The 144179-nt window shown below is 39.4% G+C and overlaps 4 protein-coding genes and 1 long non-coding RNA gene across 7 annotated transcripts; 2 read left to right on the top strand and 3 right to left on the bottom strand.

The window, feature by feature from the left end:
• Positions 1-35229: 35229 nt before the first annotated feature.
• Positions 35230-38024, bottom strand: LOC129727666 (beta-1,4-galactosyltransferase 2). Its single transcript, XM_055685707.1, has 2 exons — positions 37705-38024; positions 35230-37653 (listed from the first exon to the last, which is right to left on the bottom strand). Exon 2 carries the CDS (start codon positions 37587-37589, stop codon positions 36633-36635), a length of 957 nt encoding a protein of 318 aa, XP_055541682.1. The 5' UTR covers positions 37590-37653; positions 37705-38024; the 3' UTR covers positions 35230-36632.
• Positions 38025-51554: 13530 nt separating this feature from the next.
• LOC129727813 (WD repeat-containing protein 55 homolog) lies at positions 51555-53531 on the bottom strand. The gene is made up of 4 exons (XM_055686017.1): positions 53359-53531; positions 52352-53239; positions 52136-52287; positions 51555-52073 (listed from the first exon to the last, which is right to left on the bottom strand). Coding segments are annotated over exons 1-4 (1404 nt in total). The 5' UTR covers positions 53361-53531; the 3' UTR covers positions 51555-51711.
• A 4706-nt stretch (positions 53532-58237) lies between these two features.
• LOC129727736 (programmed cell death protein 10) lies at positions 58238-60072 on the top strand. Its single transcript, XM_055685847.1, has 5 exons — positions 58238-58741; positions 59045-59222; positions 59291-59423; positions 59484-59648; positions 59710-60072. Exons 1-5 carry the CDS (start codon positions 58667-58669, stop codon positions 59792-59794), a joined length of 636 nt encoding a protein of 211 aa, XP_055541822.1. The 5' UTR covers positions 58238-58666; the 3' UTR covers positions 59795-60072.
• A 3124-nt stretch (positions 60073-63196) lies between these two features.
• LOC129727748 (uncharacterized) lies at positions 63197-66993 on the bottom strand. The gene is made up of 3 exons (XR_008728587.1): positions 64664-66993; positions 64071-64182; positions 63197-64011 (listed from the first exon to the last, which is right to left on the bottom strand). It is a non-coding gene; the product is annotated as an uncharacterized LOC129727748 (long non-coding RNA).
• Positions 66994-68090: 1097 nt separating this feature from the next.
• LOC129727747 (protein timeless) lies at positions 68091-127635 on the top strand. Of its 3 annotated transcripts, none has more exons than XM_055685878.1 (15): positions 68091-68880; positions 91280-92624; positions 92691-93106; positions 93175-93316; positions 93380-93598; positions 93773-93841; positions 94038-94252; positions 94317-94515; positions 94579-94998; positions 95052-95217; positions 95278-95478; positions 95545-95656; positions 96076-96138; positions 125836-126042; positions 126498-127635. In XM_055685878.1, the coding sequence occupies exons 2-15, from the start codon at positions 91488-91490 to the stop codon at positions 126592-126594; spliced, it is 3663 nt and encodes a 1220-aa protein (XP_055541853.1). In that variant the 5' UTR covers positions 68091-68880; positions 91280-91487; the 3' UTR covers positions 126595-127635. The 3 variants fall into 3 exon arrangements, with proteins under 3 accessions (XP_055541853.1, XP_055541851.1, XP_055541852.1); XM_055685877.1 differs by having other exon boundaries at positions 68094-68880; positions 91280-92346; positions 92407-93106; XM_055685876.1 differs by having other exon boundaries at positions 68093-68880; positions 91280-93106.
• The last annotated feature ends 16544 nt before the right edge of the window (positions 127636-144179 follow it).

Genomic DNA, 144179 nt, shown 5'->3' with positions numbered 1-144179 from the left:
TAAAAATAGAGAATTTGTGAGTGCACAAGAAGCCAACTTTCTCAACTAAGTTAAATGTATGACAACATTAATAACCCCAACATTCTGATGATTTTACACTAGCCTAAACTCTGAAGAAATGATTCCCGAATAGGGCTTGCTCGATGCATTAAGTTAAAAAATTGACTTTTTTCCGACTTTATGCAGTTCCAGACTACTGTGCGTCGGTACACTGGCAGTGTTGGCAGAAAAAATGATATGCAACATAAATTTCGATATAGAGGAAAGTAGGTAAAGACGGACACTGCGGGTGAGATGGACACTTTCAATATTTCACAAACTAGAATGTATTATGATATTTGAGTGATGCGAATACCTTCTTTATAGTGTGTTAATGCTTTTGAGCTGCATTATCGGTTTTCAGCAAGCAAACTGTCAAATTTGTAAGTAAAACAAAGAATATTTTCGTGAACGCGCAATTTGATGTAATTTTTATTCCACGGAAATTAGTGAAAAACTCGTGAAACTTACGTGTTTTCATTTGTTCACAATAGTAAAGTGATTAATGAGTCTTTCCTCGGTTTTCTAGTGAAAATCCAGCAGATTTTCGATGTTCCGATGAAGAGCTACGATCGTTTCAAAAATTTACAACCAGGTCGGGCAAGACGGACACACTAGAGTAGGGAAAGATGGACACACGGATTTTCCAAGAATTTTCACATGTAGCATCTGTTGTGTACTACAGATATTCACAAAGTACACCCGCGAGAGAAACCAGCAGATATTAATCATTTAGCAGTTAGAACAGGCCATATAGGCGGAGAATTTTCGCCTTCATCGAAACCCATCCTCTTATACTGTTCACGTGATGTATAGATGGACTCTAATAACGTAGAGTAATGTATGGCCATCACTTAAGACATAAATCAAAAGAATACTTAACGTACTACATCTTTTTTGTGAGTGTCCACCTTTACCTTCGTAGTGTCCATCTTACCCACCCCAAGTGTCCGTCTTTCCCAACCTCGTCAAAAAACAACAATTTGTAGTCTTATTTTTGAAGACCCAAAACACATAAAACTTGGAGAAAGTTCACTAATACCAAAAATGATTATGAAAACAAATGACCTTAAGTTTCAATTTGTATGACTACTGCGATCTAAATAGCAATACCTAAGTAATTATTTAGAATAACCCTTAGGGTGTCCGTCTTTACCTACTTTCCCCTAATCAACTTTGAACAGCTCTAGTATTTTTTTGGGACACCCCAGCTCTTTAGTGTCTTTGGCTAAGTTGTTAAGCATCAAAAAACCTACCATCTGAAGTCATGAAACCTATGGTTTGGGCCATTTTGAGCTCTTTAGAATGGAAAATGCAAAAAAGTTTGTTTTTCCATACAAATCTCCATATAAATTTGAAATGCAATGCGCCAAGCGAAGATAAAACCAATCGACTTCCGATAGATTTAGGATTGTTTGGGGCCCCAAATATAACCAAAAAAACTTGGTTCTGGCTTTCTGCTATCAAGTTTCGTTTTTTCCATATAACGATTCCCCACCCTAATAGATATTTTTATTAATCACTCATTCAGGTGTGCAAGCGTCGTTTGACACGATTCGTTAGTGTGCGTTGCAGCTAGCCCAAGAATATAAACGACTGGTCGACTCTTGCACAAACGAACGGTACAATAATTTTCGAGCATATCAATAAGATGTTAAATGTCATTCGGGTGGTGATGTTAGGATTTGTTTTTTTAAAGTATTCTTCGATACTCTGCTGCGTAATTCTACACTGAATTAATCACAGAGATGTCCTAACGCTCTTCAATTTTCTGCCATTTCCAGCTCATTTAAATAAAATTAAATTGGTTATAAACGCAAGCTGGAATGAATAAAACATAACCGAGATCGTTACCTATTCTCGAATTAAACTATTCAGGTGATTACACGTCTTTATTAATCGCGTTTGCTGGAAATTTGATCCATTAGGTGGCAAATCGTTAATCACAGCGAATCTCGAAAACATCAGACTCCCACATCCACTCGTCACGCTATGCTAATATGTATATTTAAATAACCAAGAAGGTAACGTTGCTGACGGACGGGATTGAGTTATACGCGATCCCAAAGATATCACGTTACATAAGAGCTATTGCTTTGTTATTGCCTCGATAGCTATCAAATCTATGATGGTCAAACGACTAATTTGGTCATAATGAAGCATCGATAGGTCAAACGGTGTGAAAATGGTACCGTCGTAGAACCTAATTTGCTCACTAACTGCAGTGGTTTTTCACTACCGAGTTTCGCTACAACATCGCAAGTGCCGCCAAACCAGGATTTTATTTCGCAACTCAATAAAAAGACTGCTCTCTACTCCGAATCGAATCTTCAGTATTCACCATCAGGTATGGTTGCGACTAATTTATTCCCAAAGTTCGCTCGTAAATTTGTTTATAGTATCAATTAATGGGAAATAAAATATTATTTAATTTCAAATTTACACTCATTACTTATTCGGAGCCGATAAATTAATGATTTTTATGTGTTCGTTTGATTGGTTCTTCTGCATCGGTTCACGCCTTCTGCTGGAATCGTTGATCCGGTGCATGCATGACTTTCGGGACAGTCGATAGGGGGTTTCTCGGTTCCAATTTTTTATCGTCCAAAAAGAAAGGACGGTTAGGCACCTGCGAAAAAGGTTCGCGCCACCCCAAAACACCGTTCGCATAACACTATCCGGTCACGGAATGTCTGCTGAGTTATTGGCATTTGACCGCGGATCCATGTCCGTATGCGGGCGCAAGATATGTGGTGACAGGTTCCGAACCGACTCAGGCCGTTGTGATCGACGACTCGGCACATAGTTATGCAAATGAGGAAATTTCTTAAAATGGCAAAGGACGGTTCGGCTGCGCTCCGTTGGCCACCGGCCGTCCACCGGGGTTCTGCTGGCGGAAATAATTTATGTCCCGGCCACTCGACCCCACTGATTGAGTCACTTGTCAAACGAAGCGATAAATTTGTTCGAACACGTGTAGTTCGGCGCATCTTCGCAGGAGTTGCTGCCGAACAACGGCGATGAAGCGTTCGGAGGCTTTTGTGTTCATTTAAATGGTTATCACCATCTTGGGACACATTCGCAAACGTTAGCAGGTTGTACTGGAATTTAGTTTGCTGGAAATACGATTGATGTCACATTTCGTACCCGCCAGGAGCGGCAGGGACACCGGTTTGGGCACCTGCTCTGGCATAAGTCTTTACAAGCCCACAAGTTAATAGTTAATATTCCGAAGTTTGATGTCTTACTTTACAACCCACATTAATTGAACGTATTTTACCCTTCCCGTTGCATACCCAAACGAAGTGCAGAGAATGCGCGGCACGAGTTCTTGTTCTCTCGATCGGTTAGTACGTATAAATAACCCATTAAGTCCGCCTTACTCCTGCGAATCCAATCCAGACGGCACGATGCAGACGGGACGGGACGAGACGAGTTTAGATCGCGATTTGGACCTTGACACTTAGCATTGGCCACTAAACGGTCAGTCTCTAGGCGCTAACTGAACACTGTTCAATCTAACACTTTACACTCTGCGTCGTCGGATCGAGACTTTCGAAGGTGGGTGCGGTTCGACTCAATTAAATTCCTAGACACCCATGATATTGATCGTACAGCGGTTCATAACTTGTTTAAAAATTTCTTGTATAGGCTATAAGGTAGTTGTGATATACTTTAGGTTTAATGTTGAACCACTCTAGGATATAAATGATCAGTGCATTGCGGCGGTGCATCGGGACTATTGCTGAAAAGCGTTAAAAATATTTATTGCCGCACTACCAAACGGCATCCACCGCTGGTGGCTTGAAGTAAATTAATACATGTGCTCGTTTCGCTTTGCAAGAGCTGGAGTTGGAGAATATACCAAAGTATGTATAAATAAACCATAAAATTCAGTTTTCAATTAAACGAAACGATCATGGGCCGGCGGCTGCATGACGGTAGATTCTATCTCTGGTATGGGTGAGGATGCCCCCTGGTGTACAGCAGATAGCCTCTATTGCACCGGGGAAAATTAATACTCAAAACGGGATTCCTCTCGGCCGACAGCTTTTCCTGGATCAATTCGCACTATGCTTTACCATCACTGTCTCCCCGTTTCTTGTGACTATTTGTCATATGAGATAATATTTTTTTGTCTAGATAGAGTCCAACATCTCGAACTAGAAAACATAATTCTTCAACTCAATTTCAAATTCTTTCTTTCTGATGTGGGGCATTTGGTCGGAATCATAATACGGAAATCGCTGCACCCAAAAGTTCGAATGAATGGAAACTAATGTTTTGTGCCAAATTTGGTTCCATTTAGTTGGTTATTTCTCGAGATGTGCAGAAATTTGTGTTTCATTTGTATGGAACCCCTCCTTTCCAGAAAAGGGAGGGGCGTTCAACTACTATGGACATATTTGTAACCTCTTAAAACATCCACATGCCAAATTCGGTTTAATTTGCTTGGTTTGTTTTTGAGTTGTGCAGAAATTTATTTTCCATTTGTATGGGACCCCTCCCTTCCAGAAGAGGGAGGGGTCTCAAACTATCATAGGAACCTTTATCGGCACCAAAAACCCCTACATACAAATTTTGACGTGGATCTATTCGGTAGTTTTCGAGCCTATATGGATCAGACAGACAGACAGACCGAACTGCATTTTAATATGTATAGATTGCAACATCAATATTTTAGAACCTAAAGAGTGAATATACATTTATTGGATTGAAGCGTTCATGTTAATCTATATTTACAAATAAAAGTTTTAATGAGAAAGGCTGGGTCTGACCGCTAGGTGGATTAATTTAGGTTTTTCGTATGGACCCCACTACGATTGGTAGTTTTGTTCTTTTGTGGCATTGTCCGGACGTTTCTTGCTGTTCGCACTTTTTTGGGTCTTTCCTTCTCGCAGTGTCATTTATTAAGAATTTACATGCTACATATTATAGTGCTTGTATTCTCACCAAAATTCACTATTCTCCTATCTTCTTTATCGACCTTATCATCGCCCCAAGTTCGTTACTAAAGGGTATGAAATTATTATTATTGTTATTATTTATTTAGATAAGAGTTTCTCAGTCTGAAGAGACATTTTTGGGTGAAGGAGTCTGAGAATAAATCCATACTTAAGTCCTTTGATATCGAATGGGCCGTATCTACGAAGATTCGAAGCGAATTCTGTAACTTTGCGGCTACGAAGCTTCCAAATAATATATTTTTGAAATTTTCTCCACGTGTAACATTGAAAAGGATTTAGATATTGACGATCTCAGCATCGCAAAATTTTTGTTCCTAAGGGCTCAACCGAACAGCCTTTGCATTAAAAAAGTGATAAGAAAAAAACTAGCACAGATAATTAAGTTCGATAAATTTCCCATGGACGATAATTATATTAGCTTACTTGCCAGATTTCCCCTTGCGAGCGAACTGGAACATTCTCCATGGCGGACGAAAACCTGCGTGTAGGCTTGTTTTTGAGTTCTCTCTTCGTTTCATTTATCAATTCCTCCTCAATTTTTGCGACAAAATAATTGCAGTAGATCATGCGCTTCATGAACGACGCAACCTCTGGGAGGCACTTCGTACTATAGATTTACCCGCTCACGGCCAGTCCGGAGCTAAGGAAGAGCGGCTTTAAAAACCCCTTCTCACTGTTTGCCAGCCACAGCAGCACCTTCTCGGGGAACTTGGTGTTTGAAATGAATTTTACCTCGGAGCTCACTTCCTTCGTGGGAGAAGTAAAATACGAAGTGCCCTGCCAGTCGTTGCCATCCAGAGTGAGACAGGTCTCATCGTTTCACCACCGACACGTCGTGATTCGCCGGTAAAAACGAGTTGACTATCTAACTCAGCCGCTATCGAAGCGTCATTGCCCGCAGCTCCGAGACCAGTATGGCCATGTTCGCAAGGAACTTTTGCAGTTTCTACCTAATGCACCGAGCCTATTCTTCGGGAATCATTACTGCAAGGTTTGAACTATGTGAAAATGCGTCAGAATGTTCGGATTATTGATGTTGGTTGTCATACAATCGGGTCCTAAAGTTTTAAACGGTTTTCTGATTTTTATATATCAGCTGAAAGAGTGCAATTTTCTGTAAAAAACTGCTCGAAGTGCCTTAAATGACAGTTCTCACACATACCGTACATGGGCGAAACCTCATCTAAGACCTTTCGAGCAGTTTTTTTATTCTTCATTTGAAAATCGAAGGAAAACGATAAACATTTTTTGAAAATCACGTTTTGCTCATAAAAATCGGATTTTTCAAATGATATATAAAAACTAATATAGCTTTAGGACCCAATTAACTGAGTTGAAAATATAGGCTTCTTGTGTACCACAACCTCTCTTCCAGGTGATTCATTACAGAATGCAGAAAGAGTATTGAATTTTACAATGGTTTCGAATCGATTATATGGCCTTACTCTAGCATTCTAACAACTTCAGGTATTCTTTTTAAAGTTTTTTTTTATAGAAACAAGCACTCCACGAAATGAGTATGATAAAATACATGGCACTCAAATTTTATGTAGAATTTTAAATGGTATCCCCGCCGTTACTCACGCTCATTCAAAGACTAGAACGTTCCCTCGTGTTTATAGAGACAGGACCATAAAAGTTTTCTGGACAATTTTCGCCTGAGCGTTCACAGTTTCAAAAACAACAGCGAGCGTGCTATGCACAGGTGGCCACTTTTTAGCAAGCAATGTTAGCTTAGAGCACCACTCATGTAATTAAAATTTGATCTACCCAAATCTTAATAGCCGTTACGCATACATAAACTTTGTTTGACATATCTAGTAGAGATGGTCGGGTATGGGAAATTTGTTACCTATACCCGACTCGTACCCGACTCATCGAAAATTTTCAAACCTGTACCCGACCCGAACCCGAAGTCTGGTTTGTTTAAAATACCTGTACCCGACCCGAACCCGAAAATAGTTGGCCAGTACCCGACCCGTCCTGGATTTTGTTTTTTTTTTAAATTCAATTAAAATAAATTAAATTCCATTTTATTTTATTTTATTTTTTTTTTTTTTTCAATATATCCGAGTACTTCGCACATTTTATGCTCTGATTGTCATAGGTGGTTTCTCGAGATGATGGCCGGAGTTAGGTTAGAACCGAGTGTTCATGTGAACGAATATTATTGAGCCCAGAGTTCCAGGCGATATGTTGGTTCTCCTAGAATCCAGTGTAGCACCTGTCCGCTCATCTGATCTGCTGATGAAAAATTTAACCATTTTTATTGCTCTGCAAAATATCCATAACTGTGTACGGAGCATTTGAGTTCCATTTTTTGTGTGTGTTACTTCATATTAAAGTTGATCAGGGATTTCAATTCTTTATTTTGAATGCATACGTATGTTTCATATAAATTGCTGAAAATTTTTATTTTGTTTTCGAGAGAATAATAAAAACTCAATAGATTTTTTTTTGAAAGATTTATATAATAGCTTCATAATGAACCAGATCAAAACAACAAGAAGAATAGGGAAGAATGGACAAGATGTTTTCTGATGGAAGTTTTTTGAAAATCACTCGAGTTTTCACATCAAATGAATTAATCTGGCGGGTGGGCCACTATAGAGAGGGGGTTCACTATATGTTAATTTACCCTACTAGAGCAACACCGAAAATGGTGAAAAGTGCATGTCTGATAGAGTTTAAAATAAACGACAAGTTTTATGTGAACATCGCAGCGACCTGAAATCTAAATATTATAATAAGGTCAAAGTTAATATTGTTTATAACTTGAGAAAAATTTGATAATTCACTGCATCCGCAAAAACCTGTAATTTTGGAGTGCAAACCAAGACTATGCTATCGCTGTTAAATCTCATTTATTTGCTCCGTACCAAACATCTCAATTGATTGCGGTTTCCCTGGCAGATATGAAAAAAAACCGGCAAAAATGTCACTTAACTCAAAACGGTTGCAGGAAAAATTATTCACTTTTACATTAGAGAGAGATAGCATGATTACATTCTTTTGGTGCAAACACTGCCGGCATCTGTCAGAGTAGGTATTGGGCGATCTCTCATTGAGTGAGAATGGGCGAATTCTTCTCCCATCTTTCCGATTATAGACATTGAGGAAACACCTAGGCTTGTAATGTTAAAAATTAAATTCTCATAATGCACGAAATTCGAATTACCCGTACCCGACCCGTACCCGACCAATTGAGAATTTTTTAAACCCGTACCCGACACGAGCCCGAAGCCTTGTATTTTAAATTACCCGTACCCCGGTTTCGGGTAAAAATACCCGTACCCGACCATCTCTAATATCTAGCTCATGAAATTCGAGATTTTTGGGTTTTTTTTCTTTGACATGCTCTAGGTAACTTAGGATTAATCGCTGAGTTTCTTAAAAAATGCATCGTGTACTTACTTCATATCCAAGGAAGAGTTTCCAAGAATACTATTCTCTGCGAACTACCTTTAGACATTATCCTTCTATTTTGCTTTCTTGAGAAATTAACGACAGCGCTTGCCTAGCGGTGAAGTTTTAAACTACATAGCCATTATCAAAAGATGGCTAATAATACCAGGATCAACATTCGAGAAGACATCGTTCATCTAGGAGGCAACCCTTAGGAGTCATTACTTTCGCCCTGATTCAAAGATAACTAGAACAAGATACCTAACTTCCATATTTTTCATACATTCTGAACACGACCGATTTCCGACGGTTAGTGCCGCCATCTGATGACTTAAATTCTCATTAAACTGTCACTATGAGCGAAACCGATTTATCGTGCATAGTCCGCCATCGATCGTTGAGCTGATCAAGATTGTATATGAAAAAGCTGCAGCAGTTTGGTCAGCTCGACGCTTGAGATAACATGCAGATTAATGATATTGTCACTTTTTGCACTTAATGTTATTGCCATATTTTTTGCACTTCAAAGTACGAGAGAAAAGTGTGAAATTGACTGCAGAGTGGGGGTTTGTATTGAGGGGTAATATTTATTTTCAGGTCCCATTCTACCAAAACTTAAAGTTTGATATGTCGCAAGCCAGGTTTCAGAACCATTGTGCATATGGTCAGATTCACCGGGGCACCCGATTTTTGCTTCATTAACCTCGGCAAGAGTGGAAAACCTGGCTGTAGAGCGTGCTCATAGCGGTTATCAGGAAGTTCTGATGGTACGCTTTATTTCAAATGATGCACCGATAATACTTGATTCTTCCGGAAAGTTTCATGTTTGAGAACTAAACATTACTATCATTTTTCCGATGGCAGCACCGTACAGTCGTCCACATGGATACTGAAAAAATTGTTTCACCTTTCAGCAGTCATGTCTTGGCGTTGTCGTCAGTTGATTTTGACGTTAAGTATACATCATATCAACAAAGTATAAATTAGTTCGACTTTTGCTCACGCGCAGCGAAAATCATGTCCGACGGATTCTGCAAGAGTCAGGTATCTTGTTCTACTCATCTTTAGCTGATTCCAGTCCTTTTCGACCACTGTGCGCATGCAGCGATGTAGCCACTTTTCCCTAGGTCTTCCTCTTCAGCATCCTTTGAAGCTTCTAGTCTCTCTTGATACTCTGATTGTTTTCCAATAGTACCAAGATGTTGTAGACGCCAGAACGGGCGTCCCGATAGCCGAACGATGCCCGTTTACGATGCGCCGTAGTACCATTCTTCGAAAGCGCACACTGCTGTACGGAGTAACTTCACTGTTATCGTCACCACGGTGAGAGTTCGACTGGTAGAGCTGTCAAACTTTTACTGCCGACTTATGGGTTACTATGATTGGGTAGCTTCATCAGTGTGAGTGAAAATAAACCCATGAAAAATCGGCAATTTTCATCCATTTGTTATCCTAGCGTTACAGTTCTGATGTGAAAATTTAAATAAAAAAGTTAGAGCATAAAAAGTGTCTTTTCAATATAAATAACTTATTTTACAAAGTTAGGACAACTTTTTTCTCTATCCAGAAAAAATAAAATGTTAGACTTTTAATTTCATAGAAAATATCCAACTCTAAATCCACATTTTCCCCTGCATTTGGTTCTAGACCCATTGTGCATTCTGGACATTTTTGATATTTAAGACATTTTTGCACTGTTGACATTTTTAACATTTTTGACGTTTCAGGTATTTTCGATATTTTTAACATTTTTATCATTTGACTTTTTTGTGATTTATTATGACATTTTTGACCTGTTGCACTGTGACATTTGACATTTGAAGCATATCGACATTTTAGTTAGTAGCAACGTTGCCAGGTCATTCGTTTCTCTGCTATCGACGAGAACAGAAGCATCTGAAGATAGCTCGTGATTATTTTGCTCGATCGAAAAAACAATACCGCTTTGTGTGTACGGTACGCGTATCGCTTGTGTTTTTCGATACCGGTCTGACTAGACAATAGCTGTCTAGCAGCCGGAGCAAATACCCGCGTCGCCGGGCGCTGGTTATCCAGTAGCTGGAAGTAAATTGTGCATTGTGTGCAGATAGAACGAGTGCTGCTTGTGGTTTTGATTCCGGTGCTGTGACAACAGAAGGCATCTAGCAGTCGGAGAAATTCCCCCGCCGCCGGCCGCCGGCTACCCCACTAGCGGCGTGGATGATCTCTTCAGCCTGCCGCCGGTGTATTGTTCATCCTGCTAGGAGCTTTAGAAGGATTAATCCAACTAACAGCCACGAGGTCGTGTCTTATACGATAACAACACGGAAGATCGGTGAAGTATTCACGTTATTATTATACAAACATATATACATATATATATATATATATATATATATATATATATATATATATATATATATATATATATATATATATATATATATATATATATATATATATATATATATATATATATATATATATTTATATATTTCTTATATATTCTTTTCTTCTACATATATATATATATATATATATATATATATATATATATATATATATATATATATATATATATATATATATATATACATATATATATATATATATATATATATATATATATATATATATATATATATATATATATATATATATATATATATATATATATATATATATATATATATTTCTTTTCTTCTACAATATTTATTCTTTTTTTCTATTTGATCCAACTTATTGAAAAATTGTTTTTAAAATTAATACCAATTACTTGCCCCCCTCCCCCCCCCCTTTCATTGAAATATTTTTCGTGTACGTGCGGTAGAGCAAAACGCTCCCGCAAAAAATGGCGAACACGCAGATGGAACTTTTCTTGGATATAGAAACAAATGGGGAAGAAATTGAAATTTCCCCCAGCAGTTCTCCCTTACCTTCCCCTGTTCCATCCCCGCTACCTAGCCCTGTACCAAGGGTACCGGAAATACGGGTAAAAGCTTACCCAGATGCCGCTAGCGGTCCCTACGTTGTTTAATTCCGGCCCATAAAGAAACCTTTAAATATCATCCAAATTGGCAAGGACCTGGCAAAACAGTTTTCGGCCGTAACCGAGATTACGAAGGTGAGGCCGAACAAACTGCGAGTTGTCGTGAGTAGCTTGAAGCAAGCAAATGAAATCGCTAGCTACGAGCTCTTTACAAGAGAGTACCGCGTGTACATCCCCCCAAGCAGCTCTTGCAACATGTTTTCAAATGAGACTACTCAATATTTGTTGTTTTAAAACCTTTTCAACGGTGCAAGAAACTTTTCCGGTTACTTTGAAGAAATTTGAAAGAATTGAGCAACATTTTGTTATTTACGTGTATCATTCTCGTAACTGAACACTAGAAATTGCTCAATAGTTTTCTGCAATCTATTCCCAACTGCATATTTCATGATGCTTTTAAATAACGATAATGTCACATGATGTTGCATATTGTTGTTTCACAAATGTTTTCTTCTAAGGAAAGCAAACTAATGATGAAAATGTATAGCAACATCTTGATAAACCATATATTTGCTAAAATTACCACACAGTTAACAGCCATCTTCAATATAAATGAATGATAAGTGATTATTGTTCAAATATGGTTTTGCTATTCCTTATTTCGCATGATTAACGCTGCATATCCACTGAGCAAGGTTTTCTGAACTATCTTTTCCCAAAACATTGTTTATAATTTGGCGAGTTTGAATAATAAAATTTCTTTTACAACACTTTATAAAATGCGCGTTAGAAATTACGAAGTAAAAACATTTTTTGCAGTGTAAATTTTGAATCGCAGGTAGAATTACATACCTATCAGAAGCGTAAGTAGAGAAAAAATTCGATATATTTGAGGTTTTTTATAATGTATGTAGTTATATGAATCTTCGCGACACCATCACCGAAAAGTAATTAGAGTAAAGGTAAACAAACTAAATTTCATTTCTCCTCTCTTTTCTTCCTATACTGCAGCGGCTATCGATGCAGATGATGATTTCACATAGCACTGTTAGTTGCATATAGGCTCCACCTCTTGCGCTTTTTCGGTTATTTACAAGTTGAATAAAAGTAACGGATGCGAATTATTACAATCTTTGAATGCTGCATTGAGAGTTGCATTTGCTTCATTGTAACAATGTGTGCTGCTTGGGCCTGCCAAGGACGTGGAGATCGACGGTGTGGTTACCGAAGGAAGCCTCACGGTCGATGACATTTTGAGTCACGAGGTTGGCTGCTTCAAGAACCCCCTGATTCAAAATGTAAAGATACTGGATGTCAAGCAATTGCATTCAGTATCCATCGAAGAAGGGAAGAAGAAATTCCTCCCTTCGGATTCCTTCCGGGTGACATTCGCCGGATCCGCACTGCCGAGCTACATAGCTTTGGACAGGGTTCGTCTGCCTGTACGCCTGTTTGTACCGCGGGTCATGCATTGCCAAAATTGCAAGCAGCTAGGCCATACAGCCATCTACTGCTGCAACAAGGCACGCTGCAGCAAGTGCGGAGGCAATCATGCTGAGACCTTGCAGTGAAGATACTGAAGATACTGAAGATACTTGGCACTTGCAGTGAAGATACTGAAAAGTGTCTTTACTGCGAGGGAACTCGGCATGACCTCTCGGCGTGTCCCGCGTACAAACAGCTCGAGGAAAAAATTAAGCGTTCCCTTAAGGAACGATTAAAGCGCTCTTTTGCAGAAATGCTTAAGAGGGCTGAGCCACCCTCGGCAGGAAACATCTTTTCCTTTTTGCCAACCGATGAGGGTAAATCTGACGATCCCATCGAAGGGTGTTCTTATGCCTTGCCAGAAGGATCTTGGAAGAGGAGAATTATCCACTCTCCTAATCTTTCTCGCAAATGTCGTAAGATAACCCCTAGCGGAATGACCAATAAGCCAACACAAAAAGGAAGCGGTGAAGAAAAACCGAAGCAAGTACCCCCCGGGTTTAATTTTAATTCAAACCAGGAGTACCCACCGCTTCCTGGGGCACCAATAACCTCTCGTGCACCCATTTCTCGATCAGAAAATAGAAAAGAAACTGGGTTCATAAAAATCTCTGATATTGTGGATTGGATATTCAAACGTTCAACATACCAGATCCCCTTCAAAATATTCTTCTTGCCCTTCTCCCTACAGTGAAAACCTTTTTGAAGCAACTCGCAACAAGTTGGCCCCTCATTTCAGCTATCATATCTATCGATGACTAATACGGCGGAAGAGGTTAGGAATTTTATCACTGTATTACAGTGGAATTGCAGAAGTATCATCCCCAAATTCGATCTATTTTCTCATTTAATAAACACATACAATTGTGATGCGTTTGCGCTCTGTGAAACTTTTCTCAATTCAAATGACCAACTTAATTTCCACGATTTTAACATCATTCGTCGAGATCGAGACTCACACGGTGGAGGGGTGCTACTCTTTTTACAGGATCGACCTCCCCTCGATCTCGAATATTGAAGTCATTGCCATTTAAACGAATATGAATGGAAAAGACCTTTGCCTTGTTTCATTATATATTCCCCCATCCGTGCGGATTGAACAGAAGCAACTCCTTGATATAGCAGAATTGCTTCCCGCACCTTTTTTGATATTGGGAGATTTTAATTCTCACTGTTCGCTATGGGGGTCGCTGTACGACGACAACGGTTCTTCTTTAATCTGTAACTTGATCGACGACTTCAATATGAAAGTTTTGAATACTGGGGAAGCGACACGTGTACCTAATCCTCCAGCACGTAAAAGCGTGCTTGACCTATCCCTCTGCTCGACATCACTAGCGTTAGATTGCCAGTGGAAAGTAATCAACGATCCCCACGGTAGTGATCATCTTCCAATCGTTATATCAATTGCTAATGGTTCAACTCCCCCGAACCCAATCAATATTTTCTACGACCTTACACGTAATATTGATTGGAAGTGTTATGAGTCTATTATAGCGCAATCTAACGAGACTCACGAGGAATTTCCTCCGGAGGAAGAAAACGCGTTCTTAGCTGGCTTGATAATCGACGCCGCGACTCAAGCTCAGACGGAACCGATACCCGGGGTAACGATTAGACAGCGCCCTCCCAACAAATGGTGGGACAAAGAGTGCTCTGAGCTGTACGCGCGAAGGTCCGTGGCGTATAAGGACTACCGGGAGTACGGCACTGTCAACCTGCTTCGAAAGTACGAGGCACTGGGCAGGCAGATGAAGAGCTTAGTAAAGGCGAAAAAACGCGGGTACTGGCGGCGGTTCGTAAACGCGTTGTCGAGGAAACAGCCATGAGCTTGCTTGAGAATTTGTTGTCAGAAAAGCATATGTATTTCTCACATGGCGATTCGACAACTTCCCGAATTAGTTACATGGGCCTCCCCCAGGGCTCATGTTTAAGTCCTCTCTTATATAATTTTTACGTCAATGACATCGATGAATGTCTTGCAAATTCATGCACGCTAAGGCAACTTGCAGACGATAGCGTTGTATCCATTACTGGTAGCGAGGCTAGCGATCTGCAAGGACCATTGCAAGATACCTTAGACAATTTGTCTGAATGGGCTCTTAGGCTGGGTATCGAATTCTCTCCGGAGAAAACTGAGCTGGTCGTTTTTTCTAGGAAGCATAACCCAGCTCAGCTGCAGCTTCTACTAATGGGTAAAACGATCTCTCAGGTTTTAGTCGCTAAATATCTCGGGGTCTGGTTCGACTCTAAATGCACCTGGGCTTGTCATATTAGGTATCTGACACAAAAATGCCAACAGAGGATTAATTTTCTTCGTACGATTACCGGAACTTGGTGGGGTGCTCACCTAGGAGACCTTCTAAGGTTATACCAAACAACGATATTGTCAATTCCTGAGTACGGCTGTTTCTGCTTTCGCTCCGCCGCGAACACGCACATTATAAAATTAGAGAGAATACAATATCGTTGTTTGCGTATTGCCTTGGGTTGCATGCAGTCGACCCATACGGCGATTCTTGAAGTGCTAGCGGGTATTCTTCCGTTGAAACATCGTTTTTGGAATCTCTCTTACCGGTTACTAATTCGATGCACAGTTATGAACCCATTAGTAATTGAAAATTTCGAGAGGTTGGTCGACCTTCAATCTCAATCCAGATTTATGACTTTATATTTTGACTATATGGCTCAAGATATTAATCCTTCTTCATACGATTCCTCCAATGTCGCACTTTTAGATACTTCTAATAATGCTAAATTCTTCGACACCACCATGAAACAAGACATTTCTGGTATCCCGGATCAATTGCGACCCCAAGAGGTACCTAAGATTTTTTCCAATAAGTTTGAACACGTTAGTTGTGATAAAATGTGTTTCACTGACGGATCTAATCTAGATGAGTCCACTGGCTTCGGTGTTTTCCACGAAAATTTTACCGCCTCCTACAAACTCGATGCTCCTGCTTCCGTGTACGTCGCAGAACTTGCTGCTATTCAGTACTCTCTTGGGATCATCGAAACCCTGCCCATAGACCACTACTTCATCTTCACAGACAGTCTCAGTGCCATTGAGGCTCTGCGATCGATGAAGACTGTGAAGCACATCCCGTATTTCCTGGGGAAAATACGGCAGTTTTCAAGTGCTTTAACAGATAAAAATTACCGGGTTACCTTAGCGTGGGTCCCTTCTCATTGTTCCATTCCGGGCAATGAAAAGGCTGACGCTTTAGCTAAGGTGGGTGCTATTGATGGCGATATTTATATAAGACCAATTGCTTATGATGAATTTTATAGCATTTTGCGTCAGAGAACACTCAACAGTTGGCAATCATCTTGGAACTCAGATGAACTGGGACGGTGGCTACATTCCATTTTTCCTAAGGTATCGACGAAAGCATGGTTCAAGGGGTTGGATGTAGGTCGGGACTTCATTCGCGTGATGTCCAGACTTGTAGGGGTAAGCGGGGTAAGACCGCCCCCTTAAGCAATTCTGTTTATAGAAAAAAAAGTTGCGGCTGCAATTTCATTTTTTCTTCGCTAAGAGGTTCTTCTATTCAATACCCGCATTTAAAAAATAAGAACTGAAATATTTTTGTTTATTTTCCAGCTTTTTTTTAATTTTCAAAAATTCATTGAAAATGTGCAGATCTTTTTCATGCGGGGTAAGCCCGCCCACCAGCGTGGTAAGATCGCCCACCATTTTTTGAGGATAAACAATATTTTTAGGGCCGAAACGGTTGATTTTATCGGTATAGTGTCTCTGACAAAGTTGTAGATGGTATTTTTTTTCTTTTTAAATAAAATATACACTGTGAAAAATCAGAAAAAAAATTTTTTTTTCTAAGTTTCAACTTATTTTGTTTTCTGATTATTCAAGTTCAGATCCATGTTTAGGTAACTTTTTTGGTTTTCAAAATAAATAGATTTTTCAGAATTGGGGGTTTTCAAGATATTGAATTCATAATATACCTATCTTTAAGCTAAAAATCAAAACTCATTAAACCTGTCTGTATGATTCTTTTGAAGACTTGTTATGTATAGAAAAATACTAATAATTATTATTTCTTTTATTTATATTTTCAATTTTCTATGTTTTTTTTTTTTTTTTTGAAGAACAAAATTATCAACGACTCTATACACCAAACAAACCGTCCAAACAAAAAATTCTTCACAAAAATTGAGCTACTAATATTTCTATTACTCCATGATCCAACAACCATAAAATTTTAGCTTACCTTTTGCAGATTTTACAGGTAAAAACATGTTTTTTCAAATTAACTTGAAAAAAAAAATATATTTTTAATTCTATTTTTATATCTTTTCTTTAAATTTTTTTAGAGTGTGTACTTTTTCGAAAATAAAAAACTACTATTTTCAATTCTGACGGAGACGTCATAACAATCAAACAAACCGTCCTGGCTCTAAAATTATTTTGGTTCATTAACACCATTTTCACACAGGTTTACTTTTTTCAAAAATAAGTCTTGCTAAAATATATTAATAGAAAAGCTTCAACCAAATCGAAAATGGTCGATTAACATCGATGTCTTATGTGGCTTGAAGTTGCTTTCTTGATCCTGAAAATATTCCCTTTGTAGTGTCGAGGCATTTGGGTCTTGAAGTAAAACAACAAACAGTTGGATACGTGGCGGTTTTACCCCTTGTATAGTGGGCGACTTTACCCCCAGTGAAACATTTTCATATTTGACCGAAAAAGTAGTCAAAATTACAAGATTACTCACGGCCTTCGATATTTCCGAAAGAAGATAGATTCAGGCAAGCGATTAAACGTATATTCACGAACAAAACAATAGATTTTTAGACTGAAAAACCTTAAGTCCCGTTGACGCAAAACAATAGCGCATTGACTGGTTGCCAGCTGAAAGGTTGTTTTTGATTATTTCTGCGACCGTTCGCGCACTATCAAAACAGAAAAACGTGCAAAATGTTATGTAGTTATACTGTAATAGACACGTTAAAGAAATTTTTCAATTATTTTATAACTTGGTAGTAAAACTACAGTGGGCGGTCTTACCCTGTTTACCCCTACGTTAAACACGCATCTCTTTCGTATAGGGCTTGTAGACAGTAATCACTGCATTTGTGGCGATGGCTACCATGATATCGAGCATGTTGTTTGGTCGTGTGCCGAATTCTGTGGTGTTAGGTCCGAGCTTATAGATTCCCTCCGGGCCCGAGGAAAACAACCGAACGTACCCGTTAGAGACATTCTGGGAAGCGGTGATCTCCAGTACATGACACAGCTGTACTGTTTTTTGAAGAATGCTGACATTAAAATTTAAAATTCTTTTGTCTATTTGTCAGAATACCCGTATACGACGCTGGAGACACGAACACGAAGAGCCTACATATATGATTGAAAAACAAAAAGAACTCCAGTCGAAACACAAATAGTTTATATACCTCAATTAGTTTTAAGCAAGAATTGTATCTCCCCTCCTCTCACCTTTAATCCCCACTAGCTCGTAGTCGGCCGCGAGAAATAAAAAAAGTGCCTCCCTCCTTTTCCTGCTAATCTAGAATTAATAAAAAGTGTACTTGGCTCAGTTAAACATAAAATTGTATCGTGCCGTGTCAAATAAACCATATTAAACCAAACGTTGCCAGGTCATTTTTTTAAAAAACTGGAAAAAGCAAAAATTAAATCTGGAAAAAATCTAGCAGTCATTTTATGGGGCAAAATGTAATTTTTGCGGATGGAATTTTTGGGGTACCCAACATTTGTAGTGACAAAATTACAAAATTTTGCTCCAAATTTGAAGTGAAGACCTTTTTGCGAAACAGAGAAAATAAAATCTGGATTATTCATGAAAAATCTGGATAATTGGACATCAAATCTGGATACATGTTCCAAAATCTGGATAAGCCAGAAAAATCTGGATACCAGGTAACGCTGGTCAGGAGTGCAACTAAGTTCTTATTTTTTTGTAAATAGATGGCGCCAGCAGTGTGTGCGTTCGATTTTGATATCTAAAACTGGATTAATCAAGCTCTGAAACACCAAAGCGCTTCGACACGTTAATGATTTTATTGTGGCATCGTATGCTTTTAGTTGTGAGAAAATTTTGGGCAAAATAATCGTCGGTTGTGGGACGTGGCGGCTGAGGCGCATCAAGACTTTAAAAAGTTTACGTAAATGCTGCTCTAATTAAAGCAACGTTCCGTAATTGATTCCTTTGTTTTAAAGACGGTAATTTCGATGCATGCGACTGTCGATCGAAAGCCGAAAACCTTCGAAGACGCTTAAGTAAAAGATCTACTCAATGAGGATTTATGCCAAACAGCTTATTTCGGTATGAGAAGTTACCCACTAAGTCATTTCCTAGTGATTGCATGCTTTGGGAATGATTGAATAACAAGGAACTTGGAATCCTTATGATTTAAAGCCAAAGGACGTGGAGCGTCGTTCTTTCGCCTGTGAACAATTGCTCCAGTGACAAAACAAGGAAAAGTTTCCTTCATTGTTGCAGGTGATGGAAAACGCATTCATTACAACAACCCAAAGGAAAGAAAATTATGGGGACTGCCGGTCATAATTCTACGCCATCGGCTCGGCCTGTGGAGTTTATACTGATCATTAATGGATTCCATATGATGCGATTAAGTTGGTATTCGCACGAAAAATGGTCACAATACGAGAAAAGGCACGAAAAACTAATTCTACTACATGACAACACTCGTTCCCATGTTGCTAAGATTGCTAAAACTTGCATAGATGCGCTCAAATGAGAACCCCCTCTGCCAGATTTCTTAGATATTGCGCTGTCCAATTATAACCTTTTTTTAAATGGTAAGTAGGGTAAGGAACGGCTTAAGCAGTAGCGCCTATTTTAATCAGTCGCAGAAAACAGGCCTCAAACTCCTGCTTTTTGATCAATATCGAAATTTCAATGTTGGAAACGAAAACTAGCTGTCTTACGAATATAAGAAATACCGTTAATCACAAAGAAATCTGAGAACAAACATCATTTGAAACAATTCGACCTATATTGCAGCCATTCAGGAGCCACTTCGACTGCTTAAAAAACGCCTGCAAAACAGAAGGAAACTGCTTAAAATAGGTTCGGGGTGATTGGAATAGTGTCCCTCGATTGGTAACTTTAATTGATTATTGTTAAAGTTTGGTAACCTACTTTTACAATCTGAAAACAAGTTCTGACAGATAAAACGATAAAGAACAGATTCATATACTACTGTTCGAACTTCACCCAACACATTTCGAGTATTTCGTCTGAATACACAGGCGGTTCCTAAAGCTGCTTAGAATATGTTCCCTACCCTACATGGTCTGGCTGATCAGTCAGTAGTAGTATATGAAGACATTGAAAAATGGTTTGATTTGTGGACAGTCTCGAAAGACAAGCCATTCTATCGTTATACCTGCCAGAGAGATGGGACAAAGTTGTAGCTAGCGATGGGCAATATTCTGAAAGATTTATAAATATTTTTTTTTAATAAAGTTGCATTTTTAATAATAAAAATACAGCAAGAACTTAGTTGTGCGACTAATAACATTTTGTGATATTTTTGATTACATTTTTGACATCAAAATTCATCTTTTACTTTTAGGTAATTAACCAATTTTGCTGAGTAGTGTTGGAAAAGTTTTGTCATCATTACATTTAAAATTTCGTGAATTTTTATTATTCATCATTTGAAAATAAATTATTCCTCTCATTAACATTTCATTTGTCAGGTAATTTAGATATCCACAACCATGTATATGATTATATTTCAAATTGACACTCTGAAGTGAAACGCAATTCTGTTCCCTCAAGATCGAACCAAATATTTCTCACCCTCCAATCCACTAAAGTCAAGCTTCCAACTTGTTACAAAACAAACAGATTCTATTGCGTGATTCACTGTCAAATAGGCATGAATAAAATATAAGGGGGCACAACATTGTTCGCCATTAATATGCATTTATAGTATGGTAAAACATAATGAAATCACCGTAGAAAAAGCTCTCCCGCAAGTATCTATCTATACAAAACTGATTGAACTTGACTGTAATTCAAACTGCTCCATTGTGTAAGTCAACAACTTTTCGGGGCACGCCTTCGCCGATTGCACCACAAAAGCACACGACTTTGCAAAGCAACCGAGAAGGGAGGCCAACAACATTGAAGCAAGTGAATAATTGACGAAAGTCGGTGGACCACCAACTAAGATCCACTTGGGCGTAAATTGCGCGTACGAAAACCGAAGTTCCTTGTGTATGAATCTAAAATATGCGCATATTAGACACGGCTACTCCAAAATCGGTGAATGAATTTTTGGAAGCAGAAATATAGCCGCGAATGAATGAATATGTCGGTACTTCAACTGAAGATCGGCAGGACAAAACTATCCGGTTTCTATTGATTCCCGCACGTAAGCCTTTTTGAACGAACATGGTTAAACACGATCTTGGCAACATTGTAGTTGAAGAGCTCTGTCAACTCAACCTGAGAACTAATTAATTATATTTCCACCCTAGTGAGCCTGCAGCCTTGATTATTCGGTTCATTTCACTTGCCATTTTTGCCCCCAAGTGTGTTCGGTGACACGACAATTACTTTTCAATTATTAAGCAAATTGGAACTCCCGGCAAGCCCGTTTGTGGTTGGCCGGTCTTATAACACGCGGCTGCGTCAAACTTCCTATTTGTAGTGCAGCGAATGAATGCTCACCCCGGTACCGATCGATGTTTGCACATTGGCACATCTACTGGCAGTCGATCATTGCTAGCGCCACATCAACCCACATGCCCCCGGCTGGTAAGCAGCCGAGCGGCTCCATACCAAGCGAATGACTCATTAACCCTTTCCGAATTGTATAGGCCGCAAAAACACTTGCTGGAGAATCGATCAAAAAATTCGAGAGTGCAAAAACATTCCAACAGTCGCGTATGGGTTAACCATTACGATTATTTATTTTGTCGCAATGTTCTGCAAAGTTTGCGCACCGAGACATTGTTCGCGATTTCGTCTCAGCAGGTCCGACTGTCAATGGTTTGTTTTTATGCAGCTCTGATCCGTCCCACCGGGGAAATCTCCCGCTGAGCGGAACCGCTGCTTCGCCATAATGTCAATAGCCAGTTTCACACCCTCTCTCCCAGCTCTTACCACCTCCTACCGCGTCAACACCCCGAAGGAAAAAGAGCACAAAATGTTCTCGATCGCGAATCAGCTCGTAATGGCTGCAACAATGCAATGGCAGAGATAAACCGACAGGTGAGCACGGAAACTGATTTACCGTTCGCATCAAGCTTGGTGTTTGCGGCACATGCGCGAACTAGCCGATTGAATCAAGATTTGACGACGATATCGATCAAGCACGGCGTCGAAGTTATAGAACAGGAAAAAATATGAAAATTATGCAAAATGTCTAACACCTACGCTTGACCGTGCAGAGTTTGAAGCGGTAAAATAATCGTATTCTGCTCACAATAATAACTGGCTGCCGATGACGGCCAAGTTCTTTATTGTAAGTGTTTATAAGGCCAAGCCTTAAATCGGGGATCGTCGATCACCAGGATGGCAGTGCTAGATCTTTTGGAAAAAACCGGTCCCATAAAAACAAAGCCGGAAAGCGAATCAGAGTGTAACTCTGACATTTTATGATTTTACAGAACTCACTGTCCCATTCCAGTCCGAACTGTAACTTTCCGAATCTCCTGCCCGCCGCAGATACACCGGGACATCGTAAATTCTGCTTTCACGGTAAATAACGCAAACTACTATCTAAATTAATACACGCGACATCGCAACTAACCCGCCCTTGGACACAACAAGGGTCCCAGAGCGATGATTGTTTTTAAAGCGTGCCACGTGCGCCCACATCAGTCTGGCAGCGAACCTCTTGGTCGCAGTGGACAGTGCTAGCGCCACTTTCCGGAGTGCAATTGTTGGCTCAAAGTTTGCCATAAATATGAACAACATCGCGACAGCAAGTCGCGCCGCGTCAGGTCCTGGTCAAGGTATGCACATGCCCGAACAGGATGTCTACGATCCCTGAAGAAATGTTGTTTCGTTTTACTACTTGCACCCATGGAGAGCCGGAGAGAAGCGGTAAAAAGCCTAACGCAGACAACAATAGGCCACAAGCTGAGATCACCGTCGTTCGACGCAGGTTTTTCTGGCTTAACTCTGAACTGGATCGCCACAATGTAAGCTGCCAGTAAACGCTCGAAGTTAGACAGTGCGACTGCACTGCTAAAGATGTTGATTTTAATGGTAATGTTATTAGCCGTGTTATTGTTGGGAACATATTTTTATCGTAACGGTTATTGTCATAATTATTTGCCATTCTAGCTGTGCGCTTTGCTTGTTGAGCAACGGTGGTTTCGAGATCCGAGTGAACTTTCGCTAACCCGGTAGTCGATAGGACATTAGGGCTCTCAATTGAATTGTCAACAGAAGACGTCTATAGTTTCCGAATGGAAATGATCAAATCCATGTTCTTTTATACCTATTATAATGAATAATGACTAGAATTTTCATTAAAATCTAACATACAGTGACGGAAAAATCAATGGAACCGCGGCCCATCAAAATCTTCGATTTGAATAATCCTAATTATGTGCTTCTCGTCACGATTTGGAGCCTTTTGAACCTTTAACGTAGCTAATCCAACTTAAAATTTGGCACCCTGCACGAAAGTCTTGCTCAGATACAGTTTTTTTCTAACAGCTCGAGAGGAAGCGTTCGGTTTCCGATTAAAAACCCCAACTACGCGCTTAATACTAAACGGACGACTTTATTCCGTATCATGGCTTCCGATCGGCAATCAGATGATCATCAAACCGTTTTATAATACCAGAAACCTTGGAAACAATTGGGTTGTTTAGCTATATCAGTTTTTAATATCATCTGAAAGAGCGGCATTTTCTTAGTAAAACGTGATTTAGAAAAAATTTCTACCGTTGTCCTTCGCTTTTTAAATCACGATTTAAAACTGCTTGAAATCTGCTCGAAATCGCTACAATGACAGTTTACCCATATACCAACTGTCATTGTAGCGATTTAGAGCGAATTTTTATTCTTAATTTAAAAGCCAGTTCGCGAAGACCGCAACTAGGTCTTGTTTCGAGGTTCTACGATTGGACTTAAAATTTCAGGGTTTGTTGATCTATATAATAGAGCAATGTTTTGCATATTATCAGATTTTTTGAAAAGAGGTAAGTGGGGTAAAAAAAACCGCCAAAAAATAATATCAAAAAACTGCTAAAAACGTAAAATTGCTATAACTTTGTGTAAACTGAACCGATTTTCATGAAAATTGGCATGTTTGTTTTACTCTATGAAAGGAACAAAAAGAGGGCTATTGGAAGTTGCTGTCGAGAATACATGCTGAGAAATTCGCAATTTTCTAAAAATAAATGGTGATTTTCACAGCTGTTTTTCTCTCACCAACAGATCTTGGATTAAAATCCAAACAATACATTTTGTAGTGCAACTCAAAAGCTTTCATTTGATATATAAAGAAAATGCGCCGTTATAAAGATGCGTGAGAAAATCCAACTTTTCAATAACATGTTTTTGACCATTATTTTGTACGCATTGTACGTGAAGCGTTACTCTGCTATAATTTTGAGTTTTGTTGAAATTTGGCATGCTATGTTGAGTCCGACCCTGGACCAATATCAATAGTTACTAAAGCAACGTTTTCTTAGAAACCTAATATAATATTTAATCAGAATTAAGAGAAAATTTACTCATTCGTTATCAGTTGCTTGAAGAGCTAACACTCGTTAGTTTCTTGTTCTCCGAAAGTCATGATTCGAGATCAAATACATAGAACATGCTAATTATACCATATAAAATCTAAGGGAAGACAAACTAGGTACAACTGAATTCGCAGTGGATCATCACTCATCAGACTATTTCTTAATAAGTGAAACTGCAAACGTGAAAAAAATGCAAAATACAGCAAAGTGTCAAGCTAAAAAGAGAATATCATGTCTGATTGAGTAAGTGAAAGTTTTGAGAATTTCTTAGTGGAATTTTAAAGAAAACAACAACTGCCGCATCTACAACGGCTGAAACTGAACTGTATTGATTGTTTGCGTAGTTTTCAATCAGGTGAGTGAATTTTCAAATAATTAATTACCTATTTGAATCTTTTGAAGTAGAATACTTCTCTCAGGAAGTTCGGCTACATAGGGATGTGAAATGAAAATCTAAAACCGAAAAAAGTGAAAAATATGTCCAATTTCAAATGCTAATAAATCGGTTAGTATTCGATGAATTTCCTTCGTTCTTGCAGCAATAGATTGGAAAATCTTCTAAGATTCTTCCCAAAATAAGATAACTGTAATTTTATTATTCACAATATTGTACTATTGAAAATAGTCAAGCCTTGTCAAAACGAAAAATTCGACCTCAGATTGGTCGTTATATGCTTGCTTCCCAAGCACGGTCGACAGAATCATATACCTTGCAATTGAAAACATGCTATTTGGCCTATATAAGAGCCTGTTTCAGCCGGAGCCGCTCATAATAGTTCTAGACAGCGACAACAGCAGTCGTCCTTCCTTAGCAGCAGCACTAGTCCTGTGGTTGGTCACCACGTCTCAGGAGCAAGCAAGTATTTTGTGTTGCATCCTAGCAATTTAAATTTGCCGCACCCGTCTAATTTACTGAATGTGAAATAGCTTCCACAGTGCATGTTGTCCGTGTATCTTAATTCCCCCAATGTTAGGGCAGCTCAAAGGTTGTAATTAGCAACCGATTTTGAACAGCAAAATGCTTTTTTGAAGGAAAATAAAAAAAAATAATTGAAGGTTATTAATTTTCTGGCATCAACACAAGCAGACATTCTGTGCGGGATGCAATAAAATTCTGTTGTAGTTGTCCAATTTTTACTTTATTTAGTAATCCCCCCACTGTAGGGGCAGCGCAAAGGCTGCGATCAGCATGACCAACTTTGAATAACAAACGGTTAACGTTTATTCACTAAAAATTCATCCAATTCAAAACAGGTTTTTGTCTGAGTACAATAATTTGCACAAAAAGACCCAGTCATGCCTCGTGAACGTGAAGGTTCTCTATCACAGACATAGATTTCGTGCTCCAGCACGTTACAACACGTGGGAATTGTTTTTTTACTAGTGCAACATTTCTTGGAAGTGTTTTATTATTCTCGGGTAAGATACTACGAGTGCATTTATTGCATTTATTGAGAAATCCATCGGAAGTGTATTCAGTGCTATGTCTAAATATATGAACGCCAAATACAAGCGTGATGCTCGGAAACGCGCGAAGGACCAGCATGGGGGAAGTGCATCGAAGAAACCAAGTACCAGTACGGAGGTCAATGTAAAAGCAGCCAGAGGTAACACGTGTCCAACCTCTGGTTGGGACGCTGGAGAAGGGCCTTCTACTAGAGGTAGGAGAAATCGAACCATTTATTTATTCCGTATGCTCTCATGTCTAATTTACCTTGGATATAATACTGCGAAAATGATGAAATTTATATATTGTCGTGCATGTAATATAAGCATAACTTTTGAACTCTCCTAAGGGATGTAATAAAAGGCAAAATAATTCTAACTTTTAATTCTCATCATTTTCGTTGCATAAACAAAGATTTATGAAAGGTACAACAGTTTACTGAAACAAAAGGTCTGAACTGTGCCTAAAAGGTTCCGCACATGATATACCATAAGTCCTCATCTAAATGTCATATCTGCATAAAAGAGCACGAAAAGTTCTGATTGCATTTTTTCTTAATTGATGCTCTTCTTAGTCGATGTGTTGAATTTAAGTCTGTTATATTGTATCAAATATATTATCGTTTCGTGGCACAACTAGAAACGCATAGTTTCGAGAAAAATGCGTTTGAAAAATAGCGTCGAGAATTTAATTTTCAAGAAAACTAAACTAAGATTTCCCAATCATCATTTAACATGTTTGGGTCTATTATGCGAATATTATGAGCACGGTATACAAGTTAAAACGTAATTTTCATTATCTACTAACTGTTTGAGAAATTTCGATTTGTGTTGTAGCACTATTACTTATAACTCTGGATCGTTTGAAACTCCTAAAAAACGGGGTGTCGTGGGAGGAAAATTTACAATATTCGGCATCGTTTGCCTTCCAAAATGCAAAATTTCGAGTTGTCCATGGTGTATGTGTGCATGACGTGTGTGTGTGCAAGGCGTATATGTGCATGATGTATGTATGTATGATGCATGCGTGTAAGCCCTATGTACGCATGGTGTGCGTGTGCATGGTGTACGTGTGCGTGATTATGATGATCATGATGAAAACACTTCATGATGATGAGAATATTCCATGATGATGAGAACTTTCAAAATATATATGTTGAAAGTGGTTAGCCACAACGAATTAATTGGTTTAAAAGTATTTTTCTGAGTGATTTACCAAATAAAGACGTCATTTTGAGCTCATATTCATAGTAAACACCAAATGAACATACTGTAATCGGTTAATTTGCTTTAATATCGTTAACTTCATTACAGTACAACCACAATTGATATTATCTCTATTATAGGAGTGTTTACCCTACTAAGGTCGATGACATAGCAAGGGAGAAGCGTTGCGTTTTCATATATTTTCCCATTTGTGACATTATACCTCACATTAGAAAAACCGCGTTCCGCACCATAACGCTCTTACTATGGCGATAGGATAAAACAATAAAATTGTTTGATTTGTAATGACTGTTACACAAGAACGCTACAAGTTTTCCTATTCATAGGCTTTTTAATCTCTTGGGGCACAATGCCCCAGATGCAGTATAATACCGACCGTTAGCGACATTACGAAATAATATATATGATGACAGAGATATTGTTGATTGGGTTTGTTGTATTTTCCCAGGAAAGGGGGAAGGGCGTTAGTCTTTTTGTTTTTGTTTGTAGTATAATATTTTGAAGTAGAATACTTCTCTCAGGAAGTTCGGCTACATAGGGATGTGAAATGAAAATCTAAAACCGAAAAAAGTGAAAAATATGTCCAATTTCAAATGCTAATAAATCGGTTAGTATTCGATGGATTTCCTTCGTTCTTGCAGCAATAGATTGTGTCTTCTAAGATTCTTCCCAAATGAAGATAATTGTAATTTTATTATTCTAACTATTGTACTATTGAAAATAGTCAAGCCTTGTCAAAACGAAAAATTCGACCTCTGGTCGTTATACGAATGCTTCCCAAGCACGGTCGACAGAATCATATACCTTGCTATTAAGAATATGCTATTTGGCCTATATAAGAGCCTGTTTCAACCGAAGCCACTCATAATAGTTCTACACAGCGACAACAGCAGTCATCCCTTAGCAGCAGCAGTAGCAGTGCAGTGGATACCAGCGATAGCGGATAGCACACTAGTTGCAGCGGATCTCAGCATCGGAAGCAGCTGGGCCAGCTGATGCAGGGGCAGCGTTACCACAACTATGACATGGCTACGGACGTAGCAGTTGCAGCGGGTATATCTGACCATGAGGCATTTATGCAATAATTGAATGAAAATTGTAATTGCAGCAATTGGCCTTTTTCAAGGCTACTAAATGTTTTTGGAAGAGCATAATGGATGGTTTTTAATAAACTGCAAATGAGGTTTGATGCTGCTGCAAATGCACAGCAGTGTGATGTTTATTACGATTTGTTGATACTGTGCTTAACAAGTGGTATATACGAAACAAATCCGATTTCAAAATGACTGACACGCAAGCAGCCGGGTTATCTTTCTTGTAAAAGTATTCTACTTCAACCTTGCGGTCGTGGCTTTGCACACAACCCTCCTGTGATTTTTTCCCACCAAGTTACAGTAAAAATGGCTACAAAATGCGCACTGGAATCGATTTCTGCTTGTGGTAAGCATCAGGGCCGGCGTAACACTATTTTCCCGAGTGGGTAGTAATGAATAGGGATGGTTCCTGGGTGACAAAGGCATAGCCAGAAAGGTTGGGGGAACGGGGGGGGGGGGTGAAAATAGTTGGGATTGATAAATTTCCCATGGAAGGTAATTACACAAACAACCAGACTCGATGACGATTTCATCGACCAGAAAAATAACGATTATTTTGAAATTTTGCTTAGAGAGCAGCAATGCCGCTTGTGTTGCTATAAGCAAGCGTGCACATTCTTTTAAAAAGCAGAGCAAAGCCCTGGTGCTACATTCCGTATCGGAACTCGACCTTCTGTTTTATTATACACAGACCTCGCAGTCAACTGTTAAGTATACAGGACAATTGCGGGGCTAGCGCTATGATTCTACTGACACTAACAGTCTCTCCCGAGCCGGGACTCGAACATACGACGACTGGCTTGTTAGGCCATTTTTTTTCATTTTATGGTGTTACTTCGAGAGTAAGCCGAAAGTAATCACATATGTAACGATGTGAGCAGTTTTTGAACACAAGATTTTTGAGAGCCTGTTTACCCCACTTACCCCTTTTTCCAAAAACCTCAGATTTCGATATAACATTGCATAAACAAAGGTAACCTGAAAATTATAGCCCAATTGAAGAACATTGACACAAAACGGAGTAACGCTTCTCGCACAATGGGTACAAAATAATGGTCAAAAACATGTTATTGAAAAATTTAATTTTCTCACGCATCTTTATAACGGCGCATTTTCTTTATATATCAAATGAAAGCTCTTGAGTTGCACTACAAAACTTATTATTTGGATTTTAATCCTAGAACTGTTGGTGAGAGAAAAACAGCTGTGAAAATCACCATTTATTTTTAGAAAAATGCGAATTTCTCAGCATGTATTCTTGACAGCAACTTCCAATAGCCCTATTTTTGTTCCTTTTATAGAGTAAAACAAACATGCCAATTTTCAAGAAAATCGGTTCAGTTTACTCAAAGTTATAGCAATTTTACGTTTTTAGCAGTTTTTTGACATTAATTTTTGGCGGGCTTTTTTACCCTACTTACCCCTTTTCAAAAAATCTGAGAATATGCAAAACATTGCTCTATTATATAGATAAACAAACCCTGAAAGTTTCAGCCAAATCGGAGAACCTCGATACAACCTCCCTTGTAAAGGTGGTTGCGGTTCTCGCGAACTGGCCCTTAAAAATCGAAGGCTAATGATACAAAGTTTTAAAAAATCACGCTTCGCTCAAAAAATTACACTCTTTCAGATGATATATAAAAATCGGAATTCCGTGAATAGCTAAACAACCTAATGGGGTCCTAAAGTTTTGAACGGTTTTCTGATTTTTATATATCAGCTGGAAGAGTGCAATTTTCTGAGCAAAACGTGATTTTTAAAAAATGTTTATTATTTTCCTTTGATTTTTAAATGAAGGATAAAAATCTGCTCGGAATGCCCTAAATGACAGTTCTCTCATATACCGTACATGAGCGAAACGTCATCTAAGACCTTTCGAGCAGTTTTTTTATTCTTCATTAAAAAATCGTAGGAAAACGATAAACGTTTTTTAAAAATCACGTTTTGCTCAGAAAACGCGGTTTTTCAAAATGATATATAAAATAATATAATAAAATTCTCCGATATCACGATGCGATAGATCCTTAATCTCGAAGTACACGTGCAAAACTTTCTCAGGAACGCGCTGTTTTTCGACGGCATTTTGTTGACTTTTGCGCACCTGATGACACCAACTAACGAGTGTCGAAAATTCACGCTAAACTGTCTGCACTCAAATTTTCAATTAATTTTATCCATGGGATCAAAAATTAGACGAATTTGAGTGTGTGTGGATTTTAGTAACTATCGGGGCATAACCCTCCTCAATACCGTATACGAAATTCTCTCCCGCATCTTGTTCCATCCACTGAGGTTGTTGCAGGAAACCTTTGTTGGCGAATATCAATGTGGTTTAGGAGGGGGAGGCTGCATCATGAGCCAAATGTTTACCTCGCGACAAATCCGGGAGTTTCGAGATTTCAACCTGCAGACTCATCATCTGTTCATAGACTTCAGAGAAGCGTACGACTTAGTTAAGAGGAATGAGTTGTAGCAGATACTAAACCACCCTTGATGGTTCCACGTCAAGCGTCTGGGTAGCCGGTGAGATATCGAACGCTTTCATGACGTTAAATGATTTAACGGGCTGTCGGGCTGACTTATTACTCAACATCGCATTGAAAGGAGCTATACGGAGGGCTTGCGTGCAGAGAAGCGAAGTCTCAAATACTCCCAGATTTTGCGGACGATATCGACATCATTGTTATTAACCGTAGAGCGGTGGAAGAAGCCTTTGGACCTCTCAAAAGGGAAGCTGTGTCGAGTGGATAAAACACGTCAGGCTAAAGTGAGTTGGGCATGTAACTAGAATGCCGGAGGAACGATCAGCACAACCTACATTTAGCAGTAATCCAAATAGAGGCCGCCAACTTTAGATTAGACCCTGCACTCGTTGGATGTAAGCTGTCGACGAGGATGCCCGCGTAATACGTGTTAGAGGTGACTAGAGGATTGCAGCCCGAAACCCCCAAAGTAATATGGCGACGTATTCTGGATTTGGCACTGAAAAAAAGTAAGTAGCGTTATTCTTCAAGAAAGTCTCATTTCAAACATTTAATGATGATGATAAAAGAGTTTTTGAATTAAAATTTTAGATAAACTTGGTAATCAGATCGGCCGGAACTACCACAGCACGGAAACACAGCAGCAAATGGCCAATTAGGGTAAATGCCAATGGGAAATCCCGCACAGAAGCATCTCCAATCGCGACTTAAATTAACCTAAAGCATTTAGATTGGAATCCACATTCATTATTCTGCTATCGTGTCGAACAGACGCTTTTAGTTCTAACATGTTTCAACTCACATGGACGAAGAGACCGATTTATGTGATTCTGGAGATGAGATCTCTATTATTGGGGATGGGGGATCGATGGGCCCGTGGATTGTATTTTTCCGGCCCAAATTATTAAATACGAGGTGTTTCATCATGTCTAAGCACTATTTTGACTTGCCCGTGCTCAGTCCGTATGGTTGAAGATTGCAGCTTTTTGAACAATCCAAAATCTGGACGTGCTTACAGCAGTAGGAAAAGTGCCTTAGTTCGCAATAATAGACGATGAGACCTATGTCACGGTTTGGGATGGCCAGACAGTTATTTTTATTTATTTATTGTTTGAAGTGGAATCACTTTTGAAAGTATTATAATTAAATTTATATGTTACTCTAACAATAAGTAGTTACACACCATTTTGTAGAAAAACGTTGTGAAAAGTTTCTTTGCTGCACTGTTCAAAAATATTAATAAAGTGCTTGAACTCGTGCGACATAAATTAGGCAACTGCAAATTTGGCAAACAAAGCGGTCGAATAGGTTATTACGTGGACAATTACTACTGTTATAAAGTTCCTAACTTTCAATTTGATCAAATATTGTTGGATTTAGGAGTTTTTATTATTTGCTGAAGTATTGAGTAAAGTGATCTATAGAAATGTCACGTAAAGTGTACAGTAACGACTTGAAACCAAATATAGTTGAATTCATTCAGCAAGGACGTACCCACAAAGAAGTGAGTGAACTATTTGGTATTCACAAGTCAGTGGTATCCCGCATGATGAAGCGATATAAAGAAAACGGAACGGTTGAAACGGCTGCCCGTTCCGGTTGTCAGAGGAAAACTACTCCACGAATAGTCCGCGTAGTCAAACGTTGCTCTGGAAACGACTGTTTCACATCAGGATCCGAAGTAAGGAACAATTGAGGCCTGACTCACGGCGAAGCGCAACAATAGCATAAAGGATATGCAACAAAATATTATATTATAATATTATTTTAAAATAAATGCAAGCTCTCTGAAATGATGTAAATGAAAAAAAAAACATTATCGGAACCCAAAAGCAATAAGCGTCGCTTAAATCTATATTTTTTGAGTCTGGTTTGCATACCTCAAACTAGTTGCCTAACTTATGTCCGACACTGTATAATAAAGCACCTTTTTTCTACAAAGTTGTTACATATAATAAAGCGCCTATTGAAAAATTATCAAAAATGAGGGTGACCTAAATTACTTTTTTAACTTTGCAGATAAAAGAAGAAATTGTTCTGCAATGTTATAGCTCCATTAATTTTGAGCAAATTTGTACCAAAAAAAATTCTCTCTATCTATGAAAATATTCGATTTAAATTTATATTTTTTTCTAAATTCCGAAATAGGATGACCATAAAAATGGATTTATTCGATGTATTTTGTTTTCAATATTCATAACTTTCAAACCAGTTGATCAATTTCGATCTATTTGGATTAAATTGAGGGTAATTACCAGGGATGTTACGGATGTTACTTTTCAGATGCGGATGCGGATATGTGTTTACGGATGCAGATGTTGATACGGATGTCAATTTTCATGCGGATGCGGATATCCGTTACATCCCTAGTAATTACATCTAGTTTTAAGAAAAATACTAAAAAAAAATTAATCTGTGTGATTCTACATCCAAAATATATCAAATAATTACAATTTTTATCATATTTTCAAATTAAATTTACTCAAATAAGAAATAAAACATTTTTTTCAATTCCTCTATTAATAGATTGTCTCTTAGTGCCCTTTAAATAGAGACCAAGAGATAATTTTTATGTTTACCCCATAACAAACGACAAACAAGTGAAAATGGCACATTTTTTATGAAAACATTGATTGCTTTGAGTAGAATGGAGGTATTAACGATATCAGCATTGCAATTTCTTCTCTGGAAAACCCCTAAAATCGTTCAAAGACATTTCTGACGTAAAAATTGAAACTAAAAAGATAGAGCGAAAAATGTGTTTTTCAATCTAAATCGGTTATTTTCATAGATATAGAAAAACTTTTTTTCTACAAAGGTGCTTAAAATTAACTGTAACATTGTAAGCTGTAGCATTGTTACATTTCTTCTATCTACAAAAATAAAAAAGTTAGATAGGTACTTGATTTTATTGAAAATTTGGATCGCCCTAATTTTTGATAATTTTTTATTAGGCGCACTATCATACGTAACAACTTTGTAGAAATTTCTTCTACTTACTTTTCTAGATCCAAATTTTCTCCATCATAGAGTTGTGCTAGGATAGTTAAAATTTTCGCAAGCTTCTTTTACGGTTTTACGGACATCTCCCATTTTATGGGAGGATTAGCCGCGGCTATCTGCTTATCGGTCTAGGTTTGCCTTTGCATTGTTCTCACGTATCCCGGCAATCTGGCAAGTGAAAATGAGAATCTACATATCCTCACAATGCGTATGATAGAAAATACCTAAATATATCAAGTTGTGGTTGAAAAATGTACAAACCTTTGATGATTTCTACTGGATAGTATTCTGACTACAGATATTTGCACAAAAACAATAACTAACAAAGAATTTAATCACAAAACCTCCACCGTTGTTGGCAAAAAATTATATCACCACCTCTAATGTGCACGAGTCTTTTGTTTTTGTCGATTATTTTTCATGTTTGACAGTTTCAGGTTGCAAAGGTTGCTGCGATAAGCTTGTAATGCTTCTTTTCGTTTAAAATCGTCCACGTGGTATGTGGATGGCTCCTTACCGAACTATCCAGAAGATCCAGAACGATGCCAAATTAAAAAAAAACTGCCTCCCGTAATGTTGATTTGACCCACGGACAATAAATTTGTCACATTTATGTCAACTAAACACGATCTCAACCAGATACCAGGATCAATCAATAGCCAATAAGTCACCGCACCTCTGCCGGTCTGTTCTGTCCACTGGTGTGTGGTGATCCTGCAAGCTGCCGTTCGAACCGATGGGAGGCCTATTCGTCAGAAGCATTGTTGTGGCGCAAAATGCCAGCTGGCGTTAGCCCATAATCTATGGACAAATAAATCAATAACCATGCCTGGTGGACGGGAGATTCGATTACCACCAATAGTTATGCATGCACACAGACTATCGGCTGACAGTTAACAGGGCATGTAGTCTGCTTAAGTATCCGAAGTAATCATGTCGTGTGACCACGCGAAATCGACGTTGATAGATTTATCTGCCAGAACGGTAGTATTCAGATTCAGGTTCCAGTAGAAATTGACTTTCCTTGCTTTAAAGTTTGGGTCGCCAGGACAGCAAACAAACAGCTAGCAGGAAGGTGGGTTGCGTGTTGAAAACATGGCATATGATTTTTTTGACACAAAGGATAATTCTTGTAGATCTTTTTAAAAGAAAATAGTACCTATTCCTTGCAAGCAAATGAATTCGGAAACTGGAGTGGCGACGCGACAATTACCCACAACCTTCAGCTGCATTAAGACAGGATTGTGTCCGCGCTAACCGCGAACCAAGTGCGCTATCTTTCGACTTTAGTAAGGAAACAACTCAAACTGCACCCACTAACTGAGTGATTCAGGGAGCAGGGGTAAAACATCTTTAGGTCAGTAAAACAACCGCGAAATTTGTTTCCAATTTTAATTTTATTAAATGTTAGGCTCGGACTAAAAATTTTTGTTCAGATATTATTACATGTTACCTCATGTGGTGTTCTGTTTTAGCGTTTGACAATTTTAAACGATTTGAATTCAGCCGGAATTTCGATCCCTTCAGTGATTGTTGAATCGGTAAAAATGACTGACGATCAACGTTCTATGGCTGGGCTCAATTTGTAATGTAAACATCGGAGTCGATGTCGGCAAAAACTGTAAGTAGTTGTATTTCTATGCGTTGTGAAAATTGTGTCTATAGCTGTATGCACTATACTATGTTAAGACTAGACATCGCCCTATTCTACGGATTTTGGGCCAAATCACGTGGGTCACGTTTGCTATGCAACTGGTATCGATTTACCAGTATGGATAAAGCGGTAAAACTTTTGGTATCGTGCCGCAAGTGTGCCCGTATAAACTTTACGTATAGAACTCTGCTGATCTATCAGGTAACAGCCAAAACTCAACGAAAATAGGTGCTCTGTCCAGCCTTAATCATTTTTTGTCTATTTGCAACTGACCCAGAATGGGCTCTGTATTTTAGTTATTACAATTCTCTTATATCTAGAATTACTGTGTGGTACTAGAATCGCGTGAAACGTGTTTAACCTCACCGATTTAAGTGTCTACGTTTTGATATATATTTTTTGGTTTATTTGCAAATTGAAAATCCTACTTATAAACTAGTTTCTATACTTAGATTAGCTATCCGCTAATTGTAAAAATAATACCAACGAGTTCGTAAACTCAACTGTTACTCAAAAGCGCTGTCAGCTACGATTTTATAATAACATTCAAAACAGTACCTACGTTATGCTTCATAACTTAACTCGTGTACTCTTATGCGCGATGCTGGAGCTGTTTAAGGCCTTTATTCTTTTACTGTTTAGTTTACCCTTTACAATCCAAACTACCGAGATAAAAATTTTGCTCCACCAAACTGGCTCTTTAATTGACAAAGACAGTAGACAGGTTTGATTCACAGTATCACCTTTTAAAAGTTTCAACAGTGTTGTTTTATGTTGCTTCAATAAATTTGTGCAGAAAGGTTCGAAATTTGTTCTACCCATTCACACAGTCCACTCTCATAACAAAACGGTAAGATTTTAATTTACTATGCCAGAACTAGTCAGTGCATCCCGAGATTATGGAAGTGTAAAATATTTGTTTCTCGCTAATTATAAAACACCTACATAGTAAGTACAGCAATACGAATCAAATCTAATTGTTACTCGTTTCATTTGCTTAAATTAAAACCTATAATCCAACGAAACTCAGTGACTATGTAAGTGTGGGTACGGTCCCTCAGGACAAAAACCAACAGCTATTTTCCTAAATAAGTGAACCACAGACCAGTTGTGGGTTGCAATCCAATCTACGTCTCCACCAAAACGTGCGTGAATAAATTGTGCATTTTGAAGCCCACTTCTTTGTAAACCAACGAGTTGAGCCCGTCAGTGTGATATCGCAGGTGACCATTTCGCAGAAAAGCAACCCTATCCTTACTCGGTTTCTCCTTCCGGTGTTTCAACATCATGTACCGGCTGTACTCCGGACTGAAACGGCAAATCTCGATCTCCTTGTTCTCCAAACGGCTATAGAAATCATCATCCTCTCCGCCCCAACCGCTAAACATGTTGGACATTCCGTTGACCTTCATAAACTGATGGGACTGAATCGAGACTGCCCCACCGAAGAGGGTCCTGTATGGCAAGTTGTATCTGAACACGTCCAAACTAGAACACATGTGCCGTGGCAGACGGGAGCAAGCGTACAAGTTTCCCAGTTGCACCGGCATCAGATCTACGTCATGCAGCACGAGACAAGGAAAATCCAATTTCATCGCTATCAATGCCCCGATGTTAAACAGTTTGGCACGATTGAACGGCTTCGGATCGTACTGTTCGATTATGAAAATCCGATAGTGAATCCTCTGTCTCCGTAGGTAGTTGTGCATATAGATTAGGAACTGGTTCAGCTGGCTCTCCCGCTGCCGGTAGGGGACAATAATCGCTGTACTAAAGCTGGGAAGACAATCCTCCGGGTGCCATTCGCCACCCAATTTCACGTTATTATTAATAATCTCTTCAGTGAAAGGCCTCCGGTAAAGGTACACATTTTCTTCGATCACATCGCTGTAGTCACAGCGTATTCCGTTCCGCATCAGGCTCACGTTCTTGGTGGTTTTACGCACCAGCTGATCGTAGATTTCCTCTCCCTCGATGTAATCATAGCGGCTCGCGAATCGTCCCGGCCACACCAGGTACACCAGCAGCACGCAATAGACTAGACACGCGTATATCTGTCGCAGTGAAATGCGTAGCGTAATCATACTGCCCTGTCTTTATTGTTCGTACGAAATCACGTGTATTTCCGCTCTCGTCAGAATATTGAACCTATAACATTTTTTTTAAGTTTTTGTACTGAAATCAAGCTACCATTCTTACCTTCTAATTTATAAGGACGGGAAACTGGAGCGCCAGGAAGGGTTTTACAATTTTCAACAATAACAGGCATAAAATGACAAAAACAAATCACAAGGTTTTAACACATTTGGAAAAGAAAATTTGAAAGAGATATGAATAGTATTAGTCAGTGTACACAGGTTGTACTTATAACGGTGAGAAAACACATTTTTTCGTTTTATTCGATGTAAATCTATCCTTCAGCCTGTTTTTTCTGGGTAATGCACTGACTGCAAGGTCTGCACCGACTTATGCTCGGTTTGATTATTGATACCTGCATAGCAGCATAAAAAAACAACATGCGGCAAGGATGGTTGCCAGTTTGGATAACAAGATTGTAAGAGTTCACTAAATTTTCGAATTTACTTTAACAAAGAGTATTAAATCATATATCCATGCATTGTCCAAACAACAATTGATTATTCCAATACTGGGTAACAAATTTAAAGTTGAGCGTTTTATAGGCATAAGAATTTTAGGAACGTGGCCACGATGATTCTAATTCAAACTTGTGGGTGCATTTGTAATAGATTGCATGGCAACCGGTCTGGATTTCTAAGCGTGATTTCAACTGACAATCAGCTGTCATTGTTCATCAAGTGGTGCTGTGTGCGTGTACCAGGCATGCCAGTTGTAACGATTTGTCTGCTCTTATTCGTTCATTGTAAAATCTTGGTATTTTTATATTTTCTAAATCTATAAGTTTTCATAAATGGCACAATTTTGTTCTTGTTGTGCTTCCAGTTTATTCGAAGACTTTGAAACTTTAATTTGTCCAATTTCAAAAGCTTACCTCTGTCAGTTTTCAGCGTTCTGTCTTGCAGCAATCGATTGGAAAATCAGTTACGCCCAAGTGCGAACGATTTCAATTTTAGGATGCTATAGATTTGTACTATTTTAAAAAATGTCAAGCTTTGTTCAACGCAGATTTCGACCAATCAAAGCTGAGCCGAGTGGCCAGAAACCATTCAATATGGGTATTTCCGAAACCAAGATGAGGTTATTTTGAAATACTACATGGAAACTTCCGGTTTTTGAAAAAGTGACCTAATACCACAGACAAACAGACGTACCACTGCATACAAAATTCTAAGGAAATTGTGGTTCCGACTTACTTGTGCGACACCTACTGGGCATATTCCGCAAAAGATAAACTTTCAGCTTTTCTGCTGATTTTGGCAGCACGGTGCTCGAATAATGTCAACTGAGTCCAAAGAAAAAGGCACATCAGCGCCACCACCGCTGCGGCGGGAATATTCCGCATAACTGAAACTCATTTGAAATGAGCGTTATTTTGATCCACGGAAATAAATCTCGTGGTACGTCTGTTTGTCTGTGCTAATACCATCCAACAAGAATATTTTCGAAACAAATATGATACCCAGAGCTAAAGTGAGAGTGAAGAGTTCTTCCTGCACCCATTTCGAGTTAAATGCAATTTTTGCCGAATTTTTTTCGTATCTGTCAGGGGAACCGCTGACCATTGAGATGTTGGGTACGCAGCAATCCAGCTGCATTCATCCAGGAGCCGTGGATCAACGAATCCAAAGTTCTCGGACTTAACGCTCCTAACGGTAGGTTAATCTACTGTGACACGCAGTCCAAACCAAGGACTGCAATTCTGCTAAATAGAGAACTAAAATTTTTACCTATTACAGAATTTATCCAACGCGACGTCGTTGCCGTCACGGTTGAAGTACCGACTACCAGAGGAAAGCAGGAAATGGTTGTCGCGTCGGCCTACTTCCCGGGCGACCAAGGTGATATACCGCCACCCGAAGTTGCTGCGCTCGTGCGGTACTGCAAGGCCATCAACAAGCCGTTTCTGATCGGCTGCGATGCCAACGCTCACCACACGATCTGGGGCAGCTCGGACACCAACACCAGGGGTGAGTACCTACTTGAATACCTTACTTCTAACGATGTCAATGTATGTAATGTAGGGAATAACCCCACGTTTATCAACGCTATCAGACAGGAGGTCCTTGATCTCTTTCTGTGTAGCGCCTCTATTTCTGAAAGGATTAAAAATTGGCATGTCTCCGATGAAACTAGTTTGTCGGACCACAGACACATCGTTTTTAATATAGAGGCTAACCCTCTGAAAAGAGAGCTGTTCAGAAATCCTAAGAAAACAGATTGGGAATCCTTTAAGGAACACCTGATCGATTCACGAACTTTCAGTTACAGCAACATTCGAAATTCAGTTGACCTGAATTCGGCAGCAAATGATCTACAAAACAGAATCATGGATGCTTTCGACGCTAACTGTCCACTAACACAGCGGTCAGTATGCCGTGACGTACCCTGGTGGAATGATCAGCTTAGTGACCTTCGTCGGGAAACTAGGCGGTTGTTCAACAGGGCAAAAGTCACGTCTAACTGGGACGACTACAGGGCGTCCCTCACTAAGTACAACGCCGAGCTACGCAAGGCTAAACGGAAATCCAGAGTTAGTTTCTGTGAAAGAATCCAAACTCTGTCGGAAGCTACGCGGCTCCAAAAGGCGATGTTCAAAGACCATACTAACGGTTTAGGACAGGTGAGGAAAGAGGATGGATGCCTCACTGTCACTACCAAGGAAACGCTGGAGGTTCTTATAAACACCTACTTTCCTGGATCGACAGAGACCGAAGAACTGAATAGTGATGGGTCGCGGCAGGACAATTCGAGACACATGGCGTCTCGGGAGTCCATCCTGCTGGCCCGTTGACTGTTCACGGAAGCTTCAATAGGTTGGGTTCTAAGCTCATTCGACCCTATGAAGTCTCCTGGTCCAGACGGCATACTACCCATCTTTCTACAAAAATCGGCCGCAGTTATCATGTCCGAACTCATCAACCTCTTCAGAGCCAGCTTTATCCTGGGCCATATTCCGGATAACTGGCTGAAGGTGAAGGTAGTGTTTATCACCAAAGTTGGAAGAAAGGACAAAACCCTACCTAAAACTTTCAGACCCATAAGTCTGACTTCATCGCTTCTCAAGTTGATGGAGAAAATAATGGATAAATATATCCGTGATGAGTTTCTTAAAGACTCCCCGCTGAACAGGAACCAGCATGCCTATCAAAGCGGCAAGTCAACAGAAACTGCTCTTCACGGCTTAGTGACGTTGATTGAAAAGTCCCTGAGTTATCAGGAGACGGCGCTATGTGATTTTCTTGATATTGAAGGGGCCTTCGATAACACGTCCTTTGCATCAATTGATACGGCTCTTTCTCATAAGGGAATCGACCAAACTTCAAGGAACTGGATACACGCAATGCTCTCTAGCAGAGTGATCACAGCAACCTTGGGAGATTCGTCTGTAACAATGTCAGTGATCAAGGGATGCCCGCAAGGAGGAGTTCTCTCGCCCTTGTTATGGTCACTAGTTGTCGACGCACTTCTCAACAAGCTTTCACAGCTTGGTTACGAGGTCATTGGATACGCCGATGACATCGTCCTCATCGTCAGAGGTAAAGATGACGCAACTCTGTCGAGCCAAATGCAAACGGCTCTGAATTCCACCATGTCATGGTGTTTACAGGAGGGTCTAAACATAAACCCCTTAAAAACAGTCCTAATTCCATTCGGCAGACGAAAGACAATCTCCATCACTCCTCCAATACTGAATGGAGTTAGACTGGGCTTCAGCAATGGAGTCAAATATCTCGGAATTATTCTGGACAAGAAACTGAACTGGTCTGCACAACTGGATCATGCCGCTAAGAAAGCGATCTCAGCGATCTGGGCCTGCAGAACTCTGTTCGGTAAGACCTGGGGACTGAAACCAGACTTGGCACTCTGGTCTTACAAGACCATTGCCCGACCAAGAATCACCTATGCTGCCCTAGTGTGGTGGCCTAAGGTGAACGAAGTGACTGCGCAAGCCAAACTCAAAAAAGTTCAAAGACTTGCATGTCTTTCGGTTACCAGCGCTATGCGAACAACTCCAACTACCTCTACATCTTCATGTGAAAAAGGAAGCAGAGCTTGGCGCTCTAAGGTTGCAAAGGAGGAAAACCATACTTGAGGGAGACCAAATCGGCCACCTTCGCATACTTAGGGAGTTCAAACTAACTCCGCTATTGATCACAGTCTCCGACTGGATGGACGTTAGGACCAATATGGATATTCCATATAGAGTGATTGAAACAAACCGCTCTATGTGGAACAATGGAGGGCCTAATCTTCCACCTGGCATCGTCAATTTTTATACGGACGGCTCTAAAATGGGATCCCTAACGGGATCTGGTATATACGGACCCGGTATCAGGGAAACGTTTTCCCTGAGAAAATGGCCCACCGTTTTTCAAGCAGAGGTATATGCCATATATATCTGCGCAAAAATATGTCTGCAACGCAACTACAGACATGCGAAAATCGGTATATTCTCGGACAGTCAAGCAGCACTACTAGCACTAAAGTCCGTGAAATGCGCTTCCAAACTTGTTTGGGAATGCATTGAAACTCTACGGGAACTTTCCCGACAGAATTCAGTTTTTCTGTTTTGGGTGCCCGGACACTGCGGAGTCGAGGATAATGAACACGCTGACAACCTAGCAAGACAGGGATCAGCTCAGCGGTTTATTGGCCCCGAGCCGTTTCTGGGTACGTCCATTTTCGCTATCAAAAGCGAACTACTAACTTGGGAAAGGTTAGAAATAGTGTCCCAATGGCAACAGGCACAGGGTTGTAGACAAGGCAAACAGTTTATCTATCCGAACCCTGGAACCGCCAGAAAGCTACTTAGTATAAATCGTAGTGACCTACGGATAATCACGGGACTCCTCACCGGACACTGTCCCGCTTTTTATCATTTAAAGAAAATCGGCGTAGTGTTGAACGACACCTGCCGATTCTGCAAATCTGAACCAGAGTTCAGAGCATTTGCTTTGCTCTTGCGAAGCTCTTGCTTCCTCTAGGTACAACTTCTTAGGAAGTTACCTTTTAACTCCATACCAAGCATGGAGCTCCGATCCCAAGCAGGTCATTCAACTATGTTGTACCTAATTGGGGTACAGGTTTACAACAAAACAGTTCTACTCCATCAATGAGTACGAACAATCCGTAACCTGTGCACAGCAATCGGGGCCCGCCACAAAAGACAATCAGCAAGAATGTCGCAGTGGCATTTCAGTACCCAGTGCCCTTCAGGCATACAGAGATTGACGCAGCAAATATATAAGATATGACAGCGATAGCATAGTCCTGCAACTAAAGAGCCTAAACCTTAGTGATTTCTGGGGTCTGTCCCCCCGCAGCACGTCGGAAACGCTTCTAAAGGCCAAAACAGGGCAAAATAGGCAACCTACTGAAATTGAGATCACTATCATCAATGCCAAATCGCAAAATGGTCCCAAATTAAACTGCAAACCGCCGAAAAGGACTGAAAAGGTTAGAACAAGCCAAAGTAGGAAATGATCCCAAATTAAGCTCAGAATCGATAGAAAGGGCAGCTTCTGAAGGGCAGAAAGGACCTAAAATACAAAATGACCTCAAATTGAGCTCAGAAACACTGAAAAGTGCTTTTACAAACCAGATAAAACAGGAAATGATCTTTAATTAAGCCCAGAACCGTTAGAGAAGACTTCTAAAGGCTAAATAAGGTAAAAATAGGAAATAATCCCAAATTAAACATAATCGCCAAGGGACCAGCAAACGAAATAGGAAATGATCTTAAATTGAGCTCAGAATCACCGAAAAAAAGCTCCCGAAGGCCAGAAAAGCCGAAATAGAAAAGTAATAATCAATATTTCACAAAACTGTTCCTCACTTTACCTACTCAACATATTTATGATCGCCTTCTACTTACCCTAATAACAGTCATTAGTATAGAAGAGTCATTTTGGTCGAATTTGTAATTGTATACGACTGTTGAAGAAATGTTTGAAATCAACAAATTTTCACTCAGAATGTCTATTTACTCACTTTGTTGGTCGCCGGACCGTTCAAAGGTTTAGGGCCGAACGAATAAAGGATGTCCAGCTTCTTCTGTCTTCAGCAGCCGTTCTCCAGTCACCTCATACACCAGCCTGGTTTTCTGCTGAAGATAGTTCTAGCGGCTTCCTTGAGCGTCCATGTTTCTTGTCCGTAAAGGGACACCGGGAGAATCAGTGTTTTATACAGCGCTTATTCGAGTTTTCAAACTACGGGACCTTAGCTAGTACGTGGTCCGTAGAAGACACTGTTCCCAGCTGAAACTCGTCGTTCCACTTCACGGTTCAAATCGTTGTCACATGTCACAAGCGTACCATGATAAACGAATTCATAAGGTACTTCTAATCGTCTCCCATCAACGCTCTCTGCCAGCTACCATGTACTTTGTTTTGGATGAGTCAATGCTGAGCCCCGAACTCACATTCCTCTTAAAATACCTGAAAGCTTCCTGCACGGTCGGATGATATGGATGCCGTCCACAAAACCAAGGAGCATGTAAGATTTCGTGTTGATCGTACCTTTTCTTTGCACGTTTACTCTGTGTACTGCACCTCTAAGTACGATGTTGTACAGTAAGTTAGAGAGCGCATCCCCCTGCTTCATACGACTTATACGACTTGAATTAGTTTCATTGGGAAACCTTACTTACTTACTTAAATGACCGTACGTCCTTAAACATGCCTGCACAACATAATTCCGTCAACTTGATCGGCCCATGGCTGCCCGCGTTCAATCCCGCGGGCACTCCGTACTTGCCAGATCATGCTCCACCTGGTCTAACCACCTTGCTCTTGTGCTTCTCTTCGCCTCGTACCAACCGGATTCGAGGTGAGAAGTTCTCTCTAAGAACCAATTTTGCAGAGTAATTGTACAAGGTACACTTTGCGCGGGAAGATGTTTCGACCGTAATTTTTTATGGAGCCCATAGTAGGTACGACTCCCGCTGATAATTCGCCTCCTAATCTCACGGCTTGGGAAACCTTGTTCCACTTTATTTTCACTGATTGATATGCCATCTTGAAGTCTACAAACAGATGGTGAGTCTGCAAGTTATACATACTCCCGGAACCTCAACCTGTCAGGGATCCGTCGCAGTGTGCATATTTCATCCATCGTGGAGCATTCTTTTTGTCCGTCGCTCTCTGGTACTTCTTCTTCTTCTTCTTAGGGTGGGTAGTTCAGCTGGTCGCCGTAAGCGAATTACTTCTACACTAGGCCCAGGTTATAATGCCAAAACCTCCAGGAGCAGTTCATAACGCAACGGTCACTAGAGCACATGTGAGCGAATTTACTATGGACTGAAGGTTTCAACGGCAATTATGTGTTGTAAATGGAGAACGTACCTGTTGTTACCGGTTCATATCATCTTACTCACCACAGAGTTGACTATACCTTTGTTGTTCCAAGGCATCATTGCATCGATATTAATGCCGGCAGTCTTACTTGTGGTCGTTGCGTCTGTTGCTCTCGTTTATGCCGTGTTCTCACCCTCGGTCGCACCTTTCGACATATCCCATGCAAGTCCGTCCGCGTTACTGCTATGCTTGCCATGGTTCTTTCGGTTGTTCTGGTGATCTATTAAACATTTTGTCTCGCAACCGCAAAAAAAAGAAAAAAAAATGGGAGTGGTTAATGGCAATGCCGAAAAGTACTGTCACATACATCCACATTCAGACCGTCAACATATACCACCACCCAATGAAATTCATTCTACCAAAAACGTATAACTGATAGCGAATTTATCCACTCCACTGGGTCAATGCCAACACCTGTAATAATGAAACGATACTGCGACTCACGACGTAATCTAAAGAGATGCTAGGCAGTTGTCTACATTCAAAGCTCATGTATTGGTGCGCCAAAACTGGCTCAACATTCGCTGCGCAGCTATCCATTTCAGGGTGCCAACTGCACAATAATGGGTCGAATCAAATCGAAATCGAATCGTTCTTACAGCAGTTAAAGCGAATTTTTATTCCACAGGGTCAGTACAAGTCTACCCAAGAGTAAAGAAATGGCATCACGATTTAGAACGCAATTTAGAACGCAAGGTGGATTGAAACTGACAAATTTACGGTGCGCTTTGGGCAACACGCTGGGTCAATACTGGGTCAAAATCAAGCGAAAGTGGGTGAGCTGGGTGGAATACAGAAATTGCCATTAGATCGCAACTGGGATTGACACTGGGAACAAATAAATTCGCGCAGTTAAAACAGCTGAATGAGAAAAAAAAATAATAATTATGACAAAACATACGGGTGAAAAGACATACATATGCATACACACATGTATATATAGAAAAATAATAATAATGAGAGTAATAGTAGTAGTAGTTGTCAGAGAAGTGGGAAGGGTTAGTAATGCTACATTATATGAGTGCAATGGGTGGTCGTTAGACACGAGGTTTTGTTAGTGGTTTTAGGGTTAGTATAAACCTCTATTAAGCCCTACAGGCCCCGCCAGTATTTAGTTTTGTTAGGTCATGCGAAACTAAAACCGGCGGTGTGATAAGTCAAGCGTAATCAAAAAATCACAGGAGGGTTGTGTGCAAAGCCACGACCGCAAGGTTGAAGTAGAATACTTTTACAAGAGAGTTAACCCGGCTGCTTGGCATGTCAGTCATTTTTCCTAGTAAATAAATGTTGACCGCTCATTGGCAGTATTGAAAATTCTGTGCAAATGAAGTTGAAGTACTACTCAATTTCAGTTTGCACATATAAATACGACCTTACTGAACAGGAAAAGTACAAACTCTTTGCGGCGCAAACAAGTTTCAACAGTCAGAGTATATGTACATAGGAATGCTAATGAAGATAATTAACTTTTGGTTAAAGCTCAGAACGATAAAATATTAAATCTTCAATTCATTTGTTTGGTTGTCCTAAAAAGAACAGTTTGTTGTTGAAACTAAAAACCGGATATGACGCTGATTGCATCTTTGTGTTACGCCGATAGCGGGCGTTATGGTGAACTTGCGTATGACGAAGGTATCGTATTACTTGTTTTATTAAATGGGAGAAAGAGAAATATTGTAATATTTTGTAAACATTTAATTCAAACAATATTACCAAATCGTAGTCAGGCACTCTGATAACAAAGCTAAGCCAGCAGGAGTTTTGATTGCCAAAATCCAGAATGCTTGTGTAGTTGCCAAAATAAGGCAGAGCTTCACCGGAGGAAGGCCGAAACCTTCAACCGACAAGGAAGCTCCGATAGCAGAAAAATAGTGGTTTCGCATTCAGGAACGGCATCGTAGTTAGGGATTCTATTCTATTCACCCGGCCGTAGGTTAATGTACAGCTCTACTTGAGGCTGTACATTAACGTACGGCCGGGCGAATCGGTTCGCGCCGCTTTTCGCGTTTAGCCTGGCAGAGGCCTAATGCGCACGGCCAACACAATAGAAAGGTGTTTTCATATTGAAAATTAGACACGGCTTTACTGGAGTAAGTGTTGGCAAATGCATCTACCGCTAATACCGCCGCTATCGTACGAAGGCGCGTCGTTTCATGTGGGGAATAATATCAACAACGAAAATGACGCGCGTCTAAGCACATCTGAACTGTTTCGCAATGCCGCTTCCATTTACTTTCTTATAACATCGGCCTCAGGGAAGTACCGGCTGCACCTACCGCTGAGGCTGTTACCATACTGCTACTGGTACCCAAAGCTATTAACTCTTCAAATTAAGTGTTTTATTTGTCCTCAAAAGAACAATTGTTCAATTCGGTACCGGATATAATGCAATCGCATCTCTGTAATATTACCGATAGTAATATTCTTTTGAACAAAATGATCCAACTTTTCCATTAGTGGAAGTGCCGGCTGATTTACGGCAAAAATCTCGTCCGACCGCTCGCGTTGGTGTTCAGTCTGGCAGAGACCTGAGACGTGGTGACCAACCACAGGGCAAGTGATTTGTTTAATTTGAAGACAGCCACAGGCGCAACCCGCTGCTATCCTCTGTTACTGCTGAGTGCTGATATTTGCTGCTACTGCTGTCAACGTTGTGGACGGTCCATCCAGCTCACCTTCCGACTAATGAATGTAGCTAGCAATGGGCAAGATCGATCCGATTTTTGCAAAATCGATCTTTTCTAGTCGATTCATCGATTTTTTGAATCGATTTCTCTGCGCGCGATCTTCTGCTGAATCGATCCTTTGGATGGCAAGATCGTTTTTTTCCGCCTGAAAAATAAATGTGTGCAAAACGGATTGAAAACAATAGTGATTGCATTTATTGTTGCTAACGTAATCTGCGGCCGAATTCCGAGAACACTTTTCTTTGAAGAGAAGAAAATTTCTTTATTGATAGTATACGAAATTTTTTTCTCTCCGAAGAAGTGTGTGCTCGGAATTCGGACACTGATCTGAAAAATGTGTCAATTTTTTACCGGGATGTCCATAGTTGAAGAATGGGCTAAAATTCAATAGACATGAAACCGAGAAAAACGCATTTCAAATGTTTTTGTTGGTTCAAACAATTGTCTACGTCCATGACAACTTTTTTCATGAGAATGTCACCACCCCCATATCCAGCATATCCAGCTTTTCACGAACGGTAATGGCGTATAGTGCACGCAGCCCATTTTGACGTTTTCTGTAGGTCAGGGAAGCTGGATAACCTTGTCGTCGAGTTGAAAAAGAACAATCCGCAGCCAAATTAAGTCCCTCCAGTATTTTTAACGCAGTAACCATTTTTTGCCTTTGTAAACGCGACATCAATAGACAAACCCGTATGAAATTTGGCTAATACGTATGCGTTGTGAAGTATATCAAGGATTAGGGGTGGGTGAAACGGCTCTTTTGCAAGAGCGGCTCTTAACCGACTCATGGTTCACAATGATTCACGAGCGTTGACAGTTCGTGTTGTCTCAGTAAACTTTGTCGATTGGTGATTGGTGTACATTGGGGTGGCAATGGAAATTGACTTTGACAGTTTTATTTAGAAGTAGTGTTCAAAATTTCGCCTTCACGAACAGTTAGAAAAATTTCGATTTTTGGATAACACCCGACCTCGACGTTTTATACAATTATAATAACCAGTTCACATGATGTAATATCGCCCATCTTGATTTCAAATCCCATACTCCAAATTTTCCGTGGAAACTAGATGTATGTATGTTTCAAGATCACGATATCACGTGATATCTGCTATAGTGTGAACAAGGCATAAGACATTTGGCACAAAAAAACTATTACGAACTGTGCTTTTCTTCATAAGTCGAGGAAGTGAAATTTAGACCAAATACTCCTGAATTCCGATTTAGCTGAAATTTTGCATTGCATTGGATATTGAATTTACCATTTTGGATATTAGCTAACATTATTTCATATTTGCTACTTCTGCAAGTGCACTTTTTGAAAATTGGCTTCCATAGGGACGTTGTTTACTATCGTTGTGGGTGTTTACTATCAAGCACCAAATATTTGATTTAGGTAGAAAAGGCATATGCGCTAATTTTTCAACTTTGAGTAGCGGGGTACTCGTTAACTCAAATATTGCAAAAGTTGAATTGAATGGTCGTGTATATGCCGTGCTGTATTCTGTTCTGCATGGTGTCGCGCTCGCCATTTTTGTTTATTTGAGTTTGTTCTGCGGATGTTCCGATTTTTTATGAGTTGGGTTGTTCAGCTAAATCAGTTTTTCATATCATCTGAATGATCTGATCTGAACGAAAACTTTTAGTAGAAAAAAAAAAAAACGCTAAGAGTACACGCGGTTGAAGAAGATGGCAATAAACTAAAAAAAGCCGTATCGTTAGTAGATGTTGTGTACGAAAACTCGATGAACATGATTAATAAACCAGAAAACTCAAACAAAACAAAATCTCCATAAATATAACCAAAAAAAGTCGTAAAAAGCTTATACCGAACAAAAATCGATTTTTTGTTAAATCGATTTTTCAGGCTCGATTTTCTTATGAATCGATTTTATTGATTTTGATTAATCGATGCAGGAGAATCGATTTTTGTCCAAAGATCGCCCATTGCTAAATGTAGCTAGTTTTTCCAGAAACACTCTTTTATAGCCGAAGGGTGCTACGAAATAGGCCACGCCTTTCTTTTCAGTTATACCATTTTCTAATGTTCTTTAGACGAATTATACCACAATTTGCATTTGATTTTTGTATCCAGCGAATAAACACCGATGGTACTCTCACACACGCAACGATTTAACCCCTAACCGTATTGCGCTTGTAACGTCAAGCGATTTCGTTTGCTCGCTGTTGCGTGTTGCATCATGTTGCGACTTGGCAGCTGGGAGACGACGAAATTCTGTTCATGCTGATTGATTGAATCGACTTTATATTAGCTCTGCATAGTCGAACTAACTGCTTTTGTGAATGCGTTCTAACAGAGCAGTTTGTTATTCAAAGTCGGTTATGTTGATCGCAGCCTTTGCGCTGCCCCAACAGTGGGGGGTTAACTCAATAAAGTAAAAATGAGACAACTACAACAGAAATTGATTGCATCTCGCACAGAATGTCTGCTTGTGTTGATGCCAGAAAATTATTAACTTCCAATTATTTGTTTATTTGCCTTGAAAAATGCATTTTGCGGTTCAAAATCGGTTGTTGATCACAACCTTTGAGCTGCCCTAACAGTGGGGGAATTAAGATACACGGACAACATGCACTGTGGAATCTATTTCACATTCAGTGAATTAAACGGGCGCGACAGATTTAAATTGCTAGGATCCAACACAGAATGCTTGCTTGCGTTGTCAAAAATTATTAACTTTCAATGAATTGTTATTTGCCTTGAAAAAGGCATTTTGATGTTCAAAATTGGATTTCCTGATGGCAATCTTCATGCTGCCCCACCACGGAGGGAATAATGGCAGTCTGGCGACACACGCTGAGTAGAACCGCGCTGCTCCTGAGACGTGGTGACCAACCACAGGGCTAGTGCTGCTGCTAAGGAAGGACGACTTCTGTCGTCGCTGTCTAGAACTATTATGAGCGGCTTCGGCTGAAACAGGCTCTTATACAGGCCAAATAGCTTTTTTTTCAATTGCAAGGTATATGATTCTGTCGACCGTGCTTGGGAAGCAATCATATAACGACCAATCAAAGGTCAAATTTTGCGTTTTGACAAGGCTTGACTATTTTTAATAGTACAATAATGTGAATTATAAAATTGCAATTATCTTCTTTTGGGAAGAATCTTAGAAGATTTTCCAATCTATTGCTGCAAGAACGAAGAAAATCCATCGAATACTAACCGATTTATTAGCATTTGAAATTGGACATATTTTTCATTTTTTTCGGTTTTAGATTTTCATTTCACATCCCTATGTAGCCGAACTTCCTCAGAGAAGTATTCTACTTCAAAAAAAAAGCGAATTGCAATTATTGTGTTGATCTCAATAAATTGTTACTATTATGTTATTATTATGATGTTATTTATATTGTAATTTTTAATTAAGCTTTGTGTTTGGAAATACGCTTGACGAATCACCGTCAAGTCCTCCACTCATGTGTAGGGCGTCCGTGGCTCTCTGGTACTAGGCATCAAACCAACCGTTACACTCTTTTTCATGCGTGGTTGGTCTCTGTCGCAGTCGTTACAATGGCACCGTGATTACTACTTCACAGCACATTTATGTCTTCCACTCATTCCTTCTGCCATTGATCCAGCTCTCTAGTATTTTCTTTTGCCACTCCATCAGCTTTCAGCCGTGGTATGCTGAAACGTGTCGTCCTCTCTATGCGATAGTTCAACACGTTCGACAACCATGCGATTTCAACAACGACGAGATAATGGGTAAGAGTTAAAGATTACCAACTAATTTAAAATTTAATGCAGACCTTGAAAAAGTGCATAAAATTACCGAAATTGTTCATACCAATCAACAATTAATCGCTTAGCGACAAGACCATTCGGATATATGTCTGCAACATCCCAAACATGATAACAGGCTATATTTTGCACAAAATATAAGGACGCTACCAAAACTTTCCATATAGATACGTCTGGACTTACCGTGTCGTTTCACAACATCCGTACACTTTTGTCTTAGACAAAAACAAAAACCTCCGAATAATGTAAACGTCGAAACCATTCAATCCTCATCGCCGTTGGGCCCTGCCAAATCAGCGAAAAAGTCTGCCGCGTTTGTCTGCTGCGAGGACGGTAAGTTGTGTCGCACAGCTTTCTTATCCGGTTTGCTGTTGTATTTAATGTCATCGAAATCTACAAAATAACGTATGTTCCAGAAACGAATATCGTTATCATGCGAGCTAGAAGCAATCAACTCTCCGGTGCTGTTAATATCGATCGTTTCCACCGCTAGCGAGTGCTGTCCGACAATTCCCAGCACCCGACCCGGTACCAGATGCATGGCACGCAATATCCCATCTTCACCACCGGTTACGGCTATCCTTTCCGTGATGGGTACCATTTTGTTAACTCCTGCTTGTGGACCTGATTAAAGCAACAACTTATTCACTTTAATTCGAATAAACGAGGAATGATTCTCAATTTACCAGTAAACGCATCACAATGATATCCGAATTGACCCCAATTAAAGGTGTAGAAGTTTCCTTTCGAGGATCCAACAACTAGTTTAGTATCATTTCGGAATATACCCATACAAGTCAATTCCTCCTCGTAGGGCTCGGATTGCACATACATTTTTCTGAAAGTACGCAAAACATCAGCAAATCTTCTCTCGTAATAACAAACAATCATCAAGCACTAACCTCTGCGGAATATTAATTGTCGTCAAATAGCCATCTCCGCTGGTCATCAGAATATATTTCCGCTGATTGTTGGTGATAATGCAAGAGATAAAATCTTCCACTTCTTTCAACTTAAACACGACCTCTTTTTGTCGTACATCCCATAGTTTCAGTACTCCGGCGTCGTCTCCGGTTGCAAAAGTGTGGTCATCGATTATACCCATCGTGTAAACCGGTTCCTCGTGTGCATCCTCCCAAAACATCTTCAACTTTCCTGTTTCCACATCAGTCACCATGATTGCGCGATCTCGTGCAGTGGAAATCATCAGATCACCGTCCAAACTGAACTCCACATCGCGTACTGATTTAGTGTGAAGCTCATGTGTATCTCTAAGTACGCATTCATCGTTCGTGTAATTGTATATGAACACGTCTCCCGTCGTTGTTCCCACGGACAGTAGATCCTGCTGAGGATGGAAGCACAAATCTGTGACAAAATCTTCCGTCTTAATATCCGGTGGTTTCGATCTTGGTTTCTTGATTTCAGTAATGATCGCCTTTACAACTTCATCTTGTTCCATCTCCTCGTCGTAGTCATCGATCGCTCTTTTGGGAGCGTTTGAGTTTTTGGTGCTGCTGTCCTCATCGGCGTCGTCATCTTTCTCCGAGTCAGAAATGTCCGAAATATCTTCGTCACTGGAGGATGTACCAATTACGATGTCCGTGTTTGGATCGTAGTCATCGTCTTCATCGTTCACATCAGCTTCTTCTTCGCCCAAATCCTCCATTGTGGGGAGCTCCTCCAGCACGTACGGTTCCACTATAAACTCCGGCTCCGTTCCGGAGTCTAACTCGTCATCGGAATCGCCTCCCAATGAGTTGCCAAACTTTGGCGAGTTGAAATTTCTCCTACGAATAGTTAAAAATTAGTTTTATTCGTTGATGAAGCTCAATGAAAACAGAAATTATTCAATGGACGAGGTTAGGGAATTGCATTTGACTTTTCTCGATTATACACAGGTACTTACATTTTGTCGTGAATTGTGAGGCCGCAGCACAACTGAAGAATTGTAAAGAACGTATCTGTTGGATATTGTGGCACTTAATTAATGGGGAAAATTTAATTTTCAAGATGACTTGTTGCCAACATGTGGAACGACGGACAGCGGCGATACTTTGTTTTGCTTTGAGAACAACAAATAAACATAAACATAAATATAATGTGTGACGTTATGTTATGCGCATTTTATGCTCACAAGGAACGAAATAAAAATGGTACGATGGAAAATTTTTAGTAGCAGCGATGCCAGATATACAGATAATTCAATAATACATCGTCTTTGTGAAGGGCTGCCAAGTATACAGATTTTTCTGTATTATACAGATTTTTTGAACACGATACAGAAATGATACAGAATACAGAATTCATACAGAATTTTGATTTATAATACAGATTTGTACAGAATTTCAGTATTCGATTTTTTTAAGTTTCGGTTTAAAATCGTGATGTTTAAAATAATGTTCAAACTAATGAACTGTTAGCTCTGCCTCACAAACATTTCATCCGAACATCAGTTTTTTGTTTTCCGAATCGGTTTCCCACATAGACCATTTTACGAGACGTTTCTGCCAGGGGGCTCTTGTGGCTGTCAAACTCCATACATTTTCCATCTACCACTCATTGATTCTGGTACCAGCGTTTCTGGTACCCACTTTTTGGTTGGTTTGCCCAAAAACAAGGAAAATAGAGTAAACGTCCCATTTTGTCAGTAGACTTATTCTCGAGTAAATGTCGTTTTAGATCCGAAAAAACAATAGCTCAACATTTGTTTTCAGTACAATGAGCACTTTCAATGAATAAGGTAAGATTTGCAAGCATTTGAAATGAATTATTACCGCCGTGATGAACTTATGATTGGTAGGCAAAATGTTGACGTTTATAGGCCCCTGGTTTCTGCACTCAATTCATGAATGCAATTTTGACAGAAAGCTCGGAACTGCTGACATAACGCAAGTGAAAGCAGCATTAATATCAGCAAGATCCGTGACACCTGTCAGTTCGTAAAATGGTCTATAGCCACCAAACTGGCCGATTCGCTCAAGGCAATCCACGGGTGACGTTTCATTGCTTGTACGTCTCTAATGATCCAGACGGGACGGGGAAAATTTTTTCTAAGTCTGAATCATACCCCTCAGCCCATTTCCACATCACATTTTTCGCATCCTCGAAAAAATCACATACATTGCCTACTTTACAACTTAAATAATAATATATTGTTGTTTGAAGGAAAATAGAGCAACCGATCGAACAACGCTAGTTTTTCACGTTTTTCGATCCGGATTGCATCGAAATTATCTCGTGGATTACCTCATTCACAGTATACGCAGGGTTGTTGCGAATAATTTTGTATGAGAAAAAGAGAGCAATATTTTTGCTTCGTTTTCTCGGTTTTCACAAACAGTCTGACTGTTCCGAATAAGAATTTTTATAGGTGCGAACGAGCTTCAAAATCTGTTTCCTCGTCCAAAGCGGAATATTTGCGGCTGATTGTATTTATGTTGTATTTGCTTTGACGACAACCAACGATCTTCTTTAGCCGACAATCACGCTCTTCTTTTACTCTTTTATTACTTCTGTTTGACTACTGCTGGGCGTCTGGCATTTACCCAAGCAGCACACATTGTTGCAATACAGCAAATGCAACTCCCAATGTAGCATTCACAGATTGTATTTATTCGCATCCGTTACTTTTATTCAACTTGTATGTAACCGAAAAAGCGCAGGAGGTGGAGCCTATATGCAACTAACAATGCTATGTAAAATCATCATCAGCATCGATTACCGCTGCAGCATAGGAGGAAAAGAGAGGAGAACCAAAATTTAATTTTGTTTACCTTTACTCTCATTGCTCTTCGGTGGTTGTGTCGCGAAGATTCATCTGACTACGCATATTTTGGAAAATCTAAATCATTCAAATTTATTGGAATTTTTCTCTACTTTCACTCCTGATAGTTATGCAATTTTACTTGTGATTGAAAATTTACCGTGTAGAAAATGTTTTTACTTCGAAATTATTGAATAATTATCTTATGAAGCGTTTTAAACTAAATTTCATGATTCAAGCTCGCCAATTCATTAACCAAGTTCATAAGTTCAAAGTTCAAACTATAAACAAAAATCGTTCAGAAAACCATGCTCAGTGAGCATGCAGTGTTTTAAATGCGAAACATATGGCTGTTTACTGTGTGGCATTTTTAGCAAATACATTGTTCAACACGATTTTGCTATACATTTTCATCACAATGTTGCATTCCTTAAAAGAAAACATCTGTGAAACAACAATACGCAATATCATGTGACATTATCGTTATTCAAAAGCGTCATGAATTATACTGTTGGAAGTACATTGCAGGAAACTACTAAGCAACTTTTAGTGTTGAATCACGAGATGGATCCACATAAAAAACGCAATGTTGCTCAATTCTTTTAAATTTCATTAAAGCAACCAAAAAAGTTTCTTGCAACGTCAATAAAGTCCTAAAACAACAGATATTGACTAGTATCATTTCAAAATATGTTGCAGGTGCTGCTTGGGTAACTAATTGCTTTTCTTTGATTTCTTTTGGACACCCGACATTTGGCTAAGAGGGAAAACTTTAGAACAAAAATACCTGATTCGAATGCTTTCATAGAATAATAAAACCAGGCTATAGACCAGAGTTTCCTTTCAGGAATTTTACCTAACTTTTTTACGGTTTCAGGTCAGATTCCAAGCCCAGTAACCCCAAACCCGAGCACTTTCAGGCACACGAGAAAAATACAGAAAATTACAGATTTTTTTACGGGTACGGGTTTTTCAAAATAAAATCTCTCAGCTCTGCTTTTGTGTCTAGATACTACTTGCATATTTTACACAACCAATCAACATGATACAGATACCTATTTGATTTAATTGGGTTGTTAAGCTATATCAGTTTTTTATGTCATCTGAAAGAGCTGCATTTTCTAAGCAAAACGTGATTTCCAAAATTTTTCGATCGTTGTCCTTCAATTTTTAAATCACGAATTAAAACTGCTCGAAATCGCTACAATGACAGTTCCTAGCTGGACAGCCCATATACCAACTGTCATTGTAGCGATTTAGAGCGATTTTTATTCTTCGTTTAAAAATCGAAGGACAATGATATAAAATTTAAAAAAATCACGTTTTGCTCAGAAAATGGTATACTCTTTTAGCTAATATTTCCGGAGTGATTCGCGTTTAGGGCGCAACTAACAAAATGTAAACAAATCGTTTTATTACACCATTGGTTTCGAAAAGACTCACACAATTCATGGCAAGAATCCTTTCTTTTGTATAAATCGATAAAATTATTTAAATCAAGTTTTTAGTAAAGGGTGATAAAACAGTTTACCCAAAACAAAAGATACTTTGGAAATTGGCCCTTTTCATTGTTTTGAATCAACGGGCTTATTTGCGAAATATTTCGTAAACAGGCGACAGTAAAGGGCGGATTAACTTTTGTTTTCAAAATAAAGGCGCATTTAAAGCGGCGCAACCAGCTAGCTGGCATCCCGCCATGTTTCGAGGACTAACATCTCAGCGTGTGTGTAAACGAGATAGCATATCACCGCCACTTTTCATACGCATAACATAGCATCTGTCAATGGGGCCCGCAAATTGCGGATCCGCAGTGATGTTAGCTCCTAACGGAGCAAAGCAAATAAGATAGAGATGCCAGCTAGCTCGGCGCAACTCAATGAGTATAAAAGAGAGGTGAGGAGGAAACTTACTAACACTTGCACGCGTTCCTCTGCTCGCCCCCCTGCGCCAATAGTTGATGCCAAATAGTGACGTAGCTATTTGGCTTTCCCATTGAGTTCGTCTAGTTGTTTACATTTGAAGCATTTACTAATACTAGAAAAATTCACTCTCCTCCTCACCTCTCTTTTATGCTCATTGGACGCAACTGAAGAAAAAATAAAAACAAGGCGAAAGAAAGATGGGCGTATCTCGTTGTCAGAATGCTTTAAGGCTCATTAGGAAAAGGTTAGAAGATTTAAGCCATTAACGCACAAATTTAATGTAGTATTGGTATTGATGGATTTTTGGTATTGATGTTAATGTTAGTCTCTTCCTTTGAAATTACGATTTGAAAATGTACTTGCAAATTTTCAAACTGATATTCCTCAATGTTTATCTTTAGCCAGTTGCGCCCTTATCGCAAATCACTCCGGATATAAAAATCAGAAATCCATGAGTAGCTAAACAACCCAATTTTGATATTTGTTTTTTGAACTACTGTTTTTCACTACACCTGAAATCAGTGTGTATCAATTTTGCTCAAATTAAGATAGATCAAATAAAAGTCTAAAAGATCATTATGGCATTTTTATGAATAAAAGTGCAAAAAAAGCGGTAAGATTTTTTTCCAATGACAAATTATAGTTGTTTCTTTTGCTGAAGTTAGTTCTAATTAAAATTTGAACAAAAGAACTTTGGTTTCAGGAAAGGCAAAACCCTTACCTTTTATGTGTCTCTTAAAGTTAAATGCTAAATAATATCAAATAACTATGATTTTATTTGAAAAAGTTTTTAAACGCAAGAGAAGTAATTTTACTAGAGAAGTAATTTAACTAATCTCATTGCAAACACTTGAAAAAATTGTTTATGTTAACCGACTCTTTTTTTTCTAATTGGATTACTCCTTAATAGTAAATTACATACTCGATGCAGACCTATGAAAAGACAACATCAACCTCAGCAGATTCCGTGATATAGTCACTTCGTAAAATGGTCTATATCACAATCAACCCAATTCCATAACAGCAACACTGTTCTCAACACCGCACATCTCTAACGCAGTTCACGTTCACTTGACAGCTGTCAGCTGATGCAAATGATGCAAATCCGAGCAGTGAAAAAAAAGTGATGTGTCAAATAAAAATATTTACGTGAGCCCCGTCGTGAACCTAATTTCAGTTTTTCGTGCGCACAGCAGTTTTCCTGCGACAAATCAACTCTCGACGTTGTTTCACAATTCAATTTCCTACTGGGAAATCATTCCTGTTTTGTATTAATGTTTCGCTAGCCCGTTCAATATTTACAAACGCGTATTCCATCCCCTCTTTTGGGGATGCTCTGCTGATGTGTAAATTGGTGCTGCATCTTTGCTACTGCTGCTGGTGAATCATTGTGAACGTAGATATTTCCAAACACATCCGTTCAGAGGATAGTAAGGCCAAATTAGCTGGTGATCGCGGAGTTGTTCAGATTTTACGGTGCGCGGGTTTTGTTCATAGCTAGGCATCTTGGAAACGTTTTATCGCGAGCAATGACAATGGGAGATGATACTCCAGTGGTCACTTCCTTGGTGCTGCCAATTCTGATACGTCCAATCCTGTCACAGGTGAGTGCATCCGGGAAAGTGAAGGTGGAGGTGGAGCTAGAAAACCCGCTCCCGGAAGAAAAAGCAGTTTAGCCAGCTTCCATTCGCTGTGGCACTTATGAGTTGATCGTTTTGCAATAGCCTGATATAAGTACTAATCGATTGGTACAGGAGGGAAATGCGGAAAAAGTGGATTTTCCAGTTTCTCTGTGCAGCTGGATATTATTTTGGTTTAGGCTGCATCGATGTTTGATGTGTGCACTGAAATAATCAAATAAGCCATTTGATTATGAAAGAGTTTTTGTTTCCCCTTCTAAATTCTAGCTGGAGCGCCGTGATGTTGTCGCTTCGCAGACACTAAGGGCAGCCTTGACGAAGGCCGAGCAAACACATCCTGGTCTAACGTTCGATTTGGTCATGGGTATCATCAAGAAAGGTGACATCAACGTCAACATGAACGAAAGCATTCTTAGACTGCAGGGTGCGGCAACTGATAGCGATTGTGAGTATCGATTGGATTAGGTTATTAATAGAACTTAGAATGTGACTGATGTAATTATTCTTTGCCAGTAATTGAATATCGCCTAAACCGAACGGAAGACGCATTTCAAGAGCTTAACAAAAAGTCTTCGGCGCTGAAGCGAATTCTAAGCCGCATTCCAGACGAAATTACCGACAGAAAGACATTCCTGGAAACTATTAAGTAAGTGTTCGAACGTTCGAAGGGTGGTTGATAAACATTACCGAATCTCATTATTCGCAGAGAAATCGCCAGTGCCATCAAAAAGCTTTTGGATGCGGTGAACGAGGTGGTCGGTTTTATCCCGGGTTCCTCCGGGAAGCAGGCGGTAGAGCAGCGCAAGAAGGAGTTTGTCAAGTTTTCCAAGAAATTCAGCACGACCCTGAAGGAGTACTTCAAGGAAGGAGAGTAAGTTTTTTTCCGTTTTTTATTAGACGACATTCTTAATGTTTCATTTCCTCGTTTCTAGAGCAAACGCTGTTTTTGTGAGTGCTCTGTACCTGATACATCAGACGAATCAAATAATGATTACCGTGAAGAACAAGTGCGAGTGAGGTGTCAGGTGGTCACCGGTGGATGGTTATATTCTAAAATACAGGTTATAAAAACGTTGTTTTACTCTTCTCCTCCTGGATGCACCTTGTTTGCTTAACATGGTAGCTCCAACAGTGCAACCATTAAAGACAGTCAGGAAAGATCTTCACTTCAAGTGAGACCAAGGGAAGAAGGTAGATGAAAAAACAAAAGAGTCGGTTGTAATGGATGTCGTATTATCTATTTAATATTACTTTATTGCTAAACTAAAATAAAAAAAATAATTTTTATCGGATAATTCATACTTGTTTGATTAAGTCAGTTTAATTCTAAAAAGAAATTGTATTTTAATTAAATTTGTTCATATCACGGTAGACACAATGTAGACACATAACCCACGCCGTGCCACGTCTGCCCACGATTTGGTGGATTTCGTGGAATGTGCTCATCAGCGTGTGAGAGCTTTATTTAACATTTTCACGTTGTTTCGCAACGTGAAACAAAATTGGGCATCTGAGCGAACATACGATACGTAATGTATCTGTCGCCGGTAAGGTAGAAGACACCGGGAGTATGCTGAATCTGAATTGTTACTAAGTGCAACAATTGAAAAACCAGAGCAAAGTATTCTACATGAAAAAGAAAACTGAAGAAACGTTGCAAATATATTAAAATTGAATAATTTTCTTATCGCGAATGTGGTGAATCGGTCGGATTTGAAAAAACAGGAACATGGTGATGCGGTGAAGAAAACACTAGATGTGCTCAAGAGTCATTTATGAGTGGGATTTTTTAAAATTTCTTCACGCTTTTATTCGAACGCTAATAAATATAGCACTATAGTGAGGTAAAAATCGTCAAAAATCTGTCTACGTGGTATGTGGCCGGCCCCAAAGGAAAACTGATTCTAAATTCGAAAACTGTTGAAAAAATGGTAGAGAGCCTTAACGAATAGGTAAAGGAAATGAGTATTTAACAAAACCAGTAATGATTATATCGTATTAGAAATATATATGGTGAAACTCCGTCGAATTTGGCTTGAATTTTGCAGGATAATTTTCTCGAAAACTAATTAAAATTACGTGTGAGAAACTTGGAAGCTGAGATTTTAATGTTCAAAATCGTCAAGCGAAAAGAAATCTAACCTCGAAATTGTATGTAAAAAAGCCACCGTTTAGTTTCACCATAAAGTTATAGCGTAGAGCAGCGGTTCTCAATTTTTTTTTTTGTCCGCGTACCCCTTGGGTATATTTTCCAAATCTCAGAAACTACACAAACGATTTGAACAATATTTATATCAAATGGACCGGCTAGTTAAGGTTTAACTAATAAATTTTATAATGATTGGACATGTGGTTTTAAAGTTGTGAAAAGAAACGTGCTCCAATGCCTTTTCAAATTCACTCGTTGTCCCAAAGATGGCTGGACTAATTTCAACAATCTTAATGTCAAATGGAAGGCTTGACTGCTCTATAGGTTGCCATTTCATTTAATAATAATCGGACTTCTATTTCAGTCGTAACGTATAAGATTGTAAACCCAACAGAAATCTATTGTATCACAGGTTACACTACTTATTTAAACATAACTACGGGTTGTCTCTCAAACTCACAAGTAACAAATTTCATAGCAATTTGATAGGTGGTTCAAACATTATGGAAAGAAACGAAATCGATTGATCAAAATATGTAGTCTTAACATAATTCAAATTTGGTATTGTTCTATTTGCACGTTCCCGGTATTGCCCGTGATCAAAGTGTTCAAAATTAGGGTTTATTTGTTATTTTGCTATGTTCTGTAGCACAATTATCACGTCAAATTTCACCTTACAATTATTACTTTAAACTAGGGATACCATCCGTCCTGATTTAGCAGGACATATCCTGATTTCGAGACCCATTTGGAGCGTCCTGATTTATTTTTCATATTTTAGCATTTGTCCTGATTTTTCTGAATTATGCCGGATGTTCAGAAATGTTAAAAATTGTTCAGTACTTTTACTTCGACTCCGGAACGAAACGGACTTATTTCGAACGATTTTTTTTCTTCGGTTGAATTTTGACGAGAGAAATTGTCTAGTCGTTGCAACCCTCAACTATCTGACTTTTGGGTCCAAAAGCTATCCAGCTTTTTACGCACCATGATGGCGGTCGCTATAATGCGTGTTCGTAATATGCGAACCTCTCTACTTACGTCAGTTTTGGGATTTCTGAGGTATTGGCAACACAAATGTTGTCAAATTTATTTCTCTTTTGAAAAAATACGTGAAGACTTCAAAATGACGTGAGCAGAGTTGTCAAAAGGGTGGATGATTTAATACGAACTTTGCATTTTAGCGTCCGTCATTAAGGCGCGTAAAAAGCTGGATACCACTTTTTATATATCATTTGAAAAAGCCGCGTTTTCTGAGCAAAACGTGGTTTTTAAAAAAATGTTTATCGTTTTCCTTCGATTTTTTAATGTAGAATAAAAACCTGCTCTAAATGACTTAAATGACATTTCGCACACGTACAGTATATGGGAGAACTGTCATTTAAGGTATTTCGAGCAGTTTGTTATTCTTCATTTGAAAATCGAAGGATAACGATAAAAAATTTTTTAAAGCCACGTTTTGCTAAAAAAATTGCATTCTTTCAACTGAAGTATAAAAAGAAGAAAACCGTGTAAAACTTTAGGACTCAATTTAAAACCGTTTACGTGTGCCTCATGTTTTAGGTATCTTCTAACGCCCAATGAATCAAAGTGGCAAAATTGGATCGTCCGAGAAATACTGCAAATAAATAAATGAGTGTTTCGGCGTATTTTGAAGTGTAAATCTCAAATTACGTGTTTCGTTTATTGATACCTCAAACAAAGAAAACACCCCATATCAAATTTGTACCGGAAAAATTTGTCCTGATTTTTAACCCCGACCGAATGGTAACCCTACTTTAAACACAACTTCAATATTCTAAAACGCAAAAAATAATTTATCTTTTTGGATTGTATTTGGCAATTTAAGGATGATTTCAGGAGCCAGAAGTCGCGAAATCGGGTTTCAAAATGGAGTATACTCTCGGCCTCTGAGAACTACCCGGTTCCTTTGGTAGTGTTTGTCTTTTTATGCTGTTTCCAAAAACCGGAAGCTACTATCTGTTGTAATTATGTTTTATGTTGATGCAGTCAAACGTAAAAAAAACGTTGATCAGTAATTATTTATTTGCTAACTTTTAATCCTAGACGTGAACTAGATTTATTTTCTAATTTTTCAAATTTTTTTATATAGTTTTATATATTTTTTTATTTTATTTTTTATTTATTTGCACTTACTTTTAAAATATATTTCAAAATGTGTTTTTAATTTTTTTTTTAATTTTTATCTATTCTTTCTGATGTATTTTTAATATTCATTGTTTGATATTTTTTTATTTTCTTATTCATTTCTTAGTTCTCTTTAATTTATTTCAATTTTTTTTTAATTTCTCCTCTAGTTTTTTAATCAATTAGGGAACGTCCATTGATTACACAGAACAAAAATAAATAATTTCGAAGCCCTCATTTTTGTAGATCTTAAAAAAAAATCCGCGTCATATATTATATTTCATGTTATTTGCATGTGTACGTGTTGTTAATGTATGCTGTATGGTTGTATATATGTGTGTGAATGTTATGTTTAAAATGTTCGGTATAACTGTGCTTTTGGCTATCAGAAAATCGTTATTTAGAGTGAAAAATAAAGAAATTATCAAGGTGCATTTTTTTCTTCAACCACACGGAGAAAAATAAGTAGGCAAAGCTATAATAATAAGGGTCGAACCAACTATAATTTTGCATTGATTTTTGTATAATCCATTGTCATGATTGATGCAATAATTGTCTTCAGTTGAATCAACTATATAATGTGCTTGACCCAAACCAAATTTATGGTTGAAACAACTATACTTTGTTATTAGATTTTGACAGCTCGTCACCGGTTTTGTAAATTCAACTACAATGATCGTTAAATCAACTGATGCTTGTTAAATCAATAGATTCAAAAAAATTGGTTCAACCATTTTATACTGTTATTTTTATTTATATAATTTATTGCCATATGTTATTTCTTAAACCATGTTTATATATTGTAATTATTATTTATACTTGGAGGGTCAGAGTTGTTCATTTGACGAATTTGTATCAGCCAACAAAAGTGGCTGCAACACAGCTCTTGTTTCTTCTCGTACGATTATTTTCAGAGATCCCACATCATAGCTGCTGGCTGAAGAAAACAAAAATGCATTACAATAATTTAATTAGATTCTCCATGAAAATACTTACCTTTAAACTTTCATAGAATGGTTTTAATAATACCATTAATCCTCCGTCTACCATATAATTCGCAAAGATCTCCTCGTTTGCCTCTTCGGACGCCATGATGAAACGAATGACACTAGAAGTTTGATGATAATTTCAAATATGCAGGAGTATTGTTGCAATTGAGAGATTTTATTACAACAATAAATTTTGGGGTTGAGTTAACAATGAAAAAGTTATAAATTTCAACTATAAAAATGTTTGTTTCAATCACTATCTTTTTCTATCCGTGAAATTGAAGTGTTCGTGTAAATCTATTCAAACAAATAAGAAAGGCTGAGTCTCACCCCTAGGTGGATTAATTTGGGTTTTTCCCGTTCCATGTGTGAGTAATGCTGGTTCTATCTACCTTTTCATGATAGTTTGACTTAGTATCGAGCCAATTTTCTACTTTGAAAGTTTTAAACTAATAAGTGGATGTGAAAATAACAGTTGAACAGTTTAAAGTAATGCTTAAAAAATTTTCTGCAGCAGACTGTGCTAGACACCGAAATTGCAATTGATTCACAGTAAACGCTGAAAAATGGACACAAATTGCCGAGTTTTCATGGGTTTACCTTTACTCCACTGACGAAACTACGCATGCAGCATCAATCATATTGACCAATGAGTCAGCAGAAAAAATTGGATAGCTCTATCAGTCGAACTCTAACCGTGATGGCGAAAACAGTGAAGCTATTCCAATAATATGTTCGCGCGTTCAAAGAACGGTATCCTGTCGCGTCGAAAATGGACAGCGTGCAGCAGTTCGTGACCATCGAATACGCCCGTACCGGCATCTACAACATCTTGGTACTATTGAACAACAATCAGCGCATTGAAAGAAAGCCCGGTTCCAGACGGCCGACGACCCTGGGCGGCAAGAAGCTCCAAAGGGGAGGTCAAAGCTGCTCTTCTTTCGCTCCGAACTGGCCCAACGTCCTCGAGTTGCGTCACATCGAGGATTTCTGGGCAAGCCTGAAGCGTAAGATCTATTCCAACAATTTTGCTGCAAAAACTGAGAAGGAATTGATAAATAAAACGAAGAAAGAATTAAAAAAGTAGGAGGTTGTATCCAAGACACGACCGCATAAATGACGTAGAACTACGTACACTATTAACAAATGCATTGAGTGTTTCATTACCCTAGTAACACAACTGTTTTTATCAAAGTTTTATGGCACTTTTTTGGCTGTATTGAGCGCTATAAAACTTTGATAAAACCAATATTTTTACTTGGGTAATGAGTTATAATGTCTACTAATGAAGGGTTGTGAATTTCGTGAACCGGATTCAGCAGTTAGCAGATCGTGCCGAGTTAAAAACCATACACAGCACACACACACAAATCATACCATATCATAGACACACACACATCATACCATATCATTACACCATACACACATCATACTATATCATACACATACACACATACACACATGATACCATACCATACACACACAGCAAGCAAGCGACCAATCAGAGGACGTTATTTTTATTTCAACAAGGCTTGACAATTTTCAATAGTACAATAGTTCGTAGATTCAAACAACATTTTTCTGCATTTGGGCAGATGCGTGTATTATTTTCCAATCGATTGCTGCAAGAATGAAGAAAATAGGTTGAAAACCAACCGACCTATAAGCATTTGAAAAGGGACATATTTCGTCCCAGTTTTTCAGTTTGCATCCCTGTGTGGTATGCTAAAGTAAAACGTAGTTCTACGTCAAAAATATGCCTACACGTATGTTTTCGTCCGCCATGGCGAATGTACCGGTTAACTGCCGGAAGGCTGAACGCAAGGCGTAGCATTTTGTTGCGAGTGAGCTAATATAATTACCTTCCATGGGAAAGTTATCAAACTCAGTTATCTGTCTTAGTAATTTTTTTTACCACCATCCCAAAAAAGGATTTTTTTTAACGCATACGTTATAAGATAACCAATTATACGGAACAGAAAACAATTTCAACGTTTGCGGTAAAAAAAATGGACAAAAATTGCCGATTTTTCATGGGTTTACCTTTAATCGCACTCACGAAACTACTCATGCATCATCAATCATAGTAACCCATGAGTTAGCAAAACAAATTTGACAGCTCTATCAGTCAAACTCTAACTGTGATGACAAAAAAAAAGTGAAGCTACTCCGTTCAGAAGTGTGCGCGTTCAAAGAACGATACCCCGCCGCGTCAAAAACGGACATCGTGCGGCACTTTGTGGACGCCAGGTATGCCCGTTCCGGCATCTACAACATCATGACACTTTTGCATAATGATCAGAGCATCGATAGAAAGCCCGGTTTCGGACGGCCAACGATCCTGAGCGACAAGAAGCTTCAAAGGATGCTGAAGAGGAAGACCGAGGGAAAAGTGGCTAAATCGCTGCGTGCACTTGGCCGGGAGTTTGGTGCATGCAATGAAACAGTGAAAAAGTATCTGGAGAACATGAGCATACATGTCAGGAAGCGGTGGTCCCGTCCACTGATCTCGGAGCTGCAGGCAATGACGCAGCGACAGCGCCTGAATAAGATGGTCAAGTCGATTTTCTCGGCGAATCGCGACGTGGCAGTGGTGATGGATGGCAACGACTGGCAGGGTACTTCGTATTTCACTTCTCCCACGAAGGAAGTGAGCTCCGAAGTGAAATTTATTTCACACACCAAGTTCCCCAAGAAAGTGCTACTATGGCCGACACTCAGCGAGAAGGGGATGTCGAAGCCGCTCTTCTTTCGCTCCGGGCTGGCCGTGAACGGGAAAATTTATCATACGAAGTGGCTTCCATAAGTTGCATCGTTCATCAAGAAATACCATAAGGGCGAAGACACGGTGTTCTGGCCAGATTTGGCGTCGGCCCACTACTCGAAGCGATCGTTGAAGGAGATGGAGCGGCTGAATATATATGTGGTACAGAAGTCGGTGAATCCACCCAAGGTCCCCCAGCTGCATCCCATCGAGAATTTCTGGGCAAACTTGAAGCGCAAGATCTTTTCCAACAATTTTGTCGCGAAAACGGAGGAGGAAATCATATAAAAACGAAGAAAAAGCTTAAAAACATGCCTACACGCATGTTTTCGTCCGCCATGGCGAATGTTCCGGTTAACTGCCGGAAGGACGCACGCAAGGACGTAATATTTTTTTGCGGGGAAGCTAACATGATTACCTTCCATGGGAAATTCATCCAACTCAATTATCTGTCTTAGTTTTTTCATCACCATTTGAAAAAGTCCATTTTTTTACCGCAAACGTTAAGCTTATGGATGTCGGAGATAGAATCTAAGTATTTCGATAATATTTGATGATTTTTGGGTATTTATTACATTAATATATCTCCCAGATGGTCTCGAAGTACAATGCTGGCCTAACAAGCCAGTCGTCGTATGTTCGAGTCCCGGCTCGGGAGAGACTGTTAGTGTCAGTAGGATCGTAGCGCTAGCCCCGCTATTGTCTGTACACCTAACAGTTGGCTGCGAAATCTGTGTACGAACAAACAGAAGGTCAAGTTCCGAATCGAAATGTAGCACCAAGGCTTTGCTTTTTTATTTCATTAAAATACATATTCAGATCCAATTCGTACGATAAAATCGCAGATCAGTTTGTGAATGGCTTAACTCTGAGTGCCAGTCGCTGGAAGTAATGTTTTTCGGCTCAGTTTGTTTGTACCCCGGCTAAATAGCGGTACATTATACGATCATTCGATATAACAACAACAACTAAACGTTAGTATACTGTACTGTAATATGTCAGTATTCGTAGTAGCACTGCGATAACAACAGCATTGCAAACTTTGTAACAGTAGTCGCGCACCTCCAGCTGCTGCACCAATCACCAGACCCTTCCATTCCAGACGAGTGATTGGCAGGTGGGTGGTGCTGTGGTGGGTGGCAGAAGGTATGAAAGCCGGTATTCAATATGTACCTATAGGATCGCTGCAGGCTGTCACCGCCAGGAGCCGACACGGCGAAGCGGAAAAAAGCTATCGCAACTCCGAGCCGGTTACTATTCTCTATTCGACTCGTCTGCCTGCCATTCCAGGTCTGGACGCGAGTCGAAGCGGGAGTGTTTTCAGTTCGGTGCGACAAATAGTGCGCGCGGTGATTTTAGGGGATTACTTCTTTCTTTTTGGAAATCCTATACCATAATTACATGAGGAAGAAACGAATCGATGGCTTCTTCACTACAGAGTGAAATTCATAAATTGAACATAAGTGCTGCAGACAGTTGAATTACTGATGACAGAATAAGACTTTCTAGTGTAGGTAAAAACTAGGATTAAATTACAGTTCGATATGAATGAAACAATATGTTTGCAATGAGTGCAGTCAACTAAACGAAGAGAAACATAGTGAGAAATTTGTTTGGTTCCATGTAATATTTGCGCACAAATCAAATTGCTTCGATTGTTAATTGCTTACGGTGCAACAGTGTATATGTGCCAGCGTGCATTTGAGAGGCCCAATGCCTCACTAGAGCGTAATGGATTTAGTGGCAGTCATTAGTAAGTGTTGTGAACGAGTACGTCTTAGTGGAGAACCTGTCACGTTTCTCCTACACGCGTTTTAGTTGCGGTCGCCGGCTGGACGTAAATATACTACTACCCTCACCTATGTTCGATATTGGATGCAATTCGATTAGTTTTCACCATAAGAGACGAGACTAGCAACGACCAAGATAGAAAAAAAAAACAATAAACAAGATCGTCGCCAGCTGGCAGTATGATACAAAGCATCGAACGATCACTGATTGAGTACACGTGATCAGTTGGTGATTACCCGGCTAGAACTGTCTAATTTGAAAGGTGAGCAGTGATATTTTCTGATTGAATTAGCCGCAATTGTTCAATATTAGACAATAAATTTGCTTTTCAGTCTTTTTGGAAAGTGCTTACCACACAGTAGGAAACAATTCTATTAATGTGGGTTTCGGAGTTAGCTTTCAATATAAACTTTCGAATTATCACCATTATGAGCTTTAAATATATTAGTTTTTCGTTTGCTCGATATGTTAACCGATATTGAATTATAATTGCTAGATCCAAACTTACGATACCCTCTGAAAAACGAATACATTTACGGTCAAAGCCCAAAAAGCATCCATATTGACATTAATATCATGCAATAATCATCAGGAGAGAATCCAGTATCCTGTTCTTTAAATACTTTATCACGTTTTCGATACGGATCTCAATACGGGCTCGTGGTTGCGGAACTGGTGTCACTGTGGGATGCAAAGTTCAATCGACCCTCGCGTTTGCTCCAGTCTAGTCAACCGAGGAGTCTTCTTGTGTAACCGAAAAGTAGATCGTTACTCGAGAATATTTGAATTGGAAATCACTTTGACTCGACTGTTTCTTGTATGAACATTCAATTCTACATAGTATATTAAATTGGGGACTTGAAAGAAAACCAAATGAAAAATTCATTGAGTCTCAGTGCAGTCGAGATCATCTTTATTCAGAAAATGATTTTCAAGTTTCTGTTTGAGCGCGATCGTTATGTAATATATAAATATAAATAGCACTCGAAGTAATATCAATTTCAAATTAGTCTTCAATGCTTGTTATTTATGTCTAACAAATAACCAAACGAGAAATACTGATAAAAAAGACATCCAAAGTTTTATTTCTAGCAATTAAATTATGAAGCCTTGCACTTAACGTGCGTATCGGTTTCACTATCTCGTAAAACTCTCCCACTCGCCAGTTCCACGTGCGTCATCTGTTACGTGATTTGATGCAAACACATTCGAACATGTTTCGCGACAGTTGATACTGCCTCCGCTGGTTGCTTCTCACTACGCATGCGGTGAAAAGAGCCAACAAGCGGCACGTTAAATTACACGTGATTGCAGCTTCTAGCTTGAGCTTCATTCATGATTTCAAAGCATTGCATACAGAACAAAGCCAACCGAAAACCCATTATATTAGGTTAGGTCGAAAAGTTGAAAATTGTGTCATTTCACAATTTAAGCATAGTTTAATCGATAGAAGAAAAGCGAGTCCAGGTATCTCCTTGCATCGGGAGCTTGCAATCCTACTCTTTTGTACAGCTTTTTGATGTCAACACATCGCGTTTCTTACTCAAATAAGATTGGTCCGACGTAAGTTTTACTAGTTCTAGTGGTGAAGTAAGAAAAACCTAGTCCACAAAAAATTCCGAAAAACCAACGGTTTTCTGGATTTTATAATGTCTTCGGCAAAGTTGTAGACAGTAATTTGGCCCTTCCAGAATGAATATACGCTGGCCCAAATTAAATTTCCCGTTAACACAAATAACTTTGTGGTGAAATGTGTGTCAAATTTACTAAGCCGAGTGCCTATTAATGATAAAAATATTCTAGAACCGAAACGGTTTGTTTGATCGGTATAATGTCTTCGGCAAAATTGTAGATAACAAACCATAATTTTTTAAAATATTACTGTTTTAATTTTTTTCTCTAAGTTCAAAAAAAAATTACGACATTATTCATGATATTGCTCAACAAGTTCCAGAAACGAAAAAAAAACATTAGGGTGTCCCAAAATAACGATTTGTTAAATTGTCTACGGGCTCAACCAGAAAATGATTGGTGATGGTGTAACAAACAAACTTTTGTATGGCAACAGCTCTGGAAATTATTTAGTTGAAGTGCTGATTTGAGTTTTATGGAAAAATTAAATTTTTCCTGCAAAACCGAACCCAAATATATTTGTTGCGCATCTCTCGGAGTCCAAATTAAGAGAAAAAAAAATTACGGCTTGTTGTGGCTCTAATTTCGTTGTTATAGAATTTTCAGCTTTTCTGAAAATTCTTAATTTTGGTGTTTGCTGAATTTAAACCTTTGAAAAACGTGCTAAACTTTACGCTCGCAACCATCCTATATCACAGAAAGATAGGAAATTTTATGAGGAAAAACTTCCTGAAAGACACAAAAATCCTATTTTGAATCGTGGTTGAACTATTCAAGTTTTATTACGAAAAGAATAAATATATGATAATCTTCTGTGTGCAACATCAAGTCAACTTATCAACGAAAACGTCGTAAGACCATCGCCTACTGTGTTTTGGTTTTTGGTTAAGACATGATTTTATTTTGAATAGGTGAACCCAGTTCTTATTACTATTTATGTGTGTGTGTGTGTGTGTGTGTGTGTGTGTGTGTGTGTGTATGTATGTATGTGTGTCTGTGTGTATGTGTATGTTTGCGTGTGTGTGTATGTATGTGTGTATGTGTGTGTATGTATGTGTGTATGTGTGTGTGCGTGTGTCTGTGTGTATGTGTTTGTGTGTTGTGTGTGTGTTTGTGTGTGTGTTTGTGTGTTTGTGAGTGTGTGCATGTGTGTGTATATTTGCAACTTTTTTTTCTCACTCTCTTTTCTCAGATACCGATTTCAACGAAATTAATTGCAAATGAAAGATCAAGTTGCCCCATAGATTGCTATTGAATTTCATTGTAATCAAATTTTTAGTTTAGAGGTTATGTATCAAAATGTAAAAATCACGAAACATCAATATCTTAGAAATTACACAACCGATTTTAACAAAACTGATGTCAAACAAATGGGCTAACTCCAGAACCCTTAACTTTTAAATTTCATAATGAATAAACATGTGGTTCAAAAGTTATGTAAAGAAATGTTTTCCAGAAGCTGTTTAAGCTCACTCATTTTTCTCAGAGATGGCTGGACCGATTTTAACAAATTTAGTCGAACGAAAAATCTAGTTGTCCCATAGGTTGCTATTGAATTTCATTGTAATCGGTTGGTAACTTTGGCCGTGATTTATAAAAATGTGAAATCACTCAAAGTTTGTACCAAAACCTGCTTAAACTCACTCACTTTTCTCAGAGATGGTTAGACCGATTTTCACGAAATCAGTTGCAAATAAAAGGTCTAGTGGCCTTATAACACCCTAATGATTTTCATTGTAATCGAATTTTTAGTTTAGGCACCGTGATTCAAAATGTGAATATCACGAAACATCATCATCTCAGAAACTACATAGCCAATTGAAACAAAACTAGTGTCAAATGAACGGGCTCACTTGAAAACCCTCAACTAATTATTAAACATGTGGTTCAAAAGTTTTAAAAGAAACGTGTTCCGGAGGCTTTCAAACTCACTCATTTTTCTTAGAATTAGCTGAACCAATTTTTTTTAATTTAGTGTCGTATTGAAGGTCTAGTTACCCCACAAGACCCTATTGAATTTTATTGTAATTATAACTTTATCCGTTATGTATGAAAGAAGGATGAAAAGAAACATATTCCAAAGACTGTTTGAGCTCACTCAATTTTTCCAGAATGGTTGAACCGATTTTCACAAAATTAGTCTCAAACATACTTAAATTATTACTTTATATAAATAACATCAATATTCTAGAACCCAAAGAGTGAATATACCTTTATTGGATTGTACGTGACAATTTTAGGATGTTTTCCAGATACCGGAAGCTGCAAAATCGGGTTTCAAAGTGAACTATGGAGTTCACCTCGGCTTTCGAGCATTATCCCGGTGCCTAAAAACATTGGGTAATGTTTGTCCCTTTTAGGTTGTTTTTCATAAATCGGAGCTACTATCTAGAAATTTGCAATGGCGTCACAAGTTGATTTCTGGCCTCTGGGTGTAACGCTTCCGCAATACTCATATTTGGTTACATTAAGCTGTTTCCAGAAACTAGAAGTCTTCGCCATCGAAAAAACATCGAAAATTTTCGATTTCTCAAAAATTTTAAATAGCGCAATTGTTGCCCCTTAGTGAAATGTGTTCATACTCGGGGAAATTTTTATTTTGCGTCAAAATACATCGATAAATCATACAAAGAAGCCAATGTAACCATTGGTTACATTGTGGGTGTTGGCTCCGCCACAATAATAACTACATCCAGACTTGCTCGATTAGAACCTCCTACCTCCCAAAGCCTACCCTGGATTCAGAGCACACCAACATGTGTGATATCCCTCCAAGTCTGACGTTTTACGTCCGGGACGGAGGGGTCACACATGTAGGAAAGCTTCTTAGTATTACCACCACTACGTCAACAAAGTTAAGTGATATCCCTCCAAGTCTGGCGCACAGCGTCTAGGACGGAGGGGTCACTCATACGGGGTCGCTCACAGAGACACTGATAGAGGCGACCAAGGTATTCGGCTCCACAGGGTGTTCCAAAAGGAAGGGGAAGCCCGCCGAGCAGGTCTATTATAGTTCGGGAGTGTTCGTGACACTCCCGATTCTGAAATGACAGCTCGCATAAAAGGCAAAGAACCGATACTAAGGGGGCTTTTTTTCGGCTAAAGCAGCTAAACGCTAAGAAGTGCGCGCATAATTATTTTATTTTCGATTGTCTAGTACGCTGGGTGTGAATTAACGGAATCGTCAGAAGTTAAAAAGTGTGGTGCTAGTGCGTAGCATTGTTAAAAGTCTTACGGAAAACTACACCTGAATTTTGTAAAACAAGGAAACAAAAAGGTCCTCGAAGGGCCTTTTATTCTTGCTTCTAGAAACATACTTTCGAGGCGGCGTCCTCCATTGAAAAGGGATAAAGGCATATATCCCGCCTTTTAACGGTCTTCAAGCCGAAACACCGCCATTTTGTGGCACACCCGCCATCATATTCAGTTACCGTGAGGTGCGAGCGGGTTGCCATTGCTCCGGTATTACGACCGGCTGCGCTGCAGAGCAGAGGAGTGCAAAGCCACCAACCGCCACGATGTTCGGGATGCCGACTCGTGCTCAGCATTAATGGAATGGAATTTAGCCACGCGTCAGCCGGAGTTCAAGTAACTTAGATATAAGTAAAACTATGTCGGGAAGGGAAATAAATTAGTTATGGAAGATAATTTATGTCTATTTTAAGCACGAGATTTCCCTTAGTTTTCACCTAGCTTTTTATTCCGCTCTACGAACTCAGCCGGAGTTTCAGTTGCTTCGTTTAGTTTTTTTTAAATGAAAAGGGTCGTTTTGGTTTGATCGTGTTGGAGTCGACGGGCCACGTACTGGAATTTGGTTCACCCCTGTTAATGGTTCGTGCCCTGGGGTATGCTGTAAGCGAACGTACTAGTGAGTGGTGAATACCAGATTGGCTGTGGGCTCGTTTCCAATACTTAGCACTATATATCCACACCCAACACCCCCTGAGCAAGCGGGGGGTTATCACCAAGGCAGAAGAAAAAGTAAATTTTTGTTGCACTGTGTTATTATTTACATTAATCAAATAGCCAACAACAGATGCCTTTTTTTTTCCTCATCTATAGTTTATTTGACACGGCACAAATACAATTCAATGTTTAACGGCGCCAATTATATCTGGTAGCTTACTTTCTAAAGTATCTTAATAACTAAAAGCAAATTTTTTATCCTCGCTGCCGACTACGAGCTGAAACTAAATCTAACTTAAGCTAGAATGTTTTGCATGAAAAGCACTGAATAGTTGTTTGATGGTTTTCCATCGCCATAGGTAAGCAGCATATTGAATATGTTCCGCTGCTGGGCCAAGATATTACGGACTGGCATATTGGGTTGTCACCCTCGCGGCCTGAGAGTATCGTGCGGGTCTTGTTGCTGTTTCCGGATCCGGGGTCTTAACGTGTTCTTGTCGTTTGGTTGGATGTAGGCGGAAGGGGATAGGACTAAACTGGGGCGTGGATGGATTTCAGGAAAACGTATATAAGGGACATGTAGGATAGGTCACGGCTCGCCAAGACATCACGAACAGGAACAGCCAGCTGCCTACCTTCGGCCTGCAGGGAAGCTACTAATCTAGACCTGGCGTCACGGTGTACAGGGCATGACCAAACAACGTGCTCTATGTCGTGATAACCTTCACCACAGGCACAGATACCACTCTCCCCGAGCCCAACACGACGGAGATGCGCGTCAAATCTATAGTGATTGGACATAAGCCGGGACATCACGCAAATGAAATCCCGACCTACATACAACCCCTTGAACCACGGGTTCGTCGATACCTTGGGGATTATGGAATGTAACCACCTTCCCAGTTCCCCCTTGGTCCAAGAATTTTGCCAACTGATGATCGTATTCTGACGTACAAATGCGAAAAATTCATTAAAGGCAATTGGTCTTTCATAAATATCACCGTTTGTTGCGCCCACCTTAGCCAAAAAGTCCGCTTTCTCATTACCCGGTATCGAGCAGTGAGAAGGGACCCACGCTAAGGTAATCTGAGTAGATTTTTCGGATAAAGCACTCAGATGTTCCCGTATTTTCCCCAGGAAATACGGAGAGTGCTTAACATCTTTCATCGATCGGAGAGCCTCAATGGAACTGAGACTGTCCGTAAAGATGAAATAATGGTCCGTGGGCATTTTTTCGATAATCCCTAGGGTGTACTGAATTGCAGCTAATTCTGCGACGTAAACAGAAGCAGGATTATCGAGCTTATGGGAGACGGTTAAATTGTTATTGAAGATACCGAAGCCAGTGGACCCATCAAGAAGTGATCCGTCAGTGTAGTACATATTGTCCCAGTTGATGTTTCGATATTTATTGGAAAAAATTTTGGGGATCTGCTGCACGCGTAAATGATCCGGGATTCCACGAGTTTCTTCTATCATGGATGTATCGAAAAACACAGTAGAATCAGAAGTATTTGATAAGTCGACACGATTTGGAATATTCGAAGAAGGGTTGATATTTTGGGACATGTGATTGAAATACAATGTCATAAAACGGGTTTGAGAATTAAGTTCGATTAACCTTTCAAAATTTTCAATCACGGGACGGTTCAAGACCTCACATTTGATAAGAATACGAGAAGACAGGCTCCAGAAGCGGTTTTTCAATGGTAGTACTCCAGCTAAGACCTCCAAACTCATCGTATGGGTCGACTGCATGCAACCTAAGGCGATACGCAAACAACAATATTGTATTCGCTCCAGTTTGATCAAATGTGTGTTTGCTGCGGAGCGGAAGCAGAAACACCCGTATTCAATAACAGACAATATCGTTGTTTGGTAAAGCCTTATAAGGTCTCCTGGGTGGGTTCCCCACCATTGTCCGGTTATTGTACGAAGAAAGTTCACTCTTTGTTGACATTTTTTCATCAGATACCTCACGTGACAACCCCAGGTGCCTTTAGAGTCGAACCAGACACCAAGATATTTGTGTACCAAAACCTGAGAAATCGTTTTACCCATTAATTGTGTTTGAAGCTGAGCAGGTTCATGCTTCCTAGAAAAAACTACTATCTCAGTCTTCTCCGGAGAGAATTCGATACCTAGCTGTAAAGCCCAAGCAGACAAATTGTCCAAGGTATCTTGCAATGGTCCTTGCAAATCGGCAGCTTTGGCTCCTGTAACAGAGATTACACTGTCGTCTGCAAGTTGTCTTATCGTGCATGAGTTTGCCAGACATTCGTCGATGTCATTTACATAAAAGTTGTAAAGAAGGGGGCTTAAACATGAGCCCTGGGGAAGACCCATGTAGCTAATGCGAAAAGTTGCCAAATCGCCGTGCGTAAAATGCATGTGCTTTTCGGACAACAAATTGTGCAAAAAATTGTTCAAAATTGGAGAAAATCCTTGTCGGTGAAGTTTACCCGAAAGAATGTCAATAGAAACGGAATCAAAAGCCCCCTTAATGTCCAAGAACGCAGACGCCATTTGTTCTTTGCGAGCATACGCCAGCTGAATATCTGTTGAAAGCAATGCAAGACAATCATTCGTCCCTTTGGCACGGCGGAAGCCAAATTGAGTATCTGATAGTAGACCATTTGATTCGACCCAATGGTCTAAACGACGGAGTATCATTTTTTCCATCAATTTCCGGATACAGGATAGCATTGCAATCGGCCTATAAGAGTTGTGATCAGAAGCTGGTTTCCCTGGTTTTTGGATGGCGATCACCTTCACTTGCCTCCAATCCTGCGGTACAATGTTTTGCTCCAGGAACTTATTGAACAAGTTCAACAAGCGCCTCTTGGCATTGCCGGGTAGATTCTTCAACAAGTTGAATTTGATTCTATCTAACCCAGGCGCGTTATTGTTACAGGACAGGAGGGCAACTGAAAATTCTGCCATCGTAAAAGGTGATTCAATCGCGTCGTGGCCCGGAGACGCATCGCGAACAATGTTTTGCTCAGGAACAGAGTCCGGACATACTTTCCTGGCAAAATCAAATATCCACCGACTTGAAGACTCCTCGCTTTCGTTGACCGTTACGCGATTCCGCATTCTTCGGGCTGTGTTCCAAAGAGTGCTCATCGATGTTTCCCTCGACGTCTCGTTTACGAACCGACGCCAATATCCGCGTTTCTTTGCCTTAGTCGAGCTTTTAAACTTGGTATCAAGCTCCGAATAACGTTTAAAGTCGTCGGCATCGTCTGTATCCCGGAAGGTCAGATACGCGTCGGATCTTTGCGTGTAGACATCGGAGCACTCTTGGTCCCACCACGGAGTGGGAGGCCGTTCTTTGATCGCTACGCCGGGATATTTCTTTGTTTGGGCTTGCAACGCGGCGTCGAGAATCAAGCCCGCGAGGAGGTTGTATTCTTCAAGTGGTGGATGATGTTGAATCGACCGCTTTTGAAATCATTTCCTCGTATAACTTCCAATCGACATTCCGTGTGAGGTCATACGGAATGTCAATTGGTCGCATGCGAGTTGACCCGTTATTAATTGAAATAAGAATAGGCAAATGGTCGCTACCGTGAGGATCAAGGATTACCTTCCATGTGCAATCCAACCGTAGCGACGTCGAACATAAGGATAGATCCAAAGCGCTTGGGCGCGCTGGAGGTTTCGGGATACGTGTCATTTCACCGTTGTTTAAAATAGTCATGTCGAAGTCATCGCAAAGGTTATAGATTAAAGAGGAGCGGTTATCATTGTATGGGGAACCCCAAGCCACGCCATGAGAGTTGAAGTCTCCCAAAATCAAACGTGGCGAGGGAAGAAGTTCTATTAAATCAAAGAGCAGCCGTTGCCCAACCTGTGCTCTGGGAGGAATATATATTGAGGCAATACAAAGCTCTTTACCTTGTATTGTCATTTGACATGCGACAACTTCGATGCCTGGAATCGAGGGGAGGTTAATACGATAGAAAGAATAGCACTTTTTAATCCCTAAAAGTACTCCTCCATATGGGGTGTCTCGATCAAGGCGAATAATATTAAAATCATGGAAGTTGAGATCAATATTTGAAGTAAGCCAAGTTTCACAAAGGGAAAATGCATCGCATTTGTTTTTATTTATCAAAACTTTAAACGAATCAATTTTTGGTAAAATACTTCTACAATTCCACTGTAAGACAGAGATAGAATCCTTCATATACGCAGTTGAATCAGGCATCGAAGGATACAATCGCTGCAAGGAGGGGCCATTGGGCAGTCAACTGCTTCAAAAATGATCTAACTGTTGGGAGGAATGCTGTAAGAAAAATTTTAATTGGATCGGGTACATTGAAATTTTCAAAAATCCAGTCCACAATGTCAAATAATTTCACTAATCCAGAGTTTGTTTCATCAACTGGATGTGCAAAGGGAACAACTGGGGTTTTAGATGTTCCTGGCAGTGCTGGGAACTCCTTCTGGGACTTTAAATTTGCAAGCCCAGGAGGAGTTTGCTTCGGTTTTTCCGCAGCACTGTTTGGTTTGTTCGTACTTTTCATTACACTTTGGGAAATCTTAGGACTTTTACGGGGAAGTTTAGGAGAAGAAACATTTTTCCTCTTCCTAGACTCCCCAGGATTGGCATAAGATGTTCCCGCTGATGAATCGTCAGAATCGGTTTCATCAGAGGGCAACAGATCAAAGGGGTTCGATGTTATGGTAGAAGTGGTCACGGTCTTCTTCAGCATCTCAGCGTAAGAACGCTTTGAACGCTCCTTAAGTGACCGCTTGATTTTATCTCTGCGCTGCATGTACACCGGGCATGTGGAGAGCTCATGCTGGTTTTCCCCACAGTGAATACATTTTTCAGCATTAACACTGCAAGAATCTTCCGCATGAGTCTCCCCACACTTGCTACATCGTGCCTTATTGCAGCAGTAGGCGGCTGTGTGGCCTAGCTGCTTGCAATTGGTGCAATTCATAACACGGGGTACATACAATCGCACAGGCAGACGAACCCGGTCGATCGAGACGTGGCTAGGGAGTGCAGATCCGGCAAACGTGACGCGAAACGAGTCTGACGGAGTGTAAACTTTTTTACCGCCGACGAGAGACATGGACCGCAATTGCTTACAATCCAAAATCTTCGCCTGTGTTTCGGTATTTTTGAAGCAACCGGTTGCGCTTTTTAGGATACACTCGACAGACAGACTCGAATCGGTTATGACACCGTCGATCTCCACGTCTCGTGTGGGTATGTAGACGCGATACTCGCGTGTGAAGAGCTCAGAGCAAGCGATAGCATTGGCCTGTGCCAGATCACTGACCACGACACGGAGCTTGTTAGGTCGGACCTTGGAAATTTCGGTCACGGCCTTGTACCCCTTCGTCAGGTCTTTAGCAATTTGCAGTATGTTTAAACGCTTTGAATTCACTCCTGCCTTTGGACGAAAATAAACAGTATAGCTGCCCTGTTGAGATCCGTCCGGGTAAAGCCTGGGGCGAGGGGGGACTGGAGAATGAACAGGGGAGGGGGTAACAGAAGGGTCAGGGTCAGGGGGGTTCGGGGATGGTGGCACGGGAGGCGAGGGATCTATATCCATTGCGCTAAATGTAGCGCACTAGCGCACTAGCGCCGACAAGAACACGTACCTCTTTACTTCTTCCTTCCAGCAGTGGTTGTCCGATCGTTCGAAGCTGCACCCAAAGCAGCCAGCAGCACCAGTACAGCAGCACCAATACAGCCACCAGCAGTGAGCCGGGTGTGAGATCACTCAGCACAGCGACACGGACTCGACTGTCAACTGATGGGCTTGGATTAAAAAGATCTATTCACGGTGCACAGATCAAAACTGCAGCTGGTATTTTGCACCAATACAGCCAAAGTTGTGAGCCGGGTACAGAACGTATCGACACAACTCACAATCTAGTTGGCCTTTAGCGCGAATAATACACTCTTTTGTTTGGCTATTCGTACACACGGACCGGATTGTAATAGAACGACCACTTTGCACGTCCGTTTCTGTCGAGTGTTCGACGCGGAATGAACAACAGATGCCTTGACCGAGTTGTTTTGATGTTTACGGGTTTTAGCCACGGTTAACAGAACTTGATGCTTTTCGTCCTTAGTAGATGGCCCGAATTCACTAAAGTCTCCTCCTGCCAGCCCTGGTGCACTCTCTGGAATTGATTGCTTATTATTCTCACGATGGAACCGGTAGAAGCTTAATACCTCTTGTTCGGAAGGAAGATGTGTCTTAACTATTTCTTAATTTCTTCCGGGAAGCGCCTGTTGAAATACCTTTCATAACTTTATATCTGGGCGACATCGTTCTGGATTTAAGAAACGATAAATACTGGTTAATGTGCAGCACCTACTATGTATTTTGATACACATTCAAACAATCTAATTGGCCCTGACGACTCTGTTGATATTGGTTTGGTTTCTACTTGCGAAAGTGGAGGAGGGAAATATTTTTGCTTTTGTTTCCACACATAAATTGACAATTGCATATGAGAGTTCGCGTAGGTGCGAACAGCCTTAAAAATCTCTTTTACTTGTGTCAGGGCCAATGTCGCTGAGCAACCACGTCACATTTTACAATATTCTTTCCATAAAAAATCTCGAATAGCTCAACAACAATTCAAGATAGGATTTTTATGTCTATTAGAAAGTTTTTCCTCATGAAGTTCCCCATCTTTCTGTAGTATAGTATGGTAGCTAGCGTAAAGTTTAGCACGTTTTTTAAAGGTTTAATTTCAGAATACACCAAAATTAGGAATTTCCAGAAGAGCTAAAAATAATTGTAACAACGAAATTTGTCCCCAACAAACTGTAACATTTTTTTGACGTAGAACTACTTTTCTCAGAAAGTTCGGTTACATAGGAATGTAAAATGGAAATCTAAAACCGGAAAAAGTGAAAAATATTGTCAATTTCAAACGCCAATAAATCGGTTAGTTTTCGATGGATTTCTTTCGTTCTTGTAGCAATCGATTGGAAAATTTTCTAAGAATCCTGCCAAATGCAGAAAATTTTAATTTTATTATTCAAACTGTTGTACTTGTGAAAATTGTCAAGCCTTGTCAAAACGCAAAATCGACCTATGATTGGTCGTTATATACAGGGCCGGCGTCACATTATTTTCCCGAGTGGGTAGTAAGCAATGGAGTGGGTAAGTACCCACAGAGACATTTTCCGAATGGGTACTACTACCCACACTACCCACATGAACCGCCGGCCTTGGTTATATAATTGCTTTCCCAAGCATGGTCGACAGAATTATAGACCTAGTAATTCGGAATGTACTATTTGCTCATATAAGAGCCTGTTTCAGCCGAAATTGCTCACAGTAGTTCCAGACAGCGACTACAACAGTCCTTACTTAGCAGCAGCAGCAGTGCAACGGATAGCAACAGCAGTTGCAGCGGGTATCGGTATCGATAGTAGCAGGGCCAGCTGATGCAGCGGCACTTCCTTTAGTAAGAAATTGTCTTTGTGCGGTAGCGGGCTGCCTCAGTAGTAGGTACTTTAGCCGGCACTTCCTCTAATGAAAAGTTGCCTTATTTTGACAACATACAAACGTTCTGGGCTGCTGGTGTCAAAATATATGGGTCGTCAAATTTTTAGTGTAAGAACAGCTTTCAACTTTGTTATCAAAAAATGCCTTAATCCCCTCTGTCGGGGTAGCACAGAGGATGACACTCCGTTAAGCATATAGATGCGAGGCATAAGGACGCGAGGCATAGTATTAACATAGTGGCATAGTTAATCATACTCGATTTAGTAACTTTATAAAAAATCTTTCGGCGGTTAAGTAATTTTCTTCTTTCTCAACTACTCAAGTACATAATACGACATTTTTGCTTCAAAGTCAATGGTATACGTTTTTTACGATTCATTTTTTGGAAAAAATGTGACGAAAATGAACGTTAAAAGAGATAATACTTGGTTGCCCAATCTAGAAAAATGAGCAAATAAATTGAGTTCATAATACTATATACATGCAGTTAGGACACAAGGAAAGCGAATTATACTTTCAACGTACTTTGTGCAACTGAAACTCGATTCTTGATTTTGAATGCTGTTGGATTGATTAAATTGATATAAAAGGGGAAGGAGACCGAGCGTGAATTTGGCGAGTAGTAATAAAAACGAATCAAATCTCCCTGACGGTCTCGAGGTACGATGCTGGCCTAACAAGCCAGCCGTCGGTGGTTTGAGTTTTTTCCAGGAAAGGCTGTTGTTGTCAATAGGATCGTAGCGCTAGCACCGCAATTGTCCTGTACACTCAATAGTTAGCTGTGAAGTCTGTGTATGAATAAAACAGAATTTGATTACTTGTCCCTTAAAACCGTGTTTAAGGTGGTTTCTCAGCTGATGACGAACTTGCACGATAAGCGTTAATATCACAAGTTTGGCAGAGGGACATCTCAACAGTAAAGCTTTATGTAACAATAATATTTGAGTAGATGGCAATGGTTTTTTTAGCATAGCATAGCATAGCATAGCATATTTGATCGCCTGTGTGTTGCCCGCGATTGACCAGAATCAGCTGAAATTGCACAAAGAACCGTCAAAATGGTGCCTAGGAGTAGCAAGCCATTTTCAGTGTACAATTTCTGGTGATTTTTCTTTTCACTGGTCAATAACGTAGCTGGCCACGCCCAATGCAGATCAATAGAGGAAGGGATATCGGGAGTGTTAGTTTAATACTTGTTGCTACTAGAGACCGAGGAATCCTCTGCATCATCCACAAGTATCAAAGGAAGGTATTAGTGTTAGTGGAAAGGAATTGATCTGGATCCATCGAGGTTGATGGTGCGATCTTTTCTACACAAATTCGCGCCCGATATGGATATAGGGCTATTCCCACTGCTTCCGTTCAGGGACCGGGCCGGGACCGGACTCGTCCGGGACTTTTCATGCATTCACACTGCGCCGTGCTTGAACCGTGCCCGCGCTGCGCTCTGGCTGAGAAATGTTGGTGTGTATATGTGAAAGAACGTCTTTCTCTTTTTTTTCATACCGCAGCTCACTCCGCGCGAAATATGTCACTACAACAAACACGCATCCACCCGAGTGCCTTCCGTGCACTCTCCGGCCAACACAAAGTATCGTCGGCAACGATAGTTTTTCTCTCGCACTGCGGCAGCACGACGGCAACTCAACGCTGCCCCGGTCTGGGCACGGCGCGTCGGTGTGAATGCGTTCATAAGAACGCACGCAATCAATCTCAAACGAGCCCGGACGACACGCGGAACAGCCACGGCCCGGTCCCGGCCCGGTCCCGGAACGGAAGCAGTGGGAATAGCCCTTATTTCTCGGTCTCTGCGCAACCGGCCATCAGAAGACGATATAAATAGAACCGCATCACGATCGCTGTATCGGCATACAGGAGAATCGAAGTTTCTAGGTATCACCGGCAACCAATCGTTAACAGTCTGTATCACACCAAACTTCGCGTTTCATCCGGTGAACTATTAAAATTTACCTCGAAACGAATGAATTTCGTAAAACGCACCGCACGCCGAACGCAAACTACTGGTACCAGCTCAAAGAACCATTAGAGCGAGTAAAAAAAAACCCACAAGGCACACCCGAGCATTATACGATGTAATGGTCATTGAACTCCGAAACCGCTGTATTAAGATAGTTACACTGAGCGCTGTCAAAGTAACGTGCGCGAAACTGAGCTGACCTCCCCGAAGCAAACAATAGCGTGCCCACTACACTCCGGAAACCCTTAGATAAACAAAACTCACCCGGGCCGATGATGCGTTTCACCGGGGCATAATGCACGACCGCTCCATTTTCTCCTACCGACGCATACGCGACACGACGTTTCGCACCAAAGACCTACTGAGTGTAAAAACTGACAAAGTTCCATGCATTAATAGCCCAAAAACTCAAAAAAATGCAAATAAGCATATTAAACAAAACAGAGTTCCAAGTTTATTATTTAAATGCCAAAAAAATTGCAATCAAAGTTCAGTTGGCGTGAACTATTTTCACGCCCAAAACGATTTCAACATAATTAAATAAAAGTTACTTATGTATATCAACATTTGTCCAAAAGCTAGGAAAATCATAAAACAAGAACATAGAACTGAATAAAATGTCACCGCCCTGCCAGGACTCACAATTGTAGACGATGCATCAATCGCATGCCGCATTGTCATGCTCGAATGATAAATTTTGAAACTATATTGTAAAACTGTCAATTTTGAACTGTGAGAGTGCATCGCACAATCTGGTTTGTAAATATAAAAAAAAAACTCTACCCGCAACCGAAAATCTACCACACTTTGTGCACCCAACAGATGACACCTTTACACTTCTGAAAAAGTCCAAAACCCGCTAAAAACCACTATACACAGAGCCTATGCATTCTTAAAATATTTGATACAATACTACAAGGTATACAGCTCTAGAGGTTGTATGAAATGGTGACGTAGGACTAAATTTATACATTATATGCTGCGATAAACTGTTCATAGGCAACACTACCGTTTTTATTTGATGGTCGTTATTGTAAAACTAACGATGCAAGAATACATGAAAATTTTACACTAGTAGTAGTTGCGAAAATTTTCATAACTCTCATCTTCAAGCATCTATAGCTCTGAACAGAACCGATTCCATAATCTTCAGCTCGAAATGTGTGCCATAGAGCGCTGATGATCGCACCACCACCGGTAGTATTAAATATTTTGTTGGCCGCGCATAAAATTTGCTCTCCGCTGTGCCAGCAAAATATCCTGCAGCGTACGATAGTAACTGTTGCTGCCGTATGCAAAATAAAGGTAACATGCTCCGCGGTGCCTGGAAGTTGACTCATATGCAGCTCTCGTTTCTCAATGCCGCGTACCTCTAACAGCTACACTCCATTCGCTATTGTGTGACAAACTAGACTGAAGCTGAATTTTCTACACGCAGTCTTTTGTATCGAGTTCAGCGTAGATTTTTGCCATTAAGGCGTTGCCACACAGCTTAGAGAAAGAGGAACAAACCAAAACACTTTGTTGAGTCAAAATATGTAGGCAGTGGAATTTATTTCGTCCATGTTATTGTTATCTGTCCTCGGGAAGCAAACCAATAACGAGGGAAATATATGGGAAAGCTTGACCTTGTAACTTTTCACCTTTTTCCACCATAAGGCAGTAAAGCAACAATGTTGAACATTATATAAAAAAATTGTTACACATTTTATCTATCCACCGACATATAAATGACTGAAATGCATTAAGTCATTCGCTCGCTATAATCGTTTAAAATCTGACGCAACATTTGCCAGTTTCATTTTCAATTTCACATAGTGTAATCTAGTATAGAAAACAAAGACGTAGTCCCACGTCAAAAACTTATACTCATCTGTTTTATTTTGGTTATGCCTATGCCAGCGAAACAAACGCCGACAAGCACAGCGCAACACTACTCTCTTCTATTTGTGCCGTGTCAAATAAACGATAGGTGAAGAAAAAAAAACTACTCTCTTCGCTTTCTCCCCAGATATTATCGTTCTCTTCGCTCACACCGCCATGCATTCCATTTTCGCATGTTAATAACGAACCGCTAGTTAGCACGACGCACAAAGTAGGCACTCACACTCACGCAACTTAGCTGGCCTTACAATTTTCAATTGCAATTCGAGGAAAAATTATCACTTTCACGCAAGGAACACTGTGTTTTTCACAAAACCTTCACTTTTCTCACTTAGACAAAGCATCACAGATCACAACTTGACACTTTTTAACAAGTTTGGCCACTTAATTCACTTATAAATTAATAAATTAAACGGATAGCTTTCGGGGCACGTATTATTAGTTAGCCGTGATGCCAGCCTCCTCTAGATGGCAATGGTTTTTTTAAATACACTAAAGTCGCTTTTTCCGTGGGGGATACGCGCCGCGTAAAAAAAACGTTGAAAATTCCGGAATCAGCGTAAAAAAACCGCGTGAAAAGCGACCTTAGTGCACAGTTTTAAGCTACATTTCGATTCGGAACTGGACGTTCTGTTAGACTTCGCAACTAACAGTTTAATGTACACACAGGACACTTGCCGGCAGGGCCGGATTTGGATGTTGGGGGGCCCGGGGCAGATTTTTCGTGGGGCCCTTTTTGTTCACAAAATTTCGACGAGAAATTTTCGCAAATTGTACCCCCCCCCCTCCTTAAATCCAGGCCTGCTTGCGGGGCTAGTGCTAAGATCCTACTGACACTAACAGTCCGTCATTAAAAATCATAAAAAATCTATCAAACGATTCAATACGCAACACCCGTGCGAAATAGATATAAAATGAAAAGGTCCGAAGAACGAAAGGCATGTGGTATTGAGATTCGCCCTAAATATTGAATTTGATTTGTTAATTTGTGTTCAATATTCATTTTGCAGATAAAATATACCAAACCGTTCCCATGAAACAGAAAACGACCATTAAAATCAGAAAACATTGTATTGGAACGGAAATTCCTCTCGAACGATTCGGTTCTATGATCGAGTTCCCACTATTTAAGAAATTAACTTTGAAACAGAGACATCTTTATACATTTGAATTTAAACGTAACAATGCGAGAGAATATTAGATAATTATATTTTATTTACCGTAATTTTAGCCTAATGACAGGCAACTATTTTTATTTTTGTTTGTTAATTTTTGAGAAGTTCTTGTGTTTTTACAAGGAAAAAGTAAGCGGACGGACTGAAACTGTCCCGATTTGGACCCCTTTCCGCTTTCGTGGATAATCGTTAGATGGGTATACAGTACAGGACAAAAAAAAGTACGCACCTGTGATACGTTCAAACTTTCTTGATTTAGGTAGAATCTAAGGCAGATGGATAATCAAAGTGTTCTAACAAAAGACAGTACTGGAGGTGTACTTTCGAAAAATGTTAGATAAAGCGACATGAGAACGACATATAAACATAAAAAAGCTTATATTTGGAAATTGTCATTTTTCTTGTGGACAAAATAAAGTACGCGTTATAGTGGTTCAACGTTCAAACTGATTTTTCTTTATTTCAGTATTTAGTTTGACCACCTTTAGCTTCAATCACGGATTGCAGGCGTCGAGGCATACTTTCAACGAGGTTTTGACGTGGGACACGTTTTTGTTTACTATACTGGGATGCATTCTGTAAAATTGGAAATGAAACGGGCAAATGTTGCGTCAGATTTCAAACGCTAATAACAGCATAACCACATGATGGATAACAATAACCAATATGTTGTTGGATAGATAAAATGTATAACAATTTTGTAATGTGTTAATTATCACTCTAATTTCATTGCTAAGCGGTAAAATTGATAATAATTTCAATAACAAATTTACGCGAATAATGAACCAATTACATGCGAGCATTCCTAGCACAGACGACGTGAATGGACACCATCCGTTCCCTGTGATATTCCCTGTATCAATTTCGAAATAAAAATTGACAGAGTCTCCCCGTCCCAATAGGTCAATTTATTTTTGCTTCCATGAGCTTAGACTAATGTGATGTCTCGAAGGTAAAAGTTTCCCTAAAAGTTTGAAACAATACCCATCCTTGAACAATCTCTAAACCTGCGTGTTAGGTACTGTAGAACCTAATAAAAACTGATGTCTTGAAAGAAAACATGCCAGTAAAAGCAGCAGTACCAGTGGAGTATAGAACCGCAGGTCTCTCGTCGTCTATGATTGCATTGGTAGGTACTCTTCTATTCGTACTGCAGCAGTACTATTCGTATTGCAGTGGTACACTTTTGTTCGTACATTTCTATTCGTATGCAATTGAGGAAAAACTACAATGCTGCTGTTGATGGTGATCGAAAGTTTATTTCATAAATATGATTGCCATGAATTACTCAGCAAGAATTGTAAATTTTTGCAACGGATATTTTTTTAATTTTATCTTCGATATTCACTAAATAATCGTGACCGGATAGTATCGAAAGAGTAAATTCCTAAATATATACATTTATAGAAGAGTAAGAACCTGCGAATGCTTGTGATTTTTTAGTTTATTTAGTAAGATTCGTACAGAATCTCTTTTTATATTTCAAAATTGTTAGATGATATACTATTATTCTAAGCTTTACCATAATAAACGTATATTTCCTGTCTTCGTAATACAGCGAATGTAGTTGCAGGCAAATGAAAAAATTGTCAAGCAAAAAATAAAAATGTAATTGTGGATTCCTACGATTTTTTGCTGGAACTTGTTAGGAATTTTGTTCAAAATATTTTCTTATGTTTTCCAATTGATGAACCTTTGTAAGGGCTTCCATATTATTTTGGAAGTAATATCCATACTATAGATTTGATTTAGTTAGAGTTAAATAAGACAAAACCATTCATTATGATAACGTAAGCATTATTGGATTTGGTTTTTGAGGATATAGAGATAATTCTGACTTTGACGCATTATGAGAAATTCTTGGTGCTTCTTCAACAAGCACGATATGCTTGTGCCTTGTTAAATACATATTTTTTTGCACAAAAAAAATACTAAAGGCTTAATATCGCCAAATATAAATGATATTTCTTCGAGTGTTGTTGACTATATTCCAAAAATTGATTTCCAGGGGAGGCTGAAAATAAACACATTGATTCTGTCTGCACACTCTGTATATTTTGTAACAAAAAATCCCCTAGTTACAGTGTTTAGTCCCACGTCACCATTTCATACAACCCTAGGGCTGTATACCTTGTAGTATTTAATATGTTAGGAGTCGATATTTGTCCAAGCTTTTTCCAAAGCTTCAAACAGTTTGTCGCGGTTGGTGACATCTCCCTTGTCGACATTTTGATCCAAAATCGACCACAAATTTTCTATCGGATTTAAGTCCGGGCTTTGTGATGGTCATTCCAATTGCTTGATCCGTGAAGCACGGAAATACGCAGTGGTTTTGTGGGCGGTATGCTTAGGATCATTGTCTTGTTGAAAAGTGAACTTCTTCTCTAAGCCAACCTTTCGCGCCGACTCTGTAAGATTTCTCTTTAAAATGCTGATGTAATAGTCTGCCGTCATTATGCCATCAATTTTCTCATATAGCCAACACCCGACCAAGCAAAGCACCCCCACACCATGATACTGCCACCTCCGTGCTTGACCGTCTTCTGAATATTTTTATCGGCAAGTTTCTCACCAGGTTTCGTCCAAACGCGTGCTCGTTGTTTGTGGCCAAAGAGTTCAAATCTACTTTCATCGCTCCAGAGAACCTGTTTCCAGAACTCTATCGGCTTGCCGATGTATTTTCGAGCGAATTTGAGGCGTTTGATCCTGCAGAAATAAACCTCAGCCAAAAATGTATGCTGAATACGAAGTAAACAAACCTGTTAACCTTTCGAACCAAAGGTCGTCGTTGGGCAAATACACTCTTATAACCCATTTCCTGTAGTCTTCTGCGCACAGCTCGTTCAGAGATATTTAAATCAGCATTTTCACGAATCACTCAGCTGGTAGCGAAAGGATTTTTTGCCACTTCTCGAGAAATTCGGCGATCATCGCTAGTTGTAGTTTTCCGCTTCCTTCCTCTACCGGTCCGATCGGCTACGCTTCCCAGTTCTCCATGCTTTTTGCATATTTTTCGTGCTCCTGCTTCACTTAAAGCGTATTTTCGAGCAATTTCTCTATAAGGAAGACCTTCCTGACGGTTGTTAACTATAAGTTTACGAATATCTACGGAAATTTGCTCTTTCCCCATCTTATCCAATTGTACCGCGCACTAATAATGATAAACAAATAATCAAACACATTGTTTCGACGTTTCTCTGCAGCAATAGGAATTTTATTGGACTAACGAGGAGTAGGACACAATAAAAAATAAATTATCTGAGCTGAGAAATAGTACACTGATGATGATATAAAGAATGCGTACTTTATTTTGACAAAGCGAAAATAGAGCTTAATTACAATTATGCTGATGTGTAAATTTAATATGCAATTCTTTGACAAAATTATTATACCAATCGTTAGTATATAAGAAATACTACAGCTTATCCTAATTCATCGAGTTCATATACCTTATATAAAAGAAGATACAGGGAGTTCAACATTAGGATAGTGGGTGCGTACTTATTTTTGTCCAGTACTGTACTTTATTCATCGTTTTCTGTCTTTGAATAAATGCTTTCCATGTAACAATTCGTACATGGTAACAATCGACGCAATTCAACGTCGATTTGCATATGCTTTTGCTTCGTAATATGTCTAAAGAATAGGGACGTATCTTTTGCATAATTAAATAATGGTGTTACGTAGCACAGATGTTATTTGGAAAGCTTTTTCGGTTTTGACGTTGTATTACTATAAGCTGTAACCATGGAAAAAGTGGAAAAGAAGACATCAGAGCGATGCGCTCGCAGTGATGTTGTCTATAAATGACTAATTACCAAGTTGAATGATTTTTCTCGTACGAGTTCTGTGAATCGCCAGCAAATTATAACCATTTTTAATCAGATTCCGAGTCTGCATATACGAGTCTGTATAATACTACCAAGTTTGTACACAAAATATAAATAACATATTTCGAATGCTTCGTTCAATCTTTAATACCTACTTTTAATAATAAACAAGCGGAAAAGTTCAACTTTCAGGGTTGAAATTCAACTAATCACGAGCTCGCTTTCTCTAGATTTTGTCTTTTGTAACTGGTAAGAGATGTTATCTTACTATATCACACGTTTGCTTTATACGATGAACAACTGTAGGAACGAAACAAGGAAACGTGTATTCTCTTTACGAAAAAGATCGCAGTTTTCAGAAAATTCACGGAAAATATTACGCTGAAGCAATAAATAGACATCTAATTTATGGCTCCAGGTAAACAAAAACAGATACAATGCCCATTAGGGACATATTTTTGAATATTTAGAATTAATTTCACAAAACCGGTTTGTTTTAAACGATCACTTATGTGAATGGACAGTTGAATATCACTGAAGAGGTTTTTGATAATTGTCATCAATATATATTCGGATTCTAGTTCAAAAATTTAAAATTTAAAAAATGTTTGTTTTTATAGTATTTCGTTTGACAACGATGATTTCAGCATCAATTTGTCGTTGAAGTATTGTTACAACAGCTTTCATTCTTCTGATGAAACTCTTCACTGTCTACCTCTTCTTTCCTCCTGATACTGATAGTGTTATTCTGTATTTACAGCATAACACTTGGATGGATTCGGTAGCACACCGGGAAGCATACACCCAGACTGCCAGTAGTCCTGCTTCAAACAAGCGCTGATAAAGCAAAACGCCCACGGAACATATGGTAGGCACGTACCTACACCGCAGCGGACAACGATAGCAACAGACAAGAAAATTAAAACGCGCGTGGGCAGGTGAGCCTGTGCCGCCACGTGACAGACAGGATGGAATGGTTACTTGCTAACCCCCAGATCAACAGCACCTTCGGTTCGCTGGGCTCGTTCGTCGATGACATCTATCTGGTTAATGATGATTGCCAGGCGACGCTGGAGGAGATTATATGCAAGCTAACCGTTGAGGATAATTCGCTAAGGACTTTCCGCAGGGCAATCGGTTTTGGGCAGAATGTCAAGAATGACATTGTACCGCTACTGATTCATGCAAACGATCCGAAAATCATTGACACAACAATTAGGTTGCTTGTGAATCTGACTGTTCCGGTGGAATGTTTACTGCCGCTGGATTCGGTTTCGGCAACGGAAATCGGCAGGCACACTGTATTTGAGCTGAACAAGCTGTTGATTACCAGTAAAGAGGTGTTTGTAGAGTTGAAAACGACGAAAGCGGTGATAGATCATATGAAATGCCTGTTGGAAACGGACGGAAAATTATCTGTGGAAAGTTGCGACAGCATAAATAATTGCTTGCTGCTGTTGAGAAACATTCTACATGTTCCGGAAGGTGGTGCGATGTGTGGTCCGGTGCCTCATCCGTACTCAAGCACCGGACACAATACATCGCTTCAGAACCAGATCATATGGAATTTATTCACCCAAAGCTTAGACAAGCTGCTGATATATTTCATGTCCTGTCCCCAGCGCGCTTACTGGGCCGTCACAATGGCTCAGTTGGTGGCGCTTCTGTACAAGGATCAGCACATAAGTACTTTACAAAAACTGCTGAACATTTGGTTTGAGTCCACTATGTCCGAAAGTTCAGAGGATAATGAAAGTAACACATCGCCTCCGAAACAGTGCAGTGGAGAGTCTAGTCCCATGTTAACCTCCGATTCGTCAGACAACGGTAAGATCGTAAACACAGCTCGAAAGTATCGTAAAGTATCGCCTCACCGGTTCTCTGCAGGCAGCGCAAATATCTCAACCGTAGGAAAATCGTTCGAGGATGCGAAACAGTCGACCAGAAAGGAAAAGGAACTGCCGGCGCAAACAATTCTAGCCAGGGCCATAAAATCCCACCAAAAATATCATTCCACTTCGAAGTTTAGCGAAGAAACCAGCGATTCGGCGAACAATTCCAACGACCAGGAGGGCAGTAGGCCAACGGGGACTGAATCCCGCGAAGTCGAAAAATATTTTTTATGCGCTAATCTCTCAAATGAACTACACAATATTCAATCATCATTGCAGATGCACCACATTCCGAGTCCGGCTCCGTGTGTTGCTTCTTCGAAGAGGTATGCGTCAACGGAGTCTACCGCTGCTTCGAAAAAACCTTCTAAGGCGACCGCCAAAGGTAGGGATTTCGCAGATCCGAACACAACGATCCTGGTACCAAAAATTGTTCATCAAGCGTTGAAGAATCAAACCAAGATGTCACTCTCAGAGACTTCGGATTGCGGTTATGGTACACAAGCGGAGAAAGAGTCAATCTCAACGTCCAGCAATGAGGATGACTGCCCCAATCGAAAACCTGTCCACCAGAAGCCACCCCCGAACCAGAAGCAACGGTACAACGCTGCCAACAAGCAACGGCATCAGGTGTCGATTCAGGAGAAGAAGGAGCTGCGTAGAAAAAAGTTGGTTAAACGCAGTAAAAGCAACATGTAAATATTGGTATGTTGGTGAAAAAAAAATGTTATTAATAATGAGGTTTCTCATTTACGCTGTACAGTATTAACATGAAGGGGCTGATGCACCACATGCCAACCGATGACGACATTTCCAACTTGCTGAAAGAGTTTACGGTGGACTTTTTAGTTAAGGGATACAGCTATTTAGTCCAGGAGCTTCATGTACAAATTCTGTCGGACTTGGTGAGTTTTGCTTTGTTTGTTGTTCGTTCAGTTTGTTGTTTATTTTTCTTCCTATTTCAACAGCAAGTACAAATCGATACGTCGCATTTCTTCTGGTTGGTGACGTATTTTCTTAAGTTTGCCACTCAGCTGGAGCTAGACATGGAGCACATCAATTGTGTGCTCTCGTTCGACATTGTCAGCTATCTGACGTACGAAGGAGTCATGCTGTGCGAACAGTTGGAACAGCTGAGCCGAGAGGGGCAAGCGGACGTTAAGCCATGTTTGAGAAGGATCCATCTGGTAAGTTCGTTACCCTGTCATCTCGAAGTTATTGAAATATGCGATATAACGTTCTCTAGTTCAAATATTATTGGTTAGAAATGAGTTGCAGTTGTTATTTTCTGAGATTCCACATTGATAAGACAGCATCCTCTCTTCCACTGTTGTTTAATTTACAAGATTTGTTTTTGGCAGGTTGTAACGGCCATCCGAGAGTTTTTACAGGCTCTTGACACATACAAAAAGAGCACTCACTTGACAAAGGTAAGTGACCAAAGCAACCAAAAGAAAAACCTCATTTGAAATCTAAATGCTCATAACATATTCATACAGATTTTGAAAGTTTTAAAGTTTGATTTTATTTGGATACAGCTTTTTGCAATAAATAATTGTGATTCTACTAATTGGGTTCCTACGGAACTCAACACTTACGTATCTAATATCTAATTTATCGCTACAGGATGACAAAGAAAAGCTGAAAACACTTCAGCTACAGATAAGTAGAACGGAAAATTTGAAAGGCCTGTTCGTACTATTGCTTCGTTGCTACAACCCAAGTTTACAGAGTAGACAGTACTTGCAGGATTTGATAGTGACCAATCATTTTCTAATATTACTAGTGGACGGAATCAATGATGTTTCGGCTAACAAAAACCTACTAACACACATTAAAAAGTACGTTCACAACAGCTAGTAAAAAATGTTGAAATTCCTCATTTCCTTTGTCCTTTATTTGCAGGTTCGCCACAATGGAAATTATGCACCAGTATGGCTTGTTGCTGGAAAATTTCAGCGGAAACGGTGCGTTCGTCAACGATTGCATTTTCACCATGATGCACCACGTAGGTGGTGATCTGGAGCAAATCGATGTGCTTTTTCAACCGAGCATTTTGAAAACCTATTCCCAAATATGGGAAACTGAATATGAGATCTGTGATGTGAGTTTCTTGCGGGCCAGCAGCGAATCATTAACTAACTCTTTTCTAATGTTTTTAAAACAGGACTGGTCCGATTTAATAGAATATGTGATCCACAAGTTCATCAGCACTCCACAACCAAGCTCAGTGACACTTACCGCCACACTGCCGGAGCTCACGAGTCAAATTCTAGCCGGTAACCGGCTGGACTCGTGGGCTCAAGAAGAGAAGGACTCCCTTCATTGGTACTACGTACAGTGCAAGCAAAGCGAGACGATGATCGCGGACATCCTGAAACTGTTCCAGGAGAATGGCAATCATCAGAAAACCCGCACCGCAATTATCGAACAACTTTGCGATCAGGACAGTATTACCCTAAATCGATACGATGAGCTGATGAAGATTGAAAATCCGAATCACGAGAAAAATCTTCAAGTATCATCACATCCCGGTAAAAAAGAGGATGAAGAAAAATGGTCACTGACAGCTGTCAACGACATACAGGTATGTGCGTAATATTCATTCGATGCAGTGAACTGAACCCAATTTTTTTACAGGTTTTACGAGACAGATTGATAAAGGAAAACAAAGGAAAAATGATTGTATGGCTGCAGCAGACCTTGCTGGAATGCTGTTACGCTAAGCTGAATCTGCTCAACCCAAGCGTGGGCCCCGATAGCTGTTGTGTAAGAACCATCGAACCGATTCCGTATCTCTGCATTCGTAAGCTCCTCGACTATTAACTGTGATTTCGTATCAAAGCAGCTTCTCGCTATGTTTTAGTGAAAAAGAAATCGATTCCGATAGTGCCGTGGGACCAAGAGCAGTCTTCCATTCTGACGTATCAACCATTCGTGCTGCTGTTACATAAGCTCGGCTTCCATCTGCCAGCCGATGCCAAGAAAATGTTCGTTCGAATTCCGGAATTTTGGACCACCGATATACTGTATAGCATTGCTCTGAAGCTGGGACCACTGGACAACTGTGAGCTGTTCAAGAAATTTTAATCAATATATTTTATTTTATCTGCATCGTTTTTTTTTTTCCTAGCGATGATTGACTTTGATCTGAGTCTTCTCGGTATGATAGACAAGCAGCAAACCAAAGAGGCACCTCGCCCTACAATGGAGGATTTGCATGATAATGTGCTCGAAACTGCAAGGTCAAATATGTAAAACTTTGTATTAGTAAATTAATAGCTTAATAAAAGCGTTACTGTTTGTGGTGTGTAATAGCTAGCGTTCCTCGTTCCCAAAAAATGGGGCGCTTTGCATGGTAGTGTAGAATTGATAATATTCTATGTTTAGTAGTTTGCCATCGTAGACACACTATCAATAAAAATATCTTATTCTACAGTAAGAAATATACGTAACTGGAATGGATTTATTTAACACTATTATCGTTTATCTATCTGTGTTCGTGCAAGACTTTCTGCTATTTATTGCAGCATAATGGCTTATTTTTCTACCAATTCTTGTAATTTGTTTTTACACGCTAAATTGTACATATGATGATAGTATTCGCTAGCGTATCGTAAACTTGATTTATGGCGTTAATAAGACTGGTTTTACTTTACAATAGATGTGCTCCCGAGGTAGTCACCTGCTGGATGGATGTTGTGAGGGCAAATAAAACTGCAGATGAGTAAGTAACGATTTCGTTTATGATTTAAAATTATGCGTTATCTCATTAAGATATAATTTCTTGGTGGCTTGACGCGACGCAATCATCTGGAATTGTTGAATTATTTAGTTTCTTTTGAGTTTCATTCTATAGCATTTACACTTTCCAAGTAATAAGAACAATTTTTATATAGTTGCTTTGGATGTTTTCGGGCTTTCAAGACCCGTTTCGTCAAGAATTTTCCATAGTTTTTGGTGGTTTATGGTGTCGTACGCCGCTTTAAAATCGACGAAAAGAGGGTGTGTAGAGACTCTAAATTCTCGGCACATTTGGAGGATCTGCCGCAGTGTAAAAGTGTGGTCAGTCGTAGACCGTCCCTCCTAGCTGGTCTCGAGGTACGATGCTAGCCTAAAGCCAGTCGTCGTAGGTTCGAGTCCCGACTCGGGAGAGACTGTAAAGTAGTTAGGGGCAAAAGTACGCACTTAATTGTTTTTGCAACAGTACTATTGCAAACAATTATTTTAAAATTCGGTTTTGTTTCCAAGCGTTACATGAACCTTTTGTCTTTAAAAGGTATTACCAGAGTTTTTCGAATTTGGTTCGTAGCATGAGAATTTCACTTTTTAGACAAAATACTCAAATGCGCACTTTTACCCAGCATGCGGGGCAAAAGTACGCAGTGTACGGGGCAAAAGTTCGCACTGCATGAACAGTGTATTTATTACACATTCTTCAATAAAGCTAATTGTCTTTTGCTAGTTTTGCACTGATTCTTTTAGCTGCGTTACCCAAGTAAACAGTAAGTACTAAATTGTTGCCCTACAACGCTACAACAATAGTTTATTTGATTACAGAATTCTGGGTAAGAACTTATTCTGACCTAAATGCTTGTATATATTTGACATAATGTTGAAAAGGCGAAATAGCGAGCTAATAAAGTGCTGCAGAGGCAACCATTAATATGCATCACTAATGCTGATTTGGAGCACCCATGGGATTTCTTTTTTCTGACATGTGAGTTAAGAAAACAAACGAAAAAAATTAGAACCTTAATTATTTGGTGTCTGGAACGAATACAAAAAAATATTCAGAAGTAATACATATGGGTTATTTTGTGCATGTGTTCTTCCTCAACATCGTTTGGAATTCAACAGGATTTTTTTTTCATCTTCTGATATTGGCGGTTCAGAAACCACGAGCACAGAACGATCGCTATCGATTAGTTTTGAACCTATATCGATTGATTTCAGTTGTTGTCGTTTCATAAAGGTGCATAAAGAGTGGTTGATCGGGTTCATATACCCGAACTTTGCGTCGAAAATTCCCACTCCTTAAACTTTTCTTCCATTTACGTGGAGTATCCATGTTCCGTCTATTTTTAATTGACCACTCGATATCGCTCGTTATTGGCACTTACGAAAAAATGTAATGCGTCTTCTATATGCATTTAAAACACTACTTCGTAGCACTTACGGTAGCCCTTCAAGAGCATAGTGCCCTAAACATTAAATACTACAAGGTATACAGCCCTAGGGGTTGTATGAAATGGTGACGTAGGACTAAATATATAATATATGCTAAACTAAATATTATTATATGCTGCGCTAAACTGTTCATAGGTAACACTACCGTTTATTTTTGATAGTCGTTATTTTAAAACTAACGATGCATGAATACATAAAAATTTTACACTAGTAGTAGTAGCGAAAATTCTCACAACTCTTATCTTCAAGCATCTATAGTTCTGAAAAGAACCGATTCCATAATATTCAGTTAGAAATTCGTGCTACAGAACGCTGATAATCGCACCATGAATATTTTGTTGGCCGCGCATAAAATTTGCTCTCCGCTGTGCCCTCCAGTAGCTGTGCTAGCAAAATATCCTGCATCGATCGATGGTAAGTGTTGCTGCCGTATGCAAAATAAAGGTGTAACATAGTTCCGCAGTGCCTGGAAGTTGACTCGTATGCAGCTCCCGTTTCTCAATGTCGCGTACCTTTAACAGCTGCACTGCTCTCGCCTTTGTGTAACAAACTAAACTGAAGCTGAATTTTCTACACGCAGTCTTTTGTATCGAGTTCAGCGTAGATTTTTACCATTAAGGCGTGGCCACGTAGCTTATAGAAAGAAAGAGAAACAAACCAACACATCTTCAATACTACTGAGTGATTTTCATAAGCATCAAAAGAAAGTTTTTGCTTTCCCGATACGAAAATCACTCTGGTTCTTAGATTAACTAATTTTCGTTGCTGATATTTGACTGATAACGGTGTTCGAGTGAACACAAACAAACAATTAAGCCGGAAAATCACTCATTTTAGCAGTGAAAATTCGTGAAATGAGGGTTATATCTTGTGACAAACTATTCATAGGTAACACTACCGTTTATCTTTGGTGCGTCCTGGTCGTTATTGTAAAAATGATTTTTTAGAAATAGATGAACATTTCACACTAGTAGTAGTTGTGAAAATTCTCATAACTCTTATCTTCATCATCTAATAGTTCTGAAAAGAACCGATTCGATAATCTTCAGCTCGAAATGTATGCTACAGAATGCTGATAATCACACCACCACCGGTAGCATCGATTATTTTGTTGGCCGCGTATAAAATTTGCTCTCCGCTGTGCCCTCCAGCAGCTGTGCCAGCAAAATATCCTGCAGCGTACAATGGTTATTATTGCTGCCGTGTGCAGAATACAGGTAACATGCTCCGCGGTGCCTGGAAGTTGACTCGTATGCAGCTCTCGTTTCTCAATGTCGCGAACCTTTAACAGCTGCACCGCATTCGCTATTGTGGAACAAACTAAACTGAAGCTGAATTTCCACACGCAGTCTTTTGTATCGAGTTCAGCGTAGATTTTTACTATTAAGGCGTGGCCACGCAGCTTAGACAATGGCAAACAAACCAAAACACTTTGTTGAGTCAAAATATGTAGGCAGTGGAATTTATTTCGTCCATGTTATTGTTATCTGTGCTTGGGAAGCAAGCCAAGAACAAGGGAAATGTATGGGAAAGCTTGACCTTGGAACTTTTCACCATTAAGCAGTAAAGCAACAATGTTGAACATAATATCAAAAGATTGTTACACATTTTATCTATCCACCGACATATAAATGACTAAGATGCATTAAGTCGTTCGCTTGCTATAACCGTTTGAAATCTGACGCAACATTTGCCAGTTTCATTTTCATTTTCACAAAGTGTAATCTAGTATAGAAAACAAAGACGTAGTCCTACGTCAAAAACATAACACAAAGCTTTTTGGCATTAACAAGGCCGCATTAGTGCTAATAAAATGCTATCTCCTAATGCTTATGGTTACTTGGGTAGAGCGGTGCCCCGAAACAATTTTCTTATTTCCGGAAATCCGGTTTCCTGGGGATATGTTCCGAATCTTAAAAACTTTATGAATATTTGAACAGAATCTTTCAATTGTTGGTTCAAAGGTCATAAAATTACTTCCACAGGCTGGGTTTTGAGTGCTTTGGTGATTTGCCCGAATACGACACCAGATGCCATACTAGATTCCAAAATAGCGACTTCGGGTTTCCGCAAAACAACCATAAATGATTGAATACCTCCCGATATGTGTATTTCTGAAATCGAATTGATGCTCTGAGGTCAAAAATCAATTTCAGATGCTATTTTTAAATTAAAGATGGTGACTTCCGGTTTACGGTAAACAGTGAAAAATTGACCAAATACTACCCCATATGAGTTATTTCGGATTCAGAATGATGTCAAGGGACCTGAAAACGATTCCAAACGCCATCTTGAATTCCAAGATGGAGACTTCCGGTTTCCGGAACACAACCCAAAATGGCCGAATACCGATGTGTGTATTTCACGGATCGGGATGATGCGCAGACAACAGAAATCAACTTCAAACGTGATTTTTAAATTCAAGATGGTGTCTTCCTGTTTCTGAAAAACATCCAAAATTGACCAAATACCATCTAATATGAACACTTTTGTATTCGGAATGATGCCAAGAGACCTGAACACGACATAAGACGAACCGAAAGTCACCATCTAGAATTTTAAAATGGCGCCTAAGGTCGATTTCCAGTCTCAGGGCATCATTTTATTTCCAGCAATACATATATTGGGGGGTACTCGACCATTTTGGGTTGTTTCCTAAAAACCAGAAGTCGACATCTTGGAACCCAAAATGGTGTCTGGTGTCATTTAATAGTGTCAGAGCATCATCCCGATTCCGAAAACACCCAAATTATTTTCCAGAAACCGTAAGTCGTCTCTTGAAATCCGAAATGTCGTTATACACGCTCTGGACGTCATCTCGATTACGAAAATACACTTATTTGAGGGTATTTGACAATCTTAGGTTGTTTTCTAGAAACCGAAAGTTGACTTCTTGAAATTCAAAATGGCGTCTTGACCATTTTCCGATCTGTGGGAATATTGGATGGTATTTGACCTTGTTTTTTCATTGCTTTTATGGTTTCTAGAAGCCCCAATCTATCGCGGAAGAACCATTCTGAAAGCATATCAACAAAACCATTAGAATGGTTGTGAGATTCTATTAATTAAATAAATAAACCATAATATTCCTTAGTTTCGGAGCATATTCGCATATCACTGGTTATTCTTGAGTAATTTCTGTACAAAAACATTGTTAGTTTTTAAATAGTTTATTTGACACGGCACGATACAATTTATGTTTAACTGAGCCAAGTACATTTTTTTTTAAATTCTAAATTAGCAGGGAAAAGAGGGAGGCTTTTTTTTTATTCTCGCGGCCGACTACGAGCTAGTGGGGATTTAAGGTGAGAGGAGGGGTGTTACAATTTTGTTTTTAACTATTTTATATTACAGAATGTATTCATTTGTACGTGGCTAACCAGTGATGTTCTGTTTGAGCAGTTTTGGTCTGAGGTGTCTGCCTAAACATAGAGATGCCGAGTCTTCGTTTTAGTGTCTCCAGCCGGGTGTATCATTCTTTTTCAGTTTGTGACAGAAATTGTATTCTAGCAAATAGATAAAAGAAATCAAATTTTAATGCCAGCATTTTTTATAAACCCGTATAGCTGTGTCATGTACTGGAGATCACCGCTTCCCAGAATGTCTCTAACGGGTACGTTCGGTTGTTTTCCTCGGGCCCGAAGGGAATCTATAAGCTCAGACCTAACACCACAGTATTCGGTACACGACCAAACAACATGCTCGATGTCATGGTAGCCATCGCCACAAACGCAGTGATTACTGTCTACAAGCCCTATACGAAAGAGATGCGTGTTTAACGTATAGTGATTGGACATAAGTCTGGACATCGCGCGAATGAAGTCCCGACCTACATCCAACCCCTTGAACCATGCTTTCGTCGATACCTTAGGAAAAATGGAATGTAGCCACCGTCCCATTTCCTCTGAGTTCCATGATGATTGCCAACTGTTGAGTGTTCTCTGACGCAAAATGCTATAAAATTCATCAAAAGCAATTGGTCTTACATAAATATCGCCATCAATAGCACCCACCTTAGCTAAAGCGTCAGCCTTTTCATTGCCCGGAATGGAACAATGAGAAGGGACCCACGCTAAGGTAACCCGGTAATTTTTATCTGTTAAAGCACATAAAAACCGCCGTATTTTCCCCAGGAAATACGGGGTGTGCTTCACAGTCTTCATCGATCGCAGAGCCTCAATGGCACTGAGACTGTCTGTGAAGATGAAGTAGTGGTCTATGGGCAGGGTTTCGATGATCCCAAGAGAGTACTGAATGGCAGCAAGTTCTGCGACGTACACGGAAGCAGGAGCATCGAGTTTGTAGGAGGCGGTAAAATTTTCGGGATCTCTTGGGGTCGCAATTGATCCGGGATACCAGAAATGTCTTGTTTCATGGTGTGTCGAAGAATATAGCATTATTAGAAGTATCTAAAAGTGCGACATTGGAGGAATCGTATGAAGAAGGATTAATATCTTGAGCCATATAGTCAAAATATAAAGTCATCAATCTGGATTGAGATTGAAGGTCGACCAACCTCTCGAAATTTTCAGTTACTAATGGGTTCATAACTGTGCATCGAATTAGCAACCGGTAAGAGAGATTCCAAAAACGATGTTTCAACGGAAGAATACCCGCTAGCACTTCAAGACTCATCGTATGGGTCGACTGCATGCAACCTAAGGCAATACGCAAACAACGATATTGTATTCGTTCCGGTTTGATCAAATGTGTGTTTGCTGCGGAGCGGAAGCAGAAACACCCGTACTCAATTACAGACAATATCGTTGTTTGGTAAAGCCTTAGAAGGTCTCCTGGGTGGGCTCCCCACCAGGTTCCGGTAATCGTACGAAGAAAATTAATCCTCTGTTGGCATTTTCGTGTCAGATACCTAATATGGCAAGCCCAGGTGCATTTAGAGTCGAACCAGACCCCGAGATATTTAGCGACTAAAACCTGAGAGATCGTTTTACCCGTTAGTAGGAGCTGCAGCTGAGCTGGATTATGCTTCCTAGAAAAAACGATCAGCTCAGTTTTCTCCGGAGAGAATTCGATACCCAGCTTAAGAGCCCATTCAGACAAATTGTCTAAGGTATCTTGCAATGGTCCTTGCAGATCGTTAGCCTCGCTTCTAGTAATGGATACAACGCTATCGTCTGCAAGTTGCCGTAGCGTGCATGAATTTGCAAGACATTTATCGATGTCATTGACGTAAAAATTATATAAGAGAGGGCTTAAACATGAGCCCTGGGGAAGGCCCATGTAACTAATTCGGGAAGTTGTCGAATCGCCATGTGAGAAATACGAACGCAGAAGCCATTTGCTCTTTTCGAGCAAATGCGAGTTGAATTTCAGTAGAAAGCAACGCTAGGCAATCGTTCGTCCCTTTGCCCCGGCGAAAGCTTAATTGAGTATCAGAAAGTAACCTGTTGTTTCGACCCATTTGTCTAACCGTAAGAGGATCATTTCGGCCTATATGAATTGTGATCAGAGGCAGGTTTCCCGGGTTTCCGAATAGCAATGGCTTTTACCTCCCTTCAGTCATGCGGAACAATATTTAGCTCAAGAAACTTGTTGAACAAATTCAACAAGCGTCTTTTTGCAGAGTCGGGTAAAATCTTCAACAGGTTGAATTTTATTCTATCTAACCCTGGAGCCTTATTGTTGCACGACAGGAGAGCCATTGAAAATTCCAACATCGAAAATGGAGGCTCTTCCGTTGTTACTAATAACGCGTCGCGAAAGGTTTTCTGTTCCGGTACAGAGTCCGGACAGAACTTTTTGGCAAAATCGAGTATCCAGCGATCTGAATACTCCTCACTCTCATTCGAAACGTCACGGTTCCGCATGCGCCTGGCGGTATCGCCTTTACTAAGCTCTTCACCTGCCTGCCCAGTGCCTCGTACTTTCGAAGCAGGTTGACAGTGCCGTACTCCCGGTAGTCCTTTTACGCCGCGGACCTTCGCGCGTACAGCTCAGAGCACTCTTTGTCCCAGCATTTGTTGGGAGGGCGCTGTCTAATCGTTACCCCGGGTATCGGTTTCGTCTGAGCTTGAGTCGCGGCGTCGATTATCAAGCCAGCTAAGAACGCGTATTCTTCCTCCGGAGGAAGTTCCTCGTGAGTCTCGATAGATTCCGCTATAATAGACTCAAAACGCTTCCAATCAATATTACGTGTAAGGTCGTAGGAAATATTGATTGGGTTCGGGGGAGTTGAACCATTAGCAATTGATATAACGATTGGAAGATGATCACTACCATGGGGATCGTTGATTACTTTCCACTGGCAATCTAACGCTAGTGATGTCGAGCAGAGGGATAGGTCAAGCACGCTTTCACATGCTGGAGGATTAGGTACACGTGTCGCTTCCCCAGTATTCAAAACTGTCATATTGAAGTCGTCGATCAAGTTACAGATTAAAGAAGATCGGTTGTCGTCGTACAGCGACCCCCATAGCGAACAGTGAGAGTTAAAATCTCCCAAAATCAAAAAAGGTGCGGGAAGCAGTTCTGCTATATCAAGGAGTTGCTTCTGTTCAATCCGCGCGGATGGGGGAATATATAACGAAACAAGGCAAAGGTCTTTTCCATTCATATTCGTTTGAATGGCAACAACTTCAATATTCGAGATCGAGGGGAGGTCGATTCTGAAATAAGAATAGCACTTTTTGATCCCTAAAAGTACGCCTCCACCGTGTGAGTCTCGATCTCGACGAATGATGTTGAAATCGTGGAAATTAAGTTGGTCATTTGAATTGAGAAAAGTTTCACAGAGCGCGAACGCATCACAATTGTATGTGTTTATCAAATGTGAAAATAAATCGAATTTGGGGATGATACTTCTGCAGTTCCACTGTAACACAGTGACAAAATTCCTAACCTCTTTCGACGTATTAGTCATCGAAAGATACGATAGCTGAAATGAGGGGCCAAGTTGCTTCAAAAAGGATTTCACTGTAGGGAGAAGGGCAAGAAGAATGTTTTGAAGGGGATCTGGCATGTTGAAAGTTTTAAATATCCAGTCCACAATATCAGAGAATTTTATGAACCCTGTTTCTTTTAGGTCTTTTGATCGAGAAATGGCTGCACGAGGGGTTTTTGATGCCCCAGGAAGCGGTGGGTACTCCTGGTTTGGTTTGAAATTAAAACCGGGTGGTACTTGCTTCGGTTTTTCTTCACCGCTTCCTTTTTGTGTTGTCTTATTGGTCATTCCGCTAGGGGTTATCTTACGACCTTTGCGAGAAAGATTAGGAGAGTTGAGCATTCTCCTCTTCCTAGATCCCTCTGGCAAGGCATAAGAACACCCTTCGACGGGATCGTCAGATGTACCCTCATCGGTTGGCAAAAAGGAAAAGATGTTTCCTGTCGAGGGTGGCTCACCCCTCTTAAGCATTTCTGCAAAAGAGCGCTTTGATCGTTCCTTAAGGGAACGCTTAATTTTTTCCTCGCGCTGTTTGTACGCGGGACACGCCGAAAGGTCATGCCGAGTTCCCTCGCAGTAAAGACACTTTTCAGTATCCTCACTGCAAGCGGTCTCAGCATGATTGCCTCCGCACTTGCTGCAGCGTGCAAAAACATTGTTATTAAACGCATTTTTTCATCACGGTTAATGGCACTTAGTGCGTCCTTTTCCCCACGCTCTATGCGTACTTTTGCCCCACAATGAGTTTTCCAGCTGGTTTGAGTTTTATGACAAACTTCAAAATATTTTCGCCAAAACAAATTCACACTAAAAATCACAATTATATAAGAGTTTTCTGGGTTCTGTTGATTTCGAGTTTCTGTAGTTTTCCAATAGGTCAATCATAGTTCCCAAAACTAAGAAAATTAGATCAAAACAGCTCAAAACACAATTTTTCACATAGCTTTGCACCATTTGAACGGAATCTTATGTGTTTACATGTGTGATTACCTGATACTGCAAATTCATTCAATGTTGCCAGTTCATTTCGCTCGTATGTTTCGGAAAGGCCAATGCGTACTTTTACCCCGTACGTACTTTTGCCCCTCACTACTCTAAGTGTAAGTGGGATCGTAGCGCTAGCCTCGCAAATGTCCTGTACACTTAACAGTTAGCTGCGAAGTCTGTGTACATAAAACAGAAGGTCGAGTTCCGAAACGGAATGTAGCACCAAGGCTTTGCTTTGTTTTAGATCGACCCGCTATGAAGCCGGTCTGGTAACTTCCTACAAATCTGCTGGTTATTCAAGCGTTGGAATGGAAGATGGACTGGGAAAACACTTTGTAGGTGGGATTAAGGACTGTGATCGCTCGATAGTTCTCGCAGATCAGTTTGTCCCCCTTCATGTAGATGGGACAGATAAGCCCTTCTTTTCACTTCTCTGGTAGCTGTTCTGTCTCCCAGATCTCGACGATCAGCCGATGAAGCGAACAAAAAAGGGTTTTTGTTTGGGTTCCCAGCAAGTCCCAGCAAAAATTCACTCACCATTGGAAAGCTTATGTGTTTCTGAGTAAGTACCAGAAAGAAAATCTGCCCCAATGCGAAGTTGGAACGTCCAGATTTTCTGATAATATTGTTTTTATTGAATGAGCGCATTTATGATGCTTTCGATTGTAAAAATTTGATTAGTTTCTTAAGATTGTGTGATAACTTGCCGAGAAATGCCCTATTCAAGTTGATTGCGCAATGCTACGAACATTCAAGTTATAAAAAGTTTCTGTTTCTGGAATAAAAACTTGAAAAAAAACATCAAATGTTACCACAAAAGACCAAAACAATGATCGAGTGGTCCAAATCTTACAAAAAAAAAAAAAAAAACAAATGTCTTTCAAGAAGCAATCGATCTTAAAATATCAACGAAGTCGTCTCAAAAGTTAGTTTAAATTAAATTGACAGTTTCGAAATATGGCAAAATTGGTATAGCATAACCATAAAAGTTGGTCGGAAGCTTCACGTTCATTTCTTCCAAAAAAAGGATTGATTGCAGTGATCGAAGCAAGAGACGCAAAACGCAAACGCAACGCAAACAAAATCTGGATTGATTTGCGATAAGGGCGCAGCTGGCAAAAGATAAACATTGAGAAATATCAGTTTGAAAATTTGGAATTACATTTACAAATCGTAAGTTCAAAGGAAGTGACTAACATTAACATCAATACCAAAAATCGACGTAAAATAAACTCGTCTTATAGTTTCCTAACAATACTACAATTTTTTACCGTCGCCTGTTTACGAAATATTTCGCAAATAAGTCCTTTGATTCAAAACAATGTAAAGGGCCTAGTTCCAAAGTATCTTTTGTTTTGGATAAACTCTTTTGTCGCCCTTCACTAAAAAATTGATTCAAATAATTTTATCAATTTATACAAAAGGAAGGATTCTTGCCATGAATTTTGTAAGTCTTTTCGAAACCAATGGTGTAACAAAACGATCAGTTTACATTTTGTTAGTTGCGCCTTAATCGCGAATCACTCCGTAAATGTACCATTAGGCAGTTCCCATGACTCAATGATCTACTGGGAGCACTGTATCACGGTATCCAACATATCCATATCAGACCATCCTTTTAAAGCTAGCGATTAAAATGACGCTTCAAAAGTATCAGAATCTATTATTGGCAAAAAGGTATTCATATTTGTATTTTTTTCGTATTTCAGAGTAATAGCAGAGGACAGTTGATATATCACAGCTAGGTGATTTATGTCTAAATATGAAGCTTAGTAGAGATAAAACCACTTTAAGACACATTTGTTGTCTGAAAACTAATTTTTTTAATTTTGGCCAAGTTTTTGTTCTACGTACTCCTATGTGCGCTGGCCGATCACCTTCTCGCGTGCTTTCACAGAATCATTAAACGATTCTGTAGTGAGAAATGTATTACAATGTGGTTGTATAAATTGCCCGCTTGATTCTTCATCTAATACTATGATTAAATTCTAAATCAGTTCAGGTGGAGTAACCCGTAACTGTTGACACGTTCGTCTTCCAGTAAAAACTAAGCATTGATAAATTTTTGTAGTTTTAGTTTTAGAATTATACAAAGACATTACCGATCAACTACCAAACAATAAGGTTTAAATTTTTATCCCATCCTCAAATACACACATATGTAATTAGCTTTGTTCTCTCGTAATTTCCTATAATAAGATATCCGCACAACAACTAACGATTCCAACAGATTCTAGAGATCAGATTTCTCTTATAGGAAACGAAATGTTTTATTTTACCAGTTTTAAATGCGAAACTATAGTAAAATTCAATCGAACCGCCTATTGAACATAACTTGGTCAACAAGTACATCAAATTCTAAACCTGAAGACCATGAACTATGTTAAACATAACATGTTTCATAATTATCTTTGACTGTGGGACTGATGATTGTGATGATTTGTTCTATGGGACCGACTTGCGATCATTTTTGCTATGGGACAAACCGACTTGCTATTTTTTTCGTAGTTCCTCAGAACAAAGTATTCAAAATTATGTGTTCTATCGAAAGTAGATATAAAAAGGTGATGATTCCACCAATAAAGTCAAAACTGATAAAAATGCAATTGGGACGGACTTGCCATGAGGGGCAGATCACTACATATATCAAAACGAAAATGGAAATACAATATTACATTCAGGTTAGTCAGATCTTATAAAAATAAGGAGCATCCTAGACAAATTAAAATCGAACAGTGCAGATACTCTGATGAACAGTCTTTGGAGACCAACTACTACTTCAAACATGCTATAGTTACTTTTCTTTTTTCGACTCTAAGCAAAGTCATGCTATTTTTAATTTTTGTTCAAGGAGTAAATGTAGTAATGAAGATGGAAAATTAAATTAACTGAATTTATGATTGTAGAAACTGCGAAAAATATAGTTCAGCAGGTGGGTTCGAGTCCCACCTGCTGAACTATATTTTTCGTAGTTTCTACAATCATATTTTCACTTAATTTAAATTTCTACATTTACTTCTTAAACAAAAACATGCTGTAGTTATTTCGTTGAGCTGGTAGTCGAAACATCGAGTTGTTTCCCAGAGCACGAGGTTGCACGTTAATATTCACTATAAGAGAACGCGTCCTTGCAAAAAGTCTGTGGTGAACAATGCCCTGGAAAACGAAAGCAATCCGTCCAGGGCAGTTTACGAAGAGCGAATCTCAAAAGTCGCCGTTGAACTGACTCTAATCTCTTCATACCCAGGGCCGGATTGAGGCTTGTGGGGGCCCATGAGTCAAGTAACATGGCCCTTTTCAGTTGTCAAAACTTCGATAAAGGAACATGTCATACAAAAATCTAAGTTATAGAAAGGTTATAGAAGGATTGTGCCAGTTTTTATTAAATTTAAGTTTTTTCAAAGTGTCACGAAATTTGTTTAGTCGTGAGCAAGCATGGAAATTTTCACTCACTAGCAATATTTCATGCAAATGTGTTCTTTGATTCATCAGGTATTGTCCAATTAATTCCACTCGCGTACAAGTTTACCATAGAAACGCTGCTGATTGTTTTTCGCTTCTAAGTGTTCTGAATACCATAGAAGGAGACTGAATGATTAAAAAACGATAATATTTATTGTATCCAAGTTTACTTGCATTCAACAGTATCGTGAGAATCTTTGAGAGATTATTGCCAGTGATACAAAATCATGAATCCAAATGAACGTTAGATTGCGTTCAACTGTTTGCTTACCGGAGCAAGTAGGTATTATCGATGCTTACGGAAATTGTAGCATGGTGCATTAGCATGTGATAATTGAAATCACCAAGAATCATCGAGGTATATCACATTGAAAGCACGACGCGGAGTAGCCGAACTCCGCCTATAAGCAACTTACATTTGAAAAAATCATTGCGATCGCTCGAGTGCAATCGTTTACGATTCTTTCGTGAAACACTCGTTATATGTGGGTCGCTCCGCATAAGGCAGCCAATACTGAAACAAAATCATCAAAGAAAGCCACCATATATTTCTTTGCTCTTACTTGTCTCTTGCATGCGTGAGAATGTGTAATTTTTAGGCATCCCAATGATACAGTCTTTTTTAACTGTTTTCTCAGAATACGTTTTCTGTTGCTGTTTATTCGTAATACCTATCCGCGCTGAAAGTCTGGTAATCACATTGAAAACGTATTGGCAACAGAGCATCACGAAAGAAAACGAAAAATGTACTTCGTGTGTCGATTCGGCATTCTTAGGATGATGTCTTCGAAATAGCGATTGTAGAAGAGAGAAGAAGCTGTTTTTTTGTACAGACGTTCGTGTCTGCACTACAAAAATAGCGCGTTTCGTTAACAGCCTAAAGCCACCGAAGACATTTTCTCCCTTTTTTATTTGCTTATGACGGATGTCGTGTGACGGCTGTAGGAAGAAGCGTCATGAGCAAAATACAGACTGTTCGGCACCTTACCGATAGCTTTCGTACAGAGAGAAGTAAATTCGGCAATAGAGCGACTGTGTACTGAAGAATGTGTGTATCTCATACCGTATGTTATATACAACCATACATGCCATCGTCGACATGTGCATAAGGTGAACGGCAAACATTCGTGTATGGGGAACTAGACTAGGCAGCGTTATAGTCGCAAAACGGCTTCTTCCCTGTTATGGTCTCCTGCTTGCACGCCATTCAGGTGTTCATCGCAGTACTGCTTCCACTTTTCGATCACCTCACGAACATCCGTCAAAACGCCTCAATCCTTATCCCTACACATTTCGATTTATAGGAGAAGGCTTCTGAGGGATGCGTTGAGTTTTTGGAAGAATTTTCGTATTTCATGTGTGCTGTGCAGCTCCTCGAGTTCTTTGCATTGCTCCACTTCCTGGCAGAACTTTTCGTCCTTGAAGAGTTGGACTTGCTACGCAGCATTGTTCCTCGCATCTTCCAATATCTGCTGGCATTCTTCGTCAAACCACTCGTTACATCGATTTGGTAGCACGTGTCCCAGGACTTCCTCCCGATTACTGTTAATAGCTGTTTAACGGCGTCCCAGCAATCCTCTAGAGAGGCTTTTCAAGGCTCACTCTATTCTGGCGGCGTAGCTTCGTGCGATAATACGTAGGGATACTGGGGGTAAGCCCGGCACTGAGGGTAAGACCGTCACCCCTAGGATTTTACTGGAAAACGCTAATTAACTGTGTTTTGGAATATGTGAAGTGTTGGTATTTAATATTTTAGACATTTTAAGTCACATTGAAGTCACCGTGAAACGTGAAATGTCAAAATAATAGACAAAACATCCGCTACTGCAGCTGATGCGCAAACGGATGTAATTTTTCGTGAGTGGAATTTAAGCTTTTATTCATTTGAAAAGACTAAAATAATTTTTCGTTGCTCTACAATTTATTGCCTGTATTGTTAGCAATCACAGGAATTCGATCTGAGGTAAATTGAAGCGCTAAATTTGTAGAAATACTCTTTTTAAAAAATGTATGCTATCGGGGTAACACCGTCACCCAGTGAGTGGGGTAAGCCCGACATGGTCTGAGGCTAGTTGGATGTTACTGACACATATTTCTCATCTATTACCGATGTCTCGCTGATAAATAAATTATTTAATCGACTTAGAACCATGCACTCAAGCTCTTCTGTGATTTATGAATGATTCCAAGGGTTATTGGAGGTGTCAAATGTACTGAATCAAGTCACAAAACTGACGGCTTTCCCGGTGGTATTTGAAATATGCTCCGGTGTGGTCAATCTGATCCTGGCTTCATGAAACGAGTTAATCATATGATAGGCTTGCCGAGTATCATTCATTGTTTATACATAATGTTCGCCGGAACTTGTTTCGGCAATCTCCCCAGAACCAGCTAACCGACAACAATCAAATTCAACAGTAACATACAGAAATGTAAGATCTATCATTCGCCGGTTTCCGAATTTTAATTGGTTCAGTTATTTCAAGTAAATTCATAAACAAACTTAGGTGCCGGTGTTACCCCCAAGGGGTGCCGGTTTCGTCCGCACTGATTGCTAAACGTCGTTTTTATCTTAGTTTCAAAACTTCACTATTCCTTGTAGAATAACAGTTTGAAAGTACTGAAAACCTTCATATCTTGTAGAAAACAGTCTGGGCAATGATTCTGTGAAAGAAATATAACCATATTCGCCATCAAATGCTACTAAAGAATCATTTTCCTTAGGGGGCCGGGCTTACCCCCAGTACCCCTACTGCGCTGCGACGTCGTGTTGCTTCAGTCGCGCGAGATTATACCGTGGCAAGCGACGGTACCATATGCTATTTACAACAATTATTTTACAATTTCATGGAGAGAATATCGAGACGGGTTTTTCTTTCCGGACTTGGATCACTCGAGTATCCATCCAAACGCTGCTTCACTTTTGGATTGTTATAGCTCAGCCACACTCACCCAAATCAACCATATTACTAACCAGAACAACCGCATCTTAGACCTCTGCTTTGTGAGCGCCCAGGATACGGCCCCATATTTGTGCGAAGCCCCTGCTCCATTAGTAAAAATAGTCCCCCACCACCCACCTTTATAAGTAACCATTGATGCCGATCTGAAACGTGATCTTGACACTGCATCCACTACCGTATCTTACGACTTCCGCAATGCCGACCACCAGAGTATCGCCGAGTTTTTCTCCGAGCTCGACTGAAACTCTATTCTAGACTCCGTCAATGCCGAAAACGCCGCTCAAACTCTCTCCAACGTATTGGCCTATGCCATCGACCGGTACGTTCCAAAGAAGATCCAACATCCCGCGCCCCGACAGCCGTGGCTAACGAGAGAACTTCGACAGCTGAAATCTGAGAAGAGAGCTGCCTTGAAGAAATTCACTAAGCACCGTTCACTGTCCCTAAAACGCCATTATGTGAGAATCAACCACACATACAAAAGTGTTGCGAAACGATGCTTTCTTCGTTATCAACAAGATCTACACAGTGCGTCTTGAACTGTCCTACAGATCAGACGTTTTTTCGGTTGCTTGTGGACTGGTCTTTGACTGCCTATAGCTTCAAAGTTTGTGTTTTGTCAGTGTGTCTTTTAAAGACTACCTGAAAGTTATTTCCCATCAGTCTTTCTCAAGACTACCTACTTTTGAATTTAACATTTGTTTTAACTTTTTTCGTATCACCTGAAATGGCTGGACGGAAAAAGAAACCTCGCATCGCTGCGGGGAGGAAAAGAGAGGCATCTCTTTCTGACACATCGAGTGTCTGTAGTGACAATCCTTTTGATATTTTGCCTGAGCAAGAAGCTGGTGAAATGGAAGTTATTAATAATGAAACTATACAAAACATAAAATCTTTAAAAAAGGAGAAAGTTCCACCTATTGTGGTAACTATTTCTTCTGAATTTAATATATTCAAAAAGGAACTTTCAACGTTTGTTTCTGACGTTAAAGTTACCTATCAAATTGGCCGTAGAGGTGAATGCCGCTTATTAGCCGACTCAGTAAAGGGTCGTGATCGTCTTGTTCAGTATTTAACTGACAAGATGTACAAATTTTTTACATATGACACCAAGAACGCCAAGCCGTTCAAGGTTGTCTTGAAAGGTCTCACCAACGATCAAACCGTTGATGAGATCAAACTTACTTTAACAGAATTACTTGGCATAGCCCCTACCCAAGTAATTCTAATGAAACAAAAATCACGAGGCGAAAACAGTCAGAGAACTGGAATTTCCCTTGTTAATTATTTAATTCATTTTAACCGCAATGAGGTTAACAACTTAAAATATTTTGAAAAAGCACATGCTTTGTATAATGTGCGTGTAAAGTGGGAAACTTATAGGAAGTATGGCGGAGGTGAAAAGCATATCACCCAATGCCGTACTTGCCAACGTTATGGCCATGGTTCCAAATTCTGTAACATGGACCAAAAATGTCTTAATTGTGGAGACTCTTCTCACAAAAAGGACACATGTCCTGTGAAAGAGAGTAAAAATTTTCGCTGTGCGAATTGTAACGGCAACCATATGTCAAATTTTTATCAATGCCCAGTCCGTTTAGCAATTGTTAAGGCAAGGCAAGGTAAACAAAATTCAATTTCTCAATTAAAACCAACTTCAAAACAAAATTCTCCAAGCGTACCATTGACGCATAGTTTACCTACTCCTTTGCATACCCGTTTAACTTATGCACAGGTTTCAGGTAGTTCGAACATTATACCGCCTAGTGTTGGTAGTTCGAAAATGACTGTTAATATGGGTAAGCAAAACACGCTAGAAAATAATTGTACACCTATTACTCCAGCTAATATTGCTGCCGAAAATATTTTTTCTAATGTCAACTGCCTGGGGCCTATTACGGCAGGTAAACTTTCTTTTTTGCAACAGGCAATGTTCGATCTTATGAACGCCATGTTGCAGGCAAAATCAATGTTTGAAGCCATTCAAATAGGCACAAATTTTACTATTAAAATTGTTTCTAATTTAAAATTTAGCAATGATTTTAAATAAAACAATTAAAATATTAAATTGGAATGCTCGCTCATTGAAGGCCAATGAGAATGAGCTTTTTAACTTTTTAACAATAAATAATGTGCATATTGCAATTATTACTGAAACATTTTTGAAACCTAACATAAAATTAAAATATGATCCCAATAACGTGGTTCATAGATATGATAGGATTCAGGGTTCCGGCGGTGGAGTTGCAATTGTTATTCATCGCCGAATCAAACATCGTGCTCTTCCCCATCTTGAGACGAAAGTTATTGAAACTTTGGGAATTGAAGTTCAAACTGAACTTGGGATTTTATTTATTGCCGCAGCATATTTACCATTTCAATGCACACGCGAGCTCAAAAATTATTTTAAAGGTGATTTACAAAAACTCACCAGAAATCGTTCGAAATTTTTCATAATCGGCGATTTTAACGCTAAACATCGTTCATGGAATAATTCTCAAAGTAATTCCAATGGCAAAATTTTATTCAATGATTGTTCTTCAGGATACTATTCTATTTTGTCTCCGAATAGTCCTACATGCTTTTCTTCTGTAAGAAACCCTTCAACAATTGATTTGGTGCTAACAGATCAAAGTCATGTATGTAGTGATTTGATCACACATGCTGACTTTGATTCTGACCATCTTCCAATAACTTTTTCTTTATCACATGAATCAGTTTTAAACCCTATGAGCTCTGTTTTTAATTATAACAAGGCTAATTGGGAAAGATACAAAAATTATATTGAGAGAAATTTCAATAATGAGCTTGATTTGCAAAACGAAGTGAATATTGATTACGCTTTGGAAGCATTAAAATGTGCAATTGTTGATACCAGGAATTATTCTGTTCCAAAGGCTCAAGTGAAATTTGATTCACCTATAATTGACGAAAATCTTCAACTTCTAATTCGTTTGAAAAATGTCCGCAGACGTCAATATCAACGTTCTCGTGACCCTGTTTTTAAAACTATTTATAAAGATTTACAGAAAGAGATTAAACATAGATTTACTCTTCTGAGAAATCAAAATTTTGAGACTAAAGTTGAAAAATTGAAACCATATTCAAAACCATTTTGGAAGCTGTCGAAGATTCTTAAGAAACCTTCAAAGCCTATTCCAGTTTTAAAAGATGGTGAACGTTTTCTTGTATCCAATGAACAAAAGGCTCAAAGACTTGCTCAGCAGTTTGAGAGTGTTCATAACTCAAATTTGAATTTTGTGAGTCCAATTGAAAATGAAGTCACACGTCAATTTGATTTAATTTCTTCCCAGAATTTTTTACCTGCAGAAATAATTGAAACTAACTTGAATGAGATTAAATCAATTATTAAAAATTTCAAAAAAATATGAAAGCACCTGGTGACGATGGAGTCTTTAATATACTAATCAAACATCTCCCTGAGAGCACAATGGATTTTTTAGTGAAAATTTTCAATTGCTGCTTCAAAATTGCATATTTTCCCAAATTATGGAAAAATGCAAAAATTACTCCCATTTTAAAACCGGATAAGAACCCAGCTGAAGTTTCAAGTTATCGACCAATCAGTTTGCTTTCTTCAATAAGTAAACTGTTTGAGAGAGTTATTTTTAACAGAATGATGTCACACATCAACGAAAATTCAATTTTTGCAAATGAACAGTTTGGATTTCGCCATGGGCATTCCACAACTCATCAATTGCTCAGAGTTACTAATATGATACGAGCTAACAAATCTGAAGGTTATTCCACTGGAGCTGCTCTTTTAGACATAGAAAAAGCATTCGACAGTGTTTGGCATAAAGGTTTGATTGCGAAATTGCAAACTTTTAATTTTCCAATTTTCCTAATCAAAATTTTAAAAAATTATCTTACTGATCGAACTCTGCAGGTTGTCTAGCAGAATTCAAAATCTGATAGATTTCCTGTCAGAGCAGGTGTGCCTCAAGGTTCAGTCTTGGGTCCAGTCCTGTACAACATATTCACTTCAGATCTTACTGATTTGCCTCCAGGATGCACAAAGTCATTGTTCTGCGATGACACAAGCATTTCCGTAAAAGGAAAAAGTCTTCGTGTCATATGCAGTCGATTGCAGAAAAGTTTAGATATTTTTTCTTCCTACTTGCAAAAGTGGAAAATCTCTCCCAATGCTTCTAAAACTCAAATGATAATTTTTCCGCATAAGCCTAGGGCTTCTTTCCTCAAGCCAAACAATAATCACGTTGTCAAGATGAATGGGGTTATTTTAAGTTGGTCCGACAAGGTTAAGTACTTGGGACTAATTTATGATATTTTCAAAGAGCACATTGAGAGCATACAAGCCAAGTGCATCAAATATACGAGATGTTTATATCCTCTCATTAACAGGAATTCTAAACTTTGTTTAAAGAACAAACTTTTGATTTACATACAAATTTTTAGACCAGCAATGCTTTATGCTGTACCGATCTGGTCAAGTTGCTGTTCAACAAGGAAGAAAACGCTCCAAAGGATTCAGAATAAAATTCTGAAAATGATTTTGAAGCGTCCTCCTTGGTTTGGTACACTCGAATTACATAGACTTACTGGTGTTGAACCATTAGAAGCTTTGTCAAATAAAATTATTAACAATTTTCGACAAAAATCGTTGCAATCCTCAATTGCTACGATAAGCTCTCTTTATAGCCAATAAGTTAGCAATTAAGTTAGTTGTAAGTTTACTTCCCCTTTTCTGACAAGTAGGTTTAAATCCCTACGAATGATAAGTCCTAATTGCGAAAGCAAACAAATCCTAACAATTAAAATTACAAATTTCTAACAGTGTTGAGAAGTCACCATTTGTGATTGGACACACATACTCATTATTTACTAATATTTATCATAAATACTTAAGCTACTAACAAATCCCCCCTTAAAAAAAAAAAAAAAAAACAAGATCTACAGAGGAAGCTCATGTCTCATCCCAAGCAGTTTTGGAAGTTCGTCAATCAACAGCGACATGAAGAAGGAATACCATCCTCTATGACATTTAACGGTAAGGAGGCAATCACCTCGCAAGACATCTGTCAGCTTTTCTCAAAGAAATTCGCCAGTGTGTTCACTGATGAGACACTAAGCGATCATCACGTTGAACGTGCCGCCAGTAATACCCCACGATCCGGTCAAGCTTTGAGCACCATTCATTTAGACGCGACAATGATTTCCAGAGCCTGCAGCAAACTTAAATCATCCCCAAACCCGGGTCCTGACGGGATTTCGTCGAAGTTTCTGAAAACGCAGATTGCTAACCTGATTTCTCCGCTTCAGCATGTCTTCCAGCTATCTGTCACTTCCGGTATTTTCCCGTCATGCTGGAAATTGGCTTACATGTTTCCAGTACACAAGAAGGAAAACAAACACGATGTGAGCAATTATCGTGGCATCACCTCACTCTGTGCTGTCGCAAAACTGTTCGAACTTGTCATCATGGAGCCTTTGCTCGCTCACTGTAAAGCTTTCATAAGCACTGCCCAACATGGATTCACAGCCGGTCGCTCCACCGCTACTAATTTGCTTTGTCTCACTTCGTACATCAGTGACAGTAGGAACTTTGCTAGGAACTGAAATCGAGCGCGTAAACCAAGTTAAAGACTTGGGGGTTATTATGGATTCCCAGCTAAAATTCAAGCCTCACATTTCGTTTACCATCGACAAAGCCTCTAGAGTTCTGGGATTCATCTTCAGGACCGCTAAGGAATTTACAGATATTTACTGCCTCAAATCGTTGTATTGCGCAATATCTCGCTCTATATTAGAGTACTGCTCGGTTGTCTGGACCCCTCATTACAACAATGGCGCGGAAAGAATAGAATCAGTTCAACGGCGCTTTTTGAGATTTGCTCTTCGTAAACTGCCATGGACGGATCGTTTCCGCCTACCAAGCTATGAAAGTCGCTGCTTACTAATACGTTTGGAGCCTTTGTCTGTCCGTAGAGACACGGCCAGGGCGTTGTTTACCACAGACCTTTTGCAAGGCCGCATAGACTGCCCCGCTCTTTTGGAACAAGTGAATATAAACGTGCAACCTAGTGCTCTGCGAAACAACTCGATGCTGCGATTACCTGCTCAACGAACTAACTACAGCATTTTTGGCGCAAAAGTTGGTCTCCAAAGATTATTTAATAGAGTATCCGCTCTATTCGACTTCAATTTATCTCGAACGCTTCTTCGTCGGCGATATCGTTTATATTTTTTAAGATCTGACTAGTTGTAATGTCATATTGTTGTATTCCCGTTTCTTTATATGTATTGACTCTCTAAAGATATTTTTTTTATTGTTAGCTTTAAGTTACAGCATTGGGGCACTTGCTCGCCTGTTGGTGAATAGACCAAATAAATAAATAAAACCATCATCAACCATCACAAGGTAGTGGTCCGAATCAATGATGACGCTCTCTGATGATGTTCTCTGTCGTCGATGATGCCCGATCCATTAACCATCAATTTTTTTGGTTATCTCTAGATGAATCTATGGTGAGCGCGTAAAAATTTTTTTCTCCGTCATCGGTGCTTCCGAGGTGTGTAATATGCAAGTTAATAGTACTAATGTTAAAGAAATGGCCTTGATTTCTCAGCCTCCGCATCGGTCACCACCCTATCACCCGCTTTTGCATCTCGCCCATCACTGTAAAAGCGGTTTCCAGCTCATGTGTGCTTCTACAACTCTGGTAGATGGGATGATCATCCCTCTACGTACCAACCATCGTCTCTTTCCAGCAATTTCTCGCGGGTACCAATACGGTATATACAAAAGAGTGGCAGATGAGCGTGGTTGCAATTGTTAAGCAGGTGTTAGACGACGCAAATATTTGCTATTTTTGGTACGATTTTTATTTGCACAAAATAAAATCTGTATTGAAAAATAGCAAATATTTCCTTCGTCTAATACTTGCTTTAGATATGTAGCAATATTTTTTCGTGTGCTGAGGTCGTGACGTAACAACAACCAAAATATATGGATTTTGGCTCATCTACAATCAACTTTCTGTTGAACATCTGTTCTTGCCGGTACATTGAACCTGTTTGACCGAAAGGCGCATTCTTCGGCTGGTGCATCTGCCCGGTGTTGCCCTCAAAGTTCTGTTATCAGCGTGGATCTGGCCTTCCTCTCGGCTCATGTCGTCCGTGATGATGGATTCATCGGAAGAAGTATAGGAATTGTTGGAACGGCTAAAACAGAAACAATTTCTTTTGGACAATTACGAATGTTAGATTGATACATTACCTTCCGATGCTAAAATGCACCGCATATCGGCCTGGTACTGATGCTGAAATCCTCCGTGGCGGAAATCTTGTGAAAACATATAAAACCTTGCGGGAAGATCTGATACCCGACAGAAAAAAACGCCAGCGTTTCTCTACATAAGGAATTTTCGGAGAAGTATGTATTAGGGTGGGGAAAAGTGACCGATTTTCCAGAACCAAGTTTTTTTGGTTCCTTTTGGGGCCCCAAACAACCCTGAACTTATCGGAAGTCGATTGGTTTTGTCTCCGCTTGGCGCATTGCATTTCAAAATTGTATGAAAATTTATATGGGAAAACCTATATTTTTGCATTTACCTTTCTAGAGAGCTCAATAATGATCTAATAATGCACTACATTATGTTAAAGAATAGTATTTTAGATGCCTAACAACGTTGCAGAAGGAACTGAAGAGCTAAGATGTCCCCAAGAAGGGCTATAGCTGTTCAAAGTTGAGTATGTCGATTTAAATGCAGAAAATCAAACGTTACCAATGTACCGGCGCCAGTAGCATTCACATCAGAAATAACCTGTCGTAACGAGTTTATACACTCAACTGGATCAAACAAACAAATTCAGGTCAATATTCTAGGCGTAGGTAGAATCTACAATGTGTTTCAGAGGTTACTTCTGATGGAAATCTGACTAACGCCGGTACACTGGCAGTGTTGGCAGAAAAAACGATTTGCAACATAAATTTCGACATACTCAACTTTGAACAGCTCTAGTATTTTTTTGGGACACCCTAGCTCTTTGATGTCTTAGGCCAAGTTGTTAGGTATCAAAAAACCTACCATTTGAAGTCATGAAACCTATGGTTTGAGCCACTTTGAGCTCTTTATAATGGAAAATGCAAAAACGTTGGTTTTTCCATACAAATCTCCATATAAATTTGAAATGCAATGCGCCAAGTGGAGACTAAACCAATCGACTTCCGATAAATTGAGGATTGTTTGGGGCTCCAAATAGAACAAAAAAAACTTGGTTCTGGCTTTCTGCTATCAAGTTTGTTTTTGACGTTGGACTATCGTCTATATCGAAGTTAGGCACCTGAATTTGAAAATCTAGTAATTCAACCGGGGAAAACCAGGGAAAAGTGGTCAGGTTTTGAGCGCTTATATATCAGTCATTTCTTTTCAGAATTTCGAGGTTTTGGCTTCAACCGATCAGAAATTCTTTTACGGTTGAATTTATGTAACAAAAATAACCTATTGTTCGAGATACACTATTTAAAAATTGATAAATCACATCGATTGTCTAAATCATACCGAGCAACCAATCACCACCTCTCTTCACAAGCACAGTCGACACTAACGGATACAACCGATCTGACTTTGTAAACAGTCTCACAGCTTTCAACCAATAACGAGCTCGCTTTCGGTAGCTGCAACAGGTGTTTCAACACCGTTTTAAAATGCTTCTTTTATCATTACCACTGAACAGATTCTAAACACCAATGGCTTGATTGATAGGGGAAATATTGCGCAAGATTGTCATATAATAATTTAAATATGTTTTCGATACTAAACTAGTTAAAAGTTGTGTTAAAAGTCGTGCACATTCAACCAATCACAAGCTCGCTTCTTGTTTGCTCGCGGATGGATTTTTGCTTTGGGCTATATAATAGCCTGTGTCGTCTCATAGCAGTCATCAGTTAACAAGTGAAAGGCCACCAGGCCGGTCTTGTATAATCAGCAGCGGTGGCTGATTCCAGCGGCCAAACTGAGCTGCAGCAGAACCAGAGCGGTGGTATCAGGCAGCAGCGGCGGAGGTAGTGGGAAGCTGCATTTCTTCATTCAGTTCGGTGCTCCTTCGATCTGAGTTGGACCCCACCAGCGGTAATCCAATTCAGATATCGTTGGGTGAAAACGTTGGGTGTGTGTGCAGTGTGCACATATAGCGTATGTGCATCTGTATTGCGATGATAGGGATGGCGCTGTTGCGTGTGTATGGCTAGCTATAGCGTGTGTAAGACACTAGCATGTGTAGCATATTATGGCTATTGCGTGTATATCTTCAGCGTGTGTACGGATAGTTATAGCTTGTGTGTGGATAGCTGCTGCGTGTGTAATGATTAGTTATAGCGTATGTATGGATAGTAATAGCACATGGTTGGATAGCTTATGCGTGTGTATAGATAGTTGTATCGGATGTATGGAAAGGAATAGCGTGTGTATGGATAGCTATAGCTACAGCGTGTGTATGAATAGTTTTAACGCGTGTTTAGATAGTTATAGCATGTGTGTGAATAACTATAGCGGGTGTTTATCGAAGATTATTATTGTCATTGAAAATATTAAAACGTCTTAACGAACACAGTTGTGAATTTGATTTTACAGCAGCGATTTTAACTTCTTCAGCCAGTCTTTATTCATCGAGGAAAAATTACTACCTATGAATGATCAACACTTATTTACTAGAAATTTGATTTAGATCAAAACGGGTTCTTTTGAGTATCATAAATTATTGGTAAAAAGAGTTGCAAGTTTTCTCAATGAGCATTCATTAAATTTTCGTCTTTGTTTCTCGTTGCGCGGTTTTGATTTTGTTTCTCGCACACAGAGAAAGAAACAAACTTGTCGCTATCGTGAAAAATAACAAAACAATTAGAAATGCTCTAAATCACAACTGAAGAAGTGAGAATATTTTCCTGTCACTCGCCCAAACCTTGATAACAACTACCGAAAAACGTGTGATTGAGCTCTTGCTATATTGAGTTATTGAACCAAACGTTTTTTTTTTTCAAATACATGAAGTTATATGCTGGGCTGGAACTAACCTAGCATGAGTTTTATCGATTAAATGTCAAACAATTTTCAAATTTAAAACTTTCGGTTGAATCGTTCTGGGCTCCTCTACTACACACGATGGCATTTAGGGTTTTTTGTTACCCGTAAAACGTTAGAAACACAAAATGAAAAACAATTTGTCGAAAATCCGCACTAAATGTCGAGCGTAAACTATTGTTGTGACATCACAACTTTTTATTCGCCACCTCTGATCGCATAATAAAAACTTATCTGCCACTCCTTTGTAATATAACTTAATTGCGCTGGTGCTTCCCACTAAGTTGAAAGATCGATCTTGCCGATCGGCAGTTCCATGTTTCAAGTACCAAATCGTTAGTCCATTGTTCGCTGCTGTTGTTTTTTCAAAGGCGTGGGCTTGCAAGGCTAGTGACCAACCCCACTATGTCGTAGGAAGACCATCGAAGTGCAATTAATTCAAGTCCCGGGCACTAGCAGGACTTATGATAATAGTTACTCATACATCAGTTGGTACTGCGAGAAGGTAGAGGTTCGGTAGCTGGAAGGCTGAGATTCACTAGCGGAAACTGTTTTGCGCCTTTGGTCCAGTCATTAACCAATCAAATTTCTATAATAGTGTAAAAGTCCTCTACTGAGAAATTCGCCCGTTTTCAGCTCTAATTGGTCGAAATAAGCGTTCAACAAGGCTTTACCTGCTTCAACAGTACAGTAGTTATAGTTATAGTCCAATCTGTTGCTGTAAGAATGAAGGTAATCCGTTGTAAACTGACTGAGTTGAGTTGATGATCTCGATGTTTACATTTTTTCAACTTGCATCCCTATCCCAGAAAGTTGCCGCTAGACGTAATTCTACATCAAAAATGCTCATACAACATCCCGCTTTAAAGAGCTTTTTACCTAATTATGATTCAAAAACAATAAAAAAAGATGTATTCAGATGAATTCGAAGCAGCTGATATCGGAATACAACTCCGGATGGGTACTAATCCAAAAATAACCCAGTATGGACCAGACCTAGCTCCAGGTTTTCCTTCAACGCAATTACGCGATGCGAGCTTGTAGTGTTCTAATAAAGAAAAAATTGATGAAAAAAAAATTTTTCGCCTTTCCACAACCTAGTTTTAACTGTAGTCGTTTTACACTACAGTGGGCCCAAGCATGGAAAAATATATGGCTGCAGAACATTGATAAATGATACAAAAAAAATCACAGGAGGGTTGTGTGCAAAGCCACGACCGCAAGGATGAAGTAGAATACTTTTACAAGAAAACCCGGCTGCTTGCGTGTCAGTCATTTTTAAATTTGTTGTTCAATTCAATATCGGATAAGATACCGATCACTTCTTGGCGTTATCGTTGACAGTGCGAATAAAGTATCCCTTGTGATAAAATAAACAGTGAAAAGCTGATTTAACACTCAAAACTAGATGGCTCATGTGTTGTCAAAATGAGTCAACTTTTCATTGAATGCATTTACTAGCGCCCGCTATCGCACAGAGACTGCATTTCACTAAAGTGCCTCACTGCATCAGCTGCTATCGATGCTAAACCCGCTGCAACTGCTACGCTATCCGTAGCCATGTTTTGGCCGCTATACGCTGCAATTGGTATCTGCTGTCCCTGCATCAGCTGGCCCAGCTGCTATCGGTGCTGAGATCCGCTGCAACTAGTGCACTATCCATTGCCATGCCACAGCTGTGGCCGCTATCCGCCTGGTATCCACTGCACTGCTACTGCTGCTGCTAAGGGAAGACTGCTGTCGACCGTGCTTGGGAAGCAATCATATTAACGACTAATCATATCAGTCAAATTTCGCGCTTCAACAAGGATTGACCATTCTCAATAATATAGTTGCTTGTCATGATTTGGACTTGATAATTGTTGAATTTTGATTATGCGAAAAATTAATTTTTATGCTGATAATGAAAGCTTTTCGGATGTTGTGCTCATGACTGAAGGAAAAGATAATTCAGTACGTTCTGAGACACGGAGATGAAGCCAAATATATATCAGTTACAAATTTCCTGAAAGTGTAAATTGATTTAAGAGAAAATATTAACTCTTCAATTAGGTTTTTATTTCAACCTGAAAAGGACAACTTGCTGTTCAATTCAATGTTTGATAAGATGCCGATTACATCTTGGCGTTATCACTGGCAGTGCGAATAAAGTATCCCTTGGGGGAAAATAAACACTGAAAAGCTTTTCAGAACGTTCTTTTCATTGGATGCATTTGCTAGGACTGCTGTTGTTGCAGTCTAGAATTATAATGAGCGACTTCAGATGAAACAAGCTCTTATATAGGCCAAATAGCACATTTCAAATGGCAAGGTCTATGATTCTGTCGACCGTGCTTGGGAAGCAATCATATAACGACCAATCAGAGGCCGAAGTTTTCGTTTTGACAAGGCTTGACTGTTTTCAATAGTCCAATAGTTTGAAAAATGAAATTACAATTATCTGCATTTAGGAAGAATCTTAGAAGATTTTCCAATCTATTGCTGCAAGAACGAAAAAAATCCATCGAATACTAACCGATTTATTAGCATTTGAAATGTGACATATTTTTCACATTTTTCGGTTTTAGATTTTCATTTCACATCCCTATGTAGCCGAACTTCCTGAGAGAAGTATTCTACTTCAACAATGTCATCTGTTAGCCACTAGAATATATTATCATCAATATTTTCCCTACGGAGTGGGACGATAAAATCTCATCTATCTCATCTCAGTTATGCGTAAAAAGTTTCTTAAGTACTGTTTGAAAAATCGAACACCTGGTCCATAACGGGTTAAAACAACAGGCGTAGAATATTCTGTTGACAAAAATACTCAAGTTGACTGAAAACGTTATTTACCGTGCTTTGTACTCTTCATCTTCTACTAATAGGCATGTGGTTATCTTCATGACTTATACATTCATGATTGGACATCCCGCTATACACGAAGAATTTAAAATACTGAGCTGACTCTTGTTTGCAGTTTGAAGCAATGAAATAGATTGCGAATTGCACTTGTCGAAGGCATTTGTAATATTTGCTTGCTAGAATCTTACAAATTATATTATCCCTTATCTGTGGAGCAATGAATACGAAAAAAAAATTGCCGAGTGATAAGTTCACGATATCAACAGTCATGTTTTGATGCAATTTAATATAACTTTTGTGAATGTTCACGTTTCTTCAAAACTAAGAATAGGAAACCTAAGAAGTTAGAAACAAAACATATTTTGACCTGATAAAGAATCAGCAAAGACACCTACGTTTCGACGACAAATTGAAAAAAATACTATGTTTTACAGTAAAAATCTGTTTTATGACATCGTATGAATTGTATATTAATGAGGATTTTTAAGAGAATACCGAATAATTCTACGATAATTCTACGCTGCAATAGATCTCATACAATTTACTAAAATTTTAAATACTGTATTTAAAATTACTTTACTGCGGTATACAGTGATATATTAGTGCTTTCCCAAGACACTGGTTTAAGAATACTAAATAATGGATATTACAATTTTAAATAGTTTTTCAATCCCGATCAATATTTTAGCTGATTCATCCAAATTCAACCCAAAATAAACAACTGCACCTGCACCAAAAAAGGTTTGTTGATAATCGTTTGAAACACTTGGAATACATCAACTTCTCAATAAAGGGAGCGATCTTTAGGATGAATAGACTTGCAAGGAAGATATTACATTTTCTCTAAATTTCAAAACAAATCCAGACGAATTTATAATGATGATTACCTTTTACTTTGAAAAACTGATGTGTGTACGATCGACGCGATTAGAACTAGTGTAACAGAACACCCAACACATTTCAATATTTAAGGATTTTTATTTTTACTCGATTTTCTTTTTTTTTTTTAGTAAATCATCAAGAGACTATCAAGAGCAACAAGGTCGAACAATGAAGATGGACATCGAAACGCAACAGGAAAGCGAATCCGACAATAAGCCATCGCTCGCCGTGGAATTGCCGCCAGATTTGCCAACAACCGTTCAGTCTTCCAGCAACGATATGATCATCGATGAGCATCCCGATGAACCTTTGCTGGAGGAACACGACATTGTAAGGTAAGTTCAAAGCCAGTCAAAGCTCTTTCTTCCTATGCTAAACTGGGCATACATTTGAAGCGAACAATTGCTATCGCGGGGAGTGCCGTCTATTTCATGAGACATCTCCATCGTATTGTTTGTACAAGCTGGAACCTTGACTTTTCAAACGTTTTTTTCGCTGCTATGCTTCATCACCGAGTGCCTCATCGACTTTTTCCTCGCATACCCGTAGTGAAGCAATTTATTTTCCCCGGTTACCTACTTAAAAACAATGCTTCTACGTTCGTTTGGCGTGGTTTTTAGGTCAACCAAGAACGTGACCTCAACCGAACATAATGAACTAATAATGTTCGCTGACGTGCTGCCGACTGAGACCTAATAGCCTTGTTCTTTGCTAATCAAGCGAACATTCTGATCAAATAGTTTCCAACAATGACTGATTTTTTTGCTCTGTTCTATGCTTGCTGCAACAGTGGCTGCGAGACAGCGTCAGTGGCTTCGGATCTAACCAGGATGTACGTCAGTGACGAGGAGGAAAAACACGACACATCGGTAACATCAGTTCTGTAGAATTTTCTTCATTAATGTTAAGTAATAGATGTATCAAAGACCTCATGAAATATTTAAACTTGGTACATCAGCTGAATATGTTAATTATCTAGAAATAATATAATACGCAAAGAGTCTATTCATTTGCAGAGATCAATGTTCTGTGGTTAAAAGTAGATGTCGTATTTCGAAATGTCGTTATTATTAGTTTGATGGTCTGATATATCTAAATTATAGCTGAAACATTTCTTAAAAACTTGGTGTTAAGAATTTCTACAAATTTCGGGCATATAAAAGTCAAAATCCACCTACGGAATCGCATAGTTTGAATTGATGAAACCTATTTTTGGAACTAGAATTGGCACATTTCTTCACGACAATAAGCATTTTCTGCTAAATTATTTTTCGAAATACGTAAATATGGTTACTTGAGAATTGAATTGTGTACTATTAGTTCATAAGAAATGTAAAATGATAAAAATGTTATTACGAATCTACATGTTGTGTTTTATGGAATATATCAATGATTTTTTAGTTCGAATCGTTCGTTGTTGGTAAAAATGCTGAAAATTAAATAATAATTGTAAGTTACAGTTACAACTTATTATTTCCTTTATGGGGATTGAATTTTTTTATGATAATTGAGTTTCCTACGTTATAATAACCAACACTTTATTGTTTCTAAACCTAAGAGACAGTAAAATTTTGATGGTTCTATTGAATGTTGGTTTAGAAATCAACCTTCAAATTAGACAAATCTAAGTATATGTAATTTACTCTAATAACATTAACCGTTCTAGGTAATGTGAGTAAGGAATCTTCTCAACACTCAATATTCTTTGTTGTGCCATCGTAGATATGTTTTTGTGTTTAAGAGATACTTATATATTTACTTGTGCTAAAATTATTTAGTCATGCATTTATACAGATATATTGCAAATTGTAGTACCTAAGGTAAACGAAAAAAATGTATACTAGCTGTGTGTAACAAATATATTTGTTTAAAATGTCGTAATTTAAATTGATGTTTTATAAGCTTTATAAATAAATTTAAGACCCCCGTAAGAGAAATTACGGGTAAAAAAATGCACAAATGTTTCAATTCATTTGCTCCATTCGTTCTCACGCCCTTTTATATATTCTAGATCTTTAAATATAGCTGATTCTGCATTTTGCTATCTTGCAACAGCATCATGGTCGAACCATTATATATGAATGATTTATTTACACAAAAATTTCAGAAAAAGTCGTAAAAAATATAATATACTTAAGGGGTAATATCTACCAAATGCTCAAAAAAAAAACAAGGCTTTTTTCATGATTTTTTTAAAGGACATTTGAGATGTAAGGTATATAAATAATATATCATTGGATTAAGCAACTCTTGGAGAATAGAAAAAAATCATTGCTATTTTTTTATAAAATGGCGGCTGTTCAGCGATTGCCAAGAACCGCAGTAGAAGTCGTGCCCAACGCCACCTATAACTAAAACAAATTTTTTTTATTGTCTACATAAGTGTCGCTGAAGGAATGGAACTCACGACCATCTGCTTATCAAAGCGGACTCTGTAACCATGTGTCTACCAGCTCTGTTTATACGAAATCGAAAATAACAGAACACGTTCAAGTAATTACTCGTTGTTATCCACGTTCATACGAAAGTACATTCGTGAATTGGACAAATTATGCGTAAGTTGCAATTCTATTCGATAACTTGCAATACGCATGTTCTATAAAATCCACAAAAGTGCTGTACACTCTACGAAATCCATGTTTACGAAATGTGCGTAAGTGGAATAATGAAAATATATTTTCATTGTAGTATATCTTTAATGAGTATTAAATATGAAGGTAATTTCGTCAGAACTGTCAAAAAGGTTGCAGATTTCTATTCGTATACGTAACCAAAGGTTCAAGAAATGAACACAATCAATTGAACAAATGAGCCGTTGAGAGTAAAAGTGGTACATGTGCCATTTTTACACTTTTTGGGTTTTTTGCATAAATTGATTCAGCACGCTATAATGTACTAGAATATCCAACAAAAACCGAGATCTGATAACCTAAACCAAAATTATAGCCAACACAATTTTTGGTTATTAACATAATCACCATTTCGTTGAGAGCAAAAGTGGTATATGTCCAGTCTGTGCGTGTTAGATGAATTGTAAGTCGAGTATCTTAGGACATAAAACAATTATGTCTTCACCAAAGTTGGTCAAGTGGTTGAGTACTTTCAGATGAAGATCTGTCTGCTTTGGAATTTTCTCACACGTGTACCCATGACTATTTTGTAACAAAAAGCATTTTACCTATATCAGTATCAACTCGTATGCTGTTATCAAATACATATTCACTAGCGCCACAAAGAGACAGAATTCCTTAACAAACAGACCATCACTCTATAGTACTCAATCACTTGGACAACTTTGCTGAAGACATGAATGTTCTATGTCCTAAGATTAGAGAGCATCCTTAATGCTCACACTGGACATGTACCACTTTTGCTCTCAAGGTTTTCTGGTTGTCATTATTTTTCCCATAGAACAAAAGTGGTACATGTTTTTCACTTGAAGTTTGTGTAAGTTTCTCAACCTGAACTCGTTATGCTTTCATGTACCGTCTTTTGAAACCTTTCCAGCAATGATTTAGTGCAGTTATGTTGGAAAAAATCGTTGAAAATAATTTTCGTTTATCGCGTCTCCTGAAAAATTTATTTAATGGCACATGTACCACTTTTGCTCTCAACGGCTCAAATAAACGCTGCATAATGTAAATAGTACGAAAAAAATCACAGGAAGGTTGTGTGCAAAGCCACGACCGCAAGATTGAAGTAGAATACTTTTACAAGAAAGATAACCCGGCTGCTTGCGTGTCAGTCATTTTTCCGAGTAAATAAATGTTGACCGCTCATTGGCAGTATTGAAAATTCTGTGCAAACGAAGTTGAAGTACTACTCAATTTCAGTTTGCACATATAAATACGACCTCACTGAACAGGAAAAGTACAAACTCTTTGCGGCGCGAATTAAAATTAAGATAATTAACTTTTGGTTAAAGCTCAGAACAAGAAAATATTAAAACTTCAATTCATTTGTTTGGTTGTCCTAAAAATGGTTCGATTTCTCCTACACGTGTTACCTCTGGCTGCTTTTAAATTGACCTCCGTACTGGTACTTGGTTTCTTCGATGCACTTCCCCCATGCTGGTCCTTCGCGCGTTTCCGAGCTTCACGCTTGTATTTGGCGTTCATATATTTAGACATAGCACTGAATACACTTCCGATGGATTTCTCAATAAATGCAATAAATGCACTCGTAGTCTCTTACCCAAGAATAATAAAACACTTCCAAGAAATGTTGCACTACTGCCCATAATTCAAAAATTGGCTAATATGCCGTAGGCATCAAATCGAGAAAAACGCCTCTGAAAGTTTTTTATCGGTACTACATATTTTGACTGCTCATGACAACTAAAAAAGTTCAGTATGTCACCCTTCATATATGCTGGACCCTTGCCGTTGAGTTGAAACAGAGAAATCTGTAGAAAAATTCCATCCGCCACGTATTTTTAACACAGTTTTTTTTTTCAATTATAAACGAAAGGTCAGTTGACAAAACGGTGTGCAATTCGGCTAATATCCATACGATGTGAATTATATCGTACTCGTTGGTGATGCAAATGGTTTTAAATTCAATAAAACAACACGGAAGCACAAGTGAGGATGAAAAGGACGACGAGACAATTGTTACATGCGGCAATATAATAATATAACGAAAATATTATTATTCATGGTAATCTCACAATCCACTTTCCTATTTTTTCTCATCAAATCCAAAATGAAATCTGAATCTTATCTTTATTAATAATACTCCTAATCAAAGAGCAAAATATCATTTTTTTAAATGTAAAGGTTTAAGACAATAGGAAACAGTCACACGTTTTGATCATTGGGTTTCGCAGTACAACAAATAAATTCTTGTAGCATCAAATATTCTTCGTGAAAAAGTCAAATTTGATGCAATGGCCTTACGATCGCTCACCTGTCGCCAGTAACCACCAAGCTACAACACACTTTCGAAAGTTAGAAGAAACACAGTGCAGTAATAATACACTGGTTCGTGAACATGCCACAGGTTCAAATTGGATATTGGATATTAGCCAAATTCTCAATTATTCTAGATATTAGCCAAAATTGTTTCACGTTTGCTGCCTTCCCAAATGCATTTTTTGACAATCGGCTTCCGTAGGGACCTTGTTTAGGGTGTGTACCATCACGAGAAACTGTTTTCTCGATGTTGGTAAAAATGGCATATTAGCCAATTTTTGAATTATGGGCAGGACTAGTAAATAGACAATTTCCACGTGTTGTAACGTGCTGGAGCACGAAATCTATGTCTGTGATAGGGAACCTTCACGTTCACGAGGCATGACTGGAGAAACGCGTCTAATAATGCGGTAATTTTTAATGTCTTTTTGTGTAAATTATTGTACTCAGACTAAAACCTGTTTTGAATTGGATGAGTTTTTAGTGAATAAACGTTAACCGTTTGTTATTCAAGGTTGGTCATGCTGATCGCAGCCTTTGCGCTGCCCCTACAGTGGGGGGATTACTAAATAAAGTAAAAATTGGACAACTACAACAGAATTTGATTGCATCCCGCACAGAATGTCTGCTTGTGTTGATGCCAGAAAATTATTAACCTTCAATTATGTTTTTATTTGCCTTGAAAAAAGCATTTTGCGGTTCAAAGTCGGTTGCTAATTACAACCTTTGAGCTGCCCTAACATTGGGGGAAACAAGCTACACGGACAACATGCACTGTGGAAGCTATTTCACATTCCGTAAATTAGACGGGTGCGACAAATTTGAATTGCTAGGATGCAACACAGAATGCTTGCTTGCGTTGACAAAAATTATTAACTTTCAATGACTTGTTTATTTGCCTTAAAAAAGGCATTTTGATTTCCGAAATTGGATTTCCTGATGGCAATCTTCATGCTGTCCCAACACGGGGGGAATAATGGCTGGCTGGCGACACACGCTGAGAAAAACCGCGCTGCTCCTGAGACGTGGTGACCAACCACAGGGCTAGTGCTGCTGCTAAGGAAGGACGACTGCTGTTGTCGCTGTATAGAACTATTATGAGCGGCTCCGGATTTTTTTTTTTTTTTGATTCAATATTCTTTATTTTTCTTACGGTATTTTCATTACACATTTGTTTTTTTTTTAACATTGTGAGAGATTCAATTTTATCAACTTTTCAACTCTGATGTTTTCAATGTACTATAAGTGTTACTACTTTTTCCTTTTCTACGTACATGATTTACATTTTAATGCTCGGCATTAGAGTTTTAATTATTAAATAAATATACCTAGCTACTTATAAATAAAGCTCACGAATGAGCACCGCACTAGAGTTAAGTGCATTGTTTTTAGTGTTTTCAGCGTGTGCAGAGATTATGTTTTCGGTCATATCGATACCAGCTATTTGATGCACTTCTGATGTTCGGGTTCCGAAGGGCACGTTCAAGATCATTTTCAGGAACTTGTTCTGGATCCGTTGAATCTTTTGCAGGTGGGTTCTCGCGCAGGTTCTCCAGATCGACGAGGCGTATAGAAGCAGCGGCAGGATGACCTGTTTGTATACCGTCAATTTATTCACGACGGATAATTTCGATTTTCGGTTGATTAGCGGGTACAACTTCTTCATTAGCACTAAGCTTTTCGTTACTGTTTGTTCAATGTGGGGGCGATAAAGTAGCTTATGATCATAGGTCAAACCAAGGTAGCGAACATTTGACGACCAGGAAATATCCACATTGTTCAACCGAATCTTTGTTGTCGGCACCAAACGTTGACTATTCCGATGTGGAAAGACTATGGTCTGAGTTTTTGATGCATTTACACAAATTTTCCATGAGGTGAGGTAATTCACAAAGACGTTAAGCCCAGTTTGCAGCTTTTTAACTATTTGGTTGATCTGTCTGCCCTCGTACATGATGGCGGTATCATCAGCAAACAGCGACAGGATGCCTCCATTGGGTAGTTCAGGAATATCTGATGTGAATAAGTTGTACAGAACAGGATTAAGGATGCTGCCCTGTGAAACACCAGCTCCTACGTCGTATGGGTCAGACAGTCCACCCAGCACACAGACCTGAGATTTGCGCAGCGTAAGATAGTTTTGCACAATCTTCACTAGATAAACGGGATAGTTGTAGCGCTGTAGCTTGTAGATAAGCCCGCCGTGCCACACGTTGTCGAATGCTTTTTCTATGTCCAGGCAGGCCATGGCAGTTGTTTTAGATAGCTCCTTGTTCCGATTGATGAGTTTTGTTACACTCTGCAGTTGATATGTTGTTGAATGGCCTCTGCGAAAACCGAACTGCTCGTCCAGGAATATGTTGTTCACTTCTGCGTGGCACAGAATACGGCTGTAGATGCATCGTTCTAATAGGGCAGAGGGCAGAAGCAGACTGATGGGACGGTAGCTTTTGGGGCATGTGGGATCCTTTCCTGGTTTCAAAATGGGAATCACTTTCGCCAGTACGCCAATTCAAGGCATCGGTTGAACACTTTTTCCACCACAGACAAGGCTGTTGGTCCAAGGTTTTTGAGCACAAGGTTGAACACTCCGTCAAATCCGGGAGCCTTCATGTTCCGAGAGAATTTAATGTTGTTCTGTACCTCGTCCACTGTTATCTGCTGATCAGGTGGTAAGATATTCGGTGTGCGGGCCAGAATTACTATCGATTCACTGACAGCTGGTTTGATTCCACTCACAATATCACGACCAAGATTGTGGGTAGCGGAAAAATGCTGAGAGATAGCACAAGCCTTTTCGCGGGAAGTTAGCAGAGTTTCACTATTCACTATTAATGGCGGGATGGGTTTTGGTTTGTTCTTCAACACTTTAGCCACACGCCAAAATGGCCGTGAGCAGTTGGGCAAATTACGTAATTCGGTTGCAAATTGTCTGTTTTTCCCTTTCTCCAGACGTTCTTGAACGATTTTTGTCAGCTGTCTAGCGTAGAATCGGTGCCTAGGGTTGCGGGTACGTTGATATTGCCTTCTCAGCGAGCTTCGCAAGGAAATTGTGCGCTTGGTGTTATCGTCGATTTACGCAAACTTACGTGTCACTGGAACAGATGGGATGTAGCAGCACTCTGCTTCCTGGATGACGTCTATCATGGACTGTAGAGTACGATCGATGTCTCCAGTGCTGTTCAAAGTGATGTCCGCATCAAGATGGTTTTCAACATACCGCTGCAGCTGAACCCAATTTGCACGATGGTAATTTCTTCTTTGTTGAACTTGGCGCCGCTCTACGTTAGCACCAATCTCAGCGATGACCGGAAGATGATCCGAGGAGAGCTCTGTTATAGTTTTCGGAATCGAAAATCGATCGGTGATGTTGGTCAGAAAAATGTCAAGCTTGGAGCCTACACCACCAGGAGAGATGTAAGTTGGCAATTGCGGATGAGCGGGATAGTAATATCCAGCTTCGGAATCTTCTATGATGATGTTACCATTTGAGTTGCACCTGGAGTCACCCCAAGCGGAGTGGCGAGCATTGAGATCACCTGTGATGACGAAATTGCCTCCTCTTCTAGACAGCTTTTGGATGTCGTTCTTCAATTTCACTGTGGTTCCATTTGCCCGTCGAGACTGCTTCGGACAATAGACCGCAATAAATGTGAGTGGTCCATCAGTGGTGGTAATTTCGATTCCTACAGCTTCGACCAAGGTTGTGTTGAAACTCGGTAGTGATTTGTATGGTAGTCCTCTCCTTATGGCGATTGCAACCCCGCCCCCAGCTGAGGTTGTGCGGTCCAGTCTGACTACCGAGTGTTCCGGCAGGCAGAAGTTCATGTTCGGCTTCAAATGTGTTTCGGTTATTGCAGCGACATCGATGTGATGTGTGTTCAGAAAATGTAGAAGTTCTAACTTCTTGTTGGCCACAGAGCGGGCATTCCAGTTAAGAATTCGAAAGAATGGATCCATGACGGTAGTAAAAAGTCATCATGACCGCAATCTGTTCCTGGTTGGTGCGACAAGCCTTTGTTTGCTGATCGAGTTTAAGAAACAGCGTAGCTAGCTGTTCCATCGAGTACAAATTGCTACTTGCTGGGGGCATGCTGGCAGCCTGTGCATAACTCAAAAGTCCGGGGGGGTCCCGGCTAGGAACACCACCAGTTGGAGGAGGAGGAAACGGCAACGTACTTGAAGTCGCTGGCGGGGTTGGTGTAACGCTAGGTTGTACACTTTTTCTATTCGACGGTCGCTGGCGATTGGCAATTTCACTTCGAATTTTGATAAATTCTGCTCGTTTTGGACAGGAACGTCTGTTCGTAGCATGCTCTTTGTCACAGTTGAGACACTTGATTTGTTCGGCTTCCTCAACAAGACAATCCACTGTTCGATGCGGACCTGCACATTTCATGCAGCGACTCTTGATGTGGCATTTCTTTGTGCCATGTCCATAGTTCAAGCAATTGGAACACTGCGCGACATCGCGATGAATCGGTTTGTATCGCTCCCATTGCACGATGATGTTGAATAGGACGGTGATTGTTTTCACTGTGCTCAGTGTAGTTGAACCCCTGGTCAGGTGGATCAGGTATAACTGATCACGATACTTGATGGCTTTGTTGTGTCTTATCATTTTGTATACTGCTTCCACTTCTAGGCCGCAAGCGACAAGCTCCGTTTTTAACTCGTCCAGTTCCAATTCCGGTAAACTACGCAGTACAACTTTGAATGGTTTTGTGGCTGCAATATCGTGAGTAAAATACTCCGCTTTTGTTTGCTTCAGGTAAGCCTCTACTGCCTTGTAATGTGGGGTGGATGGAACGACGATTTTGTAGCCGTCCGTGCATAGTCTCAGGGTAGCTATCAGCCCTTTGCTGATAAGTTCATTGAAGTGTTGCCTTAGTCCAGGCGGGAAACCTTTTACGTAGAAAGGTGGCATTTTCTCCTTCTTTTCCGTTTTCTCGGTAGTTTGGTCAGCCAGCGATGCAAACTTGTTAGCAGCTAGTATCTTCTTGCCGATTCCATCATCCTTTTCAGCAGGGTCACGAGGACGCTTATTGTTTTGCTCCTTACTGGAACCCGTTTTTCCCATTTCGTTGGGACACGACAACGTACTGTTGTATAACGAATGCGATAGGTAAAATAAACGAATGCGATAGGTAAACTAAAACTTTCAGTTGTTGTAACAAACACGTCTATACACACCAAGCGTGAGACGAAGAATGATGAGCGGCTCCGGCTGAAACAGGCTCTTATATAGGCCAAATAGCATGTTTTCAATTGCAAGGTATATAATCCTGTCGACCGTGCTTGGGAAGCAAGCATAAAACGACCAATCAGAGGTCGAATTTTTCGTTTTGACAAGGCTTGACTATTTTCAACAGTACAATAGTGTGAATAATAAAATTACAATTATCTTATTATGGGAAGAATCTTAGAAGATTTTCCAATCTATTGCTGCAAGAACGAAGGAAATCCATCGAATACTAACCGATTTATTAGCATTTGAAATTGGACATATTTTTCACTTTTTTCGGTTTTAGATTTTCATTTCACATCCCTATGTAGCCGAACTTCCTGAGAGAAGTATTCTACTTCATAATTAGTAAGCTTACGCAATAACATATACATTATACGAAATCAAAAATAACAGAACACAAAAATTTCGTTCAAGTAAATACTCGTGCTTCCGTTTTTTTTTTCGTTCGTTTTTATCCACGTTCGTATGAAAGTACATTCGTGAATTGTACAAATTATGCGTAAAGTTGCAATTCTATTCGATAACTTGCAGTACAAATGTTCTATACATTCAGCAAAAGTGCTGTACAATCTACGAATTCCATGTTTACGAAATGTGCGTGCAGAGAATAACAAAAATATATTTTCAGTGGTGTTCGCTGGATGAATTGTTCTGTTTACATTTTTGGTGCGAAATCTGACCATAACGTGTGCGAATCGGAAAAGCGCCATAAATAAATCACCAACTTTACGACAGTCCTTTTGGGTCACCCGTTAGTCACATTAGCAAAGTGAGCGGTAATTTAACACTTGAGATGTGTTAACCCTTGCCTATTAACCACTGTCTGACAGTGAACTTGAAATTACTAAATACAAAGGTCACTGCTTAAAGCAAACCCACAGCATAAAACACACGATATGAGCAGCAGCAGCAGCAGCAGACGTTTGCTCTTATTTCTCGTCCGTATCTAGCCTGGAACCATTCGGCATTGGTTTCGCTTCACAAATTTGTTTTTATGGTCATATCATCCGGTTCGCTTACAGTCAGCCTGCTGCTGCTGCTGCGGTAAATTGGTTGCGAAACCCGTGCGCCGGAGTGTTGACGCATCGGTATCGAACCGTCGTCGTCCGTTAACGATATAATTCAGCTTTAGGCTGAAAACAAAAATCAGCAGGTAGGTACCAATACTGGAAAAGCAGGAAAGTGTATCGATTGAACGCGGATAAATAATTAATACTTTTGCTCAGGGCAACAGTTTTCGGTCTGCATGGAGCGTTCAGTTGGAGGTTAACCCACGCAGCCGGACGCGGGTCCCAACAGTCACGGACGACGAGTGACAGCCTAATACATATTGTTGTTTGGTGGCATTTCGTTATTTTTCAATTTTAACCACATAAAACTTGGTGACTGTGATTACCCTTGGCTGCTACACATCGGCCGCTTAGAATATCGAAAGGTGCTGTCGGCCTGAAGGGTCGGCCGTAGAAAAGCACGAACCGGTACGCGTGATCTGTCATGCAATGCAAACCAGCCGCTGCAATTAAATTGAATAAATCAACGAGATGAAGCCGTTCGGCGAGTGCCCGGTTGCTGAACCGTCGCACCGTGTATCCACAAAGCCCAAAGCCCGTCCCAAAACATAAACATGGGTAGGCCCTTCGCGACAACATGACCTCCCCACGGTGAGAGGCTAGCCGAGAGAAGTTTGAAATGAAAAGAAAAGATCTATGCGTAGCAAGGTGATTTAAACATTTAGCTCACCAAGTGGTGTTCAGCTGCGCTCCTCCTGAAACCAACTTTTAGTGAAATGAAATTTTTTTTTTTTGTAATGTAAATAACCTTAAGCGGACTTCTGACTCAAGTTCTGAGTGTGCGCAAGCGGTGGCTGGTCCGTTAATCATACGTGAACGATATTGCTCAACACATCGTCCGAGCTGGCCTGGAGTCGCCGAACCCAGTTGAAGAGATAGTTTTGTTTTGTTTTTATTCTTAATTTGCGAGCACGATACTTTGCGTGTGTCTCATGGACCGTCCGCACGTGAGTCAGTGTTGTATTTACCTTCCGATCGGAGCCCGTGGGGCCTAAGTCGCGAGGGCTTTCGATCGCGTTCTTGAAACTGACCGTTTGTTCTGAGCGGACACCACGAGATCGAGCAGCGCGTAAGTTGTTGTTGGGTTAATTTTAATGAGCGAAAATATGAATACATTACCAGCGACAAGATCATATCGCGCTGATGGCGCTGTCACCATTATTGGCCTGCCAATGCGTTGTTATACGACAGCGAATGCGCTCCGGGCTGGCTTGTGTTGTTCAGGATCTTTAACTAAAAGGGTCATTAGAATGTTTCGATCTGACGGATGGCGTAATAACGCATTTAGCAGGTTAATTCATCGTTTGTTTGTTTTAAACAATGGATGGAATAATTTCGATGTGTGCGACTGAAACAGTGTTAAAAAAAACTGGACAAGGCGTAAATGCACAATCTGTACTCATGCTTATTTGCATTGAAAGTAAATTGTATCATTCTGTGATTGAGCCTGTAGGTCAACGAAATTTTTATTTCCGGGTTATTATATACGAAAATGGTTTTGGGGAATACCGTTTTTTTTTTTTTTCATTTTTCATATCCTAGGTGTCGTGATTGGTCTCGAAAAGTCTCCGACGTTTAAAACAAATCTGATAGCTATTTGTTTGGCCTGAATACCTAATGTCTAATAAAAAATGCATGAGACAGAACCACTAATATTTTTAGTACGGTGGCTCCCACAGCACAAAAAAAAACAGGTGCAAACAGCAATAAAAACAGTTTCCTCTGAAGGTTTCACCTTTACTTATTACAACCGGTGGATGGCGTTTTCCCTGCGGTTAGGAATTCACACGACATCCATAAAACTGTTCAACCGTTTGATTGCCTAACTTTACCATATTCGGAAGACCTTTTTGGAAGGTTATACTTGAACTACTTAATTTATCAACCAACACTTTTTATTAACTCCTTTTATTATCCACTGCCTTATCGTTCATTGATGATGAGCTTGAACGTCACTTGAGTGGCAAATCTATTAAAAGAATCTGAGAATTCGTGAATTTACAGTCTAAGATCCCAAAAATCCAGCAATCCTAAAATTCAGAAGTGCGAAAAGACAAGCATTTAAAAAACAGAAATCTATCAATGTAATAATCTTTTAGGTTAAGCGGTGTTTGAGCAATAAATAGTTAATACGTTCAATGATGGCAATTTCGGTCACGGGTTTCTTTAAAACACGTTTTACTATGTCAAAGCCGACGTTTCAAGAACCCTGAGGACGAGGAAATATATCCTTGAAACGTCGGCTTTGACAAAGTAAAACGTGTTTTAAAGAAACCCGTGACCGAAATTGCCATCATTGAACGTATAACCTTTTAGATTTAAAGTTTGAGAAATTCGAATACATAGGAACTGAAATTATAAGACTGGATAGAATCATAAAATCGGAACTAAAAGGATTTTGTAAAACTGAATATTTTGCGGATTTCTTCCTAAACTATTCAAGCATTTGATAGCGGGACATCAACTCAAAAGGAATTTCTACTTGGAAGGTGAGGTTTAAACTTCGTCAACTCACTCTTTTTATAAACGTTTTTCATATAAATCACTCAGCACCGTTCATTCAAATTGATGTCAGATGAATTCGAGATTCCAAGTATCCAAAAAATCTAGAAATCCTCGCACCCGAAAATCCAAGTTTTATAAGAGTATTATAATATCTATGAAGCCAGAAAAACAATAATCCGATAATTTGCGAATCCAGAAAGTTCAAAAATTCAACAATGACTCTCAGAATTTGGGCACACAAGAGTTCAGAAATCCAACTACATCCAACTATCCAAAATAAAAGCATTCATAATCCAAAAGTTCGAAGATCCGTGAATCTACGAATTCGACAACCAAAGAAATTAAAAATTATCCTAGGATGCAAGATTACAGAATTACCTTATGATGCATCCCAAGTAACACACAAAACATGTTAGAAAATAATTCACACTGACAGTAGTCATATAAAAATACTATGAGCACAATTCAAAACTTGTGTTGTTATATTCTTGTTCTCGAGATGTTATTTCATAGCATAAGTGTATTTAATAGATGCTATCTGTAACTTGTGTTTATGATGTTATCAAAACAGTACAGAAAACAACTTATAATGCAACATTTGTGAGAAGTTGTTTTTCATCAGTAATTCAACCACGTTTCGAACACAAACTCATTTTTTCCTGGTTTTGGAGATGTTTTTAAATAACATGAGTTGAACAAGCAATAATTATGACACAAATGACACTATTCTTAAAGTTGTCCTCCAGATGTTTTAACTATGTATTAGAAAAACTGTGTATGAAATGCTCAGCCGGGGCAGCCGCGCGCGTTCAATATTATACGCCTAATAACAATACTACGTACCTATGTAAAGTACCAACGTAAAATTACTTGATTAAATCGTTAGTGAAATTATTTAAACGATTTTAATAAAACTATTCGAGGTGGGACCAAATGCGCCATGAAAAGGTAAACAAAACGCTTACAGTGCAACCAATATCACTCCAATTTTTGTTACAGTGTATCTAACAACGTTTTCTAGTTATGAATTATTTTATGTCTAGATAACGTTGAAACTATGCGAAAACGATTTTAATATTCAAGCGACAGAAACAATTAATTTTCAAAGGTTGAACATTGCTTTTCATCATCAATTTATAATTGATTAAAAGTGCCACTGACAAAAACTATCATCGAACTGGTTGCACTGCGCATAAAGACACTATTGCGCATGCGCTGGGTAAGTTGTCATAGCCACATATTCGCGCATGCCCTTTGTTTGGCGAGTTCTGACACGCGAATGCGCGATTTTCTTTATTCCACTGGGTCAGTGCAGATATACCCAGGAAAAAAGAAACGACATTGCGATTTACTACGCAATTAAGAAAGAGATACCAGATAGTTGTTTACGAACTATGCCCATGCAGTGGTGAGTTGAATCGACTCTTAGCAAATAAATGAATCAGTGAACATTCTGTAATGCTGTATGCATTTCTGTAATACATTATACTTGCATCAAAGATGTTTTGATTAGTTAGCAATTACAACTTAAAAATAACCTATTTCCAACGTATTTCCACCGTATTGGTACTCGAGATGTATTTTACAGCTTCGGTTTAACAAGTTGGCTTGCTTTCATGAAGTTTTATAATACTTCATATAGTACCAGTACTTGTTCTAGTAGCCTTTAATTTTTGCGCTTTTCTGGTGATAGAGATGTCATGGAAAAAGTAATGTCAACTGAAATCTATAACTGAAGGTTGTATTGCAGGAGTTATCTCAACTGCTCTATAACAACATGTGTTACTTGGGATGTTTTTAAAATTTCAAATTCCTAAAAATACTCACAAATTCAACAATTTTAGAGAACAAAAAATCGAATACCGTCTGCCGGAGTGAGGCTGTACCTAGAGAAAGCATGTTTTTATTTTTAAGCTTGTAAAACATGCATCGAAGCAATATACTTGAGCTAAAGCTACAAACGACGTTTTATAGAGGAACTGCTCCATTATTCATCTCATTAAGCCGATATTCACGAAGAATGCACGGAATAAACATTAAATTTTCATGAAATCATTGAACAAATAAACAAAATACGTTTACGTGCTCTTATGGATACGTTCAGCATTGTATATTTAGTAAGCTTAGCTAAGTTTATACTGAATTTGGTAAAACAAACCATTTTTCGCAACACTTCCATATCCATCTCAAAACTTGAATCACTGCTCAATTATTCATCTTACGACGCCTCCATATTCATCATACTGTTAATCGTGAATGAATCCCATTATCATGAATGAACGTAGCCGCAGCCCGTCGTAGTAGGTTACCTAGATATCCGCTGTAGTTGTTTACGTGCAAATATGGTAACCTAGGTAACCACTGCAGTGCTGTCCATTTATGTCAATTATGTCGGAATAATTCAACATTTTCAGTATGATTTGTTCGTATTAACAGAAACCGATTTGGCAACTTTGATTTTCTTCAAGGCAGTGAGAACAGATGAAAATAGATACAGTTGAAATTTAGGAATTGAAGAAATTCTTCTCATATATTTCTGCTAATTCAAGCTTGTTTTTGGAAATTTGAGGTGAACATTTCAAAGATTAAAGTATTCTTAGTGTAGTGAGTGATTTTGTTTAGTGATTAAAATAAAAAATGGTCTGCTAGTGATGAGAAAAACTTTGGTTGGCTGTTGAACGAGTCCCGTTGTAGCCGTACAGAACATTGCGCGGATTTTGTTTTCTGAGGTAGGTGATTGAAATAAATGAATTTTTTAATGCAGATGCCTGACTATTATATCAAATTTAGACCTTTTTAGTGAGTTTTTGAGGATTCTATCTTATGAGAAATCTAAAGTGAACTATAAAGAATCCATTCCATGGATTAGCAAATAGATTTAGTTAGAAAATATGCGTTTTTTTCCTGTTTTTAATTGTGTTTTCATGTTGTATGAGATGAATATATGGGCTGAGATGAATAATGGAACAGTTCCCCTACAAATTATAAACAACGTTAACCGAAGCAATCCGACAGGCGCAAGGATAACTGGAATAACTAACAATAATGCTTATGGACAGCCTCTATATACGCAGGTTTCTATAAAACTACATAGTATTGGGATTTATTTTATATGAAAGTGTTGTGTTGCTCTCGAGAAGTATTCAAATACGATGAAAAACGCCAATTTGTCAGATTTTGTTATCAAACAACAAAATAAGAGACAACACATATTTAGTTTGTTCTGATTGCTTCATCAATTCAAATTAATCGATAAAAAGGAAAATTCTGAAAAGAAAATTCGAATCCAATTATCACATATTAAAATAATATCTCTACTAATCAAAAACCATTATATCAAACTTGCTTCAGTAATCTTGTCAGCATTTTACATCTGCTCTCGACGTTGTATAGCTTTCAGTTTTTTCTTTGGCGATTATTTTTCTCTGAGAAGGTCTTTTTCCAATGCCGCATGGTCAACCGTTTGGATTCTCAATAACTTCAGGATATCTGTGAACAGCATAGATGCTTTAAGGCAGAGGCTGGTTGGGTTATGGGTACACTTCTGAAATCCTTGACTCTTTCTCATTACCACTGTCCAACAAGTCCTTAAGCAAACTTGAGAATACTGCCTTTTTTGGGGCGTTTTTTTCCTTGTTGGGAACATTAAACCACTGCGGCCAGTATTTAGACCTATTGTGGTGTGTAATCTTTTGCTTGTACTTTTGTCTTGTACAGACAACTACTATGTGTTTTAATAGTCACTATCATGATGCAGCGAACAAAATTCAAAACATTGTTCGGAGAACTAGCCCATATTCCCCATGATTCTAGGAGTCTCTTATCAAGAAATTTGCATGACGATCTATTGTAGTGCTAGCCCAGTTCAACAGCTCCTGCCCTTTTTCCCATTCTGATAGCTCTATTTTTAAGAAGCATTTTAACACATTTACAAACCAATTTGGAAGTGCAAGTTACAGATTTCGAAGCATGCAAGCAGTGGCGTAGCGTGGCCGGGTGACACCCGGGGCGGAAAATTTGGGTGTCACTCCGGTTCCTCTGGGTGTCACCCCCACCAGGTTGCACCGAAATCATCTTGTTATCAAAAATTGTGAGAGTTAGCACGCTCGTTTTCAATTGCACTAAATCTACCCGTTTTTTAAAATTTGGTTGAATTCTATACTCTAAATCGCATATGTTAGCATTTCGATAATTCCTTTTTAAGCAGATCGCAGTACATTCCCAAATGGCATAGATTCAGCTTGAGACTGAGAGACTTACTCTAGGGCCAGATATGCCAGCCCCTACTCGATTTCCCATTTTAGAGCCGTCAGTGTGAAAAATATTGAGCCATCTCGAGTGCTGGGCCTTACACATTCCATTCACTACGACTTGGTTCAAAAACAATAAACAAATGATTGAAAGCATACTTTTTTATCAGATCTTCAGTTTTGACGTAGAACTACGTCTCTCAGGAAGTTCGGCTACATACTCGTCTAAATAGGGATGTATAATGAAAATCTTAAACCGGAAAAAGTGAAAAATATGTCCAATTTCAAATGCTAATAAATCGGTTAGTTTTCGATGGATTTACTTCGTTCTTGCAGCAGTAGATTGGAAATTCTTCTAAGATTCTACGCAAATGCAGAAAATTGTAATTTTATTGGTCAAACTGTTGTACAATTGAAAATTGTCAAGCCTTGTCCAAACGAAAAATTCGACCTCTGATTGGTCGTTTTATGATTGCTTTCTTAAGC

This window comes from Wyeomyia smithii, chromosome 3, assembly GCF_029784165.1.
Source record: "Wyeomyia smithii strain HCP4-BCI-WySm-NY-G18 chromosome 3, ASM2978416v1, whole genome shotgun sequence".
NCBI lineage: Eukaryota > Metazoa > Arthropoda > Insecta > Diptera > Culicidae > Wyeomyia > Wyeomyia smithii.
This window is presented reverse-complemented; position numbering and strand designations above follow the sequence as displayed.

Bases quoted from the DNA above. Each gene is read 5' to 3' on its own strand.
- LOC129727666 (XM_055685707.1), bottom strand. From the start codon at position 37,589: ATGATTACGCTACGCATTTCACTGCGACAGATATACGCGTGTCTAGTC.
- LOC129727813 (XM_055686017.1), bottom strand. The intron at 52,288-52,351 runs GTTAGTGCTTGA...GCGTACTTTCAG, and splicing joins ACAATTAATATTCCGCAGAG to AAAAATGTATGTGCAATCCG. The intron at 52,074-52,135 runs GTAAATTGAGAA...TGCTTTAATCAG, and splicing joins TCATTGTGATGCGTTTACTG to GTCCACAAGCAGGAGTTAAC.
- LOC129727736 (XM_055685847.1), top strand. From the start codon at position 58,667: ATGACAATGGGAGATGATACTCCAGTGGTCACTTCCTTGGTGCTGCCA. The intron at 59,223-59,290 runs GTGAGTATCGAT...ATTCTTTGCCAG, and splicing joins TGCGGCAACTGATAGCGATT to TAATTGAATATCGCCTAAAC. The intron at 59,424-59,483 runs GTAAGTGTTCGA...CATTATTCGCAG, and splicing joins ACATTCCTGGAAACTATTAA to AGAAATCGCCAGTGCCATCA.
- LOC129727747 (XM_055685876.1), top strand. From the start codon at position 91,488: ATGGAATGGTTACTTGCTAACCCCCAGATCAACAGCACCTTCGGTTCG. The intron at 95,479-95,544 runs GTGAGCTGTTCA...TTTTTTTCCTAG, and splicing joins GCTGGGACCACTGGACAACT to CGATGATTGACTTTGATCTG. The intron at 96,139-125,835 runs GTAAGTAACGAT...TTTTTTTTTTAG, and splicing joins GCAAATAAAACTGCAGATGA to TAAATCATCAAGAGACTATC.